The sequence below is a fragment of the Pipistrellus hanaki genome, assembly GCF_964339955.1.
Source record: "Pipistrellus hanaki genome assembly, chromosome: 12".
In the NCBI taxonomy this organism is placed as follows: Eukaryota; Metazoa; Chordata; class Mammalia; order Chiroptera; family Vespertilionidae; genus Pipistrellus; species Pipistrellus hanaki.
In genome coordinates, this window is record NC_140514.1 from 40,094,666 (window position 1) to 40,237,747 (window position 143,082).

Sequence of the window (143,082 nt, forward strand, 5' to 3'; positions counted from 1 at the left end):
GGGACAACAACTCCCAGCCAGTGCGACCAGGGTCCCAGGACTTGCAGGTTTAGCCTGGAGGTTAACATCCACACTCTGTGGCTGGCTCCCTTCTCAGACCCTTCAGCAGAGCAATGGGCCCAGAGTGACTGATGGCCCCCGGACCCACCTTCTCACCTGGCCCCCTTCCCCCCGCCCCTGCAAGTCCCTCTGCCAGGAGCCCCCGCAGCTGCAGAGGCGGGTCCCTCCTTCCCGCTGAGCCTGGATGTGAGCAGTGAGACCTGCAGGGGCTTGAAAAGCATTTGCTTGTTTCTGCTTCCCTCGGGCTCATTCAGTTGCCCTGAAGCCATGCCCGAGCGAGCCTGGGGGCACCTGAGGAAGGCCAGGCACCTCACTCAGCCAGCCCCACGGCACGAGAACCAGCCACCCCGGACGTGTGGACAGAGCCGAGCCCCATCGGCAATGCTGACTCACACAATCCGGCGAAGTAAATGTCCATTTACTTTTTGATTGATTTTATGCAATGCTCTTGTGTCAGTAGATAAATGCAACAGTGGCATCTGAAAAAGACTAAATGGAGCAGAACCACCACCTGTGGGGCTCGATGTGAACAAACAGAAGCTTTACTGAGCTGTCACAGTGAGACTCGGGGTGAGCTTGTTACACCGGCAGAGCCTGTGCTGTCCTGACTAATCCACAAGGACACAGATCACAGGCCCCGTCACTGCCCTGGGGCCTCAGAGACCTGAGCCGAGGGGAGCCGGTAGGTTAATTCCAATGCAGGAACAGCAATGAGCTCCCAGCTTTTGGCATAGAAGTGCTGGCCGGTCTTGCGGAAGCCCATGCTCTGGTAGAGGCCCAGGGCGGAGTACTGCAGCATGCTGGTGCTGAGGACCACCTCGCTGCAGCCCTGGTCCCGCGCAAACTGCAGGACGGTCCTGACCAGGGCTCTGGCGATGCCCTGGCCCCGGTGCTCCCAGGACACGCTCAAGTGAAGCAGCTCCAGCTGCTCCTTCCGCGGGCCGGGCCCCCCAGCGGGCAGGGCTGCCACCGTGCCCACCACCTGCCCCTCACACTCGGCCACCCAGAAGCAGGCGCCTGGCTCGCTCAGGTAGGTTTTGCTGATGTCTCGCATGTCTGTGCGCAAACAGTTGGACACATACTGGCTCCAGGGGTATTTGGCCAGGACCCTCAGGGCGGCCAGGAGGGCGAGGCCGGCCGCCAGGGCCAGAAGCCAGGACCCAGAGACCAGAAGCAGGGCCAGGGGCCCCCCAAGCAAAGGCACAAGAGTCTGTGGCAGCCTCAGGAGGTGGCGGAAGGTGGTGGGGGCGTGCTCGGCTGCGCCCTTGGAGAACAGGTCCAGGATGCGAGGGCGGTCGCTCTCCTGGTACTTGCGGATGTGAATGGGCGCCATGGGAGGCTTGTGGGTCTGAGCCTCGAAGTCCAGCAGAGAGAGCCAGGCAGTCCTGGGGAAGAGAGAGGAAGCCACGTCGAACCCCCTGTCTCCCACCTCCTGGTGGATCCCCTGCTCAAGGGCGTGTCCTTCTGCTGCCCCAGGACGTAGGACACAGCTGCAGGGAGCAGGCGTGGGGTCAGGAAGGCCTGCATTTGGCCTGGCTCCATTCCTTCGTAGCTGTGTGACCTTGGGCATGTTGCTTAACCTCTCTGGGCCTCTTCCTCTGTACAGCAGCGTAAAATCAAAGCCTGCCTTCTGAGGTTGTTCTGAGAATTTGATAAAACAACGGATACAAAGCTCTGGTATATAAAGTACCACCCCCCCTCCTCTTCTCCTCTTCCTGCCTCTCCTCTCAGCCCCATGCTACCTTGGTGCCACTGTGCAGCAGCCAGAGCAGGCGCCCCTTACCCTTTGGTGCCTCTGACAGAGCCCGCACTTTGCAGGAAGCCTGTGTTCCCCAGCACAGTCTCAGCAAAGGCTCCTTCCTCCTCGACGGCAAAGGCTCAGGCTGCAGAGGTGGCTGAAGAGCCCAACGCCCAGCCTGGCCCTGCCTTCCTTGAGAGCCAGAGGAGGGCCCGGGGCTGCAGGCCACCCTCAGAGCCCTGTCCCTCCTCCCGCGTCCTCTCACCTGTCACCACAGAAGCCTCCAATGTCCAGGGTGGCCTCCGCCTGGCCTCCCCCCTCAGCCTCTGACTGGTCTCCAGGAAGACTGTGTGGGGCTGGCTCTGGCTCCGGGGCCAGGGTCTGGAGGCCGCCTCACTGGTGGCTCCCGGCCATGTCAATCATTAACCCCGGTGTCCGGGAACCTGCTCTCCATTCACTTTGTAATGACGGGTCATTTCGGGGAGCTGGGGGAAGGGTCTGGACCACATTCGGGGTCTTCCCACTTGGGGTCTGTCTACACCCCCCCTCCTCCTGGTCTATAGGGAGACGCTCAACCACGAGCCACACGGCTGGGCCAGAGCGTTTTTTGGTGTGTTTTTAATTTTTATTGATTATGGTATCACATAATTGTCCTCACCCCCCTCCCCATTCCCATCCCAAACCCCTCCCTACATATGCCCCCACCCCCTGTTGTCCATGGCCACTGGCTAGGCCCATATGCATGCATACAAAGTCCTTTAGTTTATATCTTCCCCTTATCCCCACCCTCCCCTACTTTCCCTCTGAGGTTTGAGAGTCTGATCGCTGCTTCTCTTTCTCTGGGTCTGTTTTTGTTCATTCGTTTATGTTGTCCATTATTTCCTCTAGATGTGTGAGATCACGTGATCCAGGAAATACCCTCGTAAGAACCGAAACTGAGACAAACCAGGAGAGCGTTTCTCTATCCTCATCCGCGGTGGACAGTGGGTGTTTCCCTCAAGCTCTGTGCGTGCTGCCGCGGAGAGATTCTCATGCACACGCCCTTGTGTGGCCCCTGCCTTCAGCTCTTCTGGCGTACCCCCAGGAGCGGGGCCAGAGGTCACGTGGTCCCTCTGTGTGACATTCTGAGGAACTGCCAAACTGCTGTCCAAATGGCTGCACCGTCCTCCTTTCCCACATGAGTCTGGTTTTACGTTACTGTCTGCCAGGCACTGCTGCCGGCACACACAGCCGGACGAGAGCCGGCATTCCTGAGAAGCCAGATGCCTGGCACTGTGAGAAAGGTGTTTTCCTACGCTGTGCTACTTTTTATTTTTTTTAGAAAGGAAGAGAGAGGGAAAGAGAAAGAGTTTGGCTGCCTCCTGCAATCTAGTGCCCTGATTGGGGATCGAACCCGCCACCTTTGGTGAACCGGATGATGCTCCGACCGACTGAGCCGCCCAGCCAGGGCCTGTGATCTGCCGTTGCCATTCACAGCAGCTTAAGAGCTGAGGTTGGTATCAACGCCCCCACTTTACAAACGGGAAGCCGAGGCCCGGAAAGGAGATAACACACACACACACACACACACACACACACACACACACAGCGCCCGGCCGCTGGGACCGCAGGCGGAGGCCGCTCTGACTCCGGGGCTGCGTGTCTGCTCCTCTGCGCCCCAGGCTCACCCCCAGGCCGGCCTGCTGAGTCCGGGTGCGGAAAGCCAGCTCTGTCTGGCGCGGGGTAAGCTTCATCCCTGGAGCCCTGCCAGCCCCTCCCGCCAGAGGGCAGCCCACACTTGGGCAAATTCCGGTGTGTGGCCGAGGCCCTTTGTGCCTCAGGATCCGGTGTGGGCAGACTCCTGGCCACCGCCGGCCACAAGCTTCTGGTGCCCACTCCCTCCTGGAAGCCTTTGCCTCTGTGTTGCTGTCAAACTGTTATTTCTTTCTTTTTTTAAAAAAAAAAAAATATTTTTTTTTATTGACTTTTTTACAGAGAGGAAGAGAGAGGGATAGAGAGTTAGAAACATTAATGAGAGAGAAACATGGATCAGCTGCCTCTTGCACACCACCTCCTGGGGATGTGCCCGCAACCAAAGTACATGCCCTTGACCGGAATCGAATCTGGGACCTTTCAGTCCGCAGGCCAACGCTCTATCCACTGACCCAAACCGGTTTCAGCTCAAATTGTTATTTCTTAACAAGCAACTGCTAACTCACTACAGCTGATTCACTCCCGTTGGTGGGCACCAGTACCCTGACCAACTGCTTCCTTCATCTTCCTCCTGCCCGCAGCCCTGATGAGAGCAGGTAAGGACACAGACATGCTGATTACTTTGAGATTCATTCATGTTGCACATGTCACCAGTCTGTTCATTCCTTCTCGTCACCCAATGGTCCTCCCACCTCCTGCTGGCCTGCCCCAAACCCAAGCAGCAGCCGAGGAGAAGGGAGACTGCTGTTACAGAAAGCCTCTTCCATCGGATTAAACACGTGATGAGCTGCAGAAAGGTGGGGAATGTGGGGTCAGCATTCCAGGCTCTCCTCCTGCTGCGGCAGCCACTGAGCTCTGCAGTCACCACGGACCATGCCCGCCCTGCTTCCCACTTTCTGGAAAAGTCCGTCTCCTACCCCTGCCCGACGGGTCTCTGCGCACATCCCTACGTTCCCTTCCCTGGGTCCCGGCCTCCTCTGTCTGCACCCCCCGGGCCTGCACTCAGGAGAAGCCTCCCGCCAGTACACACACACACACACACACACACACACAGGCACACGCACATGCACACACACACGCACACACACACGCACACACACGCAATGCACACATGCACATGCGCGCATACATGCACCCACACACACGCACGCGCACACACACACCAACACACCAACACACACGTGCACACGCACATGCAGCACACGCACATGCACGCGCACACACGCACACACACACGCGCACACACGCACATGCAGCACACGCACACGCACGCACGCGCGCACGCGCGCACACCAACATCCTCCCTCTGTGGGAGCCTAGGCCCAGGGCCCCCCCACCCCCCCCACCCCGACTGTGACTCAGATGTGATAGGTCCTCCCTTCCTCCAGTTGATGTCAGACGTAAGCCCGGCCTGCAGCCAGACATTCCCGAGCACTGAACCACCAATCAGCACCTGCCCAATACCCTAAGCCCCCATTCCTAAGTCCCCAGGTCCCTAATCATAGGCCTTACAAGAAACCACCAATCAGCGTGTGCTGAGTGCCCTAAGCCCGGTCCCCTCTCCTCCCCTTAAAGGTGCTCGTACCCGGCCCTCACTCTCTTCCGCTCTCTCTGGAAGCAGCCGGCAGTGGTACTCTTCTCTTCTTCTTCTTTTTTTTTTTTTAATATATTTTATTGATTTTTTACAGAGAGGAAGGGAGAGAGATAGAGAGCTAGAAACGTCAACGAGAGAGAAACATCGACCAGCTGCCTCTTGCACACCCCCTACCGGGGATGTGCCCGCAACCAATGTACATGCCCCTGACCGGAATCGAACCTGGGACCTTTCAGTCCGCAGACCGACGCTCTACCACTGAGCCAAACCGGCTTCGGCAGTGGTACTCTTCTCTTCAATAAAGCCTGTGTCCTGGCATCCCGGTCTCCGGCCCTCTCTGTTTCATCTTTCAAGAAGCCCAGGTGGGTGCCCTGCTCCATGGCAGGAAGAGGCAGGTTCCCTCGAGGCCTCTCCTGTCAGCAGCCTCGGGCTTAACCACGGTTCCGCCTCCCCGCCTCCCTAAGGGCAGGCTCAGCCCAGCAGCCCCTCCCCCAGAGAACACCTCTCTACATCTCTGCTCTCCTGTAGGGAGCTGCTATCAGGACTGACCTGCTGGCAAAGCTGAAGACAAGTCCCAGCTCAGAGGGCACAGACTTCTTAGCATAATTAAGCTTGATCTTATGATGCCCCCTAGATCCTTCCTGGGTAGCTAATGGGCTGTGGGAGGTGCAGCAAGTGCTGCCAAAACAAGTGAAACTCACAAGAACATTGTAACTATGGTGACCACTACCTTGTTTACCTCTGGCTATAAAAAAAAAATCAGCTTGCCCTCTGGATCTCTTCTGAGGCCTCAGCCAGGCACAGGAGATCCACCTAGACCCAGCTTTTTCTCTGTCTTTTCTTCATCCTTCGCCAGCCCTCCCTCAGGCTCGCCGAACCCTTGGCTGTGCTAGCGTGGCACACTCTCCCCCAACTTTTCTATCCTCCTTTTTAAAAAAATATATATATATTATTGATTTTTTTACAAAGAGGAAGGGAGAGGGATAGAGAGCCAGAAACATCGATGAGAGAGAAACATCAATCAGCCACCTCCGGACACTCCCCACTGGGGATACACCTGCAACCAAGGCACATGCCCCCAACCGGAATCGAACCTGGAACCATTGAATCTGCAGGCCGACGCTCTATCCACTGAGCCAAACCGATCTCGGCTCTATCCTCCTTTTGAATTAAGGACCCAACCGTCCGAAAGGTTGGTGACCGCTGATCTAACTCATCCTTTTATACCGGATTTTGAAAAATAGCATAAAATTATTTTTAAATGCCTGATGGCATTTAGTACATTCATTATGTCATACAACCACCTTTATTAATTCTCAAAACATGCTAATCACCCCAAACGGAAACAGGCACACATTAAATTACCAGTTCCCGTTCCCCTCAACCCCCGCCCCCCATCAACACTTGGCAAACCCCCTAAACCTCCGAAACTGTGCTGATAATCCTCTTTGAAATTTCTGTTTTGGTTCCCGATCTCACAGTAAATTTCTTATCGATCACACCTGGTGAATCCATCTGAGCTCCGGTTTAATTCGCTACCCTTAGGCCCCTGTCCTGACGCAAGCATCCTCGCCAGCTCAGACACAGGTGCACCCACCTGGCGGCTCTGGAGCCCTCACATGAAAACCCGCTTACAAAGCCATGAGGGGAGAGGTCAAAGGGGAGGGGGGAGGAGACTTATGTAAAACAATAACGAACTTAAAATGTTTTTTAAAAAGCCATGGCACAGGAGCTCAGAAGATGGCAACATAGGTAAATGTCTGTACTCGCCACCTCCCTCAACCACATCAAAATTACAACTAAAACACAGAGCAACCACCATCCAAAACTGCTGGAAAGCTGGCTGAATGGAAGTCCTACAATAAGGTGACCAGACGTCCTGCTTTTGGCGGGACAGTCCCGATTTTTAACAATTTGTCCATGTCCTGCAGAGTTTTTAAAAAGTCCCGATTCTTTCCAAAAATTGGGACTTTTTTAAAACGTCTCGGGACAAATTGTTAGAAATCGGGGCTGTCCCGCCAAAAGCGGGAAATCTGGTCACCTTATCCTACAACCAGAAAGGTGAAGAAGCAAGCACGGGGAGGCTGGCAGGAGGCGCAGAGGCTCCGAAGAGGCTGGGCTGGCACCCACGTGTGCTGCTTTTTTAATCCGGACGGAGAGTGCCCCTGAGGAGGGCGCCTGGGGGAGCGAGCGGTCCCACCCCCACCCCAGCCCCCCAGCCCAGGGCCCCGGAGCTGGGGAAAGAACCACGGGCTGTGAAAACCAGTGTGGATGGGGCGCAGAGACACAGAGGCTGCTGGAGACCCAGCTGCTCCTCTTAACAGGCCGGCGCCACACACTGAACTTACGAGCTCCCACTTCCTCGGAGCTCCAGGGCCTGGGAGGCTCCGGGGACACAGAACATACCAGGAGGAACCGGAGCGTCTGGCATCAGGACAGGAACTCGGGGGCGGCTTGCAGGGATCCTTGGTCCTGTGCTGGGACCTCCAGGGTGGCAGGGCTGACTGGCAGCCATTCTGTGTGCTCCACCCTGGTGATTCCGTAAGGCCCCGCCCCACCCAATTTATAACCCCACCTCGCTGTGTGCAGCAGCTTTGCATATATAATAGATTGCCTTTCCTTCCTCTGGGTCAAATCTCTCAAACAAGCTGCAGCTGGGCCCGGGAGCCCAAACCTATCAATAAAAGGCCCAAGGAGCCGAAGCCGGTTTGGCTCAGTGGATAGAGCGTCGGTCTGCGGACTGAAAGGTCCCGGGTTCGACTCCGGTCAAGGGCATGTACCTTGGTTGCGGGCACATCCCCAGTAGGGGGTGTGCAAGAGGCAGCTGGTAGATGTTTCTCTCTCATCGACGTTTCTAGCTCTCTATCTCTCTCCCTTCCTCTCTGTAAGAAATCAATAAAAATACAATGTATTTAAAAAAAAAAAAAAAAAAAAGGCCCAAGGACTCAGCACCAGCACCAGCTGCCTTGCTTCATAGCTGGGCCTCATCTGGGCGCTCCCAAACCCCATACAGAGAGGAGGAATCTGCAGATCTCTCTGAGCTCCTGCTGGGTGGCCCCAGGCAGTGGCTGGCTTTACACCTCCTTGGAGACCCAAGCGCCAGTGTGCCCAGTGCTCAGTGTGAGACCATACTAGATTAAAACTCTTCACATCCATAAGCGACACACTCAAGGGGCAGACTCAGTGAGCACCAAAGCCCCACCAAAGCAAGTCCTGCACAGGGGTGTCTCCTGCACAGCAGCTCTTCTGCTGCAGTAACAGCTGATCCCAGAGTCAATTGGCCTGGAGGTCAATTCCTCTCAGTGACACCAACAGCAATCAAGGTTCAATTACAACAAGATGTGCATACAGCTCACAAAGGGGTGCACCTAGAGCTCCCAGCTCAGGTAATTGGGGAGACTGAGCCATTGGGATATATATATTCTAAAGAACATTATAGACAAAATAGAAACAGATTCATAGATACAGAGAACAGACTGATGGTTGTCAGAGTGAGGGGGAGGGGATTTGGGGCTGGGTTAAAAAGGTGAGGGGATGCCGAAACCTGTTTGGCTCAGTGGTAGAGCGTTGGTCTGCGGACTGAAGGGTCCCAGGTTCGATTCTGGTTAAGGGCATGTACATTGGTTGCAGGCACATCCCCAGTAGGGGTTGTGCAAAAGACAGCTGATCGATGACTCTCTAATGGATGTTTCTAGCTCTCTCTCTCTCCCTTCCTCTCTGTAAAATATCAATAAAATATATATGTATTAAAAAAAAAAAAAAAAAAGGTGAGGGGGTTAAGAAGTACAAATTGGCCCTGGCTGGTTTGGCTCAGTGGATAGAGCATCAGCCTTCAGATTAAAGGGGCCCGGGCTCAATTCCGGTCAGGGCACATGCCCGGGTTGCGGGCTAGATCCCCAGTAGGGGGCGTGCAGGAAGCGGCCGATCGACGATTCTCTCTCATCGTTGGTGTTTCTCTCTCTCTCTTTCCCTCTCCCTTCATCTCTGAAATCAATAAAAAAAAATTTTTTTAATATATTTTATTGATTTTTTACATAGAGGAAGGGAGAGAGATAGAGAGTTATAAACATCAATGAGAGAGAGTCATTGATCAGCTGCCTCTTGCACGCCCCCTACTGGGGATGAACCTGCAACCAAGGTACATGCCCTTGACCAGAATCGAACCTGGGACCTTTCAGTCCACAGGCCGATGCTCTATCCACTGAGCCAAAACGGTTTCGGCAATAAAAATATTTTTAAAAAGAAGAAGCACAAATTGGTAATCACAAAATAGTCACAGTGGTGTAAAGTACAGCATAGGGAATATTGTCTATAACATTATAAAATATAGCTATGTCTGGCGCCAGGTGCGTACTAGAGATACCAGGGGGGATCAATTTGTAAAGTATATGATTGTTTAACCACTGTGCTATGTGCCTGAAACTAACGCAAAACAGCAGTGACTGTGAACTGTAACAGAAAAACACAACAAAACAAGAAGGCTCCATTGGCAGTGAACGCGGACTTGGTCTGAGGAAGGTGGGCCAAGGAGCAAGCAGCCTGGGCGGCCAGGCCTGTCCCGCTGTTTGGCCACATCAGCCCCCTCGCCGGGATGACCCGGCAGCAGAGCGGAGGCCCCTGGGAGGCTGGGGCCGTGCTGCATTTGGAAGAAAGATGCCCGGGATCAATGCTAATGTGTGTTATAACCCTGGGCACAAGAAGCTTCGTATTTGTGCACACTTGCTTTTAACAAGCCTCCGGGCAACGTCCTGCTGCTGGCTGGGAGCCACCCTTTGATTGGCCGGAACGAACGGCAGGGGCTGCCAGCAGACTAGTAGGAGGAACTGTGATTCCTCAAGGGTTGCCTCCTCCACCCAATTATCCCTGCCGCTCAGCGGGAAAGGGTAGGAATTGAACAGACGTAGAGGATGACGGGTAGAGGAGAGGTTGAGAGAACGTCCCAGCAGAGGGAACAGCAGGTGTGAAGGCCTCTCGCAGAAGAGAGCTTCTGATTGTGTTCCTCACCAGAGGATGTTTACTGATTCCAGAGAGAGAGGGCGGTGAGAGTGAGCGAGCGAGCAGCATCGATCTGTGGCCTCCTGTCTGCTTCCTGACCCAACCCGCAGCCCAGTATGTGCCCTGACTAGGGATTGAGACCAGACCTTCCGGTGCACGGACGCCACTCCACCAGCTGAGCCACCAGCTGAGGCCGGGGCCAGAGCTCCGTTCACCCAAAGGCCTGGAGATGGGCAACCGGTGCAGGGGACTGGAGCGGGTGATAGACACATTCATATGTATGTGTATGTATATGTATATGCATGTGTGTGTGTGTGTGTGTGTGTATGTTAGTTTATTTCAGAGAGGAAGAGAGGGAGAGGGAGAGAGAAACATCAATGAGAGAGAATCCTGCATGCCCCTCACTGGGACTGAGCACACAACTCGGGCATGTGCTCTGACCAGGAATCGAAGGGTGACCTCCCCACATTCCTGGCTTTGTTTTTCAGGAGCAGAAGCTCTGGCCCCTCCAGGAAGCCCTCACCAACAAGGGGGTTAAGTGCCCTTCTGACGTCCTACCAGGTTGTCAGGAATTCCCTCATCCCCCACCATGACCACGAATCTGCCCCTGCCCCTCCGGGGTCCCTCCTCAGCTCCTTGGGTCTGGAAACGGCTGGAGGGCATGGACCCTGTCTGTCTGGAATCAGTGAGCCCGTTCAGTTGTTACTTTAAAAGCCGTTCACATAATCAGATTCCCCGTGAACCCCCTGGCCTCCAGCACCAGGTGCCCATGTGGGAACTCCGCCTGCGGGCCCCCTGCTGGGCCCAGACAGCTGAGGGGAGCAGGTCCCTGCGGCTTCCTGCCCGTCACGGAGGATGGACCCCAGTCCCTGCCATTACACGCTGAAGCTGGGACACGTGACGGGCACACTGGGTGAGAGGGCCGTAGTCATGAGCAACAGAACATCTGTGGGGCAGATGTGCCGGAGATGCGCCAGCAGGGAAGGGTGCAGGGGCTGACACTCCGGCCCTGGGCCCCAGCCCCACCTCACAATCCATCAGACAGTCTATCCAGAGGAAACAGTTAACTCTGAGGTACCTGTGAGAACCTGGAGTCTCCGGGCATTTGGAGACAAAGGCGGGGCCCCAGGTGTGGCCGATCCCAGGAACCTGCCAGCCCCATTTCTCTCCCCAGACACCAACTTCCAGCCAGTGCGACCAGGGTCCCAGGACTTGCAGGTTTAGCCTAGAGGTTAACATCCACTCTCTGTGGCTGGCTCCCTTCTCAGACCCTTCAGCAGAGCAATGGGCCCAGAGTGACTGATGGCCCCCGGACCCACCTTCTCACCTGGACCACCCCCCCCCCCCCCCCCCCCCGCCACTGCAAGTCCCTCTGCCAGGAGCCTCCGCAGCTGCAGAGGCGGGTCCCTCCTTCCCGCTGAGCCTGGATGTGAGCAGGTGAGACCTGCAGAGGCTTGAAAAGCATTTGCTTGTTTCTGCTTCCCTCGGGCTCATTCAGTTGCCCTGAAGCCATGCCCGAGCGAGCCTGGGGGCACCTGAGGAAGCCCAGCACCTCACTCAGCCAGCCCCACGGCACGAGAACCAGCCACCCCGGACGTGTGGACAGAGCCGGGACCAACGAGCTGCCCAGCCAGGCCCCATCGGCAATGCTGACGCACACAATCCAGCGAAGTAAATGTTTATTATTCTTCTGTGATTGATTTTATGAACAGTCTTTTATCACTAGTTACATGAAAACAGTGGCATCTGAAAAAGACTAAATTGAGCAGAACCACCACCCGTGGGGCTCGATGTGAACAAACAGAAGCTTTACTGAGCTGTCACAGTGAGATTAGGGGTGAGCTTGTTACACCGGCAGAGCCTGTGCTGTCCTGACTAATCCACAAGGACACAGATCACAGGCCCCGTCACTGCCCTGGCGCCTCAGAGACCTGAGCCGAGGGGAGCCGGTAGGTAAAATGAACTATGTGAATAGCAGTTATCCTGTTAATCATGGTGGGGAAGTGCTGGCCGGTCTTGCGGAAGCCCATGCTCTGGTAGAGGCCCAGGGCGGAGTACTGCAGCATGCTGGTGCTGAGGACCACCTCGCTGCAGCCCTGGTCCCGCGCAAACTGCAGGACGGTCCTGACCAGGGCTCTGGCGATCCCCTGGCCCCGGTGCTCCCAGGACACGCTCAAGCGGAACAGCTCCAGCTGCTCCTTCCGCGGGCCGGGCCCCCCAGCGGGCAGGGCTGCCACCGTGCCCACCACCTGCCCCTCACACTCGGCCACCCAGAAGCAGGCGCCCGGCTCGCTCAGGTAGGTTTTGCTGATGTCTCGCATGTCTGTGCGCAAACAGTTGGACACATACTGGCTCCAGGGGTATTTGGCCAGGACCCTCAGGGCGGCCAGGAGGGCGAGGCCAGCCGCCAGGGCCAGAAACCAGGACCCAGAGACCAGAAGCAGGGCCAGGGGCCCCCAAGCAAAGGCACAAGAGTCTGTGGCAGCTTCAGGAGGTGGCGGAAGGTGATGGGGGCGTGCTCAAGCATGCCCCGGGAGAACAGGTCCAGGACGCATGGGCGGTCGCTCTCCTGGTACTTGCGGATGTGAAAAGGCGCCATGGGAGACTTGTGGGTCCAGCAGAGAGAGCCAGGCAGTCTTGGGGAAGAGAGAGGAAGCCAAGTGAGAACCCTGTCTCCCACCTCCTGGGAACCAGAGCTCCTGCTGAAGGGCTGGTCTCTCTGCTGCTGCCCCAGGAGGTAGGACACAGCCGCTGGGAGCAAGTGTGGGGTCAGGAAGGCCTGCATTTGGCCTGGCTCCATTCCTTCGTAGCTGTGTGACCTTGGGCATGTTGCTTAACCTCTCTGGGCCTCTTCCTCTGTACAGCAGCGTAAAATCAAAGCCTGCCTTCTGAGGTTGTTCTGAGAATTTGATAAAACAACGGATACAAAGCTCTGGTATATAAAGTAACCCCCCCCCCTCCACTTCTCCCCTCCCATCCTTTTTTTAAAAATTCTCACCCGAGGATATTTTTCCATTGATTTTTAGAGAGAGTGAAAGAGAGAGGGAAAGACAGAGAGAAATACCTATGTGAGAGAAACACATAGATTGTTTGCCTCCTGTATGTGCCCCAACCAGGGCCTGGGCCTGAGGCATGTGCCCTTGACTGGAATCAAACCTGGGACAATTCAGTCTGCAGGCTGACACTCTACCAACTGAGCCAAACCAGCTAGGGTCCTCTTCTCCTCTTCCTGCCTCTCCTCTCAGCCCCTTGCTACCTTGGTGCCACTGTGCAGCAGCCAGAGCAGGCGCCCCTTACCCTTTGGTGCCTCTGACAGAGCCCGCACTTTGCAGGAAGCCTGTGTTCCTCAGCACAGTCTCAGCAAAGGCTCCTTCCTCCTCGACGGCAAAGGCTCAGGCTGCAGAGGTGGCTGAAGAGCCCAACGCCCAGCCTGGCCCTGCCTTCCTTTAGAGCCAGAGGAGGGCCCGGGGCTGCAGGCCACCCCCAGAGCCCTGTCCTTCCTCCTGCGTCCTCTCACCTGTCACCACAGAAGCCTCCAATGTCCAGGGTGGCCTCAGCCTGGCCTCCTCCCTCAGCCTCTGACTGGTCTCCAGGAAGATTGTGCAGGGCTGACTCGGACTCTGGGGCCAAACCCTGGAGGCTGCCTCATTGGCTGGCTCCTGGCCATGTCAATCATCAACCCCAGTGCCAGGGAGCTGGGCAGGAAGCCTGTTCTCCTTTCACTTTGCAATGACGGTCATTGTCTGGGAGCTGTGAAAGGGTCTGGAACAGCCTGAAAGGCCGGCACAGGACCTGTGAGCAGTCCCTGTAGGTCTGAGTGTGTGATAGGGGGAGTGGATGTAGGTGATTAAAGACCCTTCCTCTGAGATGGCTCTGTTCAGGACTGGGGAGATTGGAGTAACAATGACCTCCTGGGTAACAGAGTCCATGGCAGAGAGCTAGCTTTTGGCTTTAATATGTAATCCTTAATGAAGGAGGCAAATCGCATGACCTATCAAATTGCACAGAGCACCTGCCTGTATTAAAGCCTTTAGTGTAGGGGTGTCGAACTCAATCAGAGAAGGGGCCAAAATCTAAAATCCAGCCTAAATCGCGGGCCGAATGGTTTACTGAACAGTCATAAACTGACAATGTCATAAACTGACAGCGGAGTGCAGTGATGACAGCGCGGTGCGGGCCACATTGCAAGGCCTGGCGGGCTGGATTTGGCCCGCGGGCCTTGTGTTTGACACATGTGCTTTAGTGGATGCATATCCTCATCCCAGTAATTCCACTTCAGGGAAGCTGTTCTAAAGAGAAGAGCCTGGGAGATCAAGGATGACAGCTTAGGTCACATGTGTGCTTAGGTCACACATGTGCTTTAGTGGATGCATATCCTCATCCCAGTAATTCCACTTCAGGGAAGCTGTTCTAAAGAGAAGAGCCTGGGAGATCAAGGATGACAGCTTAGGTCACATGTGTCAAACACAAGGCCCGCGGGCCAAATCCAGCCCGCCAGGCCTTGCAATGTGGCCCGCACCGCGCTGTCATCACTGCACTCCGCTGTCAGTTTATGACATTGTCAGTTTATGACTGTTCAGTAAACCATTCGGCCCGCGATTTAGGCTGGATTTTAGATTTTGGCCCCTTCTCTGATTGAGTTCGACACCCCTAGCTTAGGTAAACACACAAACTGCTGCCGTGCACAACAATTTCAAAACTACAACTAAAAACCAAAACGTGTATCACCCAGGACCACAGGAAAGCTTGCTGAAAGGAAGCCCTACAACTAGACTGAAAGAGAAAAGAGAATTCAGGGCACAAGCACTGAAAAACTGAGGTACGGGGATTCTAGGCTGGCAGCAGATCCCGGCTGGCGGAAGGCATTGCTTTCTTCAACCAGAAGAGAGATAAGCTCCCGATCTCTCTGAAATCCAGTTTCTGGGGAGAAGCTGGACTGTCTGCCATGAGGAAGAAGCCTCTGGGATGGCTTTAAGCGTACCAACATCTGGATTTTTGGGGTGCCAGAAGAAGAGAAAGAGCAGGATATTGAAGGCCTATTGAAAGAAATAATGACAGAAAACTTTCCCTACCTGGTGAAAGAAATAGACTTAGAAGTCCAGGAAGCGGACAGAACCCCAAAACAAGAGGAATCCAAAGAGGACCACACCAAGACACATCATTATTAAAATGCCAAGGGCAAAAGACAAAAAGAGAATATTAAAAGCAGCAAGAGAAAAACATTAGTTACCTACAAGGGAGTACCCATACGACTGTCAGCTGATTTTTCAACAGAAACTATGCAGGCCAGAAGGAAGTGGCAAGAAATATTCAAAGTGATGAATAGCAAGAACCTACAACCAAGATTACTCTAGCCAGCAAAGCTATCATTCAGAATTGAAGGTCAGATAAAGAGCTTTACAGACAAGCAAAAGCTAAAGGAATTCATCACCAAACCAGGATTACATGAAATGCTGAATGGTATTCTTTAAGAAGAGGAAGAAGAAGAAAAAGGTAAAGGTGAAAACTATGAACAACAAAAAGACATCAAATACATAGCTACCAACAAGAGAATCTAAAAATCTGAAGAACACAATGGACTGGTGAATATAACAGAATTAGGGACATAGAAAGGGAGTCAACTGACAATCCTCAGGGAGAGGGGGATCTGAGAGGTGCAGGAAGAGATTGGACAAAAATATTACACCTATGGATGAAGACAGTGGCAGGGGGTAAGGGCATGGGGTGGGGTGAGGAGTCAGGTGGAGGGGAGCTTTGGGGGGGGGGGGGAAGAGGAACACCTGTAATAATCTGAATAAAGATTTATTATATATTAAAAAATAAATAAAATAAATAAAATAGAACAGTCTGGCCAGCGTGACTAGTGGTTGAGTGTTGACCTATGAATCAAAAGGTCAAGTTGGATTCCTGGTCAGGGCTCAATCTCCAATGTGGGGTGTGGAGGAGGCAGCAGATCAATGATTCTTGCTCATCAATCATGTTTCTCTCTCTCTCTCCCCCTCCTTTCCTCTTTCTGAAATCAATAAAAATATGTTTTTTAAAAAATAAAGGAGAAACATGTATCAAGACTTACTTGCAAAGGGGAGGCAAAAATTTGAAAGCAACACCAATGTGTAATAATGGAACTGCGTAAGCGAAATGTTACACAGCGATAAAAGGAGCGTGTGTGTGAGGGCATGGGAAGGGGACACAGCAGCTGGGTATCACAGGCCGACATTTAACCCTGACCGCAGCATCTGGAGTTCTGGGGGAAGCAGCCTCTCTCAGCTTCGGGGGAAACATGCCTTTATTTATGTAAATATACCAGAAGGACACAAAATCCACCTATTATTCCCAAAAACATTTGAACTGATTCAAATCACAAACCATTCCAGATTGTGGAATTTTGAAAGACATCTAGAGTACTCTTAAAAAAAAAAAAATCAACATTATTATTTTTTAAAGAATTGTTCTAAAGGAGCCCAAGCACCATGACAAACACAATGCAGCCTGAGTGCCACAAGGACTGCAACCTACTTTCCAGTAACATTTGCAATTGTTTTGCACACCTGAATTTCCTGAAGGAGCCCTGGGAGCACACGTCTGGTTTTCCCGGGTAAAACCCCCTGGGGTTGTAATGAGGACCAGGTGAGGTGGTGCGTTAACGTGCTTAGCACGGAACATGAGGGCTTCGGCACTTCATCAGGAGCGATGGTGACGAAAATCACGACCACTCGCTTTCTGGCACATGGCCGGACCACACTCTCCCCGCTGTGAGGGTGGCCTGGCCGTGACTGGCTGTGGACATGGAATATGAGTGATGAGTCCCTCCCTGTGGGAGCTTGAGGAACTGCCGAGTCAGTGTTCCTCCCAGCTGAGCAGTGACCCACAGGCACAGGCTGAGATGAGGCCTTAGTTGGCCGGCTCCCAGAGTCACTGCAAGTCTTCCCGCTGATTCCCGCTGCCTATACAGAGCGAGCAAGGAGCTTCTGTCATGTGAAGCCAGTGAACTTTAGGGATCGGAACTGCAGCCCAACCTAACCCAGAACTCCACAAACCAGTCCTCAGTCTCCTGCCCATCCCTTATTTCCAATTTTACTGGAGAACAACCATGCTCATCCTTCATGTACTGTCTGTGGCTGTCCCTGCACTACAGCAGGGAGAGCTGAGTAGATGCAACAGAGACCACTTGGCCTGAAGGCTGTAAATATTTACTATCTGCCCCTTCACAGAAAGGTTTGCCAATCCTAACCTAGTCTACCTTGACTGATACAATCCAAATGAAAACAAAACAAAACAAAAAAAACAACCCAAATCACTTATAAAACATGATTTTATATTAGTGGTAGGATCTTGGGCAATTTAGCAAAATCTCTTAGTGGCTGCGTGTAAAATGAGGGTTATAACAGCATCTATCCCAAAAGGTGTTATGAGCTACTGTATATAAAACACTAAGGCAGCCGGGACCGGTTTGGCTCAGTGGTAGAGCATCGGTCTGCGCACTGAAAGGTCCCACGTTCGATTCCGGTCAAGGGCATGTACCTTGGTTGCGGGCACATCCCCGGTAAGGGGGTGTGCAGGAGGCGGCTGGTCGATGTTTCTCTCTCATTGACATTTCTGGCTCTCTATCTCTCTCCCTTCCTCTCTGTAAAAAATCAATAAAATAGCCGGGACTGGTTTGGCTCGGTGGATAGAGCGTCGGCCTGCGGACTGAAAGGTCCCGGGTTCGATTCCGGTCAAGGGCATGTACCTTGGTTGCGGGCACATCCCCAGTGGGGAGTGTGCAAGAGGCAGCTGGTCGATGTTTCTCTCTCATTGACGTTTCTAACTCTCTGTCCCTCTCAATTCCTCTCTGTGTAAAATGAATAAAATATATTTTTTTAAAAATAAAAAAAATTAAAAATCAATAAAATATATTAAAAAAACAAAACAAAACAAAAACCACTAAGGCAAAAACCTAGTACCTTTTAGACATCCAACAAATGTTTGCAAATTACTATTCCAATTATATAAAAATACATCTGAATAAAAATAAAAGACTAGAATAACAACACTAACAGTGATTATCTTTGAAAATATTAACAGGTAGGATTAGATTTTCCCCCATTATACCATCTGTTTCAAAATGTTCTATAATGAATATATAATACACTGAGTGGCCAGATTATGATGATCTATGAATGCACAGTGGTGCCTCCCATAAAGAACGCCTCGCACAGCGAACGCTGCACACAAAGAACTTCATTTCATGATTCATACAACGAACTTCGTTTCACACAACGAAGTCCCCCGAGCTTCCACGACCGCTTTGCCCGAGCTTCCACGACTGCTTCGCCCAAGCTTCCACGATCGCTGCCGATGTATTGCATCCTTCCGCGCAGGCACTGCAGGCAGTCGTTAGTCACTGCGCTTAACTTAAGCACGTATCACGGCAATCGTTCTTCATTACGAATTAAATCACGCACGTATCACGGCAGTCATCCTTTTAAGTTAAACTCAATACGTATTGTTATGGGAAAACACGTTTCACATAACGAACTTTTCCCATAACAAACTTGCTCCTGGAACGAATTAAGTTCGTTGTGTGAGGCACCACTGTAATCTGGCCACTCAGTGTATATCCTATATAATAAAAGGCTAATATGCAAATTGTCCCCTCGACCAGGAGTTCGACCAGCAGGCAGGCCAGCCAACCGCTCATGTTCCCTCCCCCTGGTCAGGCTGGCCAGACCCTACCCATGCACGAATTCAAGCTCCAGGCCTCTAATATAAATACACACACACACACACACACACACACACACACAGAGTGGCCAGATTATTAAATATTCAGAGATAATAATCTAGCCACTCAGTGTATAAACCCTATATAACAAAACCCTAATATGCAAATCAACTGAATGGCAGAACCATCTGTGGAACCACCAGTCACTACGATGTGCACTGACCACCAGGGAGCAGATGCTCAACGCAGGAGCTGCCCCGGGTTGGGGCCAGCAAGCAGGTAGCTCTAGGCTGCCAGCCAAGGCGAGTGACAGCAGGGGCCCCCCATTGCCCCCCCCATCACTGGTCGCCTAACAGAGGGAGGTGACGGGTGGCAGTGGCAGGGGCAGGGCTGGCCAGCAGGCAGTGGGATCCCCTGATCGACCCTCTGGTTGCCCCACAGATCGGCCCTAATCATCAGCCAGGCCTAGGGACCCTACCCTATATATTGGGAACAGTCTCTTAGATTTAAAAATTAAAACCTGGCAAGGCTACTCTAACACTGAAAAAACAGGATGATGCAGTGATGACATGCATGGACTCTGGCTTGCACATTTTGTGGTCAGCCCTGATTCTGACACTTATAACTGTGTGACAAAGCCAATTACTTACCTTCTCTCTGCTTCAGTTTTTCCTCCCAGAAGATGGGGGAAATGGTACTTCTGCCTCAGAAGGATCATGTTATGTACCACTTTTTTTAATAAAGACAAATAAATGTAGCTGCACATACAACAGCAAGATGGCTTTCACCTGTATGAAAAGTATGGTCCCTGGTACATGCAGCATCTCGGATTGTGCCAGGATGTCCGACTGCTGGTTTAGGCCCATACCCCAGCAGTTAGACATCCCCCGAGGGGTCCCAGATTGCGAGAGGGCACAGGCTGAGCTAAGGAACACCCCTTCCCCTCCCCACACGAATTTTGTGTGCCAGGCCTCTAGTTTTATAAGAAAAGAAAAAGCGATGTTTTTTATAAATGCTGAACATTTTTAATGCTTCTGTCATTTCACAAAACATCTTTTGTTGACAGTCTACAAATGACAGCATCCAATAATGTCCCAATCCTTTCTTCTTGTGAAGATAGTTTATATATCTATAAAAATAGAATACAAATTATGGGTATGATAATATATTCATGCACTAACTTTTATTACAGAAATGTGTAAGTGAAATCATTTTTCATTCAATTATTGCAATAACAGTATGAAATTACAACGTGACTAAAATATGCAAAGTAGATGCATCACATATGTCAAAAGTGCCCTTTAAATTGCAATTATGGTGGTAGCTCTTTAAACATAGAAACCAAATTTATACCAGTTTAAAGGCATACATCTACATACAAGCTTCATACTAAACTTATATTACAAATGTAATATAACTATGTAAGCTTGACATCTAAAGTTATCTATTTTTTCTTAATTAGAAAATGCTTTTATCAACCAAGTTTCTAATCGTACTTTGCACAAACCTGCCTCTTCCAATTCTTTGCATAATTTTTCAAGTAATTTTTAGTTATGTTAACCTTTCTTAAAAGTTCAAAAAAATGCCACGGTTGGGTGGCTGTTGGTCGGAGCATTGATTCCTGGTCAGGGTACTTACCTAGGCTGCGGGTTCTATCCCCAGTTAGGGAGCATACGGGAGGCAAGTGATTGATGTTTCTCTCTCTCTCCCTTCCTTGGTCTAAAAAAATCAATCAATCAGCCGGAACCGGTTTGGCTCAGTGGTAGAGCGTCGGTCTGCAGACTGAAAGGTCCCAGGTTCGACTCTGGTCAGGGGCATGTACCTTGGTTGTGGGCCCATCCCCAGTAGGGAGTGTGCAGGAGGCAGCTGGTCGATGTTTCTCTCTCATCGACGTTTCTAACTCTCTCTCCCTCTCCCTTCCTCTCTGTAAAAAATCAATAAAATATATTTTTTTAAAAATCAATCAATCAATCAATTAATCAATCAACATATCCTCCTGTGAGGGTTAAAAAGTTAAAAAAAATAAAAACTATCACCTTCTACAAATGTGGGTTTACAAACCTTTTTGACTTCTGTAATATTTGTTATTTCAGGAAGATTTTCCAGGGAAACTTGCTGACCTTCTACCTTAGCTATTAGGTCTTCTTTATCTATTTGTTTTTCTCCATCTTCAATGCAAACAATTAGAACTGAAGTGTCATTTGCTGAGATACCGAATTTTTTCAAAGCCTCTGAAATCTGGGGGGGAAGGACAATAAAGCAATAGTTTCTATGTCTGAAGCACCTCACCATCTTTCTTCCTGCTCAGGGTATTTTCACATCCTGAGGGTTCTCTCCGCCTAGTTTTATCTTCAATAATCCCTTTTCAACATCCACCAGTTCTGCCTCTACAGCACTCTCTGCTCAAAGGGGCACCTCATCCTGTGGAATCAAGTTCAGATTTCCTCGAAAGGCACACAAATCACCCTCCTCCGGCGATGTGACCCTCAGCCCTGCACTACTGCCTCTCGGCCAGGCTGGCCTGTGTGGAGATCCCATCAGCCACACCTCATTGTCTGTATGTGCTCACTCTGTGTTCGGCCTGGAGTGCCTCCCCCTCAAGGTCCAGTTCAAATGTCACCCCCTCCGGCACCCTCCTCCTCACAGAACAACTGCTCTTTGCTGTTCCCACAGATGGGAATTATTAGTCCACCGTATCATTTATCTTAGGGCATTTGTTCATCTGCCTTCCTCAGGAACATATCTGTTCCTTCTGTTCCTAGATGTCTATTGAATTGAATAGTTTCTTGAATTATTTCAAATGTTCTCAAAGAAACAATAATTACCTGGTAATTTTTTTCCTCTATATACTGGGGGATTCTATTTTCATGCATTTCATGAATATTTCAAACATCTGTATTTAAACCATACCACAGGTTTCCTAAGTTTTCTTTTGATGACATTAGTACCTGATTGTGTTATGAATAGTCGTGGTAATACTACAACTTCATCAGCAAAATTTCAGCTATTTTTTATTTTCATGTGCCACATGTGGAATGTCTTTAGCTCAAAACTTTTGAGTTACGATCAATATCTCAAACCACAAACTCTTCCTACACTGAGTGTGGGAATGAGCACGTGTTAAGGGCTGTTCTAGGTAGCGAGAAGGCTTCTCGTAGATGGAAAAGACATGGGTTCCATCCTGAAGGAGTTTACAGGAAGAATAAAAAATGCATACAAAGCACACAAATATCCATGCCTACTGTTTTATCATTCAGATTCAGACGTCACTTAGAGAGAGCTTCCTGATCCTATATAGATAAAACTATGCTCACTTCATTTAGCAAAACTTCTGATTGCTCAATACCAAGTCCAAAGCTTACTTCTCTAGTAAAAGGCAGAGCTAAACTTCAACCCTCAGTCCAGACCTCTCTAGACCTCTTTTCACTACTCCTCTGGTTTGCTACTAACAATAGACTTACAGGAATTTAGCCTCCAACTCAACACAGGGGAACACTCATATTGTCCTGGCAAGGTGAGCAGAAATAAAGTTAAGTAAAATCCATATTAATTACATTGTTATTTGGGGACAGGTTGAAAATAATTTCAGTAGATAGAGTTCTCGTCTTCATTTTTCCTAGTTTGTAGAGATGAACTGCTTTGTTTGCTGCCACAAGTATCTGAAATGGATCGACAATCTACCAAAAAAACAAAGCAAAACAAAACCAAAAAGAATTACACACAGAGAATCTGGAGTACTATCTCATAACTCCAAGGTCAGGCTGTTTTACTTCATCACAATCCCTATGAACTATATTTCCAAAATTGCTATCTCAAGGGCCTGGGTATTCAGAAAATCATAGAATTTTAAAGCTTCAATAAACTTAAATAGTAAAAAAAATTAAAACTAACATTTATCAAGGGCTAATATTATGGAAAAAAGTCATATTCTAATCATTTTATACCTCTATTATTCTTTAATTCTAAAAACTACCCTATGAAATCGGTATTCTTATTCACCTGCAGTAGATGAAACAAAGAGGGAATCTCTGGGTTTGAATACCAGCTGTGTCACTTACAGGCCGGGCAGATTCCGCAGATTTTTACATCTTTAAATAACAGAAGGGTCACCCTGCATTCGGGAAATAGGTCCAGCTGAGGTGTTAGGTGGGGGTAATCACCGTACTTACTTCACCGAGTTGCTGTGAAGTGAGCCAGTACAGGTAAAGCACTTAGTAGCGGAATGATGCCAGACCAGAGTAAACACTATATACAAGTTGGCTGGCTACCATCTGTGCAAGGACCTAACCACTGGCAGAGTTGGGATGAAGTCCTGGCAGCGTGGTCCCTCGGTGTGTGCGCGTCAGCGCGGTAGGATTTCAGGGGAGAAATGGAGATCCAGGCTCCTGCCCTTATGAAGCCAGGCCCACCTTCCCACCTCCCCGTACAGGGCCTGAAGCTTCAGCTTCCATGCACTATCACACTCAATGCCCAAATCTGACTCCACTCCACAGTTTGGACAAGAACTTTTTACCCGAAGATGGCGATTTTAGGCTAACCTATCACATCACGAGAAAGTGACATATTCTTAAATGCCCATGTGTCTCATTCATTCTCACTGGTACTTACCACTGTAGGGTTTATCAATGAACTATCAATAGCACCTTCCATGGCCTTTTTTCTCAAGTCTCCGGCATTTTTTACATCTTTAAATAACAGAAGGGTCACCCTGCATTCGGGAAATAGGTCCAGCTGATGCGTTAACTGCATTTCACAGGTAAGCAGGATTCTATTGCATAAAACCAAAAAAGACCAAAAGCCTCTTTTGTTTAAAAGTTAACATTATAATTCATAACAAACATCCTTGCTAATAAATTTAAAAACTTTAATCATGATACAATTATTTAACTAGAAACTAGAAAAATCCACCCCCAAAGCACACTTGGCGTCCTCCTGGGATCTTATCTTCCTCCCGGGCTGAGCTGTCTGTGCTTTCCTTCACTTGGGGAAGGATCACGGCTGCTGCCCGAGGCCCTGGTGGTACCGGTGAGGAGGCTGAGGCAGGGCTGAGGGGCAGCATCCCAGCAGCTGACTAGGAGCGGAACACCAGGAATTGTTTAGGCTGCAAATTACCTACAGTGTTAACAATGCGGATAGTGGGGAAGGGCATGTAATAAGGATAGAGCCACAGTTGTCTAATAATTGTTCACCTTGCTAACTATAGATAAGTTTTCTTACAGACACTGGAAACTGGAGGATGAAACAGGCTGTAAAAAGATAAGATGCCTCGATGGGTCCACGACTCAGAAAAGAAATGCATTCTGAGAACAGACCAAGGACAGGACATGCTTCCCTTTGGTCGCTGTGCCGGACCCGGACCCCCTCTGGGAGTTTTTCTCAGGAACGCTGACCGTCCTCCAGCCCCAGGAACGGGCTGGGCTGTTTGTAACATCATAAAAGATTAGCCACCTTGTTATTGGACTTTGAGCTCCTGAAGCCGGACAGCAGACTCTGCCCTCCCCTGTTATGTTACACTTGCAGCTCACAGCCGCATGCAGCTAGCTATCTTCTCCCTTTGTGTACATAAACAGCCAGTTTGGGGGGGGGGGGTCAGAGTAGAATTTCCAGGGTGACTGACTGGTCTCCCCATACTGTCAGATCCTATAGAATTCAACCCTGTTTCTGCCTAATTTGGCTCAAATAGTGACAGGTGGCCTCAGACTCATGTGTCCGGTTTCAAAACCTCTCTTCTACACAGCCTTTATAAACTTTCTGATCTCGCCATTTTATTTGTATTTTAGCAAAACCTAGACACATATTAAGGGAGAAAGTAATTTTTATAAATAAAAGTATGATATGACAATCACTTCACACATGGAACATCAGCAGAGAAGGCACATTACTAAATAATCAGTAAATTGGCCCTTTCTTAGACATAATTTAACAAGGAAAGGGTATATACAAAGGCATGAAAGAAGCATAAGAGACAGCTTGAATAATGAGGAAGACATAACTATAACCTTGGATAAAAAGACAAAGTCTTGCAAAAATTTGATCTTTAAAACAATTTCAATCAAAGCCTTAATTAGATCCTTAGGTGAGGCAAATGGATAGGTTCGCGTTATCTCGCCACCGGGTGGGCTCTTTTGGACATCTGAGAATTTATGTCATGGGAGGTCCCTCTCATTCCAACAGTAAAATGTTGAAACCTATTAGCTAAACAGGGGATTAGTTGTGACAAAACAACCATTAAAACCTAAAGTCTTAAGAGTAAAGACAAAATAGTAATAAAGAACATTAAATAAAAATCCATGACTGGAAAACAAAATGTAAAATTCAGCATAAATCATGGGTTTTTATAAAAGATGCGCACACACAAATTTAAAGGAAAATACATCAAAAAGTTATCTTTAACTTGGTGGAATTACATCTAACTTAATACACCAAAAAATGGCCCTCTTGGGTAGTTGGGTTATAATTTTTTAAAATATATTTTATTGTTTTTTTACAGAGAGGGAGAGGGATAGAGAGTTAGCAACATCCATGAGAGAGAAACATCAGATCAGCTGCCTCCTGCACCCTCCCCCCACTGGGGATGTGCCCACAACCAAGGTACATGCCCTTGACCAGAATTGAACCTGGGACCTTTGAGTCTGCAGGCCGATGCTCTAACCATTGAGCAAACCGGTTAGGACTAGATAATTTTTTACTGTCCTGCATAAAAAATTTGTGTATGTTCTGAGTTTCTAGAGAGCACACAAAATTAACTAAGTACATATAGTCATGGAGGAAAACATTTTCTGTGGTTTGTTTTTACATTAGAGGAAAGGGAACCCCTAGCACACATCAAAATTGTTTTGTTTTGAATTCACTCAGGCCAGAAACTTAGAATCTACCTAAATAGCATATTTAATCTATAAAGTCTTGCCAATTTTACCTCTATTTAAAAAATATATATATTTTTTTTATTGATTTCAGAGAGGAAGGAAGAGGGAGAGAAACATCCATGGTGAGCAGGCATTCCTGTATGTACCCTGAAGGGAATCCGACCGGAACCTCCTGACTCCGGACCACGCTCAGCCTCTCCATGTACCATCCTGACTACATCTGTTCCCAAGAGAGGACGTGATCCCCGACACAGGCTGTATTTTATTTTATTATTTTTAAAAAACTGAAACAGGGGTTGTGATTTTCTTTTCTTGCCCTAGCCGGTTTGGCTCAGTGGATTGAGCCTGGGCCGGAGGACTGAAGGGTCCCAGGTTCGATTCCGCTCAAGGGCACATGCCCAGCTTCCAGCCGGATCCCCAGCACAGGGTGTGCGGGAGGCAGCTGATCACTGATTCTCATCACTGATGTCTCCCTCTCCCTTCCTCTCTGAGATCAATAAAAATATTCTCACCTGAGGATATGTTTACTTATTGATTTTAGAGAGAGAGAAAGCGGAAGGGATGGAATAGGAGAGGGAGAGCGAGAAAGCGCGCGAGAGAAGCGCACACGGGCGCCTCCAGCACACGCCCCTCTTGGGGCCGGACGGCTGCTACAGCCAACGGCGCCGCCGGCCAGGGCCCCCTGACTCTCTTTTATTTTATTTTACTTTTCCATGTGACTCCTAGCTTCACTTTGGCCAGCCCACTGCTCTCCGCACCCGCCGCCGCCAGCCCACACCCCGCCGCCACCCTCAGGTGCGGCCTCCGGGGAATGGCGGCCTCACAACTCCTGCTCCCCACCCTCTACCGGCAACGGGGCCCTTTCCAACGTGAACCGAACCCGTCCTCCCGCCGCCCCGGGCCGGCCCCACTGCGGTCCCGGCGGCCAGACCCCGGGCCGGACCTCTCCCCGCGCCGGGGGCCGCGCTCCCTCCGCGGCCGCAGGGGCCTCCCCACCCCGGCCCTGCCTCCCCCGCTCCGCCCCAGGGACAGGGGCCCGGACTCAGTCCTCCTCCCTTCAGCTCGCGGCTGGAGGCCTTTTACCAGTCCCCAGAGCCGGGGACCATCACCCGAGCCCCTCTCAGTCCCTGTCACACCTGACAGGGATGGAGCGTCGGGCACCCCAGGCGGTGCGCTCCCGAAGGGAGACCGAGTCCCTCACTTCCGGCGACGCCCCAGCGCCCGGCTCCGGGGGCGCAGGGAGCGCCGGGCGTCATCTCAGAAGCCCCGGTTCCGGCGGCCTCCGGCTCCCCCGCCGGCTCCCCCGCGCCGGCCGCCTCCCCCGCGCCGGCCCGGCCCGCTCCGGCCGCACGGACTCACCGCCGCCTCCGCGTCCGTCCCGGAAGACCGTCCCCGCCCTCCTCCGGCTGCTCCTGTCCGTTCCCCGCGGAAGGAAGGTTCCGGCCTGGGTCCCCCCGCCGCCCTCTCGCGGACCTTCCTCCCCGAAGCGGGGTCCGCAGCCGCCAAGGTCACTTCCGGCAAAGTGGGGCCTGGAAGCGGCCGCGGGTCGGAAGCTGAGGCCCGGGTGCGAGTCTCAGCCGGGTCCCTAACCCCTGTGGGGTCCTGGGCGAGATGTCATCACTTCCTTCTTGTGCCAAGATGAGCACGTCCCCGCTGGTCCAGATCCAGCAGTTCTTTCCGCGGGCCAGCGGGACTCCGTTTCCTTCTGGCTCCGGGGGCGGGCATTTAGGGAGGCTCTAGGGTCCACGCTCCAGGAAAAGCAGAGATCGTGACTACATTAATGAAATCACCCCTGAATGTATCAGCCTCCAAGAGAGGATGTAATTCCCTACACAGGCTGTCTTTTATTTTATTATTTTTTAAAAATTGAAATTTGTGATTTTCTTATCCTCTTTTTTTTTTTTTTTTTTTTTTTTTTTTTTTATCCTCACCGGAGGATATTTTTTTCATTGATTTTTTAGAGAGAGTGGGAGAGGGAAAGACAGAAATAACCATGTGTTTGGTTGCCTCTTGCAGGTGCCCTGACCAGGGCATAGGCGGAAGGAGTCTCCAACCGAGATAAGTGCAGGTGCTCTTGACTGGAATCAAACCAGGACCCTTTGGTCTGCAGGCTGAGGCTCCATCCACTGAGCCAAACCGGCTAGGGCAACAGGCTGCATTTTAAATGTTTTTTTTTGTTTGTTTTTTTTTTAATGGTTGGGGCTCGTCTCATTCAGTACTATTCCTTACACAGGAAGACAAGTAAACAATAAATATAGCTGCCCTATGCATATGTGCTATGCAGAAAAAATAGAAGGGTGGTGCCTCTTGTTGTTTTTTTGTTTTTGTTTTTTGTTTTAAATATATTTTTATTGATTTCAGAGAGGAAGGGAGAGGGAATGAGAGATAGAAACATCAATGATGAGAGAGAATCATTGATCGGCTGCCACCTGCATACTCCCTACTGGGGACCGAGCCCACAGCCCCGGCATGCGTCCTTGGCCACAAGGAACCCAGGACCCTTCAGCCCCAGGCTGATGCTCTATCCACTGAGCTAGGGTGGGGTGCCTCTATTAAATACGATGTTTAAGAAATGTCTCACAAAAAGGGCCATTTGAACAGTAACTGGAGGAGGTCTGGAAGCAAGTTGTGAATCTGAGAGAGCACAGCAAAGGCAACAAAGAATTCAAAGGCTTTAAGACACATAAGGCCTTACCCTATTTAAAATTACTAGTAATAAAGAGAACTGTGGAACTGTGGGAATATAGTTAATTGAAAAAAAAAATGATTCTGACAAGTCTGGTATAAAGAACTCTTACAACTCAAAACTAATAAGCAAAACAACCTAACTAAGAATGGGTGACATTTAGCCTTAACGGTTTGGCTTGGTGGATAGAGCATTGGACTGTGGACTGAAGGGTCCCAGGTTTGATTCCAGTCAAGGGCATGTACCTTGGTTGCGAGCACATCCCCAGTGAGAGGTGTGCAGGAGGCAGCTGATCGATGTTTCTTTCTTATCGATGTTTCTAACTTTCTATCCCTCTCCCTTCCTCTCTGTAAAAAAATCAATAAAATATATTTTAAAAAATGGGTGACATTTAAACAGACACTTCACAAAAGATATATGCAAGATCAATAAACACATGAAAAGATGCTCAATATCTTAGCCACTAGGGAAATGCAAATTAAAAACACAATGAGATACTACTACTGTACACCTATATGATGACTAAAGTTTAAAGGACTGATAATATCAAGTGTTGTACAACATGCAGAACATGGAACCCTCATATTGCTGGTCAGAATGTGACCACTTTAGAAAGAAATTTGGCAGTTTCTTTAAAATATATTTTCTGGATAATGAAAAAAAAAGTAGGATTCCATTGAATCTCCTATCTACCTACTTCAGGACTTCTGTGAGGATCAAATGAGATGAAGCACGGGAAAACACTTCACAGACATTTGGTTATGGTGTGAAATGTTTGCACCTGGCTCTAAAGCAAGTTGTGTTCCTGGACTGAAGAAACTCCAAGCAGGCTAGTTGTCACTAGGGAGAGGAAGCTGGGCGTTGCTACCTGATGTCATCATTACCCAGATGGACACATCATATTTGCCATATATATATATATATATATATATATATATATATATATATATATATGTATGTATGTGTGTGCGCCTGATGCATGAAATTCGTGCATGGGTAGGGTCCCTAGGCCTAGCCAGTGATCAGGACCAATCATCGGGAGGACTAGTGAGGTGATAGGTGGGGGACCCTGATAGCATCCACCTTGGCTGGCCTGGGACCTGTGGCCTGAGGTTAGCTTCTGTGTTGAGCCTCTGCTCCCTGGCAGTCAGTGCACATCATAGTGACTGGTTGTTTCACCATTTGGTCAATTTGCATATTAGGCTTTATTATATAGGATGGTTTGTTGCTCAGGAAAGTCGGATGTCCATTACAACAGGACATCATTACCCAGTACCCACAGCCACCGTTTCTTGGCTGGGCAGGGCTGTGGGCCACATTTTTCTCCATGGGGTCTTGGCAGCGTTGGCTGCGATTTGGTGGGATAAGGCTCTGGGGTGGTAGCGGGGCCTGTGTACCACTTGGGGGAAGCTGAGTGCTTTGTCAGTACCAGGTCCATGCTGCTATTTCTCTATAAATGGCCAGTGCGCGTCCCAGTAGCTCCTGTGTTGAGTGTCTGCCCCCTGGTGGTCAGTGCACATCGTAGTGACCAGCGAATGGGCAGAGGGGCATTTAGCATATTAGCATTTTATATATATATAATTTACTTAGCGACTGCCTTTGGGGAGTTATCATCGGGTAAAGCAGGGGTGGTGGCTGGGACTATTCTTCATGTAAACTTGGTAGAACTATTTGAATTTCAAACTACTCATATGTGTTTTTAATAAAAATAAATTTTAAAAGTTTAAATAGAACACTGAAGACCTTTTAAAAAGGGAGTTGCTAATGTTTTAGCCAGAAAACTTTCAATGGTGGGTGCAAGCAGAAGCCAGACCTACAGAGTGGTGAAGAATAAGTGAGACACAAGATAGCAAATGGAGCCTAGATTTTAAGAAGCCAGGCTGATGACTGAAATAAAAGGGAACAATAGGGTGAGGACAGCATTTTGAAAGCGGCAGTGTTTACATGATGGCACCTCTGCTGGCAATGTCCCCTTAGAAACTGCTTGCCAAGAACTCCTCAGAACTGTTAGACCAGCTGGATTCCCAGACCCGCCCCTACTCGCTCTTTGTTGCCTCACCAGCTGTCTTGCTCCTATTTCTTTCCAAGTGAGCCCCCGTGATGTGTCCTGGGGAACAATTCCCCAGGACCAGCCTTTCAGCAGCCACAACTCTTGCATCTGTTAATGTGGCAGGCGAAGGAAAACTGTGAGCCGTCACTTAGATGAAGGGTAGCAACTTGACTGAGCTAATTTCATTAAGGTCAGGTTCAACATGCTGTTCACATATAAAAGAGAGAAGATAAAACAACTCTCACCTGCAGTGTAAGACATTCTGATACACATTTTGAAAGGAAGAGGCTTTAAGAAAGGAAGCCAAGTGGCTCAAGCTTCATCAACTATCCACCGAGGTATTGTTGTCATGATGCTAAGACATCTTCTTCTTTTTTAAAATATATTTTTATTGATTGCAAAGATGAAGGGAGAGCGAGAGCGAGAGCGAGAGCGAGAGCGAGAGCGAGAGCGAGAGAGAGAGAGAGAGAGAGAAACAACAGTGATGACAGTGATGAGAGAATCGTGGATCGGCTGCCTCCTGTATGCCCCTCACTGTAGATCGATCCCGCAACCTGGGCATGTGCCCGTGGCTGGAATCAAACCTGGAACCTTTCAGTCTACAGGCTGATGCTCTATCCCCACTGAGCCAAACCAGCTAGGGCGAGATATTTTCTTAAGCAAACAAAGGTTGTTGGTTTCCTCTGCGACTAAAAATAATTAACACCTCCCACGTGATCCATCTGTGTGTCCTAGAGGTATAGCAGCGAAAGAGAAAACTTAGAATGCATCAAGGTCAAGGCACTACTGCACTGGGAGAGGTTAAGTGGAGAGAGATCCCAGCAGTTTTGTTCAATAGAGAAGCAAAAATGCAAGGAACCATGCAAGTCTTTACAGATATCCCAGACTTTGTGTTGTATACTCTTGTGTTCTCTGAGCAACCTTTATTTATTTATGTTTTTAAAAATCAATCTTTATTGTTCATATTATTACAAAGGTTCCTCATTTCTTCCCCCCTCCACCAGGTTCCCACACCACCCTCCACCCCTTCCTCTCCCCCATTGTCCTCATCCATAGATGCACAGTTTATGTTCAGTCTCTTCCTCCCTTCCTTTCCCCGATAGTAAATCCCTTTTTAGATAGTAAACTAGTTACTTAGCATTTTCTCATATCAATAATACCTCCACATGCCCAAAGATACACTTCACACAAAAGACATTTCCAAATAGGTCAACCAACCTCGCACAAGACACTCACAGATCAACACCCCAGTGCTATACTAACTCAACATATCCAGATCTAAGCCTTCATCACTTGATTCAGCAGACCCTCAAGTTCCCTCAAAAGTTTCCAGCCATGTCTGAGAGGCAGCCTTGGGGCAGGGGCAGGCGAGGAGCGAGCTGCTCCGGGCCTGGCCTCTGTTGCTCTGGTCCGTTCCACAACCAGCTGCTCTGGGTCTGGCCACTGCCGCTCCCGACCTGGTTGCTCCGGGCTTGGCTGCTGCTGCTCCGGGCCTGGCCACACCCGACCTGGCTGCTCTGGGCCTGGCCGCTCCCAGCCTGGCAGCTGCTGCTCTGGGCCTGGCCGCTCCCAGCCTGGCAGCTGCTGCTCCAGGCCTGGCGGCACCCGACCCTGCAGCTCCGGGCCTGGCCGCTCCCAGCCTGGCCGCACCCGACCCGGCTGCTCTGGGCCTGGTTGCTCCGGGCCCAGCCGCTCACAGCCTGGCCGCTCCCAGCCTGGCAGCTGCTGCTCTGGGCCTGGCCGCACCCGACCCGGCTGCTCCGGGCCTGGCCGCTCCTAGCCTGGCAGCTGCTGCTCCGGGCCTGGCCACACCCGACCCGGCTGCTCCGGGCCTGGCCGCTCCCAGCCTGGCAGCCGCTGCTCTGGGCCTGGCTGCTCCGGGCCCAGCCGCTCCGGGCCTGGCCGCTCCCAGCCTGGCAGCTGCTGCTCTGGGCCTGGCCGCACCCGACCCGGCTGCTCCGGGCCTGGCCGCTCCCAGCCTGGCAGCTGCTGCTCCGGGCCTGGCCACACCCGACCCAGCTTGAGCATCCTTTATAGTCTACGAAAGCTTTTATGTTTTCTGAGTAGTTCTACCCAGTTGGTAACAATTACAAATGTTGGTAAATTACCCAGCATTCTGGTTTGTCAGGCTCTTGTCCATTGACACTCAATCCCTAAATGTTTATGCACTCCTGTGTTAGATGGCGTACCTGACAATTCAGTGAAAAGAAGTTGGTCAAATCCCTCAAGAGATTCCCAAAGAAGGGAAATGCCTAATCACAAAAACAACACTAATTACCAATAGTGATTAGGTTTCAAAGAGATTGTCTCCTAGCTAATTTTAATAGAAATCTTGAACATTTAGGGATAAGAACAAAAACAAAAAAATAAATACCGTTAATGATTGATCAATAGAAAATGACTACAAATTTTTGTGTACACACATTCATAACACAAATTTAGTCAAAAGAAAATGCACAGAAAAGATAGAATCCTTAAAAATTATGTACAGTGGATGTTCTTTATTACTTGATCAGTTTTAAAATAACATGTTATTTTGAAAATATTAAGACTTGAACAACAGATTATTTCCTTCAGTATTGCAAATACTGCAAAGAGTTAAGTATTAATATAATTTTGTCTTACGTTTGAACTTAAGGTAGAAAAAAATAGATTATAAACCCCATTTGACCTGATTGTATAAAAGTCACTTCAACTGTCTTCAGTCCTGCTGCCTCCCGACAGATTTCCAGGACAGTGTGCATCACTGGGTCCATCCATAGTAGGCTGGGTAGGGTAATCCATAGTAACTGCCAGGACACCACCTCTGGTTCTGGGCTAGGTGACTGGCGTTTGGCTGTACATTCCAAGAGTAGCTTCCTTGTGAATAGTCCTCTCCGGGGGGGCCAGGGGGAGGAGGGTTATGGCCTCTCTGGTAAACGGTCTGATTCTGTGGAAATTTTCTTAAACAAAACAAAACAAAACATAAAAGACTATTAGTTTTAATAAACTATATAATGAGCTTTGTAAAATAATACACAGATCTACTGTTTTCTACATGTGTGACCTTGGCAAATAAACTGCTTAATCTTTGGGTTTTCAGTTCTTTAAGAAATCCATCTTTATGAGTTATTCTGAAGGTACATTAAAAGCAATGCAGTTACGTAACCTACCATAAGGTCTCTGTGCACAACAGATTCCCAGGAGCTTTTCCACCTTTTACTACAGAGAAAATGTCCGCACTATTCTAATCAGACACTTTCTTTCCAAGACTGGCAGGTTGGCATGAGACAGAACGAGCTATTTACTTCTGAAAACATAAAGCTGCTTTCTCTTTATAAAGAAATAGATATATAAATCAATTATAAAGCATAGAAATTTTAACCATGGCACATGCAACAAATTTAGAAAGATTTAAATATAATTGTCTCAAAAGTAAGATCAGTAAATCTAATGTAATCATACAAAAAAAATTTAAAATCTCAGAGAAGAAAAATAATGTTCTCATGCCCCCTAACTCTCAATCCTACCTATCCTAGTTAGACTGGTTAATATGTCCTTTTTGTCTTTTTTTTTACTGTTAAATCATAACCTATTATTTTTTTCTTAGCATAAGTGAGCTAACACTCCTCATGGCTTTATAAAATGTCACGGTATGGACAAAATTTACCCAGCTATTCTTCACTGTTAGAAATGTAAGGTGTTCCTACTTTTTCACCATGGTAAATAACTTTGGGTTCAACATCTCAGAGCATACTGCTGTATCCTGAGTACCTAGATTAGGGGTGTCGAACTCAATCAGAGAAGGGGCCAAAATCTAAAATCCAGCCTAAATCGCGGGCCGAATGGTTTACTGAACAGTCATAAACTGACAATGTCATAAACTGACAGCGGAGTGCAGTGATGACAGCGTGGTGCGGGCCACATTGCAAGGCCTGGCGGGCTGGATTTGGCCCGCGGGCCTTGTGTTTGACACATGTGACCTAGATGTATCTGATATGTAGTAGGGAGGTTTGAATGATTAAAAACATGTAACTTTTCCCATATTTTGAAGTATTTCCTCAGTCTCAATGTGGAATTACCAGGTATGAGCATTTTTTACGGTGATCAAGTTGTGTTTCAAAAGGACTGTACCAATTTTCAGTGCCATTGGCAACACAAGCGACATTTTAAATGTGCTGTGTTTTTAAAACTTATTTTTAGAGAGGGAGGGAGAGAGACAGACAGACAGAGAATAACAATGATTGATTTCCTCCTGCACACATCCAGACTGGGGTTCGATCCTACAACCTGGGCATATGCTCCTGACTGGGAATTGAACTGACGACCTTTTGGTACATCCAATGATGCTCCAAAAATGCTAACATCTTCTTGAAATTTTTTATAATGTGTTAAAGTACATTTCAGTTCATGCAATGGTCAACAAAATCCCTCTGAGGTAGGTATTCTTAAAATCTACATTTAATTAATAAGTAAAGAGAAATCTGGAAGTCTTAACCGAGGTTACACAGCGAGTGAAGGCAAAGCCAGGATGCAAATCCAGGTCAGCCTGACAACCACTACCCCGGACAGCTTTATAAAACACTGTTGCTATATTAATAGGTAAAGAATAGAACCTTGCTATTTTAATTGTCCTGAGGTTTTTTTTCCTATTTCCCAAATCAAAATACTGGTATGTTTGTGATTTATCTGTTCAATTTTTTTTGCAAATTTCTCTCCTGCAATTTTTACTACATTTTTCCTATAATTTGTACTTAATTAATGTAGCCAAAGAATTCAAGATCCTTTCTGGTAGTGACATCTGGTAGTGACATCAAATTGATGGCTTAAACTAATGTTAGAAACAATGAAATTTTCTAAGTCCCTTTCCCAAATGTCTCTGAAAAGTCACATATTATACTTCAATTTACAGCTTTAAATGCAAAATATGAAGAAAGATACCTCATGGTTGACCCTGTTCTGCAAGAAAATGCCAATTCCTCACCATTATCATAATACCAGAGGCCTAGTACACATGCAGCGGTAGGGTCCCTCAGTCTGGCCTGTGGGGAACGAGCTGAAAATGGCCCAGTGCACAGATTCATCCAGGGCGTGTCCAGCCCATCTTGCCCAGTCCCAATCGGGGCCAGTCGGCCAGTGAGGGACCGAGGAAGGGCTCCAGGGTATGTCCAGCCCATCTCACCCAATCCTGATTGACCAGACCCCAGCAGCAAGCTAACATACTGGTTGGAGTGTTTGCCCTGGTGGTCAGTACATGTCACAGTGACTGGTCAGTCGAATGCATAACCAGACACTTAGCATATTAGGCTTTCAATATCATAATAACTAGAGGCCTGGTGCACACAGCCTGGCCTGTGGGGATCAGGCCAAAACCCGCAGTCCAATATCCCCTGAAGGTCTCAGATTGTGAGAAGGTGCAGGCCAGGCCGAGGGACCCCACTGGTGCATGAATCTGTGCACTTAACCACTAGTATGCATATAAGATCTTTGGTTAATCTCTTCCCACTCTCCCTCTTCCCCTCTGAGATTCATCAGTCTGTTTCATGCTTGGGCGTTGAGTGTCTGCCCCCTGGTGGTCAGTGAGTGTCATAGCTACTGTTAGTCAAATGGTTGCTTAGGCTTTCATATATATATATATATATATATATATATATATATATATATATATATATATATGAGAGAGAGAGAGAGAGAGAGAGAGAGAGAGAAGAGAAGAGAAGAGAGATATGTTTGCACTAATTTATAATACTATTCACTTCTCTTTTTTAAAATATATTTTTATTAATTTCAGAGAGGAAGGAAGAGGGAGAGAGAGAGAAACATCAATGAGAGAGGATCATTGATTGGCTGCCTCCTGCATGCTGCCCACTGGGGATCGAGTCCACAACTTGGGCATGTGCCCTTGACCAGAATCGAACCTGGGACCCTTTAGTCCACAGGTCAATGCTCTATCCACTGAGCCAAACTGGCTATGGCAATACTATTCACTTCTATTTCAATTCTGGAAAAAGGGAAAGCAAACATACCTTACTGATTGCTGTAAATCTTGGGTCTGGGTGTGGAAATGGCGAGAAGGTGTTGGGTAACCTTGGGTCCAATGCATGTTATTCCTAGGTCCTTGATGAACAGCATTATTAGTGGTGTGGGTTGGTTCCATCATATATGGTGAGTATTCAAAACCACTTGATCTGGATACACGGGAATTCCGATCCCTCAAAGAGAATTTTTTTTTAACATATATTACTACCTTCCAAATGTAGTGGCCAATAAAGTGTCTACTAGAGGCCCGGTGCACGAATTTTTGCATGGGTGGGGTTCCATGGGGTGGCCTGTGGAGATTAGACCTCAGCTTGCACCCCAAGCTTCGCAGCCCGGGCTCACACCCCCAGCCTCACAGCCCTACCTGGCACCCTGACTTGGGGCTGCCCCCTCACATGCTCCACCATCCCACCTACGGGGTGATCAATCGAGGACAGGCCCCCCCTCACCCCAGCTCCCTCAGCACCTGGGAGCCGGGCGATGGCCCTGCCCCCCTACCTCCCCACGCCACTACCGCTGTTTGCTGTCTGCGGGGTGATCGGCTGGACAATCGGGCCCCCGTCACACCCACCTTAGCCTTGAGTATCTGCCCCCCGGTGGCTCAACTGCTCCACCATCCCACTGTGGTCCCGCTCTTGTCAGAGCCCATAGGGGTTGGCAGCACCTGCACTGCCACCCACTGCCAGCACTGTGTTGCTGATGCCTGCCATGTCCACACCACACCCTGGTGGTCAGCGCACATCATAGCGAGTGGCCGAACTCCTAGTTGACGACCACCAGAGGGAACAATTTAAAAAAAATAAATAAATCTTTATTGTTCAGATTATTACAAATGTTTCTCTTTCCCTCCCCAATTGCTCCCCTCCACCAGGTTCCCACCCCACCCTCTGCTCTTTCTCCACCCCCCATTGTCCTCATCCATAGGTGCACAGTTTTTGTTCAGGCTCTTCCCGCACCCCCCACTCCCTTTTCCCCGAGAATCGTCAGTCCACTCCCCTTCCATACCTCTGATTCTATTATATTCACCAGTTAATATTGTTCATCAGGTTTTTTATTTCCCTTGGCTTTTAGCTTCACTTGTTGATAGTTACGTACTTGTTGATCATAATTTTTATCTTTATCTTCTTCCTCTTCCTAAATAACCCCCTTCAGCAATTCATATAATTCTGGTTTGGCGGTGATGAATTCCTTTAGCTTTTGCTTGTCTGTAAAGTTCTTTATCTGGTCTTCGATTCTGAGTGATAGCTTTGCTGGGTAAAGAATTTTTGGCTGTAGGTTCTTGCTATTCATCACCTTGAATATTTCTTGCCATTCCTGTCTGGTTTGCACGTTTTCTGTTGAGAAATCAGCTGACAATCATATGGGTGCTCCTTTATAGGTAACTACCTGCTTTACTCTTGCTGCTTTTCATATTCTCTCTTTGTCTTTTGCTCTTGGAATTTTAATTATTATGTATTTGGTGTGGTCCTCTTTGGATTCCTTTTGTTTTGGGTTCTGTGCACTTCCTGGACTTGTATTTCTTTCACCAGGTGGGGGAAGTTTTCTTTCACTATTTCTTCCAGTATTCTTTTGGTATCTTGCTCTCTCTCTTCTTCTGGAACCCCCATAATTCTGATGTTGGTTCATTTGAAATTGTCCCAGAGGTTTCTTACACTATCTTCAACTTTCTGGATTCTTTTATCTTCTTGCTTCTGCGGAGGAGTGTCTTCTGGCTCTTTGTGTTCCAAATCTTTACTTGATTCTTGCGATCTTCCATTCTGTTTTTAGGACTCTGTATAATATATATTTTTTTAAATATATTTTATTGATTTTGTACAGAGAGGAAGGGAGAGAGATAGCAAGTTAGAAACATCGATGAGAGAGAGTCATCGATCAGCTGCCTCTTGCACACCCCCTGCTGGGGATGGGCCCGCAACCAAGGTACACGCCCTTGACCGGAATCGAACCCGGGACCCTTCAGTCCCCAAGCCAACACTCTATCCACTGAGCCAAACCAGTTTTGGCTCTGTATAATATATTTTATTTCAGACAATGTATTCTTTATTTCTAGTTGATCCTGTTTCATATCCTCATAGGTCTCATTTATTGGCCTTTTCTAGGAAATTCTTGAAAACCTTATAAGCGTGGTTTTGAACTCTATATCCAGTCGCTTCTTGTCCTCCATTTCTTTTGTTTGTGATCTGTTTCCTTGTCTCGGCATTTTCACAGCTTCCCTGAGTTGGTAGGGTGGCTGTGTGCTAAGGTGTCCTATATGGTTGAGTGGGTCAGCCTCCCAGTTACCTGAGGTGGACAGTCTTGGTGTAGCCCTTTGTGGGCTGTGTGTGCAGTCTTGTTGTTAAACCTTCCTTGTTGTTGGTATCACTGGGAAGCGTTGATCTCCAAGCCAATTGGCTATGAGGATCAGAAGTGCGTCAGCTAGGAGGGTTTCTGAATTCTGCTTGGATGGGGCGGAGTCTTGGGGTGGCACAGCCAAGCCTTGGTGAATCCTGCAAGATTGGTTGCAGGCGTGAGCACCTCTCTGGTATAGGCGCAGACAAGCTTTGGATTCCTGTCTGTCCCTCTCTGGGAGAGTCCTATTCACGGTGAACAAGAAAACTAGCCACTGGAAGGGCTTCTGTGCTCCGCTTGGATAGGGCGGAGTTAAAGGGTGGTGTAGACAAGCTTTATTCAGCCCCTCCCTACGAGGGTCTGGTTTCTGAGTCCCGCAGTAATGGCCACTGACTTCACACACCTCCAAGAGATCTCTGCTCACTGCCTGGCAGTCTGGCCTCTCCCTGTCTGGGGCCATCTATCAGAGCAATAGGGTAGTTCTGTTTTCCTCCAGAACAAGAAAGCTAGCCACGCATTAGCTGTCCGCCCTCTCCGCGCGCAGGGAGTAAGCCAGTAGCGAACTTGGCCCACCCTCTCTGTGCTCCCCAAGCAAGCCAGCAGCCAAGTCTGGCGACTGCCTTTTTGCACACGCAATTCACTGCACCTGCACAGTTCCTGAGGTTCAGCATGCCTTCTCTCTCCTTCCCAGATGGTAGAGCCTCCTCTCAGCTGCTGTCCAGCACTTCAGGCCCCTGTCTTCCAGTTCTAAATTCAAATTTGTTGTGGTAGGCTGCATTCAGGTGTCTACCCTATGCCACCATCTTGGTTTCTCCTCCAGAAACACTTTTCTTATTAGGTTTTTATTATATAGGATAGGAGGAGGAAATTTTGGCCCATGAAAGTAACCATCCCATCCTCACCCCATTCCTATTTGTTTAGGTTTCCCTGATAAAGTAAACAAGCTACAAGAAGAATGGGTATGTGCAACATAATGACATAAAAACAAATCTCCCTAAACTCACACGTAAAATGCAACTCACCTTCTGATGGAACCATTCTGAAGGTCTTCAAGGTAGTTTTGTCTTTCTATGCAATGCCCCCGGCACCTATTGAATACTTAGGAGTGGAAGAAATGTTAGAAATCATTGTACAAAAAGCAAATCTTTTCCAGAGAAAACAAATCAGAGCTGAAATTCATTGACTAATTATTTATTCAGGCTGTTATACCGCATTATTTTCAAATACATCCCTGTATAAATTTTGGCAAAAGATTATCTTATGTCAAAACAAATGAACTACTAACTTTTCTTTTTCCAAAATTTAATTCATCTACATTTTCACCTTCAACTTTTATAAAAAGAGGAAAACAGTGATAACCTTCATACTTACATTCAATTGCATCATCTGGTCTCATGCCTTCTACATCAATCAAATACCTAACAAAACAACATAATTTGAGTCATCTATATATAAAAATTTAAAAATCAAGTTTTTCCAGAAAAAATCCAATTTCACTTACAAAAATAGATATAAAAATCCTAAGAAAATATCAGCACATCTAATACAATAATTACTAAAGGGTGATATACTACCGTTTCCCCGAAAATAAGACAGTGTCTTATATTATTTTTTGCTCCCAAAGATGCGCTAGGTCAGGGGTCTTCAAACTACGGCCTGCGGGCCGCAAGTCTGATCCAGCCCGCCAGGTTTTTTGGGCAGTGAGCGCAGCCGAGGTGTTACAGTAGGAATTAGTAGTTCATATAGTCCGGCCCTCCAGTTCTCTGAGGGACTGTGATCTGGCCCACACTTTAAAAAGTTTGAGGACCCCTGCGCTAGGTCTTATTTCCAGGGGATGTCTTATTTTTCCATGAAGAATATGGTACACATTTATTGTTAAATGAAAATAAAGGAAATTTATTACCTGTATACGGTACGGTAGTACGGTAGTTGTTAACACAAACCAGACAAACTGTAAATGCTACAGTATCAAGAATTTACTCATTTATTCAATGACAATCATGTCATCATCTTCTGGAACATTATCATAACAATCCAATTCCTGAATTTCCTGGTGAATTTCTTGTGACTCCATTTCTTTCAGAATCAGTGGACCAAATCTCTCATGTTTAGCAATAGCACTGTCTTTAAATGAGTACTTCTTGTCAAGGTAGCCTGCTCGCAGTGCATTTGCAATGCAACTATCAGTGATTTTCTCCCATGAATTCTTCACCCAAGTCACAACTTCTTGCAGTTTAGGTTTCACAAAGTTTCCACGCTGATTTCTCTCCATTCTATTTTCAATGTACCGTAGTCATTAATTTCCATGCACAAATTGTCTTTGAATGGCTTGTTTATTGCAATATCAAGAGTGTGGAGATAGGCCGTCATTCCTGCGGGAATCATTATCTGATCTATTTTTCTTTCATGAAGAAATGTCTTCATGTCTTTAGCATGGTGAGTGCTGGCTGCATCCCAGACTAGCAGACCTCTTTGGCTCCCTCGCATAACAAGTGGCAGCATTAAATCGACCCACTTCCTTATAACTGCTCATGTGGCCCAGGCTTTGCAGTTTCAAGAATAAAAACGCCCAAAACATGTTCAATCTTTTCTTTCTTGCCCTTAGAAATGATTAAAGGTGGAATTTTAGTGCCATCTAGACGAATTGCCAAAATACAGGAAACACATGCACTTTCGTAAGCAGTGGAGGGAATGCACACTAAGGAGGCACCCTGCTGTTCAATTATTGTTTGAGATGATTGGCCCATAAACACTACAGTTTCATCCATAGCAATCATGTTGGAAAGATTGTATTTAGAGAAGTCAGCATCATCAATAAAGGACTTGAATGCAAGTGCTCGCTTAATAACTTGAGTATCTTCCAACCTAAACAATGTTGTAGATCTTCTTATAGACAGTTCACTTCGCTGAAGGAAATTATCTAGCCAGTTTTGTGATGCTTTGAAGTCTTCGGGGGCTATGTCAAACTGTGGTGCCATTGCAAGGGCAAATTCTTGAATCTGAGCCCTATACACAACCAAAGCCTTTGCTCTCCTGTCAACTACCCTTTTGCAGATCAGGTCTTCCAGCTCAGAAAATAATGGTTGCTGACCTGATCCACACTTGCACTTTTTAGCATTTCCCTTGTCCACTTGTTCAATGAGGTTACCATACTCTGCTCGCCATTTTCCGACTAATCAGATACTCAACATCTTCTCTTTGCAGAAAGCAGTAAGATTTTGGCCCCAAGAGTCTTCCACGATTCCTTTCTTGTACTCCACAGAGTAGCTTTTTCTTTTTGTGCTCATTTCTAGGGATAAAAAAAAGGAATTGGGGTATCAAGGTGGGGGGAGGGGGATCACTTAAAATGACACAGGGGGGATTAGAGTGGGGAATCAAAATGGCACAGGAGAATCAGAGGGGGGATTACCATTTTAGTAACCCCTTTTGATCCTCCTGTGTCATTTTGATTGCCCCCTCTGATCTTCCTGTGTCATTTTAAGGGATTCCCCTCCCCCCACCCCTGTGCCACTGAACACCTTCACCAGACATTCCCCCTACCCCTTTATCAGACATTTACCCCCTGGGGCCTGCCTGGGGCTGTCACTGGGCTTGCTGGGGCCTGGATCTGGGCTGGAGCAGGATCTGCCACTGACTGAGAACCTTCAGTCATCATGAGGGCGGCCACAAGCATCAGGTAATGTCACCAGAGACAGACCAGCACTCACCACCTTTGCTACGTCCCATCCGCTCTAATCCTCCTGTTCTTCTACACCCATCTGTGAAAGTCTCCTCTCTCCCGCCCTGCGTTCACTGCTCACTCCGACCTCCGCTCCGCCTCCACACAGCAGTGACGTCAGGACTCCGCTTAACGTCACTGGTTGCTAGACGCCAGTCGGGGCGGCCCTAGCGACCAGTTTACGGTAAATTAATTTTCATTCTGAGACAGAGCTTAGGGGGGGGCCTTATTTTTGGGGGATGCCTTATATTTCACTCAGAAGGAAACCTGTAAATAGGTCTTATTTTCGGAGGATGTTTTATTTTCGGGGAAACACGGTATGATCACAAAAAGGCTTTATTCTAAGAATGTAGAAATGAGCCAATTAACCAACAGCCAAAGACAAATTGGGGGGAAAATTAATATATCTAAAACGTATTATCTAAAAAATATTATTTAATGAACTGTATGGGCCAGAAACTTAGAAGTCACCATCACTGCCAGCCATTTCTTCCTTATCCTCATTTTCAACCCACCACCAATCCAAACAATCTATCACTGCTTTCTCTAGAATATGTCCACATCTGTCCACCAAAATGACCACCACACCCTGAGTGAGGCCACCATTATGCCTCAATTTCTACAAAAGCCTCCTAATGTGTCTTCTTGCTTCCATGCTTGTGCCCCTGTATTGTATTCTGCACTCAATACCAAAATAGGCTGAAAAGGCAAATTGATTATGTTCTACACTAACTCACCCTCCTCAAAGAAGAGAGTTCAATGATTTTCTATTTTTTTTACGATAAAGTCTAAAATCTTAAACATAGGTCTGCACTATCTAGGTCCTACCTATTCTAGTCTATTTTAATGCCATGCTTCCTCCATGGCCCAGCCTCCCTGACCAGTTCCTCCAACACAGTATATGCTTTCCTGTTAAGGGTCTTTACTTTTCCTCATGCCTAGAACTTCTCCCCAGTGTCCCTGTTTTATTAATATAATACCAACTTTCCTTCAGATATTAGACCAAACCTCACAATAAATCCTTCTTTAACCTCCATGATGAGGTCAAATTCTCCTATTAATATGCTCTTTTAATATCCATGTCCCTCTCCTTCTTGGCACTTGCATTATTTGTAATTCCATATGCATAGGTGTGATTCTTGAATAGCTTATTCCCTCTCTAGACTGTTAGGATCCACAAAGGGCAAGTCAAGTCTCTTTGCTCACAAAGTCTCACAGGTCTTTTTGCTCGCACCCAGCACCGTGCTTACATATAACAGATGCTCCATAATTATTTTCTGAATGAACACAAATCAATACACTGTAACAACATTGGAGGGGGAAAGCATAATAAACTTTTTGATTCAGAAATTCCATTCTGAGTGAAATTATCTGAGACAACAATATATATATATATATATATATATATATATATATATATATATATTCAAAGATGTTCATAGAAGAATGTTCATTATTTTAATATTTTATAGTATGAAAATCTTCGAATTCTTATGTTAATCAGTAAGCAAAGGAACAATGTAGCCATAAAAAAAAAAAAAAAATGGGGTCTCCAAATACTTTCACAGGAGTTATGTTCACCATATATTAAATTATAAAACAGAATGTCTAAATATGATACTAATAAATTACATATATATGCTTAGATTTGCATTTTTAAAGTCTGAAAACATATGTACTAACTTAATGGTGGTAATCTCTGGGTGGGGGACAAGCTTGCTTTCTACATCATACATTTCTATACGAATTACATTTTTGCAAATAATTTACATTATTTAAATGAAACAACTTAGCCATGGTCTGCCTCTTAGGGTTGGCAACTCACCTGCAGATGAGGTAGCCAGTCCTGTTTAAACCATGGGTACAGTGGACACCAATAAGTCTGTCTATAAAACAGGGAATGTAGCGTTAAATAAATGAAGTATCCTAGAAACAAGTTATACAATTTTCTGAAGAGTAACATTTATAAGTTACCACAACCCTACCACTACCTGAAAATAAATGACTCTGAAGAGAAATGTGTTTTTTTGTTTTGTTTTGTTTTTAGGAACATACTATAATGATCTACTATAAAGTCAAAATTCATTGTCCTAGGAAATTTTTCACAGCCCCCAATTAGAGGCAATAGTATAGACTGTGAAAGGCCTGGTTAGGTACTTACAGTAAAACTCCACTGAGGCAAAACTCATTTGTCTGAACTGATTTAATTATAGAAAAGGAAAGTTGAAGAAAAACAAAAACGGCTATTCATGTCCAAATACCCATACATACCCTAATAATAAACCCAATAGGCTCTCAGGTATTTACTGAATCAATCAGTTTTCTGAGTCTACCAAGTCTAGGGAGTGGACTGTATAGGGTGTTCCTCTTCATCAGCGAGTCTGGTATCTGTGGGAGGGGCTTAGAGCAGGGGTATAGAATGGATTGTATGCCAGGTCCTGAGACGCAACGGCAGGGAGCACTGAGACAGTGAAGTCAACACGATGCAAGCAGACCACATGGGGCCAGTCTATGCAGCACACTACACATGGTGTTAACATGTGCAAGGCCAAGACTTACAAACATGTCCTCATGCACTCATGTGGATCTTCTAGCCCTCACGGGAACAGATGGAACACTGAGTACCAGTTCCACACACAGAAGCCTGGAAGCAGTGAGGCCAGCAGCTCCACATTAACATTTAAGAGGTATTGTTTCTGTGACTACAATTTATACAAATAAGGTCATTTACCTCCCTTAGATGCTGTGATTATCACAGGCAAAGTCTAGCTTCTCAAGATTTAAAGCAGAGATCTGTGACCAGGGCTTAAGATATTTAAGAACTAGTGCCTACATTAAGTGACTAGGTGATAGTTTGAAAATTTATCTTAAAACCCATTGACACCATTTATCTCTTTCCTCCTACCCCCTATCTCTATTCTTCTTCCCCTTCTCTGTGTGTGTGTGTGTGTGTGTGTATAATGTCAGATTTACTTAATAAAGTGTATACTCCTTATGCTAAATTTAGAAAGAGGACAGTGAAAACTTTGTCCTATGGATGTATGGTTTTCCAAAGGAAAAAAAGGTTCCTCAGTATTAAAATGTGGCAAACACCATGTTCCTCCTGATAGCTACATGCCATAAAAAGTCAACTGAGTCTTTAAAATTCAAAAGCTACAGAGATCTGCTTTCAAATACAGTCAAGTAGATCTTAAAGCAGAACAAGAAAACCAGCTTTTTTAAGTTCTTCCCATCTGAAAACGTAACAAGAGGTAACCATGACCTTCCTTAATTGTGCCCAAATTGGAAAAACAGCAGGAATATTTTAAATACAAATGATGAGGATGCAATTCCACTAGTCCATTCCATTTTATTTTGTTTCTAAAGGTCTGTCTCCTTTAAACATTTACCTTTTATTTTCTTTTACCCACTCTAAGATGCTGAGATTCTAATGTTTTATTCCACCCACTACTAACCTTTTAATAAATCACACAAAAGAACATTTTAATTTGATTATGTATTTCCCATTAAAATATCTTTAAAAAAAAAAAAAAAAAGACAGATAAGCTGATTCAGTTCATATTTCTCACTAAACCCACTTTCCAAACTAAATTGTTTATTTTTAACAATAAAAGAACAAACATCTTGCCCAGCTGTGTGACTCGGTGGTTAAGCATTGACCCAGGAACCAAAAGGTCACTGTCATTCGATTTCTAGTCACGGCACATGCCCGGGTTCCAGGCTCAATTCCCAGTAGGGGGCATTCAGGAGGCAGCTCATCAATGATGTTTCTCTTTCATCAATGTTTCCATATCTCCCTCTTCAATTCTCTCCTTTTCTCTCTAAAAAACAATAAAAAAGAAAAAACAAAGAATTCCATTATTCTTACAAAAAACAAAACAAAACAAAACAAAACAATACAAACATCTTATCCTATTACCACCACCTGATAGGTCCGTATTATCAAATACAACAGGCCAAATATAGGAACTGTTAAAATTATTTAAAATTCCCAACCTAATTAAAAACGAATACCAAAGTCAAGATAAGGGGGGAGGGGGGGGGAGAGGAAAGCACACACACAACTCACCATTATCTTTATTTTCTTTCAAAAACCCATTAACAGCACATTTGAATTTTAAAACAGTGTCATCATCAGGCACCTGATGACCAATCGTATAAATTTTTAAGTAAGGAATTGTTTCTGGTAAGTCCTATAAGGCAAAACCATTAAAATGTATATTATTTTATTTGCAGGGGAAGAATTAAAAAGTAATTAGAAGAGCCAAAATATAAATCAAGAGATTATAATAAACTTAGTTTGTCAGTAATTCTGATAAAAAAAAAAACAATTTTTCCCAAAGCTGCTTCAACCAGGAAGTATCACTAGATTTTCATTAGTCAATAGGTATACAACAATGAAAGCAAAATTCATGTGAATGAATGCATATGTAACCAAAAGTTATATAAATAATTCTACCTATTATTTTACATTTCAAGGACCATAAAGCAACTGTGATTTAATTATTATAGAATCAGAAGACTTGGAATTAAATTGTTAGATTGAGGTAATGTCAAGCACTGTTGAGAAGTGGATAGGAGAAAGTGATACTGATTAAAATAGAAAGAAAGTTAAATGAAAACCCTGCACTTTTGAACTTATAAGAAAAATATCAGTATGAACCTGTGATGTATTTTACATAAAGGTCAATTCCTGTTCGATTCTTGGTCAGGGCACATGCTGGGGTTGTGAGCTTGATCCCTGGTAGGGGACATACAGGAGGGAGCCAATCCAAGATGTTTCTCTCTCACATCAATGATTTTTTTCTCTCTCTCCCTCCCTCCCTCCTCTCTCTCTAAAATCAATAACAACTATTTATTAAAAGAAATACCATAGATTGCCCTAGTCGGTTTGGCTCAGTGGAAAAAGCATCAGCCTTTGGAATGAAGGGTCCCAGGTTCAATTCTGGTCAAGATATGTACCTTGGTTGCAGGCACATCTCCAGTAGGAGGTGTGTAGGAGGCAGCTGATGGATGTTTCTCTCTCATTGATGTTTCTAACTCTATCCCTCTCCCTTCCTCTCTGTAAAAAAATCAATAAAATATGTTGATAAATAAATAAATAAATAAATAATAAAATACCATACATCCATCGCCAGTGTGGCTCAGGCAGTTGAGCACCATCCTGTGCACCAAGGGTGTCTCAGGTTGTATTCCTGGGCAGGGCATTTGCCTGGGCTTAAGGCTCAATTCCCAGTAGGGGGTGTGCAGGAGGCAGCCAATCTAAGTTTCTCTCTCTTCTCTTTCTCCAAAATCAATAAAAACATTTAAAACAACAACAAAACTATACAAGCACATATCCTAACTGAAAAGCAAAGGAACAACAAATGTCATGATATGTCAAAATTGCAATGAAGTTCCTAATGAAACAAAACAAACAAATAAATCTAACTGGTTATGACTGGAAGATATTAGTGAATCAACTCATTATTTTAAAAACGATTGAAGAAGGAAAATTCGTGTCTCTATAACTGGGCAATCAAATAGCTGATGAGGGAAAGCTTCTTTTGACAGAAACATACCCAGCTAATAAATGAAAAAAGAACAAGAGAATTCACCATTTTTGAAGCCCCAAATGAATTACTGGATGTAGGTATCAATCATCAGTGACTGCTACTATTACAGAAAGAGGCCATCACTTATATGCCTCCATGGAAGAACACATCACCACCTATGAAACTGTCTTACAAAGAATAAAAGCAAAAACAAAAAACCAAGCCTGAATCTGATCAAGCCTCTAGATCCAAATACCAATCTTCCTATATAATAAAAGGCTAATATGCAAATCGACAGAATGGCAGAATGACTGGTCGCTATGACACATACTGACCACCAAGGAACAGATGCTCAATGTAGGAGCTGCCCCCTGGTGGTCAGTGTGCTCACAGGGGGAGTGCCGCTCAGCCAGAAGCTGTGCCCACCTCCATGGCAGCTCTAAGGATGTCCTACTGCACAGGCTGGGCTGATGGACCCTCCCGAGTGCGTGAATTTTGTGTACCAGGCCTCTAGTTTAAAATAAATGCACTGGAGAATATTTTAACAATACCTGGAGACAGAATCATTCAAATCATGGGAGACAAACTACTAGTTTCTCCAAAACATAAAATTCAAGGGGGGAAATAAAGGAAAGTGAAGGAGACATGGAGGGAGAACCTAGAAATTAAATAAGACTTCAGAGACCTAAAAATCAACTGTAAAGTGTGAACCTTATTGAATCCAAGTCAAATTCTTAAAAACAATTTTTTAATGAGATGGATAAATGTAAATCTGTATACAGACTGAATATTTAATACTATTAAAGAATGATATTAACGAATAAAGTCTTATATTTTAAATATACATGCCAAAAATGTACAAGGTAAAATACTGTATCTGGGATCTGCTTCAAAATAATATGGAATGGAGAGAAACAAGTAGAAGTACAGATGAAACACAGTATTATGTCTACTGCTATACATGTTTAAAATTTATGATAATTATTTAAAAACAAGAAGATACTGTGGAAAACAGTCTGGCAGATTCTCAAAGGATAAACAGAACTACTAATTCCATTCCTATCTATCCATCTAAAAGATTTGGCAGCAGGGATTTGAACAAATATTTGTACACCCATATTCATAGAAACATGATTCATAATAGCCAAAGGTGGAAACAATCCAAGGGCCCATCAACAGAAGGACAGATAAACAAAATATGGTATATACACACATGGGTTATTCCACCATCAAAAAGGAATGCCATTTTGTTACCTGTTATACCATGGATGAACCTCGAAAACATTTAGTGGAATAATCCAGACACAGAAAGACAAATGTATGAGCATTTATGTGAGATGCCTAGAATAGGCGAATTCATAGAGACAGAAAATAGAAGAGGTTACTAGGGACTGAGGGGAGGGGAAATGAGGTTGTTAATGTTTAATGGTTCAGTGTGATGGCAATATAATAGCCTGGTTATTATTGACAGAAAAGGAGGAAAGGGAAGACTAGATATAGGCAGGCCATTTGCACAGCTTTGCCATAAAGCTACATTTAAAGTCTGCTCCCTGCTGATGGATGGGGGGAGGGAGTGGACAAAGCAGTTTAGATGCATGCTCAGTAAAGTCTGAATGACGTGGGAAGGTGCCTACTTGTCTGCCAGTCATACCTGGGAACAAACTAATGGCCAAGGTGGGTCTGGCCACTTGCAAACTCAAAATACTTAAAATATTTAAACTTCCAAAGGAAGTATGTGATCTCTCCCTCACATCTGGGTCCTCTTGGGATTCCTGCTGCAGGGGGCTCCTGCTCCACACCATGGACTAATGGACCTAAATTAACTCGAATGCTGAGCAACATCTGGCTGCAACATGAAATGGAAAATCTAATCACTGCTCTTATTTCTGGCTCTGCTGGAACCCAGCTGCAGCCTTTCCAGGGCTGGCTTAAGGGGGCAGAGACTTTGGAACTCAAGAAATGTAACCTCATGCAAATGCATTCTTCCACATCGCACCCTTCCATGCAGATCTTAGAAAACCAATTTTCTGAAGTTATCCTAGGAACCTCGCTCCCACAACTGACCTGGAAGTATGATTCTCTAGTAACAAGTGCTTTCGTTGAGGATGAAAGTTTTGGTTATTGACAGTGGAGATGGCTATATACATTGTGAATGTATTTGATGCTACAAAATTTGTACATTTGTGAGTGGTTAAAATAAATATTATTTAAATATTAATAAGAAAAAGGAATAATTCGAGTTCATTTTTCTTTTTCTGAGCTTGTTTCAACATCTTAATGAAGTTCTCAATAAGAAATATCAGTACTACTACTACCTCATTAGCTGATGATGGTTGTTTGGATTAACTAAGTTAAAGTATGTGAAAGTATTTTCCCAATATCTAATTGCTACACAAACATTAGCTAACATTAGGTGTTATTGTTTCCCAAGCCTTGGAACTGGTCAAAAGGAGCATAAGTCTTTCTCACTGATAGGCCAAATGGACCAACAGAGTCTATGAGTTTCTATATTATATTAAGAGGTTGTAGGAAAGAAAGTATACAACTCTGAGAACAACTTGTCTTTTACTGTGATGCTTACACATGCTCAAGCAACTGCTTAAAATAAAGGCTATCCCTAACCAGTTTGGCTCAGTGGATAGAGCATCGGCCTGCGGACTGGAGGGTCCCAGATTCGATTCCGGTCAAGGGCATGAACCTTGGTTGTGGACACATCCCCAGTAGGGGGTGTGCAGGAGGCAGCTGATCGATGTTTCTCTCTCATTGATGTTTCTAACGCTCTATTCCTCTCCCTTCCTCTCTATAAAAAATCAATCAAATACATTTAAAAAAATATATATTTTATTGATTTTCCACAGAGAGGAAGGGAGAGAGATAGAGAGCTAGAAACCTTTATGAGAGCGAAACATTGACCAGCTGCGTCTTGCACACTGCCTACCGGAGATGTGCCCACAATCAATGTACGTGCCCTTGACCGGAATCGAACCTGGGACCTTTCAGTCTGCAGACCGACACTATCCACTGAGCCAAACTGGTTTCGGCAATAAAATATATTTTTTTAAAAAATCAATAAAATATATTAAAATAAAGGCTAAAGACATAATGAACATTCCTCTCTTTTCTTTTAAGGCTTCTACTATTCTTTGAAAAGTTTACTTTCTTTTCAAAATATAGAACATGATCGCTTATAGAATTTCTTAATCACAAACAGTCTACTGCCAAGTATTAGTTTAATTCATGTCTTTCATCTCATTTTGAGATAGCAATTAGAAATGTTTAATTAAGGAAACCAGTTGGTTTCCTTTTTCAATTACTACCCATGAAAGAAGGCATGGATTCACCTTGGCATAAGGTGATAACTACTAATTACTATGAACTATTACAGAATCAGAAAAGAAGGTTCTTTTCAAGTTACCTCTGGTTTATAATAGCGTTGAGTATATGTTAAATCAATAATCAGTCCAAGTTCTTCATTTCGTTCTTGGATTTTGTTAAAAAGGTCCAAGGGGGAAAAGCGTTCTTCTGGAGCAAGTTTCTCTTCAAAACTCTGTCAGAGAGAATAAAATAACAAACAGCAAAGGGTATTTAAAATTCTGTATTATATCACCCATTTATCTAAGTCCTGTGCTGCTGATCCTAGCTAATAAAGAGGGAATATGCTATTGGACCCTCGCGCTGTTGCAAAGATGGGGGCGCCCACAGCCAATAAGGAGAGAATATGCTAACTGATGGCCACCCCCTCAAAGATGGAGGTGCCCAGTCCCCTCAGCCCTGCCTTGCACCTGCCTCTGGAGTCCCTCAGTTCTCTCAGCCCCCAAGCCACGCAGGGCTGCCTCAGATGACGGCTGCCCAGCTGCCCAGGGCCGCCCGAGGTTCAGATAACCAGGGCCGGTTGAGGCTTGTGCTGCCTGGGGCGTCATCTTCCCCTGATCACCGGGTCGCCTCCCTCCCCTGAGGGCTCCCAGATTGAGAGAGGGGGCAGGCCGGGCTGAGGGACACCCCCCACCCCCACCCTGCATGAATTTCCATGAACGGGGCCTCTAGAATACAGTAAGATTCAAAGGAAAGTTTTCACGTTTCTGTAATTTACAAGCAATATTACAATCCTTTCTTCCAGACAGACTAGAGGTGAGAAGATTTAAAAAAAAAAAAAGAGGCACTTATGATAGTTCTTAAATGTGTATATGAAGAAAGACTTTTTTAAAAAAATATATTTTATTGATTTTTCACAGAGAGGAAGAGAGAGGGAAGGAGAGTTAGAAACATCAATGAGAGAGAATCATCGATCAGTTGCCTCTTACACACCCCCTACTGGGGATGTGCCTGCAACCAAGGTACATGCCCTTGACCGGAATCAAACCCGGGACCTTTCATTCCGCAGGCCAACGCTCTATCCACTGAGCCAAACCGGTCCCGGCTGAAGAAAGACTTTAATTGCTAAATAGTCTTAATGTATTTGGCTTATTTGTGTCTTCTGTTCCACAGATCTTATTGGTTATTCAAGTGACAATAGTACAGGGGGATGTGTGTGTGTGTGTGTGTTTAATAAATACATGCGTTTTTAGAGCACACTTAGGTTCAGTAAAACTGAGCAGAAAGTAAAGAGATCTCACTTAAACACTCTCTCCTTCACCCCACACAGCCTTCCCAAACATCAACATTCCATATCAGTGTAGTACATTTGTTAGAATCAATCATAACACATCATTACCAATTACTGTCTATATTTTCCATTGAGTCACTCTGCATTGTAATTCTATGGGTTTTAACTGATTTTTTAAAAAAATACTCACCCAGCCAGGACCGGTTTGGCTCAGTGGATAGAGCATCGGCCTGTGGACTGAAAGGTCCCGGGTTCGATTCCGGGCAAGGGCATGTACCTTGGTTGCGGGCACATCCCCAGTGGGGGGTGTGCAAGAGGCAGCTGATCGATGATTCTCTCTCATCGATGTTTCTAACTTTCTATCCCTCTCTCTTCATCTCTGTGAAAAATCAATAAAATATATTTTAAAAAATAAAATAAAATAAAATAAAATAAAATAAAATAAAAATACTCACCCAATGGTATTTTTAGAGAGAAGGGGGAAAAAGGGAGGGAGAGAGAGAAAGATTGATTTTAAGAGAAACATGGATCAGTTGCCCCCGACCAAGGATCAAATCTGCAACCGAGGTATGTGTCCTAACCAGGAATTGGACCCACAACCTTTTGGTGTACTGGACAATACTCCAACCAACTGAGCCACTCAGCAAGGTCTGGGTTTAAGCAATTTGTAAGGACATGTATTTACCCTTACTGTGTCATACAGAATAGTTACACTAACCTAAAAAACTCCTGTACTTAAATACAAGTAGGGCTAGAAGATCCCCCTCCACCATTATTATTCTTTTGGGGAATTTTCCTGGCTACTTAAGCGTATTTTTCTATACGAGTTTCAGAATCAGACCATATGAGATGAAGTTAAGTTTATGAATGAATGTAGAAAGATTTAAATGATTTATGATGTTGAGTCTTCCACATAATATTATAAAAGTTTTAAAGACTAAATTAATTATAACAAGGCATAGAATTTCTCCTGTTTCTTGAAGATCTGGAGCTGATGGATCAATTATCATCTCCAGGTATCTGAGCAATAACTAATGTTTTATAACTAAGTCACAACCCTTTAGGAAGTCTTCCTTGATTAACCCTGTTATCATTTCCCACTCTTCTGAATTCCTTGTTATTTCTGGCCAGGCCATTTGACACTTAACATATTCTATTTTATATTCCAGAGTGCTTAACAAGTGATTATCAAGTATGAGGTGACTTTTCCTTAGGTGAATTCCATAACACATAGGAAACCAATGTCACATTTGACTTCTACACAAGATTAATGTATCTCCCTAATCCTACAACATGAATAGGTTAGACTGCCCTGGGAGTAGTTATACAGCTTTGTGGTGTCTTAATCCCAATACTGAATGAAATCACTTAAATACACAGAGCTGAAAGAGGGGTTTTATAATGACATCATATGAGTTACAAATTAAATAAATTCCCAATATATTTAAAGTAGATTTTTTCTAAAATACAACACAAAAATAAAGTGGACTTTTTCTGATGCTAATCCATGCTATGCTGGGCAGTTTAATGAGACATGGAATTTCTTCTCACCATTTTTTAATTGGTCAAATGCTTTCCCCATCTATTCCTTTCTTAGGTCAAACAAAAATACAATTTTCAGCCTTGGCTGGTGTGACTCAGCTGGTTGGAGGAAGGAAACTGTTCCATGTTCTCTCTCACATCAGTGCTTCCCTCTCCCTTTCCTGCTCTCCTCAATGGAAAAAACAACAAACAAAAACAATTTTCAAAATTTCCATGCTGACCCAGGGCATTTTGTTGGTTGTGATGATGGGAGCAAAGGGTCTTAATGGTATGTAGTGGGTAGGGTCATGGAGCTAGGTATCCTGTCAAACTCAGAGAACAGTCCTACAAGTGTGGCTCATACCTGAATGTCTCTTGAATTCTCTACTCAACATTCATATAAGTAAAAAATTATTCATAATTATCAAAGCCTTAGAAATGAACTTCATTTCACAAACAAACACAAAGGGTTTTAACCTGTTAACCGAGAGGGACGTATAAATACATCCTTGAAATATATGTTGCGCCCTGAAACGTGCGGGACGTATATTTCCGAACAACAAAGCTATTAGCATCAATACATGTCTCGGCATGAATTTAAGACACGGAGGAAATCAGTATAATTTCGCTATTGAGAGTGGTGGACGTGTTCTGGGTGAACAGTGACGGGTACATACTTACACTTACCTACCTATTTTCGTTTTATATATTATTTACTTAGATATTTTTTATATCTCCAACCTTTATATAATTAAAAAAACATATAAAATTGATCCAATCATCAGTAATTTGTCAGAAAAGTTTAAAAGTTTTTATGTATGTGAACGAGAAATATGCGTAGATGAATATCTTTTATTATGGAAAGGGAATTTATCTTGAAAACAATATATATCTACAAAAAGAGCTAGATTTGGAATGAAGTTGTTTATTTTGAGTGAAAGCCAATCTGGATACGTACAAAATATAATTTTATACACAGGCAAGGACACAAATTATGGTTCGAACTACCCACAAGAAAAACAATCAACAAGAATTGTTTTGGAGTTAACACATGACTTACTGAATAAAGGGTATAGGACTTACTTAGATAATTTCTATACGTCAATTCATTTGGCTGAACTCTTGTGTTAAAACAATACAGACATTGTTGGAACAATGAGGATAAACAGAGTCGGAATCCCCAGTGAAATAAAAACAAAAAAATTACAGAAAAATGAACATATTTAAGAACCAAAGACAAACGTACGGTTTTAAAATGGAAGGATAAAAAAGACGTATTGATGCTCAGTTCTATTCATAATGACAAAAAGATAATGATTGAAAAGAGAGGAAGAAGACAAGAAAAACCGAATGTTGTCCTGGATTATAACAAGAATATGGGCGGCGTAGATCTGGGAGATGGAGTTATGGTGGCCCACACGGCTGCCCGTAATAGGGTAAAAAATTTTATAAAAATTTTTTCTACGATTAATTGATATGTGCTGTTCAATGCATATATTATATACAAAAAAAGATAAAGGTCATTTGGATCGATTACACTTTTTGATAGTGTAGAGAAATTGGTAGATAACAACATAGTGAAAACCCACCCAAAGACATCAACAAGCAGCTCTTCATCTAACCATCACGCTTAGTTGAAAGGCATTTTCCAGAACAAATGAAAAGCGATATAGGAAAAACTAAATCCAGGAAATGCCGAGTTTGCTACAAAAAAGGTGTTAGGAAAGAATCTACATACTGGTGTCTGGATTGTAAGGTAGCACTATGTATCAACAATTGTTTTAAAACATATCACACAGAAGTTGAGTTTTGAATTTTTACAACTGTATTTTAATTTTTTAAACTCAATATTTCTATTTCATTTGTGTGCTTTTGTTTATTGTTCTGTAATTGTTAACTTTTTTATATTTTTTATTGTGTATCGAAATAAAAAATATATATTTTGTAATCTTTATAATTGTAAAATTTATAATTTTTTAATTCGATGTTTCCATTTTTTTGTTGGTATTCTTTTCTATTTGTTTATAATTTTGTATTTTCCTTTGTGCTTTATATATAAATAAACAAAAATATATGTTTCATTTATTTTAATTAAGTATAAATAAAAAAATAATAATATAAAATTACGTCCACTGGGCGTGACGTACTGACACGTCCTAGTGAAAGAGTATGCGCCCGTTATACGTTGCATAATTAAAAAGGGAACTCCCCGGTTAACAGGTTAATGTACATTGAACTTTCCAGGATAATAATCACCTTATTAACCAAGTGAAGGATGAACTTGGTTTTATTTGGAAATCTACTAAGAGTTGTTCACTGTCAAGGAAACCCACCTAACCGAGTCTGCATTTGCAATTTTTTCATTCATGGAGCAAGTAACGATTATTTCTCTATTTCTAATATAGCTACGCCTAAATATTTACATATTGAAATATACATTACTTAATTGTAAATTCTTTTATTTCTTCCTTGTATTATAGTTATAGCACTGATTTTTAAAAATATATATTTTATTGATTTTTTTACAGAGAGGAAGAGAGAGGGATAGAGAGTTAAAAACATTGATGAGAATCATCGATCAGCTGGGGATGTGCCCGCAACTGAGGTACATGTCTTTGACCGGAATCGAACCTAGGATCTTTCAGTCCGCAGGCCGACACTCTACCCACTGAGCCAAACCGTTTCAGCTGATTTTTTTTTAAATTAACTATGGAAGTGGCTTGTATTTACTAATATCTATGAATTTCAGTATAGTAAAAGGCAAAATACAAAGTTTATACTATAAAAAGAGAAAAATGGAGTGTGATGGAAAGGAGAATCATTGTCCTATATTGTGAATTCAGAATTCTAAAAAAATATTGAATTAATTAATAATTATACACCATAAGTGTCTGTGGACACAAATGGGGGACCTTCCCCACACGCCACACATGTCTATAAAAAATGTGTTTTTTTTTAGTGGCAGCCCTGTCCAACTTTAAAATCATTTTTTTGTGAGAATTTTCAGCTTAAAATATTCAAGAACACCCAAATTGTGAGTAAAATATTTTTTTTAATAATATTCTTTGCAAATTTATTTTTTAAATTAAATTCAAAATATCATGGCATGTGGGGATGGTTTCCATTTTGGTCACATGGCAGTTAACTGGTTAATTTTTGCTTACCTTTTTCAAAGGAACTTTGAAGGCAATGAAACGCGTCCCAGGCATCCTCTGTCCAAGAGGCAGATAGTCTTGCCACCTGTTAATACATCTGTGTTAGCCAAATTCCCTGAGCCTTTCTCCCAGCACAGACTGAGGACGCCTCAGTCCCCTCTTCCCTTTGCTTTGCCGCTCCACTTATTCATCCCCACCCAGTTACCTGAATTTCCCCTCTTCCTGTTTCCCCATCCTGAAAAAATGTACAAGGCATCAAACAGTGCAAAGAGCTCAACAAATGAGGAATACCTAACACCAGAGATTGCGAGGACTTCTATATCCCTGGTAAAACCCAGCCTGGTCCTGAATACTAAGGTGGCATCTACATTAATAAAAGAAAACTATACAATTTAACCATACCTCTGAGACGCTCACCAGCCAATCAGGAGTGGGTATGCAAATTAACCCAGCAAAGACGGGTTCATTTGCAGGTGCAGAGCCACTGGGTGCTGTGAGCACACCAGCACCAAGCGGCCTGTGTTCCGAGGACAGGCGTGCTCGGGAGCCAGGCCGCTCTGAGCCTGTAGGCCTGCGAATAGGCAGGGAGCGGCTGGGGTCCTGGACCGACCCCCTGGCCACTCGGGGCCTATGCACGCAGGGGCAGAGCAGCCAGGGGCAGGGCAGGAACATCCCCTGCAGCTATCGAGCAGACAGCAAGGCCCTGCTTGCCCCTCGCCGTGGCAGCGAGGGTCAAGAGTCCCCTGAAGGGCCCCCAGAGAGCAGACACCAGGGCCTGCGGTGGCATCAAGCAGGCAGGTCCACAGAGAGCAGAGAACCACGGGGAGCAGGCCTAAGCCGTCAGTCAGTAGGACATCCCCTGAGGGCTCCCAGGTTGGAGGATGCAGGTCAGGCTGAGGGTCACCCCGCCGCCTACCCCCTCCCCGCCCCCCCCCCCCCCGTACAAATTTTGTGCACCGGGCTCCTAGTAAATACTTAACTGAAATAGTTTAAACTCAATTCTTTCACTTTTTCAATTCTTTCAGTTTACTTTTTTTTTAAAATATATTTTATTGATTTTTTACAGAGAGAAAGGGAGAGAGATAGAGAGCTAGAAACGTCGATGAGAGAGAAACATCGACCAGCTGCCTCTTGCACACCCCCCACCGGGGATGTGCCCGCAACCAAGGTACATGCCCTTGACCGGAATCGAACCTGGGATCTTTCAGTCCGCAGACCGACGCTCTACCACTGAGCCAAACTGGTTTCGGCTCAGTTTACTTTTATTCTTCATACAACTGATGTCATAATGGATCAGTAGGGAACTTCGAGTTCACGTGGTAAAAAGAAAACCCAATAGGACAGTGACACTGAACTTCACTTAATAATGCTAGGAGTCACAGTGAAGAATAATATTGAGCTGACTTCTGTCTGATGAGTTAGAATGAGCTAAAGTTGATTCAGTATATCTGAAGCTCTGGAAATGAGGGCAAAAGTTGTACAAATAGGGGCTGGAGAACCAGACTGCATTCTAGAGAATACAGTGTTTTAAAGGCCAAGGTAAAGAGTTGTTTTTTCTTGAAACATGATTTTGAGTAAGTGATGTTTATAAGCAATGTTCCAATTTGCCTATTAAAAAGTTTTGCTGTGTGAAGAATGGACTGGGCTCTGACTGGTTTGGCTCAGTGGATAGAGCGTCAACCTTTGGACTTAAGGGTCCCAGGTTCGATTCCAGCCAAGGGCATGTACCTTAGTTGCGGGCACATCCCCAGTAGGGGACGTGCAAGAGGCAGCTGGTCAATGTTTCTCTCTCATCGATGTTTCTAACTCTCTATCTCTATCCCTCTCCCTTCCTCTCTGTAAAAAAATCAATAAAAAAAATATTTAAAAAAAAATGAATGGACTGGAAGGAAACAAGAGTAGATGGATATACAATACTTCTAATAATGAGGACTTAACTGCCATCAAAGACCTAACAGGCAAGTTCTGTATTAGGATGCTGATGGAGAGAAACTGGAATATTCCAGTTTTTTCAGGAGATAAAATGAAGGGGACTTAATGAGGTATGAGGTGGAGGACAGGAAGGTGTGAAGGAGTGAAGAAGGGTTCGCTGTACTTAAAATAAGCAAAGGCTCAACGTTAATCATTTGAACCTATAGAAAAATGAGCCTATTAGGAAGCAACAGTACACTTCTTACTTTTTCAGTTAAAAGTTCAACGATACTGGTGGGTTTTAAACTCAAACTTGTTAGTACATTTTCTGTGTAAACTTCTGGAATGCCACAACTTCTGGAATTAAGGGGGTGGGGGGCTCTATTTTGGTAATTAATGAGTATCCCCAAAACTGACAGCCCCGTCTTCAAAAGCAATCCTTTGATTTTCATTTCACCTGAAAGGGCAATGGGCAGAGCCTCGCTTTTCTATGTTTTTTTCCTTTTAATTTTTAAAAAATGTATTTTTATTGAGAGTAATACAGATGTAAACCCAGCCTCCTGGCAGAACCTAGCTTTTAAAAGAATGGGGGTGCTGAAACCGGTTTGGCTCAGTGGATAGAGCGTCAGCCTGTGGACTGAAAGGTCCCAGATTCGATTCCGGTCAGGGGCATGCGCCTTGGTTGCGGGCACATCCCCAGTGGGGAGTAAGAGCCAGCTTGTCGATGATTCTCTCTCATCGATGTTTCTCACTCTCTATCCCTCTCTCTTCCTCCCTGTAAAAAATCAGTAATATATATATATTTAAAAATAAAAGGATGCGAGCCCAGCCAGTGTGGCTCAGTGGTTGAGCTTTGACCTATGAACCAGGTCAGGGTTAGATTCCAGAGGTTAGATTCCAGGGGTTAGATTCCCTGTCAGGCACATGCCCAGGTTGCTGGCTTAATGCCCAATGGGGGGCGTCCAGGAGGCCGCTAATGATTCTCATCGATGTTTCTATCTCTTCCCCTCTCCCTCTCCATCCCCCTTCCCCTCTGAAATCAACAAAAAAATATAGTAAAGTCAGAAACACAGACAGTCCCTTTCAACTCCTGTGGGCGGGGCACCGACAGGATCAAAGCCTCCTAGCAAAGGACAGACAGGCCCAGCGAGCGGCGGGGCTGACGGGCAGAGGCCGGGAGAGAGGAAGCCCGGGCCGGGGGGCCGAGGGGCTGGGGTCCGGGAGGGCCAGGCCCAGGGGCCACGCCACCTTACCTCTCCGGGATGTGGTTCCCGCCCTTCTTCTTGCCCGGAGCCTTCGGCGAAGGACGTCCAGAAAAGGCGCGCCCCCGGCCCCGGCCGCGGTCCGCACGATGCCATTGGCTCATGTGGACCCCAAGACACCGCCCGCCCAACGCCAACAGCGCCCACAGCTCCGTGGCCCCAAAACAAGACCCTCCGCCGGAAGCTGCTGCCGGGCCACTGCGCAGGCTCCGCCCACCGGGCTCCCGGCTAGCGCGCACGCGCCGCCGCCCGCGGTGATGACGTCACGCGCAGGCGGACTGGGAAGCGGGGCCAGTCACCAGGGCCCTAGTGACTGTGGCGCCCTCCTTAGGCGGCGGCCGGTAGCACAGGCTCATGAGTCCGTGTACAGACCCTTCAGAGCTCAGTGCTGCCGCCCCTGGAGAGAGAAACTAAGTCCCACCCGCCCAGGTCCCAGCGTGGTCCTTCCGCATGTTCTTCAAGTGCTGACATTCACACTAACTGTATAGTGTAAATAAATATCTATTAATTCAAAGATGGATGCCCTCTATTTTATACAAAATCACCATACAATATACATTCTACAGTATATCTACAAAAAGATTATTTCAGGTCCATTTATGTGTACATCCATTCTATTATTTTTAAATGGTTGTATAGCATTGCACTGATTGTGAGCACCATAATTTCTATTACCAGTCCAAGACTGATGGACTTGCCGTTGGTTGCAGTTATTTTGCCCTCCATTAACAGGCTGCAATGCAAACATCCTTATACACGTATAGAATTATCTTTAAATTCCTAGAAGTAGAATTTCTGGAATGAAGGATATGCAAACTTAAAATTTTGAAAGATATGGCTTAATTGCCCTCCAAATATGAAGTGTTAACCTACATCCCATTCACAATGAAACTTCTATTGGGTTCCTGTCATGTGCCAGGTAGTACATATTTACATTTTTAGAAAATAGCAAAATATAATAGGCGGGAGTGGAACTCAAGTCTAAGATTCCCATACACTATCAGGCATAGAGACCTGTATCTGATACAAAAACTCTCAAATCAGCTGTGAGTTGAAACAGCAAAGGACCTCATGTGTTAGGTATTCTGAAGGCTAAACAGAATACCATATTTCAGATTAAACTGTAGGTAATTGTAACAGCAAATGTCTTTTGTTTTTAATTTTTAGTTTCTAATTTTCTAAATACCTTATATACAATGTTACTAATATAACAATTTCAGATCTGGGTAAGCTGAGTATCAGAATGGTCAGTAATTGAATGAATGAATGGGTAAAAAGATCACTAGTTTAAAATATATATTTCAGAGAGGAAGAGTGAGACAGAGATAAAAACATCAATGCTGAGAGAGAATAATTGATTGGTGGTCTCCTACATGCACCCCACTGGGGATCAAGCTGACACCCAAGTATGTGCTCAGACCAGGGATTGAACCATGACCTTATGGTTCATAGATTGACATTCAACCACTGAGTCATGCTGGTCGGGCAAAAGATCACTACTTTTAATATTTCTGGAACAATCATACTATTCAAGTTTATATTGGTTAGTATTTACAATTCTGAAAATTATCACAAAATTTAAAATAGGTTAAAATTAGTAAATTGCTATTTGAAAAAGATATGTGAGTTAGCACAGCACAGTTTACAAAGGTACAATTAGTCACATTCAAATTTGATACAAAAACATGAAGTATGCTTTTGGAATTTATGAAAAATATATACAACAGGCCTGTAGTGGCCAAAAAAAGTATTATTGATACAAATACCTACAGGATTGACATAAATCTATCAGAAGCTAGAAAAACAATATTGGTCTTATACTTCCAATTTGTTACAAGACACAAGCTTGAGATGGGAACAGGGCACAAATTTGGTTATGCGACACAAGAAACTCCAGACCTAGGCACCATAGGGTTTCCAAAAAGTATGAGACGGTAGCAAAGAGTAGGCCTTTGGATGGGAGTGGATCCAACATGAGGTGAAAGAATGCATGAATAGTACACTGGAATGGGAAATATAAGAACAAAGAATATTTGGAGCACTAAACAGCTAAGTAGTTGACACTATAAAAGTCTAGCAGTATCTGATAGGGCCCAAGTACCATGAAGGGGTTTGAGGGATTCTAGTCTTTATTTAAATTAAAAGTGAGAGTAACAAAGCATCCAGGTGCAGATGGGTTGGTTATATTACATCAAGACACATCCTAATTATCCCAGTGGGTACAAGATGCAGGAAGTGGGTTAAGGCAATACTGTAATTACAAAAAGAATTTAGGTCAGGGAAGAAGTTGACATTAAGTTTCAGAGTGTTGCACTAAAGTTCTTTCGGTTCCTCCTCCTCCATTTAAGATTTTTTTTTTTTTTAGAGGTTAAATAATGCTGAGCCCCAAAGCTAAAGTTAAATGGCTAGGACTATAGGTAGAAAATAGTTATAGAGGCTTGGATCCAGGAATGGCCTAATTAAGGATTTGTCTAGATAGAATTAAATGTTGGAACTGAGTATTTTAACATGTAAGCCCTGATCTGCTACCATAATTTATCTTACCACACCTTCCCCAGTCTTACACCATCCGTCCTAACCTGCAGGAGCTATTGATTCTTTTGATTTTCATGGGGGGAAAAAATAATAATAAAAAATAAAAACAGACTGGTCCGGCTTGCAGATATTACATATACTTTTAGCCTCATGTTACATACTAGTATCATAGAAGTTGGCGATCTGTGGTATGAAGCTTATAGAAAAAAACCTTGGAAAAATTTAGGTTTCAGCCATATGTCTACCCTATAACACCCCCCAGTGTACTTTTCTCAATTAAGCATCATCCCCCATCTTTGAAAATAACTCAAATCTGATAAAAGAAAAAGTAGGCTTATAAATACGTCTCTGTGGAGATCCCATCTATGAGGTATCTTCTTTGGGTTTTGGCATCTTGTATCACACACTTTCTACTCACTGGCAATCAAAAAGCTCCCACATAGATTGGTCTGGGCACCCTTAAAACCTTACCACCCAGAAAACAGAGGACAGGGTGGGGCAAAAGTAGGCTTATACTTGTGAGGACAAGAGGGATTATTCTTGTATTATTCACTAATTATTGTATTATTTTTCATATAAACAACTGAACACTTACTTTTGCCCCATCCTGTTTAAGTCATTAGTAGCTCAGCCCTAACTCACTGTCACAAGGGTGGTTAGTGGGAAAAGCACCAACCAGGGGCAGAGAACAAGCCAGGCCATGTCAGGCTGAGTACACACGTCTGTTCCTTATGCTCAGGGCCACAGTAGATATTACCCACCACAATGCCCTTTCACACACTCCATGTGGACAAAATCAGAGCTTGATACAGAGCATAAAAACAATCCATACTTTATAAATATACCAATGAATAAGTGACAAAAACAAAAATACATTTAGGATTACTCTCTCTAATGCAGTGTTTTTCAACCTTTTTTGGGCAAAGGCACACTTGTTTCATGAAAAAAATCACGAGGCACACCACCATTAGAAAATGTTAAAAAATTTAACTCTGTGCCTATATTGACTATATATAAAGTAATTCTCTTGAATAGGAATCAAATAAACACAAAGAAAGTATTTTATAATTACTTTATTATGAAATATTAAGTAAACGAAATAGTGAAAAATTATAAAATTCTTGTCTTGTCTGCACCTACGGCACACCAGGCAACATCTCGCGGCACACTAGTGTGCTGCGGAACAGTGGTTGAAAAACGCTGCTCTAATGGACAAGAACTCTTGTTCTGTATACTTCCACATCGCCTGATCCCTATTCTCCATGCATGTCCTGTCTTTATTTTCCTCTTCATTTCTGTCCGGCCTTGCACCCACCCAAGCATGGCAGACAGAGAATCCTAGAGGCCCAAAATTCTACAGCGGCTGTTTGCAAGGGGGAGGAGACTACAGTAACTGCCACACTGGATAGATACACTTTATGTGAGAAGGAAAGGGGGAAATATTGTGAATGCCTCTCAGGTATGGCAGGAAGCCTACGTCGCCCAAGGAACCAGAGGGAGCAAATTGTGGGCAGAAGAACTGCAACCAAAGGCTAGAAGAGCAAAGGTTTGCAGGCAGCTGAGTCCTAGCTCTTTGGTATTTGCTTCTAATGGGCAGAGTCCATTTGGGACGCATCAGACACTGAAAAGAAGTCCCCTTGCTGCTGGAAGTCGATAGGAAATAACATCGGGGAGTGTAAGAATGCAGGAACAAAGCTTGTCTAGAAACACTGCTTGCAATGAAGGAGGAGGAGGAAGAGGAGGAAGAGATGGAAGAGGAGGAGAAAGGGAGAGAAGAGAGATGCAAGTCCAACCTGGCCTGGCCAAGCCCAGCGTAAGAAAGGTAGGATTCAAGGAGAAGAACTACAAGAGAAGAGCCCTGGTCTACAACATTCTCCACAACAAGCACTCAACAAACTTCAATTTACTCTTTAACCAAGTTGCAATCAAGCTTTTAATCTCTTCTTTGCTCTCCAAAAGCTGCAGTAAGTTCACAAATCAGATAGACTGATGATTTCAGAACCATAATTGTGAAACCTAAATGTCCCCTTCCATTATCTCTTAGGATATTAATAATACATGTCATTATAAATACACTAGAAGCCTGGTGCATGAATTCATGCACATTGAAAAAAATTAGAAGAAATATTTTAGAGGCCAGGGAGGGACTGTGGGAGGTTGGCTCCAGAGCATGTCCAGTCCCAATCGTCTGCACACCAGCAGCAAGCTAACCTACCTGTTAGAGCACCTGCCCTCTGGTGGTCAGTGTGCATCATAGCAACTGGTCTAATGGTCGAATGAATGGTCGGACACTTAACATATTAGGCTTTTATTATATCGGATGTTATACAACGTACTATACAGAATATAAGTAACTACTAGCTAATTAAATTAACGAGTATATATAATAAGCATATTATTTCCCTAACGCCTGGGGGAAGTGAGAATATCACATCTTTCTTGTCAGCTAGCACATCTATCCCAGAACTCAGCCATTTAGGGGTTGGTTTAGCTCCCCTTCTGCTCCCTCCATCCAATTTTGTCTCCTTGTTGGGAATCTGGCCTCTCTATTGGCTCTCACATCCATTTAAACTGCCTGTTGTGTGACATCATTCTCCTCCAAACCTATCATCACCTCCTAGAATTCTGGGTTTCCATGGAGCCTCAGGAAACACATTTGGAAGATCACAACTGACCAGTGACCAGTGTGACCAGTAACCTTCTGACCGGACACACGCACTCTTTGACTTCAGCCACTCAGGCGTCCTCATCCCTTCCATGTACAGTTAATATTTCCTCCTCTTCTCTGACCATGTCAGGTAAGGAAAGAAACTTTTAAAAGTTTCTCATTAGATATTTTTGCCCCTAAATTTAGCAGTAGAATCCAAATAGCATAGAATAAAGAAAGGAAGTATTGATCTAGAAAACCAGAGACCTAATATCACTTTTGATTTTGACACTTACTAGTTATGTGACTTTGGATAAGTCATTGACTCTCTCACAGATGGTCTTCCCCCATCTGTTACATTAGGATTTCAGATTGGTTGTTCTATTCCCTTTCTTTCCTAATGCTGTCGTTAGACACCCATATAGAAAATGAAATCAAGACTTCTGGAATGTGTTTCAATAGAAACACAGAGAAAACATATCTATATAGATATAGATATAGGTAGATAGATAGATAGATAGGCAACCCTAAACGGGCAGTCGAACACCCCTCTCACAAATCCAGAACTGCTAGCTTCCAACTGCTCGCCTGCCTGCCTCCCTGATTGCCCCCAACCGCTTCTGCCTGCCAACCTGATCACCCCCTAACCGCTCCCATGCCAGCCTGATAGATGCCTAACTTTTTGTCCCCAACTTCCCTCCTCTGCCAGCCTGGTCATCCCTAACTGCCCTCCCCTGCAGGGTTGATTGCCCCCAACTGCCCTCTCTTGCAAGCCTGGTCCCTCCCAAAGGCCCTCCTTTGCTAGTCATCTTGTGTCCACATGGGGGCAGGATCTTTGTGCACATGGGGACAGCCATCTTGTGTGTTGGAGTGATGGTCAATCTACATATTACTCTTTTATTAGATAGGAAGGCCTGGTGCATGGGTGGGGGCCAGCTGGTTTGCCCTGAAGAGTGTCCTGGATCAGGGTGGGGCTTCCCTTGGGGCATGGGGTAGCCTGGGCAAGGGGCTTGTGGTGGTTTGTAGGCCAACCACGCCCCCCAGCAACCAAAGGGGAGGCCCTGGTATTTATTTATCTTCTACAATTGAAACTTTATAGCCTGGAGCAGAGACAAGCCTCCTGCTTACTCCTTGGGTGTAGCCATTTCTGTCGGAATTTATGCATCTTCTATAATTGAAACTTTGTAGCCTGGAGTCAAGGCCTGGGCTGGCCAGGGTGTGCGAAAAGCTTGGCTTCCTCCATTGCCACAGAAACCCAAGCCTCTCTCCTGTTCTGTGTGGCTGCAGCCATCTTGATTGAGGTTAATTTGCATACTTGCTCTGATTGGCTGCTGGGCATGGCTTATGGGTGTAGTGGAGTGGTTGATTTGCATATTACTCTTTTATTAGATAGGATAGATTGGATTCCATCAATTACAGTTTTTAAGGCTTTGGGTACACTTTCCTGCATGTTGATGATTATAATCTAAGTTTTAAGATAAATATATAAACTTTCAAAATACTTAATTTGTGATTATATTAATTGAAATGTACATTTCTACTAGATTTAATACCTGTTACTTGCTGGGTAATGTTCAGAAAAATATGAATGAGCACAATAATAGAATTCCTTATATTTATACTAGAGGCCTGGTGCATAAATTCGTGCACCAGTAGGGTCCCTCGGCCTGGCCTGTGGGATTGGGCCGAAACTGGTTCTCTGACATCCTCCAAGAGGTCCCCGATTGTGAGAGGGCGCAGGCCAGGTCGAAAGACCCCATGATTGGGGCTGGGCAGGGACAAGGGAGATTGACCAGCTGGGGAGGGTCCATAGAAGGGCTCCAGGGCATGTCCAGCCTGGATCACTCAGTCCTGATCTGCCAGACTCCAGCAGCAAGCTAACCTACCAGTCAGAGCATCTGCCCCATGGTGGTCAGTGCACATCATAGCGTCTTGTCAACCAGCCTTAGCATATCATTAGCATATAGTGCTTTGATTGGTTGAATGGCCGAATGGATGACCGGACACTTAGTATATTAGACTTTTATTATATAGGATTGCTCTCTGCTTTATGCCATTTTTTAAAAAAAATTTTGCATTTTATTGATTTTTTTTTTTTTTACAGAGAGGGAGAATAGAGTTAGAAACATTAATGAGAGAGAAACATTAATCAGCTGCTTCCTGCACACCCCCCACTGGGGGTGTGCCCACAACCAAGGTACATGCCCTTGACTGGAATCAAACCTGGGACCTTTCAATCTGCAGGCCAACACTCTATCCACTTAGCCAAACTGGTTAGGGCTTTATACTAGTTTTTAATGTTTTATATATATATATATATATATATATATATATATATATGTATATTGTTACCTAAAACATCCACATTTATTGCATTTTATTACTTGTTATGAAATTTTTAGTGATATATTTTCTCTGATCACATGTAATGGTTAGGAATTAATGCAAAGTCACCACCTATTGTGGGCTGTTTTTTGGTTAATAGTATTCCCAAAAATAGAATAAGCAATATTTACTTGAATAATATTTCATACAGAAAACAGAACTTCATTTATTAAATTTTAGAGAATGCTTCTATTATTAAATAATAGAGAATGCTTTGATGGTTCCTACCTTCCCATTTTCATTTATGTCCATGTTTTTAGTTCTGTGATATATTGTCCGTTTTTCATTGTCTTTCCAGAACTTATATGTTGTTCTCTCTATATATGTAATACAATATTTACTCATACATGAATTATTAGTGATTATAATGACTTCATACACAAGTAGCCCAAAGCTCAGAGAATTTTAATGTTTTTCTGTTATAAAGCACTTCCTGATAAATTCACTTTCAGATAGTCATTTTGTGGTAAAATCAGAAACCAGACATGAAGACGGTAAGAATGACACTTCAAATTTACCAACTGCACTGAGCTACATGTGAGTTCCAGGGAATAGTATGTGAACTGAAGATTATAATGGCAATAGCTGTCCTGCCTTCCATGGACAAAACCCCCCTCATCTATATTAGAAGCCATATTGCTCCCAGTTTGTGGCAGTGTAATGCTCAGAGCAGAGCTTGAGTAAGGGAGCCAGGATGCTTAGTTATGTAACACGGCAATAATGCTAACACAATGAGAGCACTTGAACAAGTCTATCTGAGCCTTAGTTCACACTCATAAAGTGAGAATGGTAGAACACAGGTTCCCTAAAGAATCCTGGTTCTAAAATGCTTCCGTTCTAGGAAAGAGCACACAAATCAATACTAGTGCAGGCTCAAGGGAGAGATAGGACAGGGAGTGATTGCCTCTAGAGAATGTGTGAACCACACCACTTGGGTCTCCTGCACATTTTTGCCCACGTTGGGAGCACAGGCAGTTAATACAGAAGCGTAGCAAACTGTTCCAGCACTCACAACCAGAAGCTGTTGGGCTTTTCTAAAATATATTTTTATTGATTTCATAAATCAACCTGAAATGGTCATAGTACTAAAGGAGGTCCAGCCCACAAATGTGATACCACCTGCCTTCACCTCTGCAATCTACTCTGTGCCTGCTCAGCCGATCACAGAGACAAGTTTTCAAAGTGAGTTCAAACAGCAAGAATAGGGTCACCATTAGAAACTCGGGTCAATCTACACCTGGGAAGTAGTGAGTCCACAGACAGGCAGACTTTAAGTCCTTTGTAACTGCCACCCTATCAGTGCTCCCCATTTTCAGAATTTATGGGAACACCTCATAGAGATGGGAAGGTGGACACTGGATTGGCCATGTATGCTATATATATGAGAACCCAAGAGCATACAAAGGGGTCCCACACTCTTCACTCCCCTACCTGACTAGTCTCCCTCTACTGCCAGTTTCATGGACTCTTGATTTATTGCTTCAGTTTCTTTAGAAGGAATTTCAGAACTCCTACTGTGATAGTGCCAGTTTAACTTTTCCTCACTCCTTAATTCATGCCAGGTTTGAAGACCTTGTGTTCCATGATCATGTCAAAGCAAACAGGCTAAAAATCTGCCCTTGCTTATTTATTTAATCAGGAAGAACTCCCATTTCCTCCCCTACTCCGTTGTGTGTTGTTATTTTCTTAGGAAAGGGGAGAGAACTAAAAGGACTCCATATGTACAATGCTAGCTTTGTAAAATATTTTTTTATTATTATTTTTAAAAATATATATTTTATTTTCCAGAGAGAGGAATGGAGAGGGATAGAGAGCTGGAAACATCGATGAGAGAAAATATCGATCAGCTGCCTCCTGCACACTCCCCACCGGGTATGTGCCCGAAACCACAGTACATGCCCCTGACCTGAATCGAACCTGGTACTCTTGAGTCCACAGGCCGACACTCCATCCACTGAGCCAAACCGCTCAGGACTGTGAAATATTTTAAATCACTTTTTATTTGACTTATCACAACCCTGTCAAATATACAGAATGCCATGGAACAATGACATCAAATGATCCCAGTGAGAACTAGAACGGTTGCCTCCTGGCTCCTAGCACAGGGCACTCCACAACCTTTAAGAGCTGGTAGGAATGCCATTCCCATTGTTGGAAGGGGCATGATTGCTGCATTGGTGGTGACAGGGGAGCACCCACAGGTGGTGCCCAGGGATTGACTGGCTTCTCCTTGATTCATTTAAAGTGATGGAGACTTCCCTGGGGATGGAGACTTCCCTTGGATTGCAACCTCGCCTAAGTCAAACATTTTGTCTTCCACAAACTCCAGAATTCCCCAAGTCTTGTAGTGGCAGCAATATCCAAATGCTTGACAGTAACCCACCAACTGAGCTTGGGGACATTTCAATGGCAGCTCCAGTCCAGAGTCCTAGCATTTACCTGGCACTGCCTCCAGCTCCAAGCCAGGAACAGAAACAGAACAGGAATCTGAAGGATATTACAGCCATGCTTTCAAAGCCTCTGGATGCCTACCAGATCCCCACAGAAAACCAAGATCCTCCACTGCTCCCTTTAGAAATCCCAAACATTCCCCAGCTCCTGGCGGGCATTGATCCCCTAGGCCAGGAGGAGCCACCTCGTTGTGAGAACACTGGTCTGGGAAAGAGCAGCCTGGGTCTGAAGGACCAGGCGACACTTGAAAATGGGATTGAATCCAATGATGGCTTTGCAGACATTGCTACACTGGTGGAGGATACTCACCTCCCACTGCTCTTAAATTCTTTGGATGAACCTGATCAATCCAAAGGTCCCAAGGTGATTAAAACCAAAGATGGCAGAGCCATCAGTTTGGATGAGGTGCAGAAACAGTCAAGTGTCATTAATGCAAGGAGGAACAAACATAAAGCCTCTGAGCTGATTAGTGGTGAGCCCATGGCCAAAACCTAGCGTGAGAGCCCAGACTGCATGTTCGTGGGAGAAGTGGCTGTTTCCAATGCTGCAGCCAATGACAGAGCTCCTGAAAACAGGGCTAAGAATTCTAACAAACCTCAGAAAGCTGCCCCCAGCAGGACCAGCAAAACAAAGAGCCATGGGCAAGAAAACACCAAAAGAACCAAAGAAAACAACCCGAAGGAAACTGAAGAGAGTAAGGAACAATGTCAAGGTAGAGGAGAAGCCAACCATCCCAAAAATGAAGAGGAAGAAAAACCAACCTGAGCTGATCCAAGAGACCTTCAAAAAGCCCCGAAGCTCCCTAGGAATGCATATGCTAGAGTCTGAGAAGGTCTTTCACGCCCTGGGGAAGAAGACTGATAAGAGAACTGAACTCTCTTCCTCCAGGGCACTGGGAAACTCAAGCAACCTCAAAGGCCCCCAGCCATCCCTAGCTATCAAACAATGGCTGGATACCCCATGTGAGGGCAAAGGTCCTGAGGAAACTCAAGTCAAATGCCAGAAACCAGATGGCAGTGCTGAAAAGGAGTGTCCATCTCCATCTGAATATGAGCTGCCACCTCCGGGGAAGGTCAAGTTGGTACCTCTGATATTTCCAACTTTGGACAAGCCTCAAGCTCGACCTGTTCCTCGCAGGCCATTGTCTCTGGTATCACGTAGGCCTGCTGGGGCCAACCCAGCCCAGCCTGGTTCTAAGTCAGCTGAACCTACTGCTGTGAATTCATCCAAGCCAACCCCAGCATCTGTGACAGGTCCTGCCAGACCAGTTCTGCCAGTTTCAACCAACCTTGCCCAGCCTGGTTCAAAGTCAGCTCAACCTAAGGCAGTCAATTCATCCCAGCCAACTCCAGCATCTATGACAGATCCTGCCAGACCAGCTCTGCCAATTTCCACCAATGTAGCCAGACTAGGTTGGACCAACCCTATCTGGCCTAGTGTCCCCCAGTGTGATGCTTCTAGGCCTGTGCTCTATAAAACACCCACCCGCACTTCTTTCTAGGGGGATACAGTCGCACTACTGTGAAGAAGCCCTGGACTCTGCTAAAACCTCAAAACCGGCATCTACTGCAGGATTCTGCCTGTCAAGGAATTCATGGAGGAATCCCAATGTTTCTGGGCCAGTAATATCCACGCCCATCACAAACGAGCAGAGGCCCGAGTGGAAGGCCACGAAGAGGAAAGCTCAACTAGAGCGGGAGAATGCTGCCAAATGCTCTTTGGGGGAAGTGCAGCATTTCATTGAGGGAAAAAGCAATGAAAATGTCTGCCAAAACCGGTTTGGCTCAATGGATAGGGCAACGGCTTGGGGACTGAAAGGTCCCGGGTTCGATTCCAGTCAAGGGCATGTACCTTGGCTGCGGGCATATCCCCAGTAGGGGGTGTGCAAGAGGCAGCTGATCGATGACTCTCTCTCATCGATGTTTCTAACTCTCTATCTCTCCCCTTCCTCTCTGTACAAAATCAATAAAATACATTTTAAAAAAAGTAAAAAGAAATGGAAATGTCTTATTACTGTGGCTGTGCAAGAGATGAGACGCTATGAGTACTTATGCCTACGTTTTCCCCATAGCAGATAAACACAAATTTCTGTATTCTGATGTATTTAAATCTTAATAAAATTGAATTAGTAAATATAATAGAATTAGAAGATGTGTAGTAAAGAAGCCCTCTGAGTTTTGAGATGCTGCTAATTGTGGTTTTCCTTGGTGGGGTTGGGGACCAAAAGCTGCATTCGATTTGGTAGTTGGATGGGTAAATGAGGAATAAGGGGTAAGAACTGAGGAAATAGGAAGAAATTTTATCCATGGCCAGTAGGCTAAAAGGGGAGAGATGGATGAAAATGGCAGATGAGTGTAGGTTGATCAGGAGAAATAGAAAAAGTCTCTTGTGGAGGCTGGTCTTATGTCTCATAACCAGTAGATAAGTATTTTAGAAAACAGGTACTGGGCACATTTCCAAAAGGTTTGGGCTGCCTTACCATGTATGATTATAGTTGGGAGGTACCTACCTGATGAGTGGAACCTACCTGATGAGTGACAGGGCTTAAGAGTTATCCTGGGGCAGCTCATAACTAGCCAAGTGAACTACTGCAGTAGGAGGCCCACCCAGAAGAGGGCATGAGATATAAATCCCCACTTACTCAGCACCTATGTACCTGACCCACATGTACAACATTCAAGACCGGTATCACTGTGCCACTTTAGTCATGAGGCTCAGCAATGGGCTGAGGTCACACTGCATGTGGTAGAGCAAAGTCTAGATTGGAGGCTTGTCCCCAAAGTCCTCAGTATTTGTAAGTGTCTTTAGGTACCCAACCTGGCTTTCAGAGCACAGCATCTGGAGGTTAGTAGTGGAAGAGACCAAACTTGAAGAGAAGCCTAAATATTTACTTGAGGGGCCAGCCAGGGCCTCCTCCATGACCAGAGCCACACGTGCTGCCTTGTCTAAACAGCACCATCAAATGAAGCGAAGGAGAATAATCCGTTGGAAGAGTCCATTCCAGGGAGCGAGAGTAACAGGTGTGCCTGTGCACTGGTTTGCCACTGGACCAGCCGTAGGATGCAGGCAGTTCAAAGGGTTTCGCAGCTGGAGGAACGAACTGAGGGTTTGAGAGGTCTGGGGCCATGAAAGAGAATGAAAAAGAGGAAGGAGAGAGATGTTAATCATTACCATGAGTAATTTGTTAATTTGCATTAAAAACTAATTTTGAGATATAATTTACATACTTTATATAAAATTCAGTTTTAAGTTGTAAATTCAGTGACTTTTAGTACATTCACAAGTTTGTGCAGCCATCATTATTATTGAACCCAAAACATACTCATTAGCCCAAAAAGAAATCCCCTTAACCATTAGCAGTCACTCCTTGTTTCCACCTCTCTCCAGCCCCTGGCAACCACTAATTGCTTTCTGCCTGGATAGATGTCTTTTCTGGAGATTTCATATATGTCAAGTAACACAATATATGACCTTTGTGTCTGGCTTCTTTCATTTAGCACGGTGTCAAAGTTCATCTTGTGTAGCATGTGTCAGCACTTCATTCCTTTTCATGACTATATAACATTCTATTGAATGGATCTAATTTGTTTATCCATTCATCACTTGAAGGACTATGAGTTGTTTCCACTAGCAACTTACATTTATTGAGAGTTTATTCTGTGCCAGGTAGCACCAGGCTAACCTATTCACCCCATTTCACAGGAAAAAGATAGGCTTGAAGAGTATCAAGTATTTGCCCAAGATGAAGAGCTAGCAATTGGGAGAGCTGGGGTTGCAACTCAAGCAGTCACACTTCAGAGGTGGATTCTCAGCATATTACTTTAGAAAGGTACAAAGGGCACTCAAAGAAAACCCACCCTTTTCCTGAAGTTCCCCATCCACTTATTTCTTCCTCCCTTAAAGACGCTACTTTGCCATGCTGTGAATCCTCCCAAAGGAACTATTTACACTCCAACATATATGTAACTTTTATGGTATAATAAATCCTCTTATGTATTTGTACTACTCTTCAGTATTCTCCTGCTTTATTGGGGCTTATTTTTATATTTGTCGTTTCTCTAGTTCCTTTCATCTTCTTATTGATTTTTAAAAATTTTATTCTTTTCTCATGTTTCCCTTAAGGCGTTATCCATTTTTATCATACACTTGTATATTTATTTTAGTCTTTATTTCTGAAAAGTTTTTATTGTTGATTCTGTTCTGAGTTCTATCATCCTAACTAGTTGATTTATGTAGTTTTTCCATCTTTTCTTACTTCAGTAAAATATGTTAACACACAATTTACCATTTTAACCATACAATTCAGTCACATTAAGTACATTCATTATACTGTGCAACCATCACTACCATCTAAAGTTAATATAATGCCATCAAAAGTCAGAGCGGGACTTCATAAAGATGGAGGAAGCAGGCCAGTTTTGAATCTCCCCAAAGTATTTACTGACTTTGGGGCTGGCAAATACCCCTTCCAGTCTCAGCTGCTGTTCTCCACTTGGCCCCTATTCTCTCAGGTGACAAATGCTGGCACTTTGAAGGCCTCCTGTGCTCACACCCATCAGCTGCTTCCTCCTGTCTGACACACCCTCTGGTGCAGATGCTGAGACCAGTTAGACATGGACAAAACTACATCTCCCATCTGCCCTCCTTCCCAGCCAAACACATACACAAACAAAACAAACAATTGATCCACGCAGTTTTCTTCATCTCAATTCAAGGTAATGCCATTTACCAAGTTGCTTAGTCCAGAAATCTTTGAAATCATATGACTCCTCTCTTACATGCCCAATCATTCATCCAGATCATCAGCAAATTCCATCTGCCTTACCTTCAAATTGTATCAAGGACTTGTCCACTTCTGACCATTTTCCTCCACTTCCACTCTAGCCCAAGTCTCCATCATTTCCTGCCTGGACTAGGCCAGCCTCCTAACTTGGGAGTTTCCCAATCATTGTAGATTCACAGAGCCCGTGGTGTCTCACCTCTACGCAAAAATAAAACAAAATAAAATAGTTCCATTTGCTAAGTAGTTAAGTGCCAACCATTTTTTTTTTTTATATGCCTGTAGTAGACTGGATAATGGCCAAAGACAGCAGGTGCTAATCCTGCATCCTGTAAGTATTACGTTTTACTTAGAAAAAGGGTCTTTCCAAATTAAGGGTCTTCAGGTGAGAAGGTTATCCTGGACTATGAGGGTGAGGTGAGCCACAAATACAATCTATGCGTCTATATCAAATGGAGGCAGGAGATCTGATGCAGATAGAAGAGGGGAAGGTGATGTGACTCTGGAGGCAAGAGGGTTCCAGGAAAGATTTCACACAAAAATAGAATCTAATGTGTGCATCCTAGCCACATTAAGAGAAATCTTACAGTGGTGTCAGAGATGTGGAGGAAGAATTAGTGATAAGTCCATAGGAAAAGAGACAAATGAGACCAGAATGAGAGGGACAAAAGTAGTATAAGAAAGGAAACATAATCATGGTATACTATGGCTCAGAGCTGGGTATTTACCTCATAAATAACTTGAACTTAGAATACTGATTTAACCAGAAGTTGGGAAATAACTATACTAAAAGGATGAGGTAATAGAAGTATGTGTGTGGTGGATGTGAAAAAGCTAAATCCTTATCTTCCACTGTAAAAAGTCATGGATAATATCATAAAGTGAAAAATCAAGAAGTGGTGATATAAGCCTAGCATTTAATTAAATAAGCAAATACTGGAAGATAATGTAAAAATTACTTAGCAACTGCCTTTGGGGAGTTATCATCGGGTAAAACAGGGGTGGTGGCTGGGACTATTCTTCACGTAAACTTGGTAGAACTATTTGAATTTCAAACTACTCATATGTGTTTTTAATAAAAATAAATTTTAAAAGTTTAAATAGAACACTGAAGACCTTTTAAAAAGGGAGCTGCTAATGTTTTAGCCAGAAAACTTTCAATGGTGGGTGCTGAGCAGAAGCCAGACCTACAGAGTGGTGAAGAATAAGTGAGACACAAGATAGCAAATGGAGCCTAGATTTTAACAAGCCATGCTGATGACTGAAATAAAAGGGAAGAGGACAGAGGGAACAATAGGGTGAGGACAGCATTTTGAAGGTGGCAGTGTTTACATGATGGCACCTCTGCTGGCAATGTCTCCTGAGAAACTGCTTGCCAAGAACTCCTCAGAACTGTTAGACCAGCTGGATTCCCAGACCCGCCCCTACTCGCCCTTTTTGCCTCACCAGCTGTCTTGCTCCTATTTCTTTCCAAGTGAGCCCCCGTGATGTGTCCTGGGGAACAATTCCCCAGGACCAGCCTTTCAGCAGCCACAACTCTTGCATCTGTTAATGTGGCAGGCAAAGGAAAACTGTGAGCCGTCACTTAGACGAAGGGTAGCAACTTGATTGAGCTAATTTCATTAAGGTCAGGTTCAACATGCTGTTCACATATAAAAGAGCAGATAAAATAACTCTCACATGCAATGTAAGACATTCTGATACACATTTTGAAAGGAAGAGGCTTTAAGAAAGGAAGCCAAGTGGCTCAAGCTTCATCAACTATCCACCGAGGTATTTGTTGTCATGACGCTGTGACACCTTCTTAAGCAAACAAAGGTTGCTGGTTTCCTCTGCAACTAAAAATAATTACCACCTCCCACATGTTCCACCTGTGTGTTCTGAAGGTATCGCAGCAAAAGAGAAAACTTAGGAAACGTCAAGGAACTATGAGACTCAAGTAGAAGAAAGGAATCTAAGGTCCTCCCGTTTTCTCTTTCAGGAAAGAGGCTAAGCAGAGATCCTTGTAAAACCTTAGGAATCCACTGTTAGAGGCCATGGTGTAGGAACTTGAGGAATTAGAAAAACTGCACAGAGAGGAAGACTATAGGAGAAAAGTCATAACTGCAAATGTGGGTGGAGCCTCCATTCACTCATTCAAAGATTTGTTAAGTATACATTGTATGTCTATGTAACACTATGCCTCATGCTGGTGGATATGAATAAGAACCCTATTTTTATCTTTGTGAATTAACTAATTTTTAAACCAGAGATACAAAAGAAACAACATAGAAGGCAAGAAAAACAAACAAACTCTGGCATAAGAATCACAAATTACATAAATTCCCAATGCATTTAAAGTGGGCTTTTACTGATGAGAAACAACGCTCTGATGGGTGGGCAGTTTAATGAGGCATGTGATCTCTTTTTATCTTTTTTATATCAGTCAAATGCCTTCCCCATCTATTCCTTTCTTAGATCAAACAAAAACACAATTTTCAGAATTTCTACGTTGAAATCCTAACCTTGCTGATCCAGGGCATTTTTTTGGTTGTGATGATGGGAGCAAAAGGTCTTACTGGCACTTAGGGGGTGGGGTCATAAATACTAGACTTTTTGTCAAACTCAGAGAACAGTCCCTCAAGTATGTCTCATATCTGAATGACTTTTGAATGTCCTCCTCAACATTCATATTGGTGGAAAAAAATGTACATAATTATCTAAGCCTTAGAAAGAAACACAAAAGGTTTTTTGCAGTTGCAATATATGTTGAATTTTCCAGGACAGGAATAACTGTATTACTCAAGTGCAGAATGAACTTGGTTTTATTTGGAAATCTACTAAGAGCTGTTCACTGTCATGGAAACAACTACCATTAAGTCAATATGACCCACCCTAAATTAGTCTGCATTTACAGTTTTTGCATTCACAGTACAAATAACTATTCCTTTAATTCTAGTATAGTCAGACCTAAACATTTAAAAATAGAAATGTAATTTTCAATATAGTATTAGTTTATACAATATACACTACTTAATTATAAGTTCTTTTATTTCTTCCTTATATAATAGTTTGAGCATTACAACGATTTTTTTTTCTTTAAAATCAAGTATGGAAGGCCCTAACTAGTTTGGCTCAGTGGATAGAGCGTTGGCCTTCGGACTGGGGGGGATCCCAAGTTTGATTCCGGGCAGGGCCATGTACCTTGGTTGCGGGCACATCCCCAGTGGAAGGTGTGCAGGAGGCAGCTGATCGATGTTTCTCTCTCATCGATGTCTCTAACTCTCTATCCCTCTCTCTTCCTCTCTGTAAAAGATCAATAAATTTTAAAAAAACAACCCTAAGTATGGAAGTAGGTTGTACTTACTTATGAATTTCATTTCAGAAAAGTAAAAGACAAAATACAAAGTATGTGCTATAAAAAGAGAAAATGGAGTGTGATGGGATGGAGATTCACTGTTCTACATGGTGAATTCAAATTTCTAAGAGAATACTGAATTAATTTTTGCTTACTTTTTTCAAAGGAACTTCGAAAACAATGTTGGAGTCCCAGGCATCCTCTGTCCAAGAGGCAGATAGTCTTGCCACCTGTTAATACATCTGTGTTAGCCAAATTCCCTGAGCCTTTCTCCCAGCACAGACTGGGGACGCCTCCATCTCTTCTTCCCTTTCTTTGCTGCTCCACTTACTCATCCCCACCCAGTTACCTGTACTTCCCCTCTTCCTGTTTCCCCATCTTGCAAACACGTACAAGGCACCGAATAGTGCAAGGGTCTCAACAAATGAGGAAAACCTAACACCAGAGATTGTCAGAACTTCTATATCCCTGATAAAACCCAGCGTGGTCCTGAATTCCAAGGTGGCATAAATACATAGATGTTAACTGAGATAGTTTAAACTCAATTCTTTCACTTTACAGTTCATTTTTAGTTCTCACACAACTGATGCTATCATATCGGATCGGTAGGGAACGTCGAGTTCATATGGTAAAAAGAAAACCCCATAGAAAAGGGACTATGAATTTCACTTAATAATGCCGGGGTAACAGTGAGAAGTGATATTTGAGCTGACTTCTGTCAGATGAGTTAGAATGAACTAAGGTTGATTTGGTATATTGGAAGTAAGGGCAAAAGTTGTACAAGTTGGGGCTGGAGAAGCAGGTTGGATTCTAGATAAAACAGAGTCTTAAAGGCCGAGTTAAAGAGCTTTTCACTCTTTTAAAAATACATATATTTTTATTGATTTCAGAAAGGAAGGAAGAAACATCAATGATTAGAGAGAATCACCAATCGGTTGCTCCAACACACCCCACACCTGGGATCGAGCCCGCAATCCCAGCACACGGCCTGACCTCCAGATTCATAGGTAGATACTCACAGGTAGCCAGCTGGGAGACTCAGTGATTGATGTTTTGAGTGATATTTATGAGCTATGGTCCAATTTGCCCACTAAAAAGATTTGTTATTCGAAGAATGGATTGGAAGGAAATAAGAGATAGATAGACATGCACTAGTATGGACGTAAATGCAATCGGTCAGGCAAGTTCTGCAGTAAGATGCTGAGGGAGAAGTTGCAAGTCAAAATGTTTCCAGGAGATAAAATGAAGGGGACTTTATGAAGTACGGGGCGGAAGAAAGGAAGGTCTCGAGGAATAAAGAAGCCTCAACCTATGAACCAGGTCACGGTTGGGGGCCTGCAGGAGGCAGCCGATCAATGATTCTCATCCTTGATGTTTCTATTCCTCTCTTCCTTCCCTTTCCTCTCTGAAATCAATAAAAATATATAGTTTTTTAAAAAGAAGCAAGCAGTAAGCAAAGGATCAGTATTAATAATTTGAGCCTGAAAAAAAGATCACTCAAATGAGCCCTGTTAGGAATCAACAGTGTGCTCTTTTCCGGTGAAAATAATACAAACCAACCTTTTCCATTTAAAAGTTCAGCGGAACTGGTGGGTGTGTTCCCCCCCCTCCCCCCCAATTTTCGTAGTTATTACATTTCAAAATACCACAACTTCTGGCATTAAGGGGGGCTCTATTTTGGTAATTGATGGGTGTCCCCAAAACTGCTAGTCCCGTCTTTGAAAATCAGCCCCTCTGCATTTTACCCGAGGGGCAATGGCCAGGGCCTCGCTTATATATATATTTTTGCCTTTTTATTTCTTTTTATGAAGCGTATTACAGATGGCCCCATCACCACCCCTCTCTTGGCAGGACCTGGCTTTTTAAAGGATCTAAAAAATCAGAAACGCAGACGGTCCTTTGCAGTTCCTGCGGGCGGGGCAGGGAGAGGGTCAGGGCCTCCCGGCGAAGAGCGGACGGGACGAGCGTGCGGCGGGGCTGACGCGCAGAGGCCGGGAGAGGAAGCCCGGGCCGAGGGGCCGGGGGCCGGGAGGGCCAGGCCCAGGGGCCACGCCACCTTACCTCTCCGGGATGTGGTTCCCGCCCTTCTTCTTGCCCGGAGCCTTCGGCGAAGGACGTCCAGAAAAGGCGCGCCCCCGGCCCCGGCCGCGGTCCGCACGATGCCATTGGCTCATGTGGACCCCAAGACACCGCCCGCCCAACGCTAACAGCGCCCACAGCTCCGTGGCCCCAAAACAAGACCCTCCGCCGGAAGCTGCTGCCGGGGCACTGCGCAGGCTCCGCCCACCGGGCTCCCGGCTAGCGCGCACGCGCCGCCGCCCGCGGTGATGACGTCACGCGCAGGCGGACTGGGAAGCGGGGCCAGTCACCAGGGCCCTAGTGACTGTGGCGCCCTCCTTAGGCGGCGGGCGGTAGCACAGGCCTATGAGTCCGTGTACAGACCCTTCAGAGCTCAGTGCTGCAGCCCCTGGAGAGAGACGCTAAGTCCCACCTGCCCAGGTCCCAGCGCGGTCCTTCCGCATGTTTTCCAAGTGCTGACATTCACACTTACTGTATAGTGTAAATAAATATCTATTAATTCAAAGATGGATGCCCTCTATTTTATATAAACACAGCATACTATATCTATCTTACAATCTAACTATGAAATTTTAGTAATTTTCCTAAAAATATTTGTGCACATCTATTCTATTGGTTTTTTTAAGGTTGCATAGTATTCTACTGATTGTAAGTTTGTAGCATTATTTATATAACCAGCCCAATACTGATGGACTTATAGTTGTTGGCAGCTTTTTTATCCTCCATTACAGACAGGCTGCAATGTAAACATTCTTAAACATATATACAGCTATGTCTACATTCCTAGAAGTAGAATTTCTGGAATGAAGAATATGCAAACTTAAAAATTTGATACTTCTTAATTACTCTTCAAAATTATTGTGTTAACCTACACTCCCACTCACCATGGAACTTTTATGGAGTAACTATCATGTGCCAGGAAGTATGTATTTACATTTTAATAACTGACCCTCCAAAAATAATAACTGAGAAAGCCCCAGTTGGTTTGGCTCAATGACAGAGCATTGTTCTGCCAGCTGAAGGGTGTCAGGTTCAATTCAGTCAAGGGCATATACCTAGGTTGCAGGCTCAATTTCTGGCCCTGATTGAGGCGCGTGCAGGAGTTAACCAATTCATGTGTCTCACATTGATGGTTCTCTCTCTGTCTCTCCCCTTCCCTTTCACTCTCTAAAATTCTATGGGAAAATATCCTCAGGTGATGATTAACCAAAGTAATAACTGTAATAATAACAGAGAGAAATGAGAGTGGAGCTCAAAGTCTAAGATTTCCATACACTATCTCAGGCATAGACATCTGTATCTGTTTCAAAACCTCTCAATTCTGTTAGAAGTGAGACAAGTAACAGCATGTCCTCGAGTAGGTCTGAAGGCACAATAAAATGCCAAATTTCAGATTAAATTATAGATAATCATAATAGCAAATGTTTTGGGTGTTTTAATTTTTAGTTTCTAAAAGTACTTATAAACACTGTTACTAATCTTTACAACCATTTGAGATCTGAGTAAACTGAGGATCAGAAAGGTCAGTTATTGAATAAATGAATGAATGAAGGTGTAAAACGATCACTGGTTTTAACATTCCTGGGACAATCGTGTTCTATAAACGAAGTTTATATGCACTAGCATTTATAATTCTGAAAATTTCCACATAATAAAAACAGGTTAATATTAGTAAATTGCTATTCAAAAAATATGTAAATTAGCACAGCAGTTTGCATAATTTGTACAATTAGTCACATTCAAATTTAGTGTCAAAACCAAAATATTATTTTGGAATTTATGAAAAATATATTTAATAAGCATATAGTGGCCAAAAAGTATTAGTGGTACAAATAGCTGTAGACTTGAAAACATACAAAATCTGACATGAGTCTATCAGAAATTAGAAAAGCAATATTGATCTTATATTTACAACTTGCTACAAGACACAAGCTGGAGATGGGAACAGGGCACAAATTTAGTTATGCGACACAAGGAACTCCAGACCTAGGCACCATAGGGTTTCCAGAAAGTATGAGACGGTAGCAAAGAGTAGGCCTTTGGATGGGAGTGGATCCAACATGAGATGAAAGAATGCATGAATAGGTATGTAGGACACTCAAATGGGAAAGATAAGAACAAAAGATATTTGGAGCGCTAACAGCTAAGTAGTTGACACTATAAAATCTAGCAGTATCTGATAGGGTCCCAAATACTATGTAGAGGTTTAAGGGATTCCAGTCTTTAATTAAATCAAAAGTGAGAGTAACAAAGCATCCAGGGGTACATGGGCTGGGTATTTTTCAACAAAACAAGTCTTAGCTATCCCAATGGGTACAAAATGCAGGAAGTGGGTATATAGAACAAAACAATATCCTAACTACAAAAAAGAAGACTACGTCAGGGTAGAGGCTGTTGCTAAGTTTCAGAGTGTTGAACTAAAGTTCTGTAGGTTCCTCCTCCTACATTTAAGGTTTCTTTTAAAGTTAAATGATGCTGAGTCCCTAAGGCAAAGTTAAATGGCAGGCACTATGGAGAGAAAATAGTTATAGAGGCTGGGAACCAGGAAAGGCCTAATTAAGGGTTTGTCTAGGTAGAATTGAAAGGTGGAACTGAGTATTTTAACATGTAAACATTTGACCACTACCAGAATTTATCTTACTACACTTTCTCCAATCTTATACCACCCATCCTAACCTGCAGTGGATATGGCTTCTTTTGATTTCCAGGGAAAAACAATTAAAACAAAACAAAACAAAACAAAACAAAACAAAACAACAAAACACTGGTCTGCCCTAGCAGGTTCAACTCAGTAGATAAGAGCATTGGCCTGCAAACCGAAAGGTCCCAGGTTCAATTCCAGGCAAGGGCACGTATCTTGGTTGCAGGCTTGATCCCAGCCCCTGGTTGGGGCTCATGTGGGAGGCAACCAATCAAAGTGTCTCTTTCACATCGATGTTTCACTCTGTCTCTACCTCTCCCATTCTCTCCCGAAAAATCAATAGAAAAATATCCTCTGGTAAGGATTAATAAAAAACAAACAAAAAGACTGGCCTGGCTTGCAGATATTTAGCACATACTGTTAACTTCACATTACATATTAGTATCATGGAAGTTGGCAATCTGAGGTCTGAAACTTAGGGGGAAAATGTTGAAAAAAATTTATAAGGCTCTGGCCAGCATTGCTCAGTGGTTAGAGCATTGGCTCACACACCAGAGGGTTGCAGATTTGATTCCTTGTTTAGGCCATGTACCTCAGTTGCAGGTTCAATCCCCTAGTCAGCGCAATTATACAAAACCACCAATTGATGTGTCTCTTTCACATGGATTTCTCTCTCCCTTGCCTCCTCCTACTCTTTTTTTTTTTTTTTTAAATATATTTTATTGATTTCATTACAGAGAGGAAGGGAGAGAGATAGAGAGCTAGAAACGTCGATGAGAGAGAAGCATCGACCAGCTGCCTCTTGCACACACCCCCACCGGGGATGTGCCCGCAACCAACGTACATGCCCCTGACCGGAATCGAACCTGGGACCTTTCAGTCCGCAGACCGATGCTCTACCACTGAGCCAAACCGGTTTCGGCTCCTCCCACTCTTAAAAAAAAAAAAAAAAATCAATGGAAACAATATCCTTGGTGAGGAATAACAAATTTTTTTTTAATCAGTTTAAACCATGTGTCTACACTACTACACCCCTCAGTGTATTTCTTCTCAGATAAGTATCATCCTATCATCCCCCAACTTTGAAAACACTCATATCTCATAGAAGGAATAGTAGTCCTATAAATGAATTATGTCTCTTTGTAGACTCCATCCATGAGCTATCGGCTCTTGCCAATTTGTACCATGCACTTCCTACTCATTAGCATAAAAAAGCCCCCAGGTAGATTGATCTAGGCACCCCTAAAAGCTTACCATCAAGAAAAATTACTAGATCCATAGATTTCCTACCCCAAACCAGCTTACCCTATTTAAGGAGTAGGGCAAAAGTAGGTTTACACGTGTGAGTATACAAAATAGAGATCCTTCTTGTATTATTCATTAATTATTGTATTATTTTTCATGTGAACAACTATATACTTACTTTTGCCCCACCCATATAGTCATTAGCAACTCAGCCCCAATTCAGAGTCACAAGAGTGGTGGGAAAAGCACTAATCAGGGGGCAGAGAACAAGGGCAAGCCAGGCCAAGTCAGGCTGAGTACACACATCTGTTCCTTATGCTCAGGGCCACAGTATAACTCACCACAATGCCCTTTTCACACACTCCCTGTGGACAAAACCAGAGCTTGATACAGAGCATAAAAACAATCTATACTTTATAAATATACCAATGAATGATGTGACAAAAACAAAAATACATTAGGATTATTTTCTCTAGTGGACAGAACTCTTGTTTTATATACTTCCACATTGCCTGATGCCTATTCTCCATGCATGTCCTATCTGGCCTTGCACCCAAGCATGGCAGAGAATCCTAGAGGCCCAAAATTCTACAGCGGCTGTTTGCAAGGGGTAGGAGACTACAGTAACTGCCACACTGGATAGATACACTTTATGTGAGAAGGAAAGGGGAAAATATTGTGAATGCCTCTCATGTATAAGAGAACAGGATGGCAGAAAGCCTACGTAGCTCAAGGAACTAGAGAGAGAAAGTTATGGGCAGAAGAACTGCAACCAAAGGCTGGAAGAGGAAAGGTTTGCAGGCAGCTGACTCCTAGCTCTTTGGTATTTGCTTCTAATGGGCAGAGTCTATTTTGGGACGCATCAGACACTGAAAAGAAGATCCCCTGATGCTGCTGGAAGTTGTCAGGAAGTAACATCTGGGAGTGTAAGAATACAAAAACAAAGCTTGTCTAGAAACACTGCCTGCAATGAAGAAGAAGAAGAAGAAGAAGAAGAAGAAGAAGAAGAAGAAGAAGAAGAAGAAGAAGAAGAAGAAGAAGAAGGAGAAGAAGAAGAAGAAGAAGAAGAAGAAGAAGAAGAAGGAGAAGAAGAAGGAGAAGGAGAAAAGGAGCAAAGAGAGATGCAAGTCCATCCTGGCCAGGCCTAGCCCAGCCCAAGGAAGGTAGGATTCAAGGAGAAACTACAAGAGAAGAGCCCTGGTCCACATCATTCTCCACAACATGCACTCAACAAACTTCATTTTACTTTTTAACCAACTCTCAAAACAAAACCACCTCCCCCCCCCCCCCCCCCCCGCCAAATCCTCATCTGTAGATATTCTTTTAGATTGATTCTGAGAGAGTGAAAGAGAGGGAAGAGGAAGGAGGATAAAGAGAGAAACCTCAATTTCAGAGACACACACTAATTTGTTGCCTCCTACATGTGCCCTACTGAGGGGCAGGGAGCGAATCTGCAACTGAGGTATGTGCCCTTGACTGGCAATAGAACCCATGACCCTTCGGTCTGAGAGCTGACACTCTAATCACTGTGCCAAACCATCCAGGGCGCAAAAGAGTTTTTAATTCCTTCCTTTGCTCCCCAAAAGTTGAATAAATTCACTAGTTACTAGTAGATGGACAGATATAATTTCTGCACAATTGCAATGGTACAACCTAGATAACCTTTCTGTTCTTTCTTAGGATATTACATATATACATCTAATGATAAATATATATCATACAACATAACATAGAAAATAAAAGTACTAGTTAATTATATTAATGGATATATTTAAGAAATACTGAAATGATTCCCCTAACACAAGAACCTGGGGAAAGTGAGACTATCAGCTAGCTCTTTCTTGTCAACTAGCACATCTACCCCAGAACTCATTCATTTAGGGGTTGGTTTAGCTCCCCTATTGCTCCCTCCATCCAATCTTGTCTTCTTGTTGGGAATCTGACCTCCCTATTGGCTCTGGCATCCCTTTAAACTGCCTGCTTTGTGACATCATTCTCCCACCAAACCTACCTCACCTGGCAGAATCTTGGGGTTTCCATGGAGTTATATGTAAATACTTTTGAATCATTGCAACTGACCAATGACCAGTGACCAGTGTGATCGGTAACCTTCATACTGGACACAAGCGTTCTTTGGCTTCACCCACTCAGACATCCTCGTCCCTTATATCTACAGTTACTATTTCCTCCTCTTCTCTGACCATGTCAGGTAAGGGAAGAAACTTTTAAAAGTTTCTCATTAGATATTTTGCCCCTAAATTTAGCAGTAGAGTCCAAATAGCATAGAATAAAGAAAGGAAGTATTGATCTAGAAATTCAGAGACCTAATTTCAATTTTGATTTTGACACTTACTAGTTATGTGACTTTGGACAAGTCATTGATTCTCTCACAAAATCTGTTCTTCCCCCATCTGTTACATTAAGATCTCAGATTGGTTGTTCTCTCTATTCCCCTTCTTTTCTAATGCTGAGTCCTAAAGACACATATATAAACATAGACCAGCGTTTTTCAACCGCTGTTCCGCGGCACACTAGTGTGCCGCGAGATGTTGCCTGGTCTGCCGTAGGTGCAGACAAGACAAGAATTTTATAATTTTTCACTATTTTGTTTACTTAATATTTCATAATAAAGTAATTATAAAATACTTTCTTTGTGTTTATTTGATTCCTATTCAAGAGAATTACTTTATATATAGTCAATATAGGCACAGAGTTAAATTTTTTAACATTTTCTAATGGTGGTGTGCCTCGTGATTTTTTTCATGAAACAAGTGTGCCTTTGCCCAAAAAAGGTTGAAAAACACTGACATAGACAAAACCTAGCTGATATAGAAAACTGGCAATATGAATACATGATGCGTTATGTGTAATGGGCTCCGACCTAGTATTTTCAACTAGTAATATTCACCCATTTTTGGAGATTTCTATCCAAAACTAGGTGAAAAGAGAAAATAGGGAGAGAGGATGGAGAGTACTGAGCTATAGTGAGGCAAGCATTTATTGTAAATGTAAGAAAGTTTAGGATTGTTTTCATCAACACGGGCCAGCAGGAACCAAGGCAAGGGGGGAACATAAGCATGAAGGAGGGGAAACTATAAGAATGAAGCAGGTGAGCATAGAGGAGCTCTCAAGAGCAAAAAAGGTAGTTTGCAACGGAATGTTGAAGGAAACAAAAAATTTTAAATTAAAACATTTTTAAATTTAAGTGAAATCTGCTCAGAGTAGAGCAAAATAAAGTTGATTTTAACCAATGCTTACATTAACAGACTAGGAAGGAAAGTAAGGCTGGAATAGGGTATCAGTAGGCAAAGCAGCTTATCAGAAAAGTCACATTCCTTGTCTGTCTTTTCCTATTGCCTCTTTGAACACACAGATAGCATATGACAGTTTTGAGTATCAACATTTAAAAACACGTGTTTTAGAAATTATGATTCCTAGAAACTAATAAAGGTGGTTATCTAGGGGGCTGGAGGAAAACATAATTTTCAGTGTTTCACTCCATTCTGATATTTAAACTATGTAGATATTTTTTGTCTTTTAAAAATAAAATTAAAATAATTCCTTTGTGTGATAAGTATATTCCACACTGAGAAGCAGCCATAATCTCCCTTAGATCTTAGTTACCTAAGAAGGAAAAGAAAAGGTCAAACCTAACCTCACAGTTATCTAAAAACTAATTTTGTGGGGCCTCTTGATGATTCCTTCAGTAAATTTTTATTTAATTCAAATCTAGTGATGATGGTTTTTAAGACTTTCCTGGATGTTGAAGATGATTAAAATCTAGGTTTTAAGATAAACATACACATTTTCAGGATACTCTTTAAGTGTTCTTTCTGTGTCATGTAGTTATATTAATTGAAATATCTATTTATACTAGACTTACTGTTACTTGTTGGGTAATATTCAGAAAAAACATGAATAAGCACAATAATGGAATTATTTTACACTTATGTTGTTCTCTGCTTTATAGCAATTTTTACGGAAATATCTGTCCACATCTATTGGGACTACTTATATATCCACATTTATGGCTTTTTATGCCGTTTTTACTGATATATCTTCTCTATCCACATGGCTAGAAATTGTTTTTGAAATCACCTTGTACTGTGGGTTGTTCTTTGGTTAATAGTATTCACTAAAATAGCATAGGCAATATTTACTTTTATAATATGCATATATTATACAACATCATTTATTAGCAAATGTTTATGCTTTGATTTTTGCTATGTGCCCCAATTTTCATAAATGTTTATATTTTTTTTAGTTCTCTTGATATATATTGTTCATTATTTTTTCTCTTTTCTTTCCATAACTTGTATTTTCTTCCATATAAATCATATGTGATATAACACTTACTTATGTATAAATTATTATTGTTACTATTATTACAATGACTTTATGGATGAGTAACTCAAAACCTGGACAGTTTAAGTAATGTTTTTCTCTCAAAAAGCACTTCTTGAGAAATTCACTCTCAGTTAGTCATTTTGAGGTAGGATCAGAAACAAAGTTTGAAGACGGTAAGAATGACACTTCAAATTTACCAACTGCACTGAGCTACATGTGAGTTCCAGGGAACAGTATGTGAACTTGCAGGCAACATGAGGCACTGAAGATTACAATGGCAATAGCTGTCCTGCCTTCCATGGACAAAACCCCCCTCATCTACATTAGAAGTCATATTGCTCCCAGTTTGTGGCAGTGTAATGCTCAGAGTCTGCCCTGAGTAAGGGAGCCAGGATGCTTAGGTTATGTAACACGGCAATAATGCTAACACAATGAGAGCACTTGAACAAGTCTATCTGAGCCTTAGTTCACACGCATAAAGTGAGAATGGTAGAACACAGGTTCCCTAAAGAATCCTGGTTCTAAAATGCTTCCATTCTAGGAAAGAGCACACAAATCAATACTAGTGCAGACACAAGGGAGAGATAGGACAGGGAGTGATTGCCTCTACTCTAGAGAATGTGTGAACCACACCACATGGGTCTCCTGCACATTTTTGCCCAGAATGGGAGCATAGGCAGTTAATACAGAAGCGTAGCAAACTGTTCCAGCACTCACAACCAGCAGGAGCTGTTTGATACTCAGTGAGTATTGGTATTAATCTTAAGATGATGCTGTTCTTCAAACATAGTGAATCTCTTTGATTTTTTCCATCACCCTCTTTGTTCCCCACAGAGAATTTCCAAAATCCACCTTTACGCGGAACTTCAAAGTCTCTGCAGCTCTCTCTTCCTGTGGGGAGCACTGCGGCCTCCCTCACAGGACGAGTCTGCAGTCTCCCCAGAGTCTCTGCTCCAGCCGTCACGTCAGGATGGCTCCTACCATCAGTCTCTGGCACCTCTTTCCAACCACTCATGGGTAGTGCCTACCTTTACCAACATTCTAGCACAACTATGCTGTCTGGAGTTACTGGCCAGAACCAGATCTCCACTCCAGCTGCTTCCAATCCTGGTATTTTTGAGTGGGCTCTCACAGCGGGCCCTGAAAAGAAGTCCTCATCCCTCGGAGACTTCACTGTGACTGTCATCGACCAGGACACCGCTGTGTCTTCCATGTCCATGGCATCCCAGTATAATAAAACCTCAGAGGCCAATAACATGGTCCCTCTGTATCCATCACTTTCCGCCAGCCTTGTTCATGGGGCACCATCTCAGATCCCAAGTCAGGGACAGAGCCTGTCACTTCCCTACCAGGAAGGAAGTCAGCTCTATTACTACAATCAAGGCACTCTGGGGCCTCTGCTCTCTGCAGAACGTGGCCCCTACCTGCAATCCTATGGCTCTGTGTCTTACACAGACAGCAGAGCCTCTGCCTCTCAGCCTGAGATGGTCATGGTCCTGAAGGAGGTCCAGCCCACCAATGTGATACCACCGGCCTCCACCTCTGCAATCTATTATTCCGTGCCTGCTCAGCCCATCACAGAGACAAGTTTTCAAGGTGAGTTCTAACAGCAAGAAGTAAGAGGAAGAGGGTCACCATTAAAATCTCAGGTCAATCTGCACCTGGGAAGTGGTGAGTAGACAGACAAGTAGACCTTAAGTCCTGACTTTGTAATTGCCACCCTCAGTCAGTGCTCCCCATTTTCAGAATCTATGGGAACACCTCATAGAGATGGGAAGGTGGACACTGGATTGGCCATGTATGCTATATATATGAGAACCCAAGAGCATACAAAGGGGTCCCACACTGTTCAATTCCCTACATGACTAGTCTCCCTCTACTACCACAGTTTCATGGACTCTCAATTTATTGCTTCAGTTTCTTTAGAAGGAATTTCAGAACTCTTACTGTGATAGTGCCAGTTTAACTTTCCCTCCTTAATTCATGCCAGGTTTTAAGACTTTGTGCTCCATGACCTGGTCAAAAGCAAGCAGGCTAAAAATCTGCCCTTGCTTAGTTCATCAGGAAGAACTCCATTTCCTCCCCTACTCTGTTGTGTGAAGTGTTATTTTCTCAGGAAAGGGGAGAGAACTAAAGGGGCCCCACATGTACAATGCTAGCTTTGTAAAATATTTTAAATCACTTAATTTTTAAAAATAATATATTGTATTGATTTTTTTACAGATAGGAAGAGAGAGGGATAGAGAGTTAGAAACACTGATGAGAGAGAATCATCGATCAGCTGCCTCTTGCACACCCCCTACTGGGGATGTGCCCGCAACCAAGGTACATGCCCTTGACTGGAATCGAACCCAGGACTTTTCAGTCAGCAGGCCGACGCTCTATGCACTGAGCCAAACCGGTTTCAGCATTAAATCACTTACTTTTTGACTTATCACAACCCTGTCAAATATACAGAATGCCATGGAACAATGACATCAAATGATCCCCAGTGAGAACTAGAACAGTTGCCTCCTGGCTCCTAGCACAGGGCGATCCACGACCCTTAAGAAGAGCTGGTAGGGATGCTGTTCCCATTGTTGGAAGGGGCATAATTGCTGCATTGGTGGTGACAGGGGAGCACCCATGGGTGGTGCCCAGGGACTGACTGGCTTCTTCTTGATTTGTTTGTAGTGATGGAGACTTCCCTGGGAATGAAGACTTCCCTTGGATTGCAACCTCTAAGCCAAACATTTTGTCTTCCACAAACTCCAGAATTCCCCAAGTCTTGTAGTGGCAGCAATATCCAAATACTTGACAGTAACCCATCACCTGAGCTTGGGGACATTTCAATGGCAGCTCCAGTCCAGAGTCCTAGCATTTACCTGGCACTGCCTCCAGCTCCAAGCCAGGAACAGAAAGAGAACAGGAATCTGGAGGATATTACAACCATGCTTTCAAAGCCTCTGGATGCTTACCAGATCCCTACAGAAAACCAAGATCCTCCACTGCTCCCTTTAGAAATCCCAAACATTCCCCAGCTCCTGGCGGGCATTGATCCCCTAGGCCAGGAGGAGCCACCTCGTTGTGAGAACACTGGTCTGGAAAAGAGCAGCCTGGGTCTGAAGGACCAGGCAACACTTGAAAATGGGATTGAATCCAATGATGGCTTTGCAGACATTGCTACACTGGTGGAGGATACTCACCTCCCACTGCTCTTAAATTCCTTGGATGAACTTGATCAATCCAAAGGTCCCAAGGTGATCAAAACCAAAGATGCCAGAGCCATCAGTTTGGATGAAGTGCAGAAACAGTCAAGTATCGTTAACGCTCCCTCTGATCATGCAAGGAGGAACAAACATAAAGCCTCTGAGCTGATCAGTGGCGAGCCCATGGCCAAAATCCAGCGTGAGACCCCAGATTGCATGTTCGTGGGAGAAGTGGCTGTTTCCAATGCTGCAGCCAATGACAGGGCTCCTGAAAACAGGGCCAAGAATTCCAACAAAACTCAGAAAACTGCCCCCAGCAGGACCAGCAAAACCAAGAGCCATGGGCAAGAAAAGGCAAAAAGAACAAAAGAGTACAATGCCAGGAAAACTGAAGAGAATAAGCAGTCGGGGAACAACATCAAGGCAGAGGAGAAGCCAGCCATCCCAAAAATGAAGAGAAGGAAAAACCAACCTGAGCTGATTCAAGAGACCTTCAAAAAGCCCCGGAGCTCCCTAGGGATGCATATGCTGGAGTCTGTGCAGGTCTTTCATGCCCTGGGGAAGAAGCCTGATAAGAAAACCGAACTCTCTTCCTCCAGGGCCCTGGGAAACTCAAGCAACCCCAAAGGCCTCCAGCCATCCCTAGCTATCAAAAAGTGGCTGGATACCCCATGTGAGGGCAAAGGTCCTGAGGAAACTCAAGTCAAATGCCAGAAACCAGATGGCAGTGCAGAAAAGGAGTGTCCATCTCCATCTGAATATGAGCTGCCACCTCCGGGGAAGGTCAAGTTGGTACCTCTGATATTTCCAACTTTGGACAAGCCTCAAGCTCGACCTGTTCCTCGCAGGCCAGTGTCTCTGGCATCACGTCGGCCTGCTGGGGCCAACCCAGCGCAGCCTGGTTCTAAGTCAGCTGAACCTACTGCTGTGAATTCATCCAAGCCAACCCCAGCATCTGTGACAGGTCCTGCCAGACCAGCTCAGCCAGTTTTGACGAACCCAGTCCAACCAGATTTGACCAGCGCTGTTGAGCCTGGTTCTCATCCAGCTCAACTTACTGCAGTGAGTTCAACCCAGCCAACTCCTGCATCTTTGACGGGTTCTGCTAAACCACCTCAGCCTATTTCAACCAATTCAGTCCAACCAGGTTGGACCAACTCTATCCGGCCTAGTGTCCCTCAGGGTGATGCTTCTAGACCTGTGCCTTACAAAACATCAACTTGCACTACTTTCCAGAGGGAGCCCATTCGCACTGCCGTGAACAAACCCTGGACCCCACCCAAGCCTCAAAACCAATATCTTCTCCAGGATTTTGCCTGCCAAAGACTTCCATGGAGGAAACCTGATATTTCTGGGCCAGTAATGTCAACGCCCATCACAAACGAGCAGAGGCCAGAGCGAGAGGCCATGAAGAGGAAGGCTCAACTTGAGAGGGAGAATGCTGCCAAATTCACCTCGATGGGGAAAATGCAATATTTCATTGAGAGAGAAAAAGAAATGGATATTTCTCGATACTATGGCTATGTGAAATAAGAGATGGTAGGAGCGTTGGTGCCACTCTGGATACCTACTGTTTTGTCATAGATAGATAGATAGATATAAATTTCTCTATTCTGTTATATTGTAAATCTTAATAAAATTGAATAAATAAATGTAGTAGAATGTATAGATGAGTAATAAAGAAGCCTTTTGAGTTTTGAGATGCTGTTCACTGTGGTTTTCTTTGGCAAGAGTGTGGATCAAAAGCTGCACGAGAACAAAAAGATTGGTAGTTGGATGGGCAAATGAAGGACAAGCGGTAAGAACTGAGGAAATAGGAAGGAACTTTATTTATGGTCGGTAGGCTAAAAGGGGAGAGATGGATGAAAATGGCAGATGAGTCTAGGTTGATCAGGAGAAATATTGTAGAAAAAGTCTATCGTGGAGGCTGGTCTTATGTCTCATGACCAGTAGATAAGTATTTTAGAAAACAGGTACTGGGCACATTTCCAAAAGGTTTGGGTTGCCTTACCCATGTCTGATTGTAGTTGGGGAAGGTGAGGATAAATCAGGGGCAGCTACCAGATGAATGGGAAGAGGATAACTGATAACAGGGGCCCAGGCTAGTGAACTGCTGTAAAAGGGCACTCAACCTACCGGGTAAGTCACCATTTACTCAATACTGATGCACCAGGCCCACTGTTGTATTACATTTAATTTAGTATTCATTTCTAAAATTTTTCTTTTACTTTTAATTCTATCCTGAGTTCTATCATCTCACCTAATACTGATTTATGATATTCTTTCACCTTTTTTATTACAGTAAAACATCATTTATTTTAAGCATTTTTAAGTATACAATTCAGTCACATTAAGCACATTCATGTTAGTGCAACCATCACTACCATCTAAAATTAAAATAATGATGTCAAAAGATGGATCAGGACAGTTTTTGAATCTCCCCAAACGCTGTCATGGAAATAGATCAACCCAAACCAAACTCTCATGGGTAGCTTTTACCAGCATTTACTATTTCCAGAACTTTTCATCATTCCAAACAGAAATGCTGTCCCCTTTAAATAACATCTTCCCATTCCCTTCCCCCCACAATGTTCTTTCATCTTTTTAAAAAATATATATTTTATTGATTTTTTACAGAGAGGAAGGGAAAGAGATAGAGAGCTAGAAACGTTGATGAGAGAGAAACATTGACCAGCTGCCTCCTGCACAACCCCCACCGAGGATGTGCCCGCAACCAAGGTACATGCCCCTGACCAGAATCGAACCTGGGACCTTTCAGTTCGCAGACCAACGCTCTACCACTGAGCCAAACCGGTTTCGGCTGTTCTTTCATCTTTTGCAGTGTTTTTCCACATGTCTTTTAGCTCATTTTGAAATAGCAGGTTATCGGTTTTTTGTTTGTTTTTAAACATTTTTATTGATTTCAAAGAGGAATGGAGAGGGAGAGAAACATCAATGATGAGAGAGAATCATTCATAGGCTGCCTCCTGCATACCCTCACTGGGGATCGAGCCTGCAACCTGGGCTTGTGCCCTTGACTGGATCCTTCAGTCTGCAGACTGACGCTCTATCCCCTGAGCCAAACAGGCTGGGGCTAGCAGATTATAGTTTTGATCTGTTTTGTGGGCCTATCTTTTCTGACTTGTTTCATTGGTGAGGGAGATGCTGTTCTGCTCCTTATTCTACTTTTTCTCATATTATCTTTGCATGGGATTTGATCTCAATTATTCTGTGTTTTATTTTTAGGTGCAATCAGTTTTAACACTGTTAGAAGAGGAGGTGAGGTTGAGGAAATCTTGTGTTTTTATTTTAATGTAGCATTGGATCATAGGACTTGCTTTCTGAAGTTTCCTGGCTCTGTTTCCCCTTTGTGTCTGTGGTTCCTTCCAGCTATGTCTCTTCTGAGTGGAAAGGAACTCTGGTGCTCACTGTCCAGGTATAGAGGCCTAGACTGCTCCAGTCCTTACTTTTTGCCCATCGCCCCTTGTATCTACTGACTTTGGGACTGGAAAATACCCCTTCCAGTCTTAGCTTCTGTTCTCCACTTGGCCCCCAGTGCTCTCAGGTGACAACTGCTGGCACTTTGAAGGCCTCCATCACACCCATCAGATGCTTCCTCCTGTCTGACACTCCCTCTGGTGCAGATGCTGAGACCAGGCAGGTCTGTGCGTGGTGGTGGTTGTCTGCTCCACCCTCTTACTTTGGGATTTCTAGTTCATGGTAAATGCTACCCGTGGACATTCAGTTTGGATTATCTAATGCCATGAGAGGATTTGGGGAAGTTAAAAAACAATGCCACCGCCTCAATCTTTTTCAAAATCTGCTCCAGCCTTTGACATGATTATTTTGAATGCAACAGCCCTGAAATGATCAGTCTCCCAAAGCAGAGCTGCAGAGCCCATCTGCCCTACCCTCGTAGGACTCGGGGTCAGACAAGGCTTTCTGAGTCTCCTCTGTCTAAGATGGCACCTCATGTTTGTATTTGCTCGGACCATGGTTTAAATAAGAAGGCAAAACAGCTACCTGAAAGGCGCATGGGGAGAGGGACATTTGGCCACCATGAGAGGGGAAATGAGCCTGTGTGAAGGAATGCATATTTTTTCTTTTCCTCTTTCCTTCTTTTTGTCTTTCCAAGTATGCTTACAACTCATTTTCCTAACTAGATTTAAAAACATTTTTTTTTTTTTTTTTTTTTTGTGATGTGAGATACCAATCTTCAAACAAACTATAGGTGGAGCTCTAAACCTCAGATTCATGTTCCTGTTACTGGTTTTAATGTAGCCTTTTTCTCAAGGAACAACTTCTTCATCAGCTAATTTCAACTCCAACAGAAAAGGAACATAATTTGTATGCAGCATTAAGCCACAGGTGTAAAAGTTCCCAATACACTTGCATTATCTCCCTGATTTTGAAAAGCTCATCCCACATCCTTTTCTTCCCAAGTATTTCCTTTTCAAATTGTATTTGTTATTTTATATTCCCAATGGATTAACAGCAAAAGTTTTAACAACACAAACAGCTTGTTTTTAGTACACATTCCATTACTGCCTTCAGAGCACCCCGATTCCCTAGTAACGGGCAAGGTGGGCTGTATTAGTGTCTCAAAGCATTGAGCTCACCTAGTGTCTCCTTAAGAAGCTAAATCATCTTAAAAAAATTTCCCCCCTTCTGGTGGCTCTAAGTATTCATCCATGAAGGCCTTAAAACAAAACAAAACAAAACAAAACAAAACAAAAACAGGTAAAATGAGTTTTTCATTATTGAAGGCACAGAAATAATGAAATAAGAAATATAGAAATAAGAGTTTTGAAGACACAGAAGAGTTCCCTTTACAACTACCTTCCAAGAGTTGTCTGTAGAAGATCAAGGAGAATCAACACTGGATCTTAGCACTGGGCATGCATATTTATGCTTGTAAAGGGGAAAGAATCTGCTAAGCACTTTCAGCCATTAGTCTGAAAAACCAATTACCATACAGAATCACTTCAGAGAAATCCACAAGAAATATACACAAAAGGGAGTGAGAAAAATTAGAGATCTGGATGCTTGCCTGGTGGAAGAAGTAACCTCTGTGCAAAAGCTTTAAGCTAGATTTTTAAAGTCAGGTCTTGTAATCACATCACTAACAAACGTACAGGGAGGCTCCCAAAATTGGAGGCAGGTAAATTAGAGGGGAGTAAAGTATCCCCAAGAGAGCTAAACTTTAAAACCAAAGTATAAAGTTTCAGTGGTGATATACAAAGTCACCTGAGAGAATGTCTAGAAAGCTTGCAGGACTCCTTTGGAAAGAGACAGTGCATATACGCATACATCCACACATCTACACACAGAATAAGTCACTGTTTCTATATGGTGTAAGTAGCCATATTGTGCTGGGCACAGGGGCAGAAACTACCTCATACAGATATTTGTGTCCCCATTGCTTTGGACAGTGACCCTTAGAAGTTAAACACTCATTTAAAAAATATTTTATTTATTTTTTACAGAGAGGAAGGGAGAGAGGGGTAGAGAGTTAGAAACATCGATCATCTGCCTTTTGCACACCCGCTAATGGGGATGTGCCCACAACCAAGGTACATGCCCTTGACCGGAATCAAACCTGGGACCTTTCAGTCCGCAGGCTGATGCTCTATCCACTGAGCAAACCGGTTCTGGCTAAACACTCATTTTCAATGAACTTTATTGGTGCTCTCACATTAAAAATTAGTTTTATTGTTCTCTTCTAGGCAATACAAGCAATTGCCTAATACCGCCAACCATCCATTTTGTGTAGAAACGAACGCAAACAAGCTGAACACTTGAGGAGTTTTATTTCCCCTGATTTAGAAACCCTGGCTAGGTTAGCTAGGTAAATACTCTGGATCAGCAATCCTTCCTTGAAATGCTGGGATTGTTTGTGGTTTGTGTGAGTGTGACAGAGGAGCTGTAGAACAAGAAGCCCCTTCCAAAAATCAAAACGATTCTAAAAACAAAAGTTATCTTGGCCATGGGTTCCTTTAACTCCTTAGTTCCCCTTCTTCCCTGTTGCTTTCCTTTACCAAGATGGCCGCCGAGCTCTCTCTCCTCATTGGTCGGATTTTCTACAGGTGGCCCCGCCCATCATCTCGCCCCGCCCCCTCCGCCCTACATTCCTGGGAATGAAATTAAACAAGCCAGCGGGAATGGGCGGGGCGGACGCCGGATGTGACGTTTGCGGAAGTCCGAGTGCGGTCCACTGGGACAGGTGGGGAGAGGTCCGGGTGCCCGGGCTCTGAGCGGGGTCTGACTCACGGGGAGCATCCGCTGTGAGTGTGGGGCCTGGAGCCTTCGCCTCCCCCGCCCCGGCCCCCTGCCAGGCCCGCGCGCGAGGCCCGCGCCGGCTCCCTTCCCCAGCCAGGCCCTGCGTGTCCCGGCTGCTCGCACTCCAAAGACCCGGAGACCTTGGATGATTTTGTGTCCCGGGTTGGCCCCTTGGGCTTGAGTGCCTGCAAGGAGGAGGAGGAGGCCTGAGGAAGTTGTCAGGGGGTCCCTGTCCACTCCCCTCCGCCCACTCCTGCTGCTGCTTTTCTCCTCCTCCTGTCTCTCCTTCCCAGCCCTCTGCGACACCTTCCCCCATTGTGCGGATGCTGAGCTCCCCTCTGGAGAGTTGCTCGGCCCGGTAGTACCGGCATCGCTTGCTGGCCTCAAGAGGAGGTTGCATTCACGACTCAGAACATCCTCTCCCGAGAGGTACTGAGGTGTAACAAGCATCCTCTGCGTCCGTTAGCTGTAATGGTCCTGGGCTGAGTGTACTAATTAGGCAAGTTGGGGCGAACTTTTAGGTATGTGGGTGGCTTTCTGAGCCCCTAAAAAGGCCTTGTGGGAGGTGGCTTGCCTTGCATCCCTGGTTTCGTGCTATTAATGAGGGTGTTATAGAAAGGAAGCTTAATGGAAGGAAATGTGACCTAGAGTTAGAATTGGCCAGGTGAGATCTATCTCTGAGAACAGGGGTTGGAGTGGGAAAGGAAACTGGAATGGGAGGATTTCTGCGCAGATCAGAATCCTGACCGAAGGAAATGATCTCCTTTGGGAAGGGGGAAGGTTTAAGATTGAAAAGACAAAATGGGACCAGTTGGCACAGGGCCTTGAATTCCAAAAAGTCATTCTACTATAGTTTGTTTATTCTAGACTCTAGAGCAGCTAGTTAGGATGTGCTGTAATTCAATGTGTATAAGTACCCAGAGTCTTTTTGGAAATGGTGTAGAGCTGTGGTCGGCAAACTGCGGCTTGCGAGCCACATGCGGCTCTTTGGCCCCTTGAGTGTGGCTCTTCCACAAAATCCATGGCCTGGCGAGTCTATTTTGAAGAAATGGCGTTAGAAGGAGTTTAAGTTTAAAAAATTTGGCTCTCAAAAGAAATTTCAATCATTGTACTGTTGATATTTGGCTCTGTTGACTAATGAGTTTGCCGACCACTGGTGTAGAGTGACATCTGATGGGAAGCTGGAATCTGATTCTCATAGCAGCGATAACTAGAAAGGTTGTAGAGTTAACTGCAGTGTGAGACCCAGGGAGGGAAAACTCCCAGGTTTTTTGCTTCCAAGTTAACCTTGTGCCTTTTGTTATTCAAAGAGTGCTTAGTCTTTGAAGATAGATTTGAGTAAATTGTTTTCAAGACCTAAATTCCTTTCCCTGAATATGATGAATGATGTAGATTGACTGAAATAGTGGTTTGGTGAGCAAAGTTAGGATTATAAGCAAACATCTCCAGATCAGTTTCCCTAACTAGCCTTGTGCTCCAATATGAAAAAGCACACCACAGGGCAATGTCAGTTATTCTCAGACTGAATAAAAAGAATCAGACTTGAAGTCAGTTTAACATCATGGAAGTTCACTAAGTGTACTCCGCCAGCTACCAGGGTAGATGGGTATAAGTAGCTGGGAGGAGAAATAATGCCAAAAATATAAGGTGCTGCCCCTCTTTTGATGGTGCTGAGGACAGGATCACAGAATGACGGAGTAATTAGTATGAAGGGTAGAACGGAATCCCCTGTGGCCCATTATCATTATATTCCTTGAACCACCTAATGACGGCACAGGAACTGGGATTTTGAGTCTGCCAATCTCATCATTATGATATAGGCTTCCTTGAGGGTCTCAACCTTCTTGTGGGAATGAGACCTTATTTGGTACGAGCCATAGCATATGGTATTGTTCTCTGAATGTCTTCATAAGGTAGAGGCTTGTGGAATAAACACGCTATGTGCTAGGTTGTGCTGGGATGATATGGGCCATGATGTTGATGCCATCCCTTTTCTCTTTTCTGTCTCAGAACTTCTTGGTAATGATGTGTGACCATGGAGACAGAAGCCTCGCTCCCGAAGACCGGGTGAGGGCTCTCTCCCAGATGGGTAGCTCAGTGGAGATAAACGAAGACATTCCACCCCGTCGGTACTTCCGCTCCGGAGTCGAGATGATCCGAATGGCATCCATTTACTCCGAGGAAGGCAACATTGAACATGCCTACATTCTCTATAACAAGTACATGACGTAAGACACCTCCAGGTTCTTTTTCCGGTGACTGATGCCTCACTCACCCTGCTTTTGTGCTCATTTATTTGTTCAGAATTGCTAAAACTAGAGAACTTTACGTCGTCCTTAGCATTAATCATTTGTGCTGGTGGCTCCTACATATTGGCTGTCCTTGACATTCAAAGACATGAGTACTGAAAGTGCTGTTATCATGACTCAGTAATTTCATGAGTAAGAGACTGATTCTTTGGCTGTGCCCACGTGGCCCAGCTGTTAGTCAAGAGAGTTGGTGGTTAAATTGTACCTGTTTGGTATTGATGAATGCTTTTCCTCTCTTCTCTCTGTTAATCATGGGATTAATGCTGAGGAATTACTAATATCCCTCACCTCTGTTTATTTTGTAGCAAATTGAGTGATTCAGGAAAAAGTTTTTTTCTTAACTTTGTTTTTTAACTATTCTGATGCAAATCATCAAATAAGTATTGACTACCTACAGTTGTGTGGCTCCCTTTAGTTGCTTAGCATCTTAGGTAGGTAGGCAGCGTAAATAAAATAAATTCTGTACAACTAACAAGGAGTAACTCCTAAATCCTCAGTCATAGTGAAATGATATGTAATTTAGGAAGGAAATAATGTTAGAGGGTCTCATATATAATTCCTAGTCTTCTTCTTTGAAAATACCAGGGCCTTTTTAAAAATAGTAATTACAGTATATTTTTATGGCTCTTAATAGTTCATAGAGTATTTATTTATTTAAAACATATATTTTATTGATTTTTTACAGAGAGGAAGAGAGAGGGATAGAGAGTTAGAAACATCGATGAGAGAGAATCATCAAATCAGCTGCCTCTTGCACACCCCCCACTGGGCATGTGCCCGCAACCAAGGTACATGCCCTTGACTGGAATCAAACCTGGGACCTTTCAGTCTGCAGGCCGACGCTCTATCCACTGAGCCAAACCGTTTTGGCTCATAAGAGTTTTTAATCTGCATTATTTCATTTGATCTTCACAGTTCTGTGTGCATTTAGTAGTGTACATCCTCCTCCCATTCTACAAATGAGGTAACAAACTCAGGGTTTAGGAATATGCTTTGTTCAACAGTTTGGAGAGACAAAACCCAACATAGGTTCTGTTCTTTTTGTTTTTCCTTTTGGCAATGTTCTGTTGTTTTGGTTTTTGCTTGTTTTTGTTAATCCTCACCTGAGGATGTTTTCTGAAGGGCCTTCTGAGTTCTATTGCCTGACATAGGAAGTACTTTCAGGGCAAGGACCATCTTCATTCAACAAATACACATTGTGTATACCTATATGTACTTGGCACGGTGCTAGGACCTGGATAACTTAGTAGGTAAAATGGCCCCTACCCTTATGGGTGTACCTTTTTTGTAATGGGAGAAGACAATAAAGAGAGAATCAAATAGTAACTATATAGTCACAAAATGGGAAAAATGCTATGAAAGCAACAGAGAGTGCTATGACTGAGAATAAGCAATATCTAATTAAATAGGGTAGTCAGGGTAAAGTCCGTCTGAGAAGATGAGATTAAACTGAGACTTGAAGGATACAGTAGAGCTGGTCATGGTGTTTGGAGTGTAGCAAGAGAGGAAGAATGGCTCCAGAGGAGGTCAGAGAGTTAGGTAGGACCAGATCTTGTAGAACCTTACAGGTTTGTGTTTTATCTTGAGAGCAATAGAAAGCCATTAAAATGTGTTAAGTGAGGTTGTGACCTAATCTTATATCTTAAAAATATAAATTTTGGCTGCTGCGTGGTGAATGGTGGAGTATTGAGAGAAGGCAGGGACTTAGTCAGGAAGCAGAGCCATTCAGGAGCGGGCTAGTGGCTTGAAGGGACGTGGATGTGGTGTACTGGAGGTAGAGTTCATGGGACTTACTTATAGTTTGAGAAAGATGATAGTATAAAGATTGACCTCGGCTTTCTTCCTTTTGTAATTTAGAATGTGGTGGTCTATTTACTGAAATGGGAAGAATGGTGTTGAAAAGGGGAGATTCAAGAGTTTAGGTCTGAGGTTGTTTTTGTTTTTTTGTTTTTTTTTTAATATGTTTTTATTTATTTTAGAGAGAGAGGAAGGGAGAGGGATACAGAGATAAGAACATGTCGGCTGCCCCCCACCAGGGATAGAGCCCACAGCCGGGCATGCACCCTGACTGGAAATCTGTCCAGTGACCTCTTGGTTCCTGAGTCGACACTCAACCACTGAGTCATAACTGTCCAGGCCTGGGTTTTCTTTGACACGTTAAGATGTTAAATTTGAGATGCCTGTGAGATATCCAAGTAGAGATGTCCAGTAGGAAGTTGAATGTACCAGTCTGAACCCAGAGAAGTCTAAGTTGGAAATACAAGTGCCGGAGTCCTCAGCACACGATGGTTCTTAAGCCATGAGAACCACGGAGACATTCTGGCACAGATGTTGTTAATCTGGGCCAGGGACCCACAGGGATTCAGAGCTAGAACTTGGTGTCTATGAACTTGGTTGGGAAAAATTTTCCTTATTTTTACTAACCTCTAACTGAAATTTAGCATTTTCCTCAATTTTGAATATAGACCTCAAATAATATAGGCATACCTCGAAGATATTGTGGGTTCAGTTCCAGACCACTGCAGTAAAGCAAATCATGCAATAAAGTGAGTCACATCAATTTTTTTATTTTCCAGTGCATATGAAAGTTATGCTTATACTATACCTTGCTCTAGTAAGTGTGCAATAGCCTTATGTCTAAAAGAAAAAACCCCCACAATGTACATACCTTAATTTAAAAATACTTTATTGCTAAAATTGCTAGCCATCATCAGAGCCTTCAGCCACTTATAATCTTTTTGCTGGGGGAGGGTCTTGCCTCTATGAAGCACACTAAAATGAGGCATGCCTGTATTTGTAATTTTGTCACCAATAGAAATCAAGATATTGTCATATCACATAATTTTTACTGCTATCTCAAGGTAGCATTTACACTTAATATCACCTCATAATTATAGTACAGAGTTATTAAATCTGTGACAAGATCCTGCCAAAACCAGTTTGGCTCAATGGATAGAGCGTCGGCTTGGGGACTGAAGGGTCCAGGGTTCGATTCCGGTCAAGGGCATGTACCTTGGTTGCGGGCACATCCCCAGTAGGGGGTGTGCAAGAGGCAGCTAATCAATGACTCTCTCTCATCAATGTTTCTAACTCTCTATCTCTCTCCCTTCCTCTCTGTACAAAATCAATAAAATATTAAAAAAAAAAAATCTGTGACAAGATCCTGTTTTTTAATGTAATAACAATACATTAATAAATGCATTAAAAAAGATCACCTTAGTAAAGAAGCACATGTCACAATTTTTCATATTTTGAAAATAATATTTCAGTAGAATTGGCTTCTTTAGTAATTCTTTGTATTTTATTCATTCATTCATTTATTTATTTAATTAGTTATATCTTTGAAAAGAGTCTGAGGAGGAGTCATCATCTGTAGGCTTCATCAGATGCCAGAAGGATCTGTAGCACATAAAAGGATCAGAATCCTGGATAATGAGACTATAGAATGAGAAAAGGGGTCCGGGACTGAGCCCTGAGGTGGGTTAGTGGAGGGAGGGCAGGCAAGGGAGACTTTGAAGGAAAGTTCGAGAGGCAGGAGGAAGTCCAAGTGAGAGTGGGACCGTGAGTCAAAAGAGGTCAGTGTTTGCAGAGAGGAGCCAGCTGGGTCAGATGGGTGAGGGTTTGGATGTGGTAACGTGATGTCATTGGTGATAAGCAGTTTCACTAGAAGGATTAAAGAAATACTTGATTAGAGTGGGTTGAATGGTGAATGAGCAGTAAGAAAGTAGGGACAGTGAGTATACCGTGATTAGACTTTTTGTAAAGAAGTAAATATTTTTGGCTTTGCAGGCCATTTGATCTGTTTTGCAGTGTGAAAACAGCCATAGACAGTACATGAATGAAAAGGTATGCCTGTGTTTCAATGAAACTTTATTTACAAAGACAGATGGTGATCTGGATTTGACCGACTAGCACAGTTTGCCAAGACCTGGCATAGTCAACTCTTTGTAGAAGTTTGGATAGGAAGTAAAGTGGAAAAATGAGGAAGTAATTGAAGGGGGACAAGGATTGTATAAAAAATGCGGTGTGTGTTTTAAGATGGGAGGTTCTAGAGCATCTTTTTTGCTATGGAAAAGATACTGTGGAGAAGGAGAGGCTGCTGTTACAGAAAAGAGAGCGTTTAACTGTAGCAGTAAAATACTAAATAGGCAAATGGGTGGTAAGATTAAGGGGACAGGGATTCTCGCCCTGAGGTTGAGCGTCGACCTATGAACCAGAAGGTCACGATTCAATTCCCAGTCAGGGCACATGTCCTGGTTGCGGGCTTGATCCCGAGAGTGGGGCATGCAGGAGGCAGCTGATCAATGATTCTCTCTCATCATTGATGTTTCTATCTCTCTTTCACTCTCCCTTCCTCTCTGAAATCAATACAGAAATATATATTTTAAAATGAGTACAGGGGTTCTTAAGAAATTGATATTTTCTGACTTGATGTTACTTTGAGTGGCATGTGTTAACAGCGAGACTGATATGGGGAGTCTGTCCCCGTATATGGTTCCCCTTATAATATGATGAATTAGGCTTAGAGGAGAGTTGAATGAGAGAAAGGTGGTTTGTGGCAGCTCATGTACTTAATTTGTTCGATTTGGGATATAATTTGGGATTTTGTTGGATGGGCTTGACCTGGATCAATAAATGTAGCTACTTTTATTTTTCTTACAGATATCATTAAGACCCTAAATCTGATTCTTGAAACAACAGGCCCTAAGGGTAGGAAAAATGTTCTAGCTCTATTCTCATTCTGTTTTTCCGCTGCGTTTTACTTGGTCTGTTCCTGTCAGTAACAATGGCTCACTTTGGCAATTATTACAACTGAGGAGAGAGGAGGCAGGGGGGCAGGCATTCACGTCACCACTCCTCTGCCTCCCCCACTATTGAGAGTCATTGTTCTTGTTCTAGACCTTTTGTGGATCCTTTAATTCGGGAATTTAAAAGGTATGTTTGTTCTTTTCCTTGGAGCAGTTCAGGCATCTGAGTGATCTCAAGCACATTCCCCGCCTCAGAGGTTTTCCCTGCTGCAGGAATGCTTTGCCTTTTGCAGACCCTGGGGTAGAAGAAAGACCTTCAGCATATTAAAGCAGCACATACTTTCATGATGAGCACAGACAGTAATCCAGGCAGTGGATTCTTTCACAGCTTTTTATGGTCATTGACCAGGCTACATAGAAGGGAGTTACAGAGGACTTCAGCAATTCCTGTCTGCTCTCTGAGCTCCTGAAACACAAACCCACTTTCTGAAAATGGCCTGTCACCTGTCCTGACAAGGGTTACTACTGGAATTGGGGTTTATAAACCAAAGAGGTCTTCGTCTCTGATTATGCTCACTTTGCTGATTAACTTTTTAAGATTGGAAGAAATGAAATGAGAGTCCTTAAAACATTCATGTTATGTAATTTCTGCTTGACTTTTTGAATTAGTTATTTTTATACAAATTAATATTTGTTCAGGATTAAACTTTTTTCCCAAAACATACAGCAAGGGAGATATTAAAATGAAAAGTCTCATCTACCATAGGTAACTATTGTTATATACTAGAAAATGTTTATGTCCGTGCAAGCACATGGGCTCGCATGTTTCTCCTTGTTTCTCCAAGCATGAATGAAATCATACAATATATTTTGTTCTACAACTTGCTTTCTTAACAGTCCTACCTATCTTTCCGTATCAGGACATTCTGATTCATCTCACTTTGCCTCAGAGCTGTTTCTTCCGCCACATCTCTTCATGGCTCTCTCTCCCCCAGTTCTTACCGAAATGCCACCTTGTCAGTGATGCCCTTAGCTGGCCAATCTAAAACCTTAACCCCTCCCCACTCTCCCCCCATTACCCATTTCCCTTTTCTAGCAATGACTTTTCCTCGCAATGATTATCTACATACTTTTTGTTTTGTTTGTTGTCTGTCCCCCCACTGTAATGTACACTCTTTGGGGAGGAATTTGTGACTGTCATTCACTGTCAAATCCCTAGCCTTTACAGTAATGCCTGACCCCATAGTCGATGCTCTATAACTATTTGTTGGATCAGTGGATGAGTGATTATGTTTTTTTTTTTTTTTTTTTTTTGTTTTTTTTTTAAATAAGTTTTTATTTTTCATATTATTACAAATGTTCCTTCCCCCCCCCCCCCCCACCATTGCTCTCCTCCACCAGGTTCCCACCCCACCCTCTGCCCTTTCCCCTCTCCCCATTGTCCTCATCCATAGGTGCACAGTTTATGTTCAGTCTCTTTTCACGCCCCCCTCTCCCCTTTTCCCCAAGAATCGTCAGTTCACTCCCCTTCCATACCTCTGATTCTATTATATTCAACAGTTAATATTGTTCATCAGATTTTTTTAATTTCCTTGGTTTTTAGATTCACTTGTTGATAATTACGTATTTGTTGTTCATAATTTTTATCTTTGTTTACTTTCTCTTCTGAAAGAACCCCCTTCAGCAATTCATATAATTCTGGTTTGGTGGTGATGAACTCCTTTAGCTTTTTTTTATTAGTGAAGCTCTTTATCTGGCCTTCGATTCTGAGTGATAGCTTTGCTGGGTAGCTTATTTTTGGCTGTAGGTTCTTGCTATTCATCACCTTGAATATTTCTTGCCATTCCCTTCTGGCCTGCATGGTTTCTGTTGAGAAGTCAGCTGACAATCGTATAGGTGCTCCTTTATAAGTTACTACCTTCTTTGCTCTTGCTTCTTTTAATATTCTCTCTTTATCTTTTGCTCTTGGAATTTTAATAATGATGTGTCTCGGTGTGGTCCTCTTTGGATTCCTTTTGTTTGGAGTTCTGTGCGCTTCCTGGACTTGTAAGTCAAATTCTTTCACCAGGTGGGGGAAGTTTTCTGTCACTATTTCTTTCAGTATGTTTTCCATATCTTGCTCTCTCTCATCTTCTGGAACCCCCATAATTCTGATGTTGGTTCGCTTGAAGTTGTCCCAGAGGTTTCTTACATTATCTTCAATTTTCTGGATTCTCTTGCCTTCTAGCTTCTGTGGAGGAGTGTCTTCTGGCTCTTTATGTTCCAAATCTTTGACTTGATTCTTGCGATCTTCCCTTCTGTTTTTAGGACTCTGTAGAATATTTTTTATTTCAGACAATGTATTCTTTATTTCTTGTTGATCCCTTATCATTTCTTGTTGACTCCTTATTAATTCTAGTTGATCTCTTTTCATATCCTCATAGGCCTTATCCATCTTTTCTAGGAAATTCTTGAAAAACCTTATAAGCGTAGATTTGAACTCTATATCCAGACGCTTTTTGTCCTCCATTTCTTTCGTTTGTGATCTATTTTGTTGTCGCATTTCGCAGTTACAGATGGGACGGGGTTTCAGGGTGGAGCCTGCAGCTTTGGCTTCCGTCAGCCCCGCCCTATGCGGGTCCTTCAGTGCTCGCTGCCGGCGCCTCTGAGAGAAAGGTGCCCTCGATTTTCGCCTGCTGCCAAACAGTCTATGCTCTCCCACAATGAGCCCGGTATTGGGGTTCAGTTCAGTTGGAAGTGGAGTTGGAGGTGGCGTTCACAGCAGTCTGGAGCCCCAGTCTCCTTCCCGTCAGGGCAATCCCGCGGCACAGCGGACCGTCCCTTCTCTGGGGGCAGTGTGCGTGCCTCCGGGACCTCCTTTCTCCGCTACCCCGGGGTTCCGACTTACAGCCCAGCTCCCTATGGCTGAGCCTGAGTCCCCGGGGTCTGGGGAACTGGGATTCAGAGCAGTCAGGGGCCCAGCACAGTCGGAGTTTTATCTCCTTTCCGCTAGGGAACGCCCGCCAGGCACTCGGCCTCCCTCCTCTCCGGCTCCGTCCTCTCCGCGCGCGCCGCGTGTCTCCGTACCTTGGGCTTTTACAGCTCCTCCGTGCTTCCTTCTGGTTTTCTCCTTGCTTCTTGTTGTAGGATTTCCAGTCAGTCGACTTTCCTGTAGTTCTGGGTAATGTCCATTTTATATTTTAGTTGTATTTTATTAAAATTGTTGTGTGCGGCTGCGGCTAGTTGCCTACCCGAGCAGCCATCTTGGATTCTCGGGGAAGAATCGGATGAATGATTATGTTATTTATCACATTTGGGTACACCATAATTTATTGAATAAACCTGTCTATGGCATTTAGTTTTCTAATTTCCCCTGCTTTTACAAATAATGCTATATAAAATAATCTTATACTTATACCCTTGTACTATTGTATAGGATACATTCCTAGAAGTAGAATTGTGAGTTTAAAGGATAAACACATTTTGAATATTTAATAGTTGTATCCCACTCCCTCCCTTCCCTAAGGAAAAAAAAACAGTATCAAATTATAATCCTGGTAGGAGTGTATAAGGACACTCATTTTCCTGTATCCTTGCCTAACTGGTTGTAATTAACCTTTAAGACTTTGCCAAACTGAAAGATGAAAATGATACATTAATTTCAATTTCTTTCATGATAAAGTTGAATATCATTTTATATTTATTCACCGTTTGTATTTACTTTTCTCTTTATCTCTTTCCCCCACATTGTACTATTAGGTGGTTTTTCCTGTGTTTTTGCCAATGATTCTCTTTGTTTTGGTACATATCCTCTCTCCATGCTGTAACCAGAGCCACCCCAGAGAACAGTATACATCTGGGCCACAGCTCTTCTTTGCCTTGAACGTTTCTGGCTGTAGTGCTAATATCTTCATCTATTCTTCTTGTTCATATCTTTTATTTGTTTATTTATTAGTAAAAACAGTCATATGAGTACTTAGCAGATGTTAGCTATATGTTAGGCACTGTGCTCAGTTCTTTATTTTTGTTATCTCTTTAAGCATCACAGCTATCCTATCAGGTGGTATTATTTTTCTCCATTTCTATGTGTGTATACACACACACACACACACACACACACACAAACACACACACACACTCTGAAGAATGGTGAGATTGAGTAATTTGTCTGAGGTCACAGTAAATAGCCAAGCCAGGATTGAACCGGGGCAGGATGGCTCCAGAGCCTGTCCGAACCACTAAGCTCTCTTTCCTCCAGTATGGGAAGGGGGTTATGTTGCCCAGACTCTGCTCTCAAGAGTCCCTTCTGCCCATATGTCCCCATTCAGAAAATGGACAACAGTTGAAACAAGAGAAAGGTATTCATGTATAGGCCGGAAAGTTTTATCCTTACTTATAAACTAGGTTCTACTACTCCCACTCTTGTCTCATCCACCCTCTTTCCCTTGCTCCCTACTTTGATTAGTTACTGTATATACTTCCTGTGGAATAAATAGATATACATATATATCATTGTCCCCTTTCTTACAAGGAAGCATACCATATGCACTTTTTATTTGCACTTTGATTTTTTTCATTCAGCTCCTCCAGAAGTTTAAGTCCATTCTATTCATCAGATCGTTATTGAGTGCCTCTTTCTACAAGGCCCTGTATTGGTGTTAGAGGAATATACAAAGAGGCATGAGACAGAAATCCCTCGGCCTTGGGGACTTTACAGTCTCTTCAGGTTGTATGTAATACATATAACATGAACATATTACGTACAGGTATTGTCTAAGCTTCTCGGTACTTATATGATGCAAGGAATATTCCTTGAAGGAGCATGGATCCCAAAGGAAAACAAGCCAACGATAAAGGTCACATGGGGCTGCGAATAGAAATAGAACATGGGTTTTCCTTTAGCTTCCTGCCCTTGGCTGCTAAGCGCTTCCCTGAAGGATTATTTGTGACTGAGATCCTTTCATTGGGAAGCCAGAATGTCTTCCAACGAGAAAAGAATGTCTCTGGCAGAGTGTTTTTGGGCAGAGGACAGGCTCCCCTCCCCCCGCCCCCGTATTTTTGTTGTGGAGTCCGGTCCTGGTGCTGCGGGCCTGGTTTGGGAGAAAAGAGACTCTCTGTTGCTGTTTATAGGCTGGAGGTGGGCGGGGAACATGGCCTGCCTGCACGGGCCTGTTCCCCCTCGCCTGCACATCTGGACCCCGGCATGCAGTGGCTGCAGGAAAGGGAGGTGCATTGCTTCGGAGTCTTTGGACATTTCTCTGTATCCTCACCGTTCTGATCTGTTTCCTTAGGCTCTTTATTGAGAAACTACCCAAACATCGAGATTACAAATCGGCTGTCATTCCTGAAAAGAAAGACACGTTAAAGGTGGGTCTTCATTTTCATTGGTGCCCATGAAACAGCTTTGCAGTGGCACACACTGACTTCAGGGTATAGTAGTAGTGGCTGCATCTGAGCATCAAATCCTGCAATAGGAGATGAGGCCATTTCACCAGATCAGTGTGAAACAGCAGGTATGGTACCGTAGGGAGTATTTTAAATTGTTTTTGGAAATATTGTTGCCACTGCCAACTTGACTTTTCTATTTAATTAGCTTGGACTTGTTCTAATTTTCAGTATTTCTGTCTATCTCAGAAATTAAATGAGATTGCGTTTCCCAGAGCAGAACAGCTGAAGGCAGAGCTGTTAAAACGATATACCAAAGAATACACAGAACATAATGAAGAAAAAGTGAGTATGTAATAATAAAAAAAAGGAAATTAATTTGTTTTCTTAGGCTGTGCCCTGTGATACTTTACTATTTTTGGCAAAGACCAGAACTCAGAAAGGTAGAATGCAAGTGTGTAGGCTGAGTGTTCTAACACAGATTTAGCCTGCCTGTCTACCTGTTTGAAATAATAGATTGCTTTTTCCAAGCCATTTTTAAATCAGTCCTGCTAGGAAGAGGCAGTTCAAGCTCGCAGAGGAGCTCCCAGGGCGCCTTCGGGGGTCGGCGTCAGTGCACGTGCTCCCTGCAGGCGACCACGTTGTGCTGCAGCGCTTTGCTGAGCTCTGTTCTGGACTCTGCTGGGAAAACCACCAGGAGGTGAACTGTTAAGAGGCATATACTTCTTCATTTTTTAATCCTCACTGGAGGATTTTTTTTTTCATTGACTGACTTTTTTAGAGAGACTGGAAGGGAGAGAGGGAGGGGATGAGTGAGGAGAGAGAGAGAGAAAGAGCAGGGGGGTGGGGAGGGAGGGAGGGAGAGAGAAAGAGAGAGAGAGAGAGAGAGAGAGAGAGAGAGAGAGAGAGAGAGAGAGAAAGAGAAACATCAATTGGTTGCCTTCCAAATGAGCCCCAACTTGGGCTGGAGATCAAACCTACAACCCATGTATGTGCCCTTGACTGGGAATCGAACCTGCAACCCTTTGGTACATGGGCCAACCTCTAACCACTGCTCAGGGGTTTCACTGGCCAGGACTGTGAGGCATATATTTCTAAGGCACCAAGTGAGTGAAAACCTTAATGGGGGATATTAGTACTTAATATTTCCTGTTCACTAAAAGTGTCGCTCTGTGTTGAACTGACCACCAGAACATTTCAGAGGTTTCATTTTGGATTAAAAATTCAATAGAAACCGCTGAGACTGGTTTGGCTCAGTGGATAGAGCATTGGTCTTCGGACTGAAAGGTCCCAGGTTCGATTCCGGTCAAGGGCATGTACCTTGGTTGCGGGCACATCCCCGGTGGGGGTGGTGCGAGAGGCAGCTGATTGATGATTCTCTCTCATCAATGTTTCTAACTCTCTAGCCCTCTCTCTTCCTCTCTGTAAAAAAAAAAAAAAAAAAAAAAAAAAAAAAATTCAATAGAAACCCCAACATAGCAGGTATGAGTTTGGATTTGGTTCTGTTTTATAGCCTTACTTGCGATATAGAATAAATGCATGGCACAGTTAGAGAATAAAACTGTATATGATACCAGTTATGAAATGCAGACAGTAAGTTGCATCAAGATTTCAATAAAGAAGAAAATACATTAGTTAGAGTCATTGGGAAGGGTACTGAGAGGAATGGGAGAAGAATAGGTATATGGTGGCTAGATAGACAGGAGCGGGTGACTTCCATGGGTGTAGAGGTACTCAGGGAGCATGAATCCTATGTTGGAAAATCAGGCCAGAGCAGAAGTACATTTTGGGAAATCCCCCTGCTGAATAGCCTTGTCCTCCTATTCTTTCTTTTTAGAAGAAGGAAGCAGAGGAATCTGCCCGGAACCGGGCCATCCAGCAGGAGATGGAAAAGGAAAGGCAGAGGGTGGCACAACAGAAGAAGCAACAGCTGGAGCAGGAACAGTTCCATGCCTTTGAGGAGATGATTCGGAACCAAGAACTAGAAAAAGAGCGGCTGAAAATTGTGCAGGAGTTTGGGAAGGTGGACCCTGGCCTCGGCGGCCCTCTGGTGCCTGACTTGGAGAAGCCCTCCCCGGCTGTGTCCCCCGTGGCGCCTGTTGCGCCCACACAGCCTTCAGACTGTAATACAACCGTGAAACCTGCCAAGCCACCGGCGGTGGACAGGTCCTTGAAACCTGGAACATTGCACAACTCAGAAAGTGAGTCCTTTTGCTCCTGCCCTCTCTCATCTTAGCTGCAGCTAAACAGTGTGTCATTCTGGGGCATTCTGCCTAAGATTACCTCCATGATCCCACTCATTAGGCTGTGGTCACAGCGTCCATTTGATCACTATCGCTAGACTGCATCCTGTATTATGAAAGTGGCCTTTCCTTAAGCCATATAATCTACCTGGACCTTGTTCAGTTTTCGGAAGAACTAATAATATCCTTGAAAGTCCCACCCTCAGCTTTTAAAAGGGTTATACAGAGATTTGAAATGTTCAGTGAACTAGAGACTACTATTGGCCCTTTGTAAAGGACACTTGAAATTTATGTTGCTGCTTTTTAGTGTGACAGCTGACTTTAAAGGGGGCCACTAATGAATTCACACCAGCTGGGCTGAAAACCTCCTGATCCTGAAGGAACTTAGTCCAGGTGAATATTGTGTACGAGTGACCCGGTGCACAAAATTCGTGCATATTAAAAGGGGATTAATTAGAGGAAATAGTTCAAAATTGCTATTTGCCCTTTCTCTATAATAGAAGTGTCAGAGATGAAAGAAAATTAGTAAAATGTATATGAAAGCCTTCTCCTGTCAGAGTCTGAGGCTCACCACGGGACTCAGAGTCAAGGCCCTGCCCACCCACATGCACCTCAAAATCGAGTGAGACCCAGACCCGGTGGCTCCCCACATTGGGCTAGATCCAGACCTGGCCAGTCCCACCCTTGTCAAGCCCTGCTGGGCAGGGGCCGTAGCCTCACTTCCCCTGGCCTGGTGCCAGGATGGGGGGGCGTGCCCTGAGGTCCCCCTGCCCAGACTGGAGCGGGGTCATGCCTTGAGGTCCTCCGTCAAGCCCCGCCAGGTGGGGGACATGGCTTGAGATCCCCTGTCAAGCCCCACTGGGTGGGGGCACAGCCTGAGTTCCCTGAATCCAGCACTGGGGGTGCACCTTGAGGTCCCCCGTCAAGCCCTGCTGGGTGGGGGGGCGTGGCCTGAGTGCCCCTGTCAAGCCTCATCTGGTGGGGGCCACAGCCTGAGGATCCCCTGCCTGGCACTGGGGCAGGGGGAGCAGCCTGAGGTCCCCCTCAGGTCTCTGATGATTGCTTTTTAAGGCTCCTTAAGGGAACTTGGCCTTAGCTGTAGTTGCAGCCATCTTTGTGATGGAGTGATGGTCAATTAGCATATTCTTGCTTTATTAGATAGGCTAGTAGGTGATAATTCAGTCTAGCTATAAACACCATTAGCAGTCTTTCCTCCTCTCACTAGTGATGGACTATCTGAGAAAGTAACAATAGCTTCAAATTGATGAGTATACCTTAATTGTTAGAATAGATTGTTTTGGGTAGGAATATGCTTTCAAGTAGTCTTTAAGGAAGTCTGCTGTGCAGAAGATCCGCTTAAAAAGATGATGTGAGTGGGCCAGGGCTGCTAGACTCTGAAGCCTGGCCTTTAGGATTTTCTCCCACATACTCGGCAGACTTATCTCTCACTACCGTTCCCTCACATATGGTCTGTGCTTTGGTCAAGTTGGACTCTCATATTCCCAGAATAGTCCCTGGACTATCTTATCCAAAGAGGTTTGTTAACATTTGCCCTGAATCTAAAATCTCCTTTCTCTATCTCTGCCTTCCCTGATTTCTTAACGTTTTCCCAGATCTTCTTCTCTTCAATGAAACGATTCTAAAAACTCCCAGAGCTCTTATTACCTGTAGAGGTCATTACCTGATAGTACAGTCATCAGTCAGTAACTGGGTTTTAACTTCCTGCCTGCTAAGGGCTTGAGTGTTACTCCTCTCTGTGTTCCCTGTGGGCTGAGCACAGAGTCTGTTTGGTAAGTGATTATCGAATTGAAAGGACTGAGCCAAACCTTCATTCAGAATCCTCAGATACCGGCATCAGACTGCCACGTGACTGCTTGACTCCTGGTCTGACACTGTAACCTCTATAGCGGTCCAGATCCTGCTTTTAAGTGTGCAGAAGCAGAACATCCTCTTTTTTTTTTCTTTCTTTTTTTTTAATGAAAATGTGTCCATGAAAGATACCCCCGGATTTTAGCCTGCTGGCTCTCTCACGGCTTTCTCCCTGTGTTCAGGAACTGGGTCCGTTCTTGGCATTCTGAACCAGGCTTATAAAGCTGCTTTGTTTGCACATGCCTTTTATGAGGACCAGAAGGATTTTTTTGTTTTATCATTTTCACTTGCTTCTAAATTAATAAATTCTGAAGTAAGTAGTTGCCCATATTACTTTCTGTTATCTAGAATATATTCTGGTGTGTTTCTTTGAAAGGCATATCCTTTGATATTTTTATCTAAAATAAAAGAGATATTTAAGATAAAAGTAAAAATTTAACTGAATGAGGAGGTTATTTTTTAATTCTTTGTATTAATTCCTGAATAGCTCAGAAATTTTATATATATATGTTTTTTATTGATTTCAGAGAAGAAGGGAGAGGGAGAAAGAGATAAAAATATAAATGATGAGAAAGAATCACCGATTGGCTGCCTCCTGCATGCCCCTCACTAGGGATCAAACCCGAAACTCGACCAGAATCGAACCCGGAACAACTGGCCAGGGCAGAAGAAACTTATTTTAAGTAGTAGTGTACCCTTGTCTTGAATAATTGAAGTCTTTTTCTTTTTCTTTTTAAAAAATATCTTTATTGATTTTTAGAGAGAGAGGAAGGGAGATAGATAGAGAGATAGAAACATTGATGAGAGAGGAACATCATTCATCAGCTGCCTCCTGCACGCCCCCGACTGAGGATGGAACCTGCAACCTGGGCATGTGCCCTGACTGGGAATTGAACCGTGACCTCTTGGAATTGAACCGTGACCTCTTGGTTCCTGGGTTGACGCTCAACTGTTGAGCCACACCAGCTGGGCTGAAGCCTCTTTTCTTCTCTTGAAATCTTGTACTCCCATTGGCTATGGTCAGGGGTTGGAAGTGAGACTTTATAACCCTCTTCCTTCTGCCATTTAGGATGAAATTCCCTCTCACTGTCTGAAGTTGGGGGCAAAGAGCAATGATAGGACATTGCTCTCCCAGGGTTGACAGCACTGTGTGCTTGGGAAGTCTCTGCCCGCGGTCTCAGATATTTCCCTTTTCTCCGTTACAGCTCCTACAATTGATGGGCTGCGCCACATGGTGGTGCCCGGGAGGCTCTGCCCACAGTTTCTCCAGCTAGCCAGCGCCAACACTGCGCGGGGCGTGGAGACATGCGGCATTCTCTGTGGAAAACTGGTAAAAACAAATGCTTTTCTGAGCTGAGACTTGTTTCTTCCCCCCGTGGCCTCTCTCAGCTCTGACAGAAGATAAGCGTGGTCAGTTACTCTTTGTACCAGTCCCTCTGTCCAAGGAACCACGGACAGCAGCGTAATGCAATGTCCCTTTGAATTTGGTGACCGTATCTGATTGATTTTCAGAGTCCCTTGAATTTAACTGATTATTTTAATGCCAATAATAAGAAATACCTACTTCTACACTTGGTAGGAAGATCCAGTCATTATCTATATACCTTTTTTCAAGCACCTGCTTTATGGTAGGACCTGGGGGTATGAAATATGTTAAGACACACGTAACATGTGTCCACAGATAGAACCCAAGCACTTTGGCAAGGTGGGAGATGCACACCAAAAGATAAGTAGCATGCTGAATAGTATGTACAATACAAGCACTAAGAACGTGGAAGAAAGAAAGACCATTGAATGGAGGCTCTTACAGACCCATTACTCACTGCTGAATGAATAAATACGAGTAAATGTATGAAGCGGAATAGACTCGGACTGAGCCTTAAAGGATGAGAGGTACTTAGAGAAGCAGTAACGGGGAAACTACTTAAGACATGAGCAAAGGAAGAGAAATGGCACTGTATGCGGAGCTTCCTGAGAACCAGCAGCAGACCCATTTCACTTCAGAGGAAATTCCCACGGGGCTGTGGCCATCTGTGACCAGCAGAGTGCCCCCAAGGGAATGCACATGAGCAGTCAAGGTTGTGAACCACAGGCGGGGACTCAGGGAGCAAGGTGCAGACTGGGGTGGGATGGCCTTCACTTACACAGATGTTGAGCTTTTCACTGCTGGGACAGAGTGGGGTTGCCTAAGTGCCCGGGAATCATGATGGGCTGTTTCTTCATCGACAGATGAGGAATGAATTTACCATCACCCACGTTCTCATCCCCAAGCAAAGTGCCGGGTCCGATTATTGCAACACGGAGAACGAAGAAGAGCTTTTCCTCATACAGGACCAGCTGGGCCTCATCACGCTGGGCTGGATCCACGTAAGCGATGCCGGGCTCTCGGGCCAGTCTCTTCTCTCACGATGTCAGCACACGGCCAGTTTTTTTCTTAGAGCAAAGGGAATCGCATTCAGAGTATTTAGATGATTATGTCTCCCGAGATGCGCACTTAACTTACCTAGCAAACTTTACTGCTTATGCTCCAGTATTGATTTCTGGGAACTACTCAGGGCTTTACAATTTTTTAATTAATTATTTTAAAAAAAATAAAAATGGACTTGTTTTCCCGATGTCCCAGATTCCTTGTGAGTGTGAATGGTGATGGAATGCTGGCCTAGAATATAAGGACATGAACTATGCCTACTTCAAACATAGTCTGTATGTTCCTAAAAGTATATAGCTCAAAATATTTTAAATGAGCCAAGGAAGTTAATTCAGATGTTTGCATTTATTTTTTCTTAAAGCAACATATACCTTTTGTAAACCAGAAGGGCCACCAATATAGGTGATTTTCAAGTATCTGCATATCTTACGTAATCTTTTGGTAATTTTCAGGTAAAAATATAATTCTAAAGATTATTTCTTAATTTTTCTTTCTTTTCATTTTCAATTCCTCACTCTCACAGACCAGGCTGATTTTCATGTTGTGTGCCAGGGTTACATACAAACACGTCAGCTCCCTTCAGGATTTGGAAAGATGACTCATACTTGTATGTTAGGATTTGGGAAATACCCAGGCAGCAGTCCCTGTGCCTCTGTCCTTTATTCAGTTTCAGTACATAAATAGATGTCTTCCATTTTGTATCCCCATTGGACAGAAATCTTGTTCCTTCTCTGCCAGGGGTTACAGATTTAAGTAAGATATGATTCTGGTTTCATGAAGGAAATTAGACACAGAGACAAGTTATAACTCCTCACAGGAGGCAAAATGGGCCAAGTGCCTTGAGGAGCGAAGAGAGCCCTGTGGGATTCAGAGGGGGGAGGATCACTTGGTATGATTTATTAGAATTTTTACAAGATGGGCCAAGGGAGAGTTCTGTGTGACAGGGAAGGCACTGGGACAGGCAGACGTGCCCGGAGCATTGAGGTCAGTTTGCTGAGTTTATGGTTCATGCCAGGAAATGGTAGCAGATAAGCTTTAAAGTGATACATTGGGTAGACAAGCAGAATAGTTCTCCTTTTTAGTAAGTTCTGGTAGAGACTCTTAAAGGCACACCCCCCCCCCCCCGTATTTGTTATTCTTTCTTCTTTTATTAACATAGTTGACATTATATTCATTTCAGGTGTACAGTATAAATTTACATTTTGAGTAGAGCAAACAATGCTTTAGAAAAAATTTTTAAAAAGGCAGTTTTAAGATAAGTTGAGGCAGAGAGATTATTTAAGAGGTTCATGTGGTTATATATTCTAATTCTGAGAGCTAGGATGATGGCATTGTGCTTAGGTAGGAAGAGATGCATGTAGGACTCCAGAGGATGTGGGGAATGAGTAAGAGGAGGATGATGAGTAAAAGTCAGTGATGACTTAGAGATCTGGGGCATGACTCGTGGGAGTGGCAGTGATCATCTCATAAGCAGAAACAGGGGCTCCAGGGGGAGGACTTATTTTGCAAGTGGGATGAATGGTGTTCAGTCTGAGCATGTTGAATGGAAGGTACTAGTGAGACATTAAATCTGTGGAGATAGTTGTCAGGCTGTTGGAAGTGTGGCTGGAGCTTGGGAGCAAGGCCAAGGCTGAAAGATCTGGAAACCTCTGCATAGAGCTGATCTTGGAAGTCTTGGAACTGGAGGAGAGTGGGGAGCAAGAAGAGATTCGCTGGAAGCCTTGGGGACAGGCTCCCTGGGGGGACATAGGAAGCAGGCAGGAATGAAGCAAAGAGATGTAAGAGAAAGATGAGCGTAGTGCTAAGGCACAGAAACCAAAGGAGGAGACACGTTTTAAGAAGAAACTTCAGGCCCAGCCTGTGTGGCTCAGTGGTTGAGCACTGACCTATGAACAAGGAGGTCACAGTTAGATTCCTGGTCAGGGCACATGCCCGGGGTTTTGGGCTGGATCCCCAATGTGGGGCATGCAGAAGGCAACCAATCAATGATTCTCATTGATGTTTCTCCCTCTCCCTTCCTGTCTGAAATCAATAAAAACATATATATATATATAAACAACAACACAGAAAAGAAATTTCAGGATGTTAACTATGTCACATGCTGCAGAGAGCTCCAGAATGATGAACACCTGGATGAGCCTGTTGGATTTGGGGAAGTCACTGGTGACCCCAATTTAGTGGGTTTTAGGCAGCAGTGGGAGTAGATTATAAAGCTGAAGGAGTAATGGGGATGGAGGTTATGCTGATAGTGAAATGCACACTGCATTTTTGAAGAGCCTAGTGCTAAAGAGAAGGAAAGAGAGGGGATTCCTGGTGGCTTCAGGAGTAGCCAGGTCGAGAGAAGATTTGCTTGATTTATAGTTTAGTATGAAGGACCTGAATATGAGCTTTGGTTTGATTATGGCGTGTTTTTTTTTTAAACCTTTACATTTGAGATATATATATATATATATATATATATATATATATATATATATATATATATATATGAAAGCACATAAACTAAATTATGAACCAGTTAGCAAACATCTATGTATACTAACTACAAGAAATAGAACATTGTTCAAGAAATAGTCATGCTTAACCGGGCTGGCGTAGCTCAGCAGTTAAGCATCGACCCATGAGCCAGAAGGTCAGGACACATGCCTGGGTTGTGGGCTAGATCCTCAGAAGGAGGCATGCCAGAGGCACCAATTGATGAATTGATTATTCTCATCATTAATGTTTCTTGCTCTCCCTTCCTCTTTCTGAAATCAATATATTTTTTTTTTTTTTTTTTTTTTAAGAAATAGAACATTGCTAGAAGCATGCTCCCACCCCCCACATCCTGTCTTCTGCCCAGTTATACTTCCTCGCTCTCCTGACTTCTGAAATCTTTGTCTTTCTTTATAGTTTTACCACCTAAATGTATTCATAATGAGATATTTAGTTTTGTCTGGTTTTGAACTTTATATAAATAGAACTATATAATATGTATTCTTTTGTGTCTGGCTTCTTTTGCTCAACATTTTTAAGGTTTGTTTCCATTTTTGTTTGTATTTGTCTGAATGTGTTTTTAACACCAGTGAGCCAGCGGAGGAGATTTAGAGGGCAGGAAAGACAGGTACGATGGAGGTAGGAAGTGTCAAATCAAAACTAAACAAAGGACATTCATCTTCATATGGGGGAGAAAACACTCATTCCTCTGAGACAGATTTGAAGGCAGAGAGAAAGAAACAGATTTTAAAAAAATCCTCAGTCAAAGATACATTTTTTAAGAAATTGATTTTTAGAGAGAGGAGCAACATTGATGTGAGAAAGAAACATCTATCAGTTGCCTCCAATACATGCCCCGACCAGGGATTGAACCTGCAACCTAAGTATGTGCCCTGATTAGGAATCAGTCTTGCAACCTTTTGGCATATGGGGCAATGCTCCAACCAACTGAGCCGCCTGGGCAGGGCAGAGACATTTCTGAGGTTATATTTGGAGAGGTTGAGGGAAGTCAGTTTGGTGATCTTGATTTCAGCAAGGTGGAGTCTAGAGTCACCATCCAGTGGGAAAGAGATGGGGGTTTAAGAAGTGGAGGAGATGGGAGAAAATTGGTTTGGACTTCAGAAAGAACTTAACTGCAAATGAATAAAAGGATTTCTAATATCAGTAAGGGCCCAAGTAGGAACAAATTTAGATCCTAAATTGATAGCATTTTCCCCTGATATTTCTGTCCATCCTATCTTAACTTGGGATTAAAAATAAACAAAAGCAGACCATTGATATGCTCAGACCTTACAGTTGACAAGAGGAAAATGCCGAAGATCCATCCTGCAACTCAGCTATGTATGTGCCCTTGATCAGGAGTGGAATGCTCTAACCACTGAGCACACCAGCCAGGGCAAGGCAAGGTTTTTTATTTAGTTGAACAATTATTTATTGAGCCCCTGATATGTGTCTCTATATTGTCTGTCCAGTTGACCCAGCTTTAGATTGGAGGTCTGGTTGGCCTGCGTAGGCCTCATCTATTCCCAGTTAGATTTCCTGGCTCTGAGAAGATTCGACTTTGGGTGGTGGGCATGTGATGCAATGTACAGATCTTGTAACATATAAACCCACACCTGAAACGTATGTGTTCATATTGACCAATGATACCCAATAAATTTAATTTAAAAAAAAAAAAAAAGAGTTTCTGGCTCTGACTATGGGGTAAAATGTGTTGGTACAGGCAATTTGTCCTTAGCAGTCTATAGGATCATATTGTCAGGTACAAACTGTTTTTCCCTGTAGTCACCAAAATCCATACCCGCCCAGTGAAGATCTGTGTATGGCTTTATGTCACAGTTAACACGTTCCTGTCCTGCAGATCTCTTCCATAGTGTTCTGTGGAGTGGTGCTTCCCAGACAAGGTGGTACAGAAGAATCATTTAATGAGCTATTTATTATTTATTTTTGATCCTCTCCCGAGAATATTTTTTCCATTGATTTTTTTTTTTGAGACAGTGGGAGGGCGAAGGAGGGGAGGAAAGAGAGAAAAATACCGATATGAGACACATCAATTGGTTGCCTCCTGCTTGCACCCAACTAGTGCTACAGATTGTACCAGCAACTGAAGGTACATGCCCTTGGCCAGCAATCCTTTGGTCCATAGGCTAGCACTCGATAACCACTGAGCAAACCAGCCAGGGCTAATGAGCTTTTGGAAAAAAGAGAAGTTTTTCTCAGGATGGATGTTTTTAGGGGTGGAGCACAGGGGCCTGTGCTTTCGACAAGCTCTTCAGGAGCTTCATTTTTTGCATGGCAGGCTTGAAAACACTGGTCAAATATACATAGATTTTCTGTGCTTTTCTGTTAGTGAAGGTCGGTGGACTTTTTGAGTCATATGGGGCTTTTTCTATTCTTGTTCTCTAAAATCACACCCCCTCAAAGGTGAACATGTATCATTATATGGCTGTTCATTTGTATACAAAAAAAAATGCTTAATTAAACAATTCAATAACTGAGAACAAATGAGATAAACGGAGTGTACATTTTAATGGTGTTCTAACCTCACATTTCAATATCATGGTCCTTTTCCTAAACAAGACAGGTTCCTTTGTGCGACTTCACTGCCCACTGAAACCCCAGGCACCCCTGCCTCTTATATCCTTGGATGATATGCTTTAATCGCTGGACAGCCTTTGCCCCTTTTGCCTTAGAGCCCCAGGCTCATGTTTGACCTTTTAGCACCTCTGTCAGGAGGAAGAATCGTTCACCTAACTGTGGTTAAGTCCTTGATGTCTACCATGTTGAAGTATCGTTGGGCAGCTGTTCCATCTATTCCAGAACGGATGCCTCTCTGTGCAGAGAGAGCCTGTGAGGAGTTAAATAAGTCGTGATGGTCAGTTAGGAATTATGAGTCTCTTCACGTACTCATGTTAGACAACAGTTGTTTACACTGCTGGAGAAGAAGTTCATTACTTATCATGAACTTCAGGTGTACCCCTCATGGCTGCAGTGGCTTTGAACTTGAGGAGACTGTGGCCAGCTAGCTGCTGAGAACCTTCCTGCATGGGCCAGGGTTAGCTGTGTATTCTAACTGCATGTGTCTCTGACTTTTTTCTCTTCTCAGACTCATCCCACACAGACTGCCTTCCTCTCCAGTGTTGACCTACACACACACTGCTCCTATCAGCTGATGCTGCCGGAGTCAATAGCCATTGTTTGCTCCCCTAAATTCCAGGAGTAAGTACTAGGATATGGTTCGGGGGGGCATTATAAGGAGGCAGTGGGGTAAAGCCTCAGAGGAAAGGGTCTGTATCACTAAGACCTTGTTCTCTATAAAATATATAGATTGTGGTATTAATTGGCTGCTCTAAGAGACTTCCTTTAAGTCTCATATCCTGATAAACCTGGTATGTTTGTTTGAAAAACTATCCAAGCAACAGTTTAGGTGCTTTACTTTTCTTTCTTCTTCTTTTTAAAAAAATATACTTTTATTGATTTCAGAGAAGAAGGGAGAGAGAGAGAGAGAGAGAGAGAGAGAGAGAGAGAGAGAGAGAGAGAGAGAGAGAAACATCAATGATGAGAGAGAATCATTGATCAGCTGCCTCCTGCATGCCCCCTACTGAGGATTGAGTCCACAACCCAGGCATGTGTCCTTGACCGAAATCGAACCTGGGACCCTATAGTCCACAGGCTGACGCTTTAGCTGGTTTGACACTGAGCCAAACCAGCTAGGGCTAGGTGCTTTTCTAAGAAAAGGACATATGAAATTTGAAGTGTTTGACTTGAAGCAATAGGAATTTTAAGAGATTTTATGTCAGATTAGAGAATTTTAAAATCAAACATTATCTCAATGTTAACTTCTTTTTCATTCTAAATCCTGTTATTTACTGTGAATTCCCCTAGCAAACTAGTGTAGTGATGACTCATTCTCTAACTCTGATTCATTCACCAGAGAAGAGACTTACCCGCCAGTATACTTCTAAGGTGGTCTCAGAATGAGTTCTGCCCTGCTGTGTGTGTGTGTGTGTGTGTGTGTGTGTGTGTGTGTGTGTTAAGGATTGGGGGGCCACATTTGCTTGATTCTGGGCCTGCTTTTTCTTTTTCCAGAACTGGATTCTTTAAACTAACTGACCATGGACTAGAGGAGATTTCTTCCTGTCGCCAGAAAGGATTTCATCCACACAGCAAGGATCCACCACTCTTCTGTGTATGTATCTATGTAGGAGGATTCAGGGCTGATGAGGTGCATTGCCTTTCTGACCCACATAGAAGATTAATCTTATCACCTCTCTTCCCAAATCGTCCTATTACATGGGAGGCAGTGTGGGATGGAAACAGATTGGAGTCTTAGCTCTACTACTTAAGAACCATATATCTTTGACCTTCTTGTGCCTCAGCTTTCTACCTGTAAATGGGGGTGATAATAATAATTCCCACTTTGTAGAGTTATTGAGAGGGTTAAATGAGATAATATACAGAAAATACCTAGTGCAGTAAGCTGGCTTATTAACTGTTAGTTTTTTTTTTTCTTCATCAACATCAGTTGCTAAGCCTATCTATATATATAAAAGCCTAAGCAACTGTCTGACTGTTTGACTGTCTGACTGGTAGTTATGATGCACAATGACCACCAAGGGGCAGACACTCTGACCGGTAGCTATGACGCATACTGATCACCAGGGGGCAGGCGCTCAATGCACCCGGAACCTGAGAGGAGGGAGCCCGATTCTGGGGTGTGTCACTCGAGAACTGCCCTCTCGCAATCTGGGACCCCTCAGGGGATGTCAGAGAGCTGGTTTCGGCCAGATCCCCACAGGTCAGGCCGAGGAATCTCACCTGTGCACGAATCCGCGCACTGTGCCTCTAGTACTTCAATAATAGATTTGAAATCATAGGGGAAAAGCCACTTACAATAAGTAAAGTATGCTTGATTGTGGAATTTTACTTAGATAATAGGACTTTATGACCTTCTTAGGAACTTTTTCCCCTAAGTTGAATTCTGTGAATTAAAAGTTTCAGTTGCTGATAAGCTCAATTTGTTGCAGTATGCCCCTCTAATCTAATGTGATAGTGTCACTCCACTCCATGTTGGCCATGGAGTATTATTTCTTAGGGTTCACTAAAAAGTGACCAATATGGAAAAGAGACTCAGAACATTGTCATGTAAAGGGAACTGGGGTGTTTAGAAGAGAAACTCCGGGGAGAATCTGAGAATTGGCTTTCCCGTTAGAAGAACTGTTGAATAAAAAGATATTGGGTGCATTTCTTATGACTCAGAACTAAAACTTAGATCTCTTGGAATGACAGTTTCCAGCTGAGAATGAGAACAACTTTCTGACAGATCTGTTAAAAAAAAAAAAAAAAATAGCTTAGTCTGTGGAATTGTGCACCTGAAACCTATATGATTTTGTTAACCAGTATCATCCCAATAAATTCAATAAAAAGGAAAAAATATTAGGTTAAAAAACCCTTAAAGAAAAGTATAGGTTAGAAAAACAGGTTAGTCCACCTTGGAAAGTAATAAATGTCTAGGGGCCAGGATGTTAAAGCAGAGACTGTGCAGTCCCCCAAATGTCAGGTTTTCAGTTAAAAAGATTCCTTTTGCACGTGCTTTGTTATCTGGTTGACATAGTGACCCAAAAAAATGGCAATGAAGTCAGCAATTCTTTTAGGTTCACATATGCCTTTTGAATGACTCTAGAGTATAGATACGCTTGAAAAATAAACGAGGATAGATAGGCCCACATTGGAAGTAACGATTTCTAGACCCTTTACCGTAACTGCCAGTTAAGTAGCAACCTGGCTTCCAGACTGGGAACTGCTATCCAGAATGAGCATTTTAAAGTAAGAAATGTTAAAAAATGACTTCAGAATGTTCTAGGACTTCCCTTTCTTTCTTTTTCTCTGTTTCAGAGCTGCAGCCATGTGACTGTTGTGGACAGGACAGTGACCATCACAGACCTGCGATGAGATTCAGTCCCAACACCTGTCAAGAACTCTAAAACCACATCAGTGTACTGTAGCCCCTTAATTTAAACTTTCCATAAAGCTCCAGAAGCTTTTTTAGGCAGAACAGAAAGTGAGTATCACCTGGGAGAGAACTCTTTCAATTTATGGTTTGAAAAGAAATATTTGGATATATATTTTTAGGCAAGTCTGGAAAATAGCACGATCATGCTAAAGCAACTTTTCAGTCTGCCTGTGACCAAAAATGTACTCAAAAGAAGGGTATAAAGAACGTTAATATACTCTTTGTTCTTGTTAACATTTTTTTTTTCTTTCAGCTCTCCTAATTTCTCTGCCAACTTGTTTATTTTTTACCTTTGGACTAATTAAGGGCATCTTTGCAGAAATTTGGAAGCCATTCAGAAAATCTCTGGGTTTTCCCGTGGTTTGTGGCAATGTTAATAAAGTTTCTTATGAGAGCCAGGGACAGCTCACTATGTCTGACCAGATGGTGAGCTTGACAACCCTGAAGGATGACTTTGTTGGGAATTACTAATATGTTATTTAACAAATATTTCAGGATATTTTTTCCTCTACAATAAAAAGCAATTAACTTATTTGTTCATGTGTGCACTAGAGCAATCTGTTTGATCAAGCTTCGTTCTGAACAGGCTGACTAAAAGGTCTAGTTTTGGGGAATATGAAATTTGAGATGTACTGCCATGCAGGTGTGTCCCAGTTCACCTTTAATTGTTCTGTGTTTTTTGTACACCTATTGCCATCATCCAGGACTGTGGAGTCATCTGTGCATTTTGGTGCTGTCTCAACTTCCCCGCTATGTCCTAAAAGCTTTCAGGTGAAGATAATAGAGCCTTTATTTGGAGTTCCAGGTTACACTCCAAAAAATGGTTGCATTCCCATGCCTCCCCCCCCCCCCCAATTTTTTGTGTTGATTATTCTTTTCTGAGTTGGGCAACATTTAGGAAGGTGTTTGAAGCTGCAGTTGATCCTGTGCTTTTCTTTCTATGGGCTTGTGTTCTTAGGTGGCCTGGAAATAATGGCATTGTTTTTTTTACTCTTCTGCACAGGTGGGGGCAGAAGAGTAAAAAGTTTGGATAGGAGAGGAGTGATTTCTTTTTATATCAAAATTCTGTGGTCGAAAGTCTGTAAATGTATGACGTTTTGCTTCATTTGAAAATGTTACGTCCTGAATATGTTCAGTCTTTATCCCTTAGGTTAGTGGTCGTGGAGTTTTTCCCCTAAAAGCCAGCTCTCTCTATTCTTGTTCTATTGCAGTGGTTGTTAACCTTTCTAATGCTGCGACCCTTTAATACAGTTCCTCATGTTGTGGTGACCCCCAACCATAAAATTATTTTCGTTGCTACTGCATAACTGTAATGTTGCTATTGTAATGAATCATAATGTCAATATCTGTGTTTTCCGATGGTCTTAGGCTCTACAGCAGTGGTTTTCAACCTAAGACCATCGGAAAACACAGATATTTACATTACGATTCATTAACAGTAGCAACATTACAGTTATGCAGTAGCAACAAAAATAATGTTACGGTTGGGGGTCACCACCACATGAGGAACTGTATTAAAGGGTCGTAGCATTAGGTTGAGAACCACTCTTCTATTGGGTAACTAACTTGCAGGATATTGGAAGTTGTTTCTCCTGCAGTGTTAGCGTGGGTAAGAATGTGGGGCCACGCGAGGAAGAGTACCTCACCTGTCACATCCTTTCCCGGGCGTGGCCCCAAGCGGCCTGGACTGTTCTGCCCTAACAGTCCTGCTGCTGCCTGGTCCTGTACAGGAAATATGATCACAGTTTGAATAATGATTTTAAAGTTTATACAATTTAAAAATTAATAAGTTAATCATAGAAGGTTACCTTTTAGAAGGTAAAAGAAGGAAAGCATGAGAAAATAAATACATTATCACTTATCTCTATTTAGAAATGAATGATAATGCAATATCGCAAATTAAAACTTCTGGAATTTCTACATATTGTACAGAAGGAAATTTAGAACTATAGGTGCTTTAATTATTTAATAATGAAGAATAAAAAGCATTTGCTTCAAATTAATTAAGCATTTGCTTCAAATTACAAAAAAAATAATGAAATATATGAGGAAAGCCAAGAAGAGAGAAATATTAAAGCATATATTACTGAATTTAAAAAATAGAAGAATTGATAGATAAGTTCATAATGTCATTTAAGAAAAAAACACACACACAATAAAATTGCCAAAGACAGAAAAAAAAAAAACACCTAGAAATGAACAAAGATACAACAAATGCATGTTATAAGAAAGTTCTACATATAACTAGGCTACTTAATTTGCTACACAATGAAATAGATGACTTTCTAGTAAAAAAAAATTATTTGTGTGAATGAAACCACAATTATCTTAAGTAAAAGACTAAAAAGTCAATATTAATGAAGTGGAAAAGAGTTGCAGGTATTAACTCCAGGTGCTTCTATGAGTGAATTCTTTCAACTTTCAAGGAACAGATCATCATTACACCATTTTTTTATTGTTAAAAAAATCACATTATCTAAAATTTGCCATATTAGCCGAAACCGGTTTGGCTCAGTGGTAGAGCGTCGGTCTGCGGACTGAAAGGTCCCAGGTTCGATTCCGGTCAAGGGCATGTACCTTGGTTGCGGGCACATCCCCAGTGGGGTTGTGCAAGAGGCAGGTGGTCGATGTTTCTCTCTCATCGACGTTTCTAGCTCTCTATCCCTCTCCCTTCCTCGCTGTAAAAAAACCAATAAAATATATTAAAAAAAAATAAATAAAAATAAAATAAAATTTGCCATATTAATCTTTTTAAGAGTACAGTTTAGTAATTTGTTGAGAAGGTATTGATGGCCCCATAAAATGCTCCCAATGATATAATACATCACGGAAGTAGGTCAAAGGAAAATAACAGACCTGGGAGTCTCTCATAGATAATAAAGTATTTGAAGATGAAAATTGACATTCTTTTTTTTTTTTTTTTTAATATATTTTATTGATTTTATACAGAGAGGAAGACAGAGAGATAGAGAGTTAGAAACATCGATGAGAGAGTCATCGATCAGCTGCCTCTTGCACACCCCCTACTGGGGATATGCCGGCAACCAAGGTACATGCCCTTGACCGGAATCGAACCCGGGACCCTTCAGTCCCCAAGCCGACGCTCTATCCATTGAGCCAAACCGGTCCCGGCGAAAATTGACATTCTTTTTGTTGTTGTTCAGAGAGGAAAGGAGAGAGAGAGAGAGAGAGAGAGAGAGAGAGAGAGAGAGACAGACACATCAATGATGAGGGATCGAGTCTACAACCCGGACATGTGCCCCTGTGCGCCTGACCCGGACCGAACCCAGGGCCCTTCAGTCCGCAGGTGGATGCTCTATCCACTGAGCCAAACCAGCTAAGGCTTATTCTTTACTTTTAAAGCTCCCTTAAAAGTTAGGAAAGAAACAAGCTTCATTAACGTGATAGAATATATTTTCTGAAACAACACCCAGCGTAATTTTTTTTTTCTTGTGCAGGGGCCATGCTAATCTCTATATCGTTCCAATTTTCGTTTTTAATAAAGAACTAATACTGTCAGGAACAGACCCATCCTAACTACTGTTAATTCAGCAGTGTCCTGAAAGGGTCATCTAGCCACTATCATGAAGCAGGACAGAGAATTTACTACTGGAACTGAGACACAGCTTTTGGAGGCAAACTAAATATCTACCTAGAAATCTGAAGAAAATCATGAAAAACAGACCTACTGGCTGGTATGCCTCAGTGGTTGAGTGTCGACCCATGAACCAGGAGGTCATGGTTTGATTCCTGGTCAGGGCACATGTCCAGGTTGCTGGCTTGATCCCCAATGGGGGGCAGCTGATGAATGATTCTCATCATTGATGTTTCTGTCCCTCTCTGAAATAAATAAAAATATTTTTTTTTAAAAAAATAAGCATTTCCCTGAATACAAGGGAAGTTAGAAATATTTTTAAAAATTGGGGGAAATTTTATTACCAGATAATTCTTATTATAAACCTATAAGTTAAAATATTCTCATACTGGTGGAGGGCTAGACTAAGTACTAGTACGTGCAAACTTTCATGCTGAAGGAGATAAAACTTGAAGAGATTAAGTTGTGGAAGCCTACAGAACGCTAAATGAGTGGTCTCAGACGTCCAAACCACATTCTGAACCACAATGCAGTACTGCCCTAAAATACACAGAGACACACGCATTAGAAAAAACTATGAGAAATGAGTACACCAGAATATTAGTTATCCATAGGTGATGGAATTATGGCATGATCTCTCCCCCCCCCCCCATACTTTGTTGAATTTTCCAAATATTCTACAGAGAACACTTTTATAATTGGACAGGAAGGACAATTCTCCTTATTTTCAGAAACCAAAGCTCCACTGCCCCTTCAATGTGGGAATCCAGCCAAGACCTTGCTCTTGGACAGCATCAGTGAAAGGGCCTTGGGAATGCTCCTGGGCGCAGCGGCAAGGCCTGTCATATATGGAAACCTTCCATGGGGATGACCTCACCACTGGAATTCATGCAACATAAACCTTGCCTGTGTGAGCTAGCAGAGACTTCGCACAAAAACCTGGAGGGTGAGGCGCCGAGAAAGAACTGACCCAATGAGAGAACTTGTGGCCTTACACTGAAGTCCAGTGTGCCCCCGGGGAAGCCAGTCTCCTGTGACCGGTTCCTGGGAAAGGATTACTTTCCCTACCTCACCCTCCTCCAGATGAGGAGCGCCCACCATGGCCAGGGTTATTTCTTTTTCCTGGGCCTGTGTGAGAACGTGAGATGTTACTGTTGTTGGACAAATGGGAATGGGTTATTGATGATGAAAGAAGTAGAAACATCCCCTGGACTGACAAAAGAAGAGACTGTTCTTAGCTATTCCTGTCATTCTTTGTAATTAGCTTCTCCATCCCTGGCAGTCTTGTATTTTTTTTTTTTTTTAACCTCATCTCGATATTTTTGCATTGATTTTGAGGGTGGCGGGGAGAGATTGGTTGCCTCCCACACGCACCCCACCAGGGCTGGGATCAAGCCTGTAACTGAGGTACATGCCCTTCCCCGGACCTTTTAGTCCTTCCCCCACCCCACACCATGGTCCGGGATTATATGCCTAGGAATAGTTTTCTCTGTATTTATCCTAATTGGGATACAAAGTTCTTCTAAATATGTAGCTTAATGTGTTTTACCAGTTTGGGAAATTGCTTGGCCGTTATTTTTCAAATATTCTTTCTGCCCCATTCTTTCTCCCTTCTCCTTCTGGGATTACAATTACCTTTTCACCATATTCCAAATTTATCTTTCTTGTATTTTTATATTTTTCAAAATATAGAAATCTGTTTCTACTGTTTCCTTTTCTGTCTCTTTCATTCCTATTTTCTGGTATTCCTGACAATTTTTTCAGTGTGGCCAAAAATGTGTAAAGGTTTCTAATGGTATTATCTTCCTCTAGAGAGAATTTACTCTGGGTTTTGGCAGGTATTCCAATCTGGAACTGGACTTATTCAAAGCTGGGTTCCATCTTTCCAGGGCCTGTTCTACTTTGGCTTGCTCTCTCAGGTTCTATGAGACCCACCCCGTTATAGAGAATAATAGGTGTTACTCAGAGTCTACTGATTTAAATGCTAATCTCGACTCAAGGCACCTTCCCAGGAACATTAATATTTGACCAAGTATTTGGATACTGCGGCTTAGCTCAATGGACATAAAATCAGCTTCCTGGTGGGAAGCTTGGAACGCTCCTCCTGTGCAGTGGGCCCTGAACGCCAGCCTTTTCCTCCCCAGCCCCACACGGCTGCCAAAAGTGCCGGTGACCTTCTCAGTCTCTCAAGTACTGCTTCTTGCTCAACTTCTTGGCCTCTGCCCTGAGCTGCTTTAATGTCAAAAGATGTTTCAAGAGGAACATGGGTTAGAAGGTCAGGATCACCCCAGTGACATTTCCCTCTCTAGAAATCTGTCCTCTCATATCCTGTCTGCACTGGCAGTTCCCTGGTGCTTTCAGACAGGTGTTTGTTCATATTTTATCCTAGTGGGGAGGTCATTGAGATGCTGGAAATATTTTTATTAAGTTTAATTCCCAATTAATAACTCTTAATACACCTAAAATGAGATAATACTTGATTAATGTAAAGGCAATGTGCATTATATTGACTAGTATTTAATGGGGACACAGTAGAGCAGGGTCCTCAGTGGTGTAGTGGGGAGAACATGCTTCAGTATGATCTGTGTAGCTAACAGAGCAGATACCTGGGTGCCATCTCAGATTTAATGAATTAGAACCTGCAGGGGCTGTAGGGGATAAGAAGAATGAACTAGAAACATTCTCATTAAAGAAGGATGCCAGCTACAAGGGCAAAATATCAAACATTGCTCTAAAAGTCCTAAATAGTGACATAAAGCCCTAGCCAGTTTGGCTCAATGGATAGAGCATCAGCCTGTGGACTGAAGGGTTCTGGGTTTGGTTCTGCCTCTCCCTCTCTGAAATCAATAAAAACATTTAAAATAATATAATGACATAAAAATAAGAAAATAAACACAAGGTAGAAATATTGGTTAAAATAAATATTATTTTCAGATGATATGTTACCTACCTGAAAAAGAAAAATGTCAAATGAATGAGTTTAGCAAGATGACTAGATAAGTGTGTATAATAATGTATTATATGTGTGTATAATATATATAGTTCCTACAGGTCAGTGATCAGTTAGAAAATATAACAAAAATGTTAACATAATAGCAATAAAAAATATAAAAATCTAGTTAAAAACAGAACTGTGCAGGATCTATATGATGAAAACATGTTCCTGAGGGACATAAAGTTTTAAATGGAAAGACACAAATGGAAAGTCAAACAATGTAAAGGTATGAACATTTTCTAGGTTAGTATGTTAGCTCAATGTAAATCCAATTAGGATCTCAACCTTTTCAGGGGATATGGTGACAGAATTTCATAGAATGATTTTAAAGTTTTCCTGGGAGGATAAATGAGCAATACAGCTAAGAAATGCTTGAAAGAGTGATGATGCACTATTTAGTTCAGCAGATATTAACACATAGAATTATATTTAAAATGGTGAGATACCGGTGCAGAAATGAACAGACAAATAGAAGAGAGCAGAGTATAGAAAGAGGGAACATTTCAAATCAAGGACATGGTGTTGACTAATTTAGAAATGACGTCAACTAATTAATAAATGGTACTAGGAAGTAGCCGTTGAGGGAAGAGAGAAGGCAGGAGAGTTTGATCCCTATCTTATTGTTTAGGATACATTTAAAATACATTTCTGCTGGATTAGAGATGTCAAATATAATAAATAATCAACATTCCAGAATGAAATGTAGGTGAATTCTACATAATAAAAGAGTAATATGCAAATTAACCATCACTCTGCTCCTCAAGCCATGCCCACAAGCCACACCCACAAGCCAATCAGAGTGAGTATGCAAATAAACCCAACCAAGATGGCTACAGCCACAGAGAGCAGGAGGGAGGTGTTTCCCTGGCAACGGAGGAAGCCAAGCTTTCCGCCTGCCCTTGCTAGCCTAAGCTTCCACTCAAGGCTACAAAGTTTCAATTATAGAAGATAAACAAATCTAAACAGAACGGCTGCTGCCACAGAACGAGCAGGAGGCTTTTACTCCAGGCTACAAAGTTTTAATTGTAGAAGGTAAATAAATTCCAGATACAAGGCCTCGGCTTAGGTCGATGAGGGGCGTGGTAGGCCTGCAAACCACCACAGGCCCCTCTCTCAGGTGGCCCCACACCTCAAGGGAACCCCCACCCTGATTGGGACACCCTTCAGGGCAAACCAGCTGGCCCCCACCCATGCACTAGACCTTTATCCTATTTAATAAAAGAGTAATGTGCAGATTGACCATCACTCCAACACACAAGATGGCTGCCCACATGTGGACACAAGATGGCCACCTCAAGATGGCCAGCAGGGGAGGGCAGTTGGGAGAGACCAGGCCTGCAAGGGAGGGCAGTTGAGAGGGACCAGGCCTTCAAGGGAGGGCAGTTGAAGGCGATCAACCCTGCAGGCAGTTAGGGGTGACCAGGCCGGCAGAGGAGGGAAGTTGGGGACAATCAGGAAGGCAGGTGAGCAGTTGGGAGCCAGCAGTCTTGGATTGTGAGAGGGATGTCCCAGATTGGAGAGGTGCATGAAGGGCTGAGGGACAACCTCTCCTGCTCCCATGCTCAAATTTCATGCACCGGGCCTCTAGTGTTTACATAATTATTAGTTGAGGAATGCTTTCACAAACATAGATATCAGTATCTATCTTTAGGAAATATAAGGCAGGTATATCTTTCCCAAGATAAGACAGATATTATTATGATAAAATTTAAAACTTTGTCAGAATAGTGTTCACCTTGGGAGAACTATTAATTGAGAAAGGTTACATTATGTACTTAAAAATTGAGTACTTTTCTGTATATACATTATTTTTCATTTTAAAAAATAACTAAAATTTCTGTTTGGAAAAAGATAACATGAAAATAATTTAAAAAATAAGCTAGGTGGAGGGAGGAGGAGGAATGGGGCTGGGTGGAGGTGGGCAAAGGGGGCTAAAATGAGGGACATCTGTAATAATGTCAACAGTAAAAATTAATTAATTTAAAAACACCAAATGTCAAAATAAAACTTAGAAAGACAAACTAGGAATAAATATTTGTAGAATTCATGACATAGAAAAGGTTAATATCTTAATATATAAAGCACTATTGTAAATCAGTAAGAAAAATTTAAGCACTCTAATAAAAATGCAAAGTACAAACAGGCAGTACAAACTCACCACTCTTCCTAAATATCAATAGGAAAAATACCCTTCAGTGAATATTAACAACATCAAAAGGCTTGATGTGTTGTAGGGAACTGAATACTCTCCTACCTGCCAGGGAGAAGAAGTTCCAATTACTTTCTGGACATTTGGCTTAACAAAATAATTTGTAATTAAAATGTGAATTCTACTTGACTAAGAAATTTCTCTTTTTGAAATGACCTAAAAAGATAATCCCAGGTACACAGACCTAAGTAAAAACACAAATTACTGCTGAAACCAGTTTGGCTCAGTGGATAGAGCGTTGGCCTGCAGACTGAAAGGTCCCACGTTCGATTCTGGTCAAGGGTATGTACCTTGGTTGTGGGCACATTCCCAGTTAAGGGGTGTGCAGGAGGCAGCTGATTGAGGTTTCTCTATCATCGATGTTTCTAACTCTCTATCTCTCTCCCTTCCTCTCTGTAAAAAATCAATAAAATATATAAAACAAACAAACAAAAACAACACAAATTACTGTCTTGTTTAGAATAGTGACAAACTGGAAACTACTTACACAGCCAAGCAGTAAAGGACTAGTTCAATAAATACATTGAAATACTATATATGCAGTCAATAAAATAAGTGATGTTGAAAACCTATATTAATGGACACAGAAAAAATAAATTCTAAGACATTTTAAATGATAAAAGTGAAATTTATTTATTTAAACATATATTTTTAAATATTTTTGTTGATTTCAGAGAGGAAGGAAGAGGGAGGGAGAGAGATAGAATCATCATTGATGAGAGAGAATCGCCTACTGGGGATCGAGTCCGTAATCCAGGCACGATTGAACCTGGGACTCTTTTGTCCGCAGGCCAATGCTGTCTCCACTGAGCCAAACCAGCCGGGGCTAAAATGTATTTTTATTGATCGACCTGTTGCTTCCCGCATGCACATGATCGGGGACCAAACCTGCAAGCTGGGCATGTACCCTGATTGGGAATCAAACTGGTGACCTTTTGGTGCATGGGGCAATGCTCAACCAACTGAGCCACACCAGCCAGGGTAAAAGTGGAATTAATTTACTTCTCCATTTAGCAGATATTTATTGAGTGCCCATATGTGCCAGGCCCTCCTCTAGGCATGGGAGATATAACAGTGAGCAAAAAGAAAAGAAATTTCTGCTTTTCTGGAGCTGACATTTAGTAACAAAGGAAAGATAATGAAAAGTGAAATTAAGTATGTAGTATGTAAAGTAGTGTGTTTAGTAAGATAGCAGTGTTTCCCAACCTTCTCTCAAGATGAGAATCACCTGGTGGAGTTGTTAAAACACAGATTCCTGAATCCCAACTAAGAAGTGCTAAACTAGAATTTTTGGGAACATATAGGTAAAATTGTATACTTAACTAGTGCTCTAAGACAGATTTTATATACAGAGCACTAAGTTAGGTATGCAATTTTACCTATATGTTCTCAAAAATTCTAGTTTAGCACTTCTTAGTTGGGATTCAGGAATCTGTGTTTTAACAACTCCACCAGGTGATTCTCATCATGAGAGAAGGTTGGGAAACACTGAGATATGGTACCATTTTCTAAATGTGTCTATGTATTGAAAAATGTCTGGGAAGATTTTAGTTCATGGTGATTATCTGGATGATGGGAATATTTATTTTGTACTTCACACTCCCCCCCCCCAAAAAAAAATATTTTGAATAAGTATTCCTTTTAAATCAGAAGGAAATAAATGAATTTATATTTTGACAAAAATAAAATGACAAAAACATCATTTTTAAAAGTTTCTGGTAATTGACATTTGCTAATTCCTTCCCTCAAAGAAATTAAAAGATCAACAACTGTCAAGTGGGGGAAATTTATTGATATTAAAAAGAATTGCTCAAATGCAACTCAAAACCACAATGTGGAATAACAGAAACTCTTCATTCATTGCTGGGAGAACACAAATGGTACTTTGGAAAACAGTCCGGAAATTTCTTACAAAACTAAACATACTCTCACCATGTGATCCAGCTGTATTCTTCCCAACTAGTTCCCAAATAATTTAAACTTTTAATTTTAAAATAAGAGGATGCTAAGTGTCCCCTTTCGGATTCGGAAAGATTAGAAAGGTGGGTAATGGCCAAAGTTCCTCAGGGTTCTTTCGGGCACCTGGACAGCTAGCTGGGCGCGGTGGCTCAGTTGTCACCTATTTTCATGTTTGTTTTTTAAAATCTATTGAATGTATTACTTTTATAAACAATTCTTAGGTGAGGTGTCATGAAAATTAATGTTTCTCAATGTAATCAACAAATGCAGTGGTTGGCAAACTCATTAGTCAACAGAGTGGCAAACCAAGGCTCACAAGATGCATGAGGCACTTGAGCGGTGGTTTGCAGACCACCGAACAAAGGTATATTGATGCTCAATGTCTGAAACATGTGGAGAAGATGGATCAGACACTGCTGGCAGGAGTGTAAACTCACAATCTTTTTGGAGGGCGACTTGGCAGTTTCTATCAGTATTTCAAATGCGCTTGCTTTCACAAACTTCACTTTAATTTACCATAGAGATATACTCACACATGCACAAAGGCACACGGAAAGTTTTACTGATTGCCACAATGTTTGCATGAATACAAAATTAGAAGTAACCCAAGAGCCCATCAACAGGATATTGGTGATGTAATTCATGGTATATATATCCTCATTATGGAAAACTATGGTGAGGTTTTAAAAAGTATAGGAACTAAACAACTCTGAGACCACGCGGATTCCGGCAACAGAGAGGAATTGACAGGGCTACTCCAACCATGAAGACAGAAGAGAAGCCATCCAGAGCTGGAAGTCCCTGATGATGCCTTACCATAATAGCAGTCAGCATCTGTGTATCACTGCATGTTGCCCAGGACCAAACCAGAGAGGGTTAGACCTGCATTCCCACCATTTGCCCACCATCTAGAACTGAAATATTATTGCTGACATGTACACATAGGAACTGTTTGACATTGAAATTGGGTCTCTAAAGAACTGGTGGCCCAGAAAGAAGCTCACTACAGACTGATTCATATGCCTTTCAGCGTAACGATTATTGCTTGTCTCATTTTTTATTCTTATAAGTATATTTCCAGTAGGACATGATCTCACTCACCTAGGGGAAATGATGAACAACACAGACTGATGAACAAGAACAGACCCAGAGATAAGGAGCCATAGATCAGGCTCTTGGACCTCAAAGGGAGGGTGGGGATAAAAGGGAGAGATCAACCAAAGGACTTATGTGCATACATATGACCCTAACCATTGGTCAAGGACAAAGGGAGGTGGAGGTATGAGTGTGTGGGGGGGTTGGAATGGAGGATTGAGGACAAATATGTGATACCTTAATCAATAAAGAAATTAATTTTAAAAAGTTTAAAAGCAGAAAAAAAAAGTATAGGAACTGACTTGGAAAGACATCAAAGAGTATTATTTAAAGAACACAGCAAAGTTCAGAACAGGGTAAAAACATACGTTACAGCATAATTCCATTTTTATGCATAGAGTACATAGAAATTAATATAAAAATGATAGAAAGAATACGCATCACACTGTTAATGGTGGCCATCTCTGACTCAGGTCTGTGTGAGGTTGCAAGGGAAGTTTGCTTTCTAAAATAAATATTTTTTATGTTCTTTGGATTTTTTTTGCATTGGTTTTTGAAATGAGGAAAAACAAAAAAAACAAAGAAAGAAATGTTAAGAGTGGGTTGGCTCATACGAAAAGGGGGTGGGGGTGGGGGGAGGAATCTGGCACCTGGTTTAGCCTGACACCTCCCCCACCTCCTTCCCTCTAACCAAAGCCAAAGGGGACGCCCTCCCTAAGGTTTGTGACATGCGGGCTGCTGAACCGTGCCCCCAGGACTTCTGATTCAATCCCTCCGTGTTCCTCAAGGGCTTCAGCTCCTGACCTCTGGGCTCTGTGGACCCGGAATCACAGCGATCTCCCTTTGATCACAGGCTCTTTCTTGTCTATCAGCTGATTGTACCGACCAGGTGTGCACGTCCTCCTGCCCTCAGAGCTGAATGACGAGAAGGGAGGAGAGCTGCCTGACCTGATAGAGGGGCGCATGCCTCTTGAGATCCCAGGTCAGGACAAGGCAGGCAGGCACCCTGTCCCGCCCGAGGAGGGAGACTCGGGGGAGGGGGAGCTCATGATCTGGGCCCTGGCACTTAGCTGCCTCTGCGGGTCAGGACTGGTGGCCCTCTGTCCCCGCTGGACAGCGCCCACCTCAGCCACTGCCTGGATGCCCCCTCCACCTCGGGAGGACTTTCCCCAACACCTGCAAGGCTCAGGAAGCTTCCCAGGAGGCCTGGAATCTAGACTGAACCAAGCACGCAGGGCAGTGGTTCAAAGGTGAGATCAGTGGTTAGAGTGTCGGCCGCACAGGGAAGGGTCTCAGGTTTGATTCAGGTCAAGGGCACGTACCGGGCTGCAGGTTTGATTCCCTGTGTGTGGGAGGCAACCAATGGATGATGCTTTTCTCTCTCTCCCTCCCTCCCACTCCCTGAAACCAATGGAAAAAACATCCTCGGGTGAGGAGGAGCAAAACAAAAGGATGGGGAAGAGCCCATCACGATAGCTACAGTGTCCCTTCTCCAAGGGGACAGCACAGCCCTCGGGTAAAGCCTTCCCCAATCCTTCCCTGGTTCTCGCAGCGGCGGCCACACCTTATCCTCTCCTCCACCTGCTCAGTCCTCAGGTACCGGGGAAGACAGACCGGCACCAAGCCAGTGCCCCAGGACTCCCACCAGCCGGAGCTCCCACGCAGGGTCCCCAGAGTGGGTGCCCCTGTGCCTGGCCTGGTGCAAGCCCAGGACAGCCAAAGGCCAGAGGGAGATGCCACCCAGGCCCGGAGAAGGAATCCCCTGTGTCCTCCCCACCTGCTGCCCCTCACACCAGCTCCTAAGCCCCACGGAGTCCCCTGGGGCCCAGGACACCTTAAGCAGGTGCCCAATGCATGCTTCTCCCAGTGAAAGGTCAACGCCCTGCCCCCTGGGAGGGGTTGGTTTGTAAACACAGATAGCTGAGCTGTACTCCCAGGATTTCTGAGAATCTGCATTTCTTTTATTATTATTATTATTATTATTATTATTATTATTATTTATTATTATGTTTTTATTGATTTCAGAAAGGGAGAGAGAGAGTAACTTCAGTGATGATCGAGAATCATTGATTGGATGCCTCCTGCACGCCCCCTACTGGGGATGGAGCCCACACCCAGGCATGTGCCCTTGACTGGAATCGAACCTGGGACCCTTCAGTCCCCAGGCCGACACTCCATCCACTCAGAGGCAAACAAGCCAGGGCCTGAGGATCTGTATTTCTAAAAGGGTCCCAGGCCATGCTGATGCTGCTGTCCAGTGTGCCTGGTGACCAGACTTTGGGAACCACTGGGGTTGAAGATGGGGCAGGGGCAGGAAGGCCGGTCAAGGAGCTATGGCGGCTCCAGGCCAGACAGAACCAGAGCTTGAAGCAGGACAAGGCCGGCAGGATGGACCAGAGGGGCCAGAGGAGGACATAGGCTGAGAGGCATGACCAGGAGCGAGGAGTCAGACTGACTCAGGGGTTTCTAGCTTAAAGGCCGAGGGGAAGGATGGGGGTGGGGGGCCGGGATGGTAGGGCAGGGCTCCATTCTGGAGCATCCTCTGTGTGGGGATTCCAATGGGCAATTGGCCATTTTAGTCTGGGTGGGGCCTGAGGGACTGGGACTGCGGGGATGTGGAGGTGAAGGTCATTGCCACAGAGCTGGCAGCGGATGGAGTGGAAAACGCGACAGCTACCTGGGGAGAGTGCATGAATTACAGGCAGACACACAAACAAAAGCAAGAACCACAGCACCGGGGGACATTCTACAAGCTTGTGAGTCTTGTGCCTTAACCCCAAGACAGCTCCCTGGGTCTGTCATTCTCAATATTCAGGGACTGGGAGGGGGGATCCAGTCAGGAAAGGTGGAAGGCAGGAGCCAGTGAAGTTCTGGAGGCAGCTTCAGGGGCTCTGGGGCCCAGATGCCTCGGCCCTGGGCTTGGGAGCTTGTGTGAGGGGCAGCGGGTGAGTAGGACCCAGGGGATTCCTTCCCCGGCATGGACGGCACTTCCCTTCGGCTTGGAGCTGTCTGCCCCAGGCTTGCACCAGGCCAGGCACCATGCACCCACTTTGAGGACACTGCACGCTGCACGGGTGTCCCAGGCGGACCCTGGATGGCAGGCCTCAGGGCCCGAGGAGGAGGCCGGAGGGAGGAGGCCCACTGCCATTCTTGGTATGGTTCTCCCTCCAGGAGCAGGGCTGCCTCTGGCCTCACTCTGGGCAGCTTATAAGGCCTGGTGTGAGCTCTGTTTATGCGAGGACAGCCTAAAAGGAACAAATCCGCCAGCACCAGGGATGTTGCCGCTCCAGTCCTTCTGCATACATTTTTCAAATGATAATTCACTCTCCCCAACCCCCCCCCTGCCCCCACCTCCCCAAGGCCGGTTTATTGAAAAAACCGCCTTATATGGTAATATTGCTAACACACCGTCAGCTGGCCTTTTTAGGGACTCTGTGTAAAGAAGATCCGCCTCTGGGGTTTTATATTGCTGGGGCGTGGGTGCCAGAGACACACCAGCCCTCAGTCATCGGGAGACGGACCTCTCCTCTGTTCGGTGAGTACTGCCGGCTCTGCCTCCTGGGGCCGCCTGGCCCCCCGGGTGCAGGAGGCGCCTCCAGATTGGCCTGGCGTCCATGACGCCGCCCCGGTCACACGCGTCAAAGCCCTCAGTGGACCGGCGAGTGAGCGCACTGCTGCTGCTCTGGCCCTGGGACGGCCCGGGGCAGGGCTTTTCCAGTCTGGACGGGCGCTCCTGGTCCTCGTAACGGGGTGATGGCTGGGACACAGCCTCCGCGGCCTCTACCCGTCCTGCTGGCCTGGGGCAGCGCAGGCCTACACTCCCCTGCCCTTGGTCACAGCTCCGGGCAGGTGGGAGACTGTCTGAGGCGAGCGGATGCTGTTCAGAAGCCCTGCTCCTTCTCAAGGTATTTAAATCAAAGCTAACGACGGCCCCCGTGACGGCGAGGTGTCTGCGTGGGGACTAAGAACGTGTTTGCTCTCCTCCTCTGGGGGTCTCCTGAGCTTGGGGGAGGCGAGCAGAACCTGTGCTCCCTCCCCGAAGGCTGCGGTCTCTGGGGGCGGAGGGAGGTCCGGGGTGGAGTAGGAACCAGAGTTCCAGGGCATCGAGCAGCGTTAGGGACGGGAGGATCATAGGAGCCCACTGATTCCTTCTCTGGTGAGCGGCTTGTCCCAAAGACACACCCAGCTGTGAAGCCACCTGCCAATGCCGTTATCCACCACGGTCACACACACACACACACACACACACACACACAGACACACGGGTGCAGGTAATTAAGAGGAACGCGAGGCCGCGGGGCCGCGGGGAAGGGCTCTGGGGCAGGGAACCCAGGACGCACGGCGGGACTGAAGGTGGGGCAGGGTCCAGTTCTGGAGCGTCCTGTGGGTGGGGAGGGCCAACGGGCAGTCGTCGATTTTGCTCCGATGATTTCCCACTTTGTGTTCGGGGTCTGCCTGCCTCTCTTTGTGGCTGAGGCAGAAGGCGTGGTGGTGCAGGCCCTGGATGCTGGCAGCGGGCCACCGAAGTGACCGAATGACCTCAGTGTGCTGCCCTGTAGAATGGGAGCAATAGCCATCCTACCCGGCAGGGCTGCCGTGAGGGTTAAAGGAGATGATTCCTGTAGCAGGTGCTCAGCTCAGTGCTCTCCGGGCCTGACCCGGACTGCTCAGACTTTAAAAATCACCTGGAGGGCTTAGTAAACTACAGTTTCTGATTCAGGAGGCTGGGGCAGGGCCCGCTGATTTGCGTTCCTAATAAGTTCCCAGGTGATGCTGAGCTGAAGGTTTGGACTGAGCTTTGCATAGGGAGGCTCTAAGCAGTGGTTCTCAACCTTCCTGATGCCTCGGCCCTTTAATACAGCTCCCCATGTTGTGGTGACTCCCCACCATAAAATTATTTTCGTTGCTACTTCATAACTGTAATTTTGCTACTGTTAATGAATCATAATGTAAATATCTGTGTTTTCCAGGGTCTTAGGCGACCCTGCTAGCGGTTCTCAACCTGTGGCTGTTGTAGAGCCTACGACCATCGGAAAACACAGATATTTACATTACGATTCATTAGCAGTAGCAACATTACAGTTATGAAGTAGAAATGAAAATAATTTTATGGCTGGGGGGTCACCGCCACATGAGGAACTGAATTAGAGGGTCGAGGCATTAGGAAGGTTGAGAACCACTGCTCGAAGGGCTTGCTTTCATTGTTTGGATGGGTTTAGGCTTGGAGTTATCCTCTGGGCTGAAAAGAGAACTCCCCACCGTGTAACAGAGACGAATGGGTGCTGGGGAAATGGATGAGCAGAGAGATTCGACATGCCAGGCCTGGGAAACCCATGTGGGCAGCATGACATCCTAACCTTGAGGCAGGATTTCTTTCCTCCTTCCTTTGCTCATTCCATCAATATTTATCGAGCTCTTATTCTGCGCCAGA

At 44.0% G+C, this 143,082-nt stretch overlaps 7 protein-coding genes and 1 long non-coding RNA gene across 19 annotated transcripts; 3 read left to right on the top strand and 5 right to left on the bottom strand.

Moving 5' to 3' along the window:
* Window positions 1-460: 460 nt before the first annotated feature.
* On the bottom strand, window positions 461-14,321 carry LOC311631315 (putative N-acetyltransferase 8B). 2 transcript variants are annotated; one of them, XM_084901314.1, is made up of 2 exons: window positions 2,064-2,223; window positions 461-1,445 (listed from the first exon to the last, which is right to left on the bottom strand). In XM_084901314.1, the coding sequence occupies exon 2, from the start codon at window positions 1,391-1,393 to the stop codon at window positions 701-703; it is 693 nt and encodes a 230-aa protein (XP_084757440.1). In that variant the 5' UTR covers window positions 1,394-1,445; window positions 2,064-2,223; the 3' UTR covers window positions 461-700. The 2 variants fall into 2 exon arrangements, with proteins under 2 accessions (XP_084757440.1, XP_084757441.1); XM_084901315.1 differs by lacking the exon at window positions 2,064-2,223 and adding an exon at window positions 13,597-14,321 and having other exon boundaries at window positions 467-1,445.
* Window positions 11,742-12,715, bottom strand: LOC311631316 (putative N-acetyltransferase 8B). The gene is given in 2 exon segments (XM_084901316.1): window positions 11,742-12,534; window positions 12,537-12,715. Coding segments are annotated over 2 exon segments (690 nt in total). The 5' UTR covers window positions 12,679-12,715; the 3' UTR covers window positions 11,742-11,986.
* A 5,447-nt stretch (window positions 14,322-19,768) lies between the features above and the next one.
* TPRKB (TP53RK binding protein) lies at window positions 19,769-27,121 on the bottom strand. Of its 4 annotated transcripts, none has more exons than XM_084901319.1 (5): window positions 26,786-27,002; window positions 23,392-23,491; window positions 22,338-22,460; window positions 20,845-21,021; window positions 19,769-19,912 (listed from the first exon to the last, which is right to left on the bottom strand). In XM_084901319.1, the coding sequence occupies exons 2-5, from the start codon at window positions 23,431-23,433 to the stop codon at window positions 19,826-19,828; spliced, it is 429 nt and encodes a 142-aa protein (XP_084757445.1). In that variant the 5' UTR covers window positions 23,434-23,491; window positions 26,786-27,002; the 3' UTR covers window positions 19,769-19,825. The 4 variants fall into 4 exon arrangements, with proteins under 4 accessions (XP_084757445.1, XP_084757443.1, XP_084757446.1 ...); XM_084901317.1 differs by having other exon boundaries at window positions 23,392-23,551; XM_084901320.1 differs by lacking the exon at window positions 26,786-27,002 and adding an exon at window positions 27,009-27,035 and having other exon boundaries at window positions 19,783-19,912.
* Window positions 27,122-32,866: 5,745 nt separating this feature from the next.
* On the bottom strand, window positions 32,867-60,651 carry DUSP11 (dual specificity phosphatase 11). The gene is made up of 9 exons (XM_084901311.1): window positions 60,427-60,651; window positions 57,272-57,347; window positions 51,399-51,530; window positions 46,519-46,642; window positions 44,275-44,335; window positions 40,103-40,149; window positions 39,754-39,829; window positions 36,391-36,576; window positions 32,867-33,327 (listed from the first exon to the last, which is right to left on the bottom strand). The coding sequence occupies exons 1-9, from the start codon at window positions 60,537-60,539 to the stop codon at window positions 33,129-33,131; spliced, it is 1,014 nt and encodes a 337-aa protein (XP_084757437.1). The 5' UTR covers window positions 60,540-60,651; the 3' UTR covers window positions 32,867-33,128.
* Window positions 60,652-67,722: 7,071 nt separating this feature from the next.
* LOC311631306 (uncharacterized protein C2orf78-like) lies at window positions 67,723-72,091 on the top strand. The gene is given in 3 exon segments (XM_084901293.1): window positions 67,723-70,945; window positions 70,949-71,151; window positions 71,153-72,091. Coding segments are annotated over 3 exon segments (1,701 nt in total). The 5' UTR covers window positions 67,723-70,249; the 3' UTR covers window positions 71,955-72,091.
* A 6,488-nt stretch (window positions 72,092-78,579) lies between these two features.
* LOC311631320 lies at window positions 78,580-80,865 on the bottom strand. Its single transcript, XR_014796547.1, has 3 exons — window positions 80,632-80,865; window positions 78,726-78,800; window positions 78,580-78,627 (listed from the first exon to the last, which is right to left on the bottom strand). It is a non-coding gene; the product is annotated as an uncharacterized lncRNA (long non-coding RNA).
* Window positions 80,866-85,094: 4,229 nt separating this feature from the next.
* LOC311631110 (uncharacterized protein C2orf78-like) lies at window positions 85,095-93,603 on the top strand (the record flags this gene model as incomplete). Its single annotated transcript, XM_084900942.1, has 5 exons — window positions 85,095-85,158; window positions 86,712-86,744; window positions 89,717-90,478; window positions 91,556-93,054; window positions 93,190-93,603. 5 exons carry the CDS (start codon window positions 85,095-85,097, stop codon window positions 93,601-93,603), a joined length of 2,772 nt encoding a protein of 923 aa, XP_084757068.1.
* Window positions 93,604-98,227: 4,624 nt separating this feature from the next.
* STAMBP (STAM binding protein) lies at window positions 98,228-126,330 on the top strand. Of its 8 annotated transcripts, none has more exons than XM_084901298.1 (11): window positions 98,228-98,293; window positions 98,643-98,778; window positions 100,360-100,577; window positions 110,677-110,752; window positions 111,020-111,115; window positions 112,608-112,971; window positions 116,088-116,212; window positions 117,112-117,249; window positions 122,892-123,004; window positions 123,875-123,974; window positions 125,681-126,330. In XM_084901298.1, the coding sequence occupies exons 3-11, from the start codon at window positions 100,372-100,374 to the stop codon at window positions 125,735-125,737; spliced, it is 1,275 nt and encodes a 424-aa protein (XP_084757424.1). In that variant the 5' UTR covers window positions 98,228-98,293; window positions 98,643-98,778; window positions 100,360-100,371; the 3' UTR covers window positions 125,738-126,330. The 8 variants fall into 8 exon arrangements, with proteins under 8 accessions (XP_084757424.1, XP_084757425.1, XP_084757427.1 ...); XM_084901301.1 differs by having other exon boundaries at window positions 98,250-98,293; window positions 98,643-98,848; XM_084901296.1 differs by having other exon boundaries at window positions 98,277-98,354.
* Window positions 126,331-143,082: the final 16,752 nt, after the last annotated feature.

Bases quoted from the DNA above. Each gene is read 5' to 3' on its own strand.
- LOC311631315 (XM_084901314.1), bottom strand. From the start codon at position 1,393: ATGGCGCCCATTCACATCCGCAAGTACCAGGAGAGCGACCGCCCTCGC.
- TPRKB (XM_084901317.1), bottom strand. From the start codon at position 23,532: ATGCAGTTAACGCATCAGCTGGACCTATTTCCCGAATGCAGGGTGACC. The intron at 22,461-23,391 runs GTAAGTACCAGT...TTTTTTTGGTAG, and splicing joins CATTGATAAACCCTACAGTG to ATTGTCGATCCATTTCAGAT. The intron at 19,913-20,844 runs GTTTGTAAACCC...CTATTTTTATAG, and splicing joins ATATTACAGAAGTCAAAAAG to ATATATAAACTATCTTCACA.
- DUSP11 (XM_084901311.1), bottom strand. From the start codon at position 60,539: ATGAGCCAATGGCATCGTGCGGACCGCGGCCGGGGCCGGGGGCGCGCC. The intron at 57,348-60,426 runs GTAAGGTGGCGT...ATGTATTAACAG, and splicing joins GGGAACCACATCCCGGAGAG to GTGGCAAGACTATCTGCCTC. The intron at 33,328-36,390 runs GTATGTTTGCTT...GTTTTGTTTAAG, and splicing joins GATTTACAGCAATCAGTAAG to AAAATTTCCACAGAATCAGA.
- STAMBP (XM_084901298.1), top strand. From the start codon at position 100,372: ATGATGTGTGACCATGGAGACAGAAGCCTCGCTCCCGAAGACCGGGTG. The intron at 111,116-112,607 runs GTGAGTATGTAA...CTTTCTTTTTAG, and splicing joins CAGAACATAATGAAGAAAAA to AAGAAGGAAGCAGAGGAATC. The intron at 123,005-123,874 runs GTAAGTACTAGG...TTCTTTTTCCAG, and splicing joins TGCTCCCCTAAATTCCAGGA to AACTGGATTCTTTAAACTAA.